Below are 144,179 nucleotides of genomic sequence, written 5' to 3'. Positions count from 1 at the left end.
TATAATGCATTACTTGATGCGGGGGCTAGTCACAATCTAATTTCCTTCAATGTATGGAACCAGTTGGGAAAACTACAACTCGTAGATACCTCCTTTAAAGGTGAAAGGTATCCATGGTAGAAATACCAAGGTTCTTAGGCTATTACAAATAGAGATATACTGTGATGGGCAATAAGCAACTAGTGTAAGACTTCTTGGTTATGCCTACCAGAACATTAGCTGAACCAATAATACTTGGTCGTACATGGATGAAGGTTGTAGGATGCATGATTGACTGGTCGACAGGGTGTGTCTCTATGGGTGACTGGTCGACAGGGTGTGTCTCTATGGGTGACTGGTCGACAGGGTGTGTCTCTGTGGGTGAAACCACAACTAAACAATCTACTCATAAACCCCTACCACCTCTCACTATTATCAAGGGTCACAAAAAGGAGGAAGCTTTAACATCCATAAAATCTATGGAAACCCCCTTCACTTCAGCGTCCAATATTCAAAAAATCCTTGATTCTTCTACCTCCACATAGCAAACACATGAATATTAAAAGAATGATCACATAAAAAGTGGCAACCCAAATTTACCTTGAAATGGGTTCCTGAGATTTCTCAATCCATACTACCTCAACTGGCCAAGAAAGGAGGACCGTAACACAAGAGTCGGCGCAGGAAGTGCAAGTTACAAGTTACCCCAACATGGATCCCCAAATGCTGATTAAAAGCTCAAGGCTACTTCGAGGGTAACCATTGTATTTGGATACCAAAACATTAAAGTATACCACTAGTCTCATTGCTGCTACTTACAAATTCCCAAGTCTCCTCATCAATAATGAATAAAGGCTTCAATAGCTCAAATGCCAACAAAAGAAAAGCTATTGAAAAAGAACCTTCACCACCAACGCCCAACAAAGTCTGGATCCCAAAGAAAAACCCTATCACATAAGACATGGTGATTTTGGTGAAGCCTCTACATCACAAAAGGTTACAAAACCATTGCTGACTATCCAAGCCCAAACCCCATTAGTCTCCCTAGAGCGTCCCACTATGCAAGTTTCAACTCCATTACTCATCTACAAGGGTGAACCCATAAGCTCTATCCAATCTTATGAGATCCTTTGCCACCATTAAAGCTGGAAGTTGACCTGCCACAACAAGGAACAAAGAGCACTCCTAGGTAGCCAGCAAACATTGACGGAGAAAAGTTGGAAGGGATGGTTACAAAAAACCTACAATACCTTCTGCAAGATCAAGTTATGATAGAAAGCAAGAAGGAGGGACTGCTAATGTCATTACTTTTACCCTTCACGTTTTTCTCCCCGACAAAGTTCATGTCCATGTCATGAGGGAGGCTATTGGAAAAAAGCTAACCCATGACAATATAGCTTGAACCAATAGTGTACAACAATATAGCAACTATATGCATACTAAAAATCCGACTAACCATACAAATTTTTTAAAAAAATATAAGGAAAAAATGATGAGAAGGAGCACATATTAAATAGAAGAATGAAGTATAACTATGTTGTGACTACTACAACCGTGAGCATGGACTTTTCGTGGACTGACACGAGTGACCCTATCCTAGACCCAGATTGCCAAGAATGGTACTATCAAGGGCAGCTAAGTATTCCTCCTTTCCAAACCCACTCATGCTATTTTTATGCACCACTAGGGGAGAGATGTTGTGGAGCCACCTTTTTGGACATGTTCTACCTATAGTTTCATCCCCTTGCACCATGCCTTACCTATAGGTATTGCATGTTATACGTAGCGTCCTATTTATGTTGGCAATGTAGAACTTATTTTAGGTGCTATGGGACAAGACTATCACATTCTATGGTAGAAGAGACACCACAACGACACGCAATCACATGAGTGTATGTTACCCAGTGGGAGGACCCTAGTAAGATAGAACTACATAGGAAAAACTTGTAGAATAGTGTGGAGGAGGGCAAGAACTTATGGAATTACACCATCAATTATGACATATCACTTCCTTGTCCCTTCTTGGGTATGGTGGGTGATTTCCTAAATAGCTTAGCTCACGGTAGCTAGCTACTTAGCTAACTTACCTATAGTACCCATGCCATATCATAGAGTGAGGATGCACTAAGACCATTACCTAGTAGACCAGAGGATGCATATATATATGGAGCACACCCAAGTGAGGGGAAAAATCAACCCGAAGAATCGGAGTATGCTTACTAACTATGGTTATCTAACAATGAGTTTGCTAGATGAGTATGATTTATAGGTTATTGAGGTGCAGTCATGTAGACCAGATCTAGATTTACAACATGCAGTGTGGACGTGCAACCTCGATATGGACATGATTTTCCTCATTGCCCAGGTGTATTCTAACCCATGCTCACCTTTTGCTATTTTTTAAATCTTTTTATAATTCTCCATTTACTGTTTGTTTGAGTGCTTGCTTGCATTGTTAGATAACTGGTCTATCAATTTTCTAGTTATTACTTGGATAACAATTTAGGCTTTGATCCTAGTTCAATATTCCCTGAGATTGACCTTAGAGTATGCCAAGTACTCCACCTTCCTTAGTGTGCCCTCTTTAGTTAGAATAGAGCCTCCTAGATGAATTGTAAAAGTTAAACTAGTTTATTCTTTAAAGAAAAAAAACAAAAACAAAAAACAAACAAATAATAATAATAAAAACACAAGAAGATAACCATTGCCATATGTGCAATCTAGGTAGGACTTTTGGCTCTTAGTGAGCCTTGGGACCGTAGCCTTGATCTCCATGGGATAGGACCTTGTGGCTCAAAATTTATCCAATAAAGAGCTTTAAAAAAAAAACCGTTACGATGGAGGTACTTAGCGGTTTTTAGATACTCTTGTATGAGGTCTCTGAACCATTGCTTGGGTCTCTGCAGGGTAGCGCCCTACTTTTCTATTTTTAGAATCAAAATGAAACCTTATAATAATCACTTAATAGTTTCATTTATGAGGCTAGATAATAGCTAGAGATGGTTTCACCAAAAGATAGTGTGTCAAGACTAAGGTCATAACCTCAGGCATGCTTTTTATCCATCTTATTTTAGATCAAATTTGGACCAACGTTAGTATTACCCTTGTCTTAACTAGAAAATTTGACCAGTCGCTCGTCGTAAATATCTTTCCTTACTAGTTGATTGGTGTTTGCATTATGCTTAAATGTGCCTTACTCGTGGTACCATGTTGCCTTGCAGACCTTCCAGGATCTCTTACATTTCATGCATCCAAGCCTCAACCAATCTTCATCGACATATTCCGAGGATGGAATCTGCATCAAGAAGGGGGGCATGTTAACCCTCATTGGACACCTCTCCAACGTCCATGTGTATTTTATGTGTGCGATTGCTCGCTTGTCTATGAAAGGTGCGCCATGGGATTAATTATGGAGATTGTATTCTTAGATTAAGTGTTTGTACAAGCCTAGACGACCGTGGATAGCCATGGACCTATTTTTTAAGTATGGTCGCCCAAGGTGTGAAGGCTGGGGGCCAAGATAAGGGTCATTTTGTAGTCTCACCACTCATTCTCTTAAGCTAATTCAATAGAGTGCTCTTCTTCTATACTCTCCTATGCTATTGCTTTCTTGCTTGCCTCTTGCTTGTTTGAGCTTTTGTGTGCTTGATTATATGTATGTGAGAGAGTGAGTGTGTGTGATTGAGTGAGAGGAGGGCCGAGCTTTCATTAGAGTGTGCGACGGTAGCATTGGAGTACATGGCAGCATCGTGTCCAACGAGAATCCAAGCACAAGCATTCACGAGGTGAGTGAAACATCTTGTTTATGCGATTGTGGGCTAGTTATGGTAGATTAACTTCTCGGTTTGAGTTGTTTTATGCTCCCGAGTGTGTAGTGAGGCAAAGCCCCATGACACTGGGCTAGTTCTTGCACTCTTTCTATGGTGCTAGGTCTTCCCAATGTATAATATATTGTGTATTGTATATCAAAAATCATGTATAATTTACATACAAGAGGGGCTTTATATTTCCATCCAACCATGTGACTATTGGGCTCCCTAACTCCCCACAAGATCCTAACTCCTCACTAGCCCTCTTGTAACCACTTCTTGATATGACATCTTTTAATAACCAAATCCCAAAACTCATTAGCCTAAGCTAATGCTACTAATGCTAGGGGGTGTTCACACCCAAGCTAATGCCAAAATGCAAGGGGGTGTTCCCGTCAACACTTCTTTCACGTAAATTAATTGAAATTATTGCCTTTTCATTGATAAGAATAAGATTTGGCATGAGAAACTATGATAAGAATAAAAAGAATAGAAATTCATCATGAAATATTTTCTTTGTGTGAATCTAGTATATGGTGTGAGCTTTTTGAGAGCAAAACATGCATTTTGCACTTGGTTTTAAAGATATTTTGCAATCTATTGGACTGATTAAGAAGTTATTAAGATGCATAATCCTCGTAAAATAGTGGGTGCATAATCCTCGTAAAATAGTGGGTGCATAGAAATGGATGCTTAATGGTATGTCTTTTTATGGATTTTTCATCTTTTTATTAATGTATTTTGCAATCTATTGGATTGATTAAGAAGTTATTAAGAAGTTATTAAGATGCATAATCCTCATAAAATAGTGGGTGCATAGAAATCGATGCTTTTCATCTTTTTATTAATGTAATGCAATGCGCATGAAACAAAGCACAAAAATTACAACATTCCAACACATTAGTTGAAGCTAACAATCAGTGTTTTTGGACTGGATTCTTATTATCAAGATAAATGTCATGGGGTGTTTGTTGTGAAGGGCTACTGATAGCTAACCTATGTTCTGGTTTCTTATTGTCGAGATAAATGTTATGGGGTGTTTATTATAAAGTGCTACTGTGATAACTCCATAAATCTTAAAGTACCCAATGAGATGTACCCTAACAAGATTTATGAAAGCAAGCCCATAGAACTTAGAGTACCTATACATTGCTAGTCCTACTATCAGCAACACAATAATCACATGAATCTTAGGGACTAGCTAAAGAATCATGTAAGCTGCCTCATGGATGTTGAGAGTACCATGTACATGGCTAGAGGTATATTGGTCCCTTACTAGAGGATTTAGAAGAAGCTATAGGTAATGAGGGAGGTTACGCCTTTAACATGGATCACGTGGCCTACACTTATGATGCCACCTATGATGATGTAATTGAAGAAGAGAGAGTGGCAGCTTTAGACTTTTTCTACAGTGAACCCTCGAGAGCCCAAGAAGCGAGAAGATGGTGAGTATAAAGATGAAGATAAAGACGAAGACAAAGAGGAGACCCCTAGTGGCTTTGATGAGTTGAAGGAGGAAGATGAAGAAGACACCCCTAGTGGCTCCAATGAGCCCAAGGATGAAGATGAAGATGAAGATGAAGATGAAAAAGATGAAGATAAACAAAGGACTTGTAGTGGCTCCAATGAGGATGAAGAGGAGACCCCTAGTAGCCTCATTAACCCTAAGGATGTTGCAAGTACATTTATTGGTACAAAAGATTATCCTATTGGGGAAGTTCTATAGCCAACCACCACCACAACAACCATCCTTGTCCTAGCAACCCCCAATTTCCTCAGTAGCTCTCTCCCGCTTCTAGATGTACCGTAAAAAAGAGCCCCAATACTTGTGGTGGTGCATCATTCATGTCAGCAATCACCACTCCCTCCAACAACAGCTCTTTCCTTGCCATCCTTGTTTTTCTATCTATGGGTAGTAGAATCACATTAAGGGTAAAGTGACTCACTCTAGTACTCATATCACAATGTCCTAATGCTTGGCTATTCTGTTAGCTCCTCTTAATTTGACTAGAATAATCCTTACTCATTAGAAAGGTGAATGATTACTCTAAGTGTTTTCCCTTCATAATTCTCATAAGCAGGTCACATCAAGCAACTCCATGAGACTCAAAAAGATGTCCTAATTGCTCAATTAGGAAGGTAAGTCTTCTATATCCATGTTTATGGTTGCCAAACTAAATAACTCCTTCCAAGTTTTTCTTGTTCTAAAACACAAGTTTGTTTCATTTTAGAAAGTACCCACAACTCAGGTCCACCTGACCTCCCACTTTCTACTATTTGATCCTTTGCTACTTAAACCAGATCCATAGGCTCAGCCTAGACCCATCTAATCCCATGGATCTAGTGGAGCTGGTGTAAACTCACGCACCCACACACACACACCACCACTTAAGATAAGTTCACACATGCACTCTCTTTTTAAAAATAAGTCCTTTCATTAAAAAAACATACAATTATTTATATACATGCATATATCATGTGTCCATATCACATATCACAACTAACACATCAGTGTCACACATATAACATATCACAAGTAACACATCAGTGTCACATCATCATCATAAATCTTGCCACACCATGACTGTGATCCTTAGACTAGGATGATATATACCAATGAGCTTGAACACTCTTGGACCACCGTGATGACTAGAGGAGCCCTACATGTCTCACATTCCCCTCAACACAAGTGCCAAATAATCCTAGGAGTGTTGCTTTTATTGGTTGTGTCAACTATCCTAGAAGCACAAACACTCTAGGTGTACTGACGTCAAAAACTACGTATGTTTAGTAATAGTACGCATACTTAGCCACTAGCACTACTCTACCCATTTCACTCTTGGGCCAATTCATGTCCATCACACCAATCATGCTAGGAGCACACCCACGTTTGGTTAAGAGGGATCAAGGTCTCGGCAGACAAGCACCTTTATGTGATGCATCCTGTGAATACCCACATGGAAATCCAAAAACCTGTGTAGTACCTTCACATGCTTCCACAAACAAACAGACAATTATACATTACATGAATATAGTATCCAAGCAATAAAATAAGATCTCAAACAATATACACCATATATGCATTACATGAATATAGTATCCAAGCAATACAATAAGATCTCAAACAATATACACCATATATGCATTCAAAGGCTTCCACAAACAAACAAATATATATGCATTAAATGAATACATTATATAAGCAATAAAGTAAGATCTAAAACAATATACACCATATTCATATCTAAATAATTTCAACCCACCATCGCAAACTTGATTAGGTACTGACATCAAAGTAAGATCTAATCAATATACACCTTTATGTGATGCGATGGATTTCAACTTACTCGGAGCTTCTTGATCATGATTATTACTGATATTCATTTTTGAGTTACTGTTAATCCATTTTTTAAAGAATGCATTATCTTGCATTTTTAGAATTGATTTTTTACACAATTTTTAGATTTGCTAATTTCTTGACTTGAAAAGATTAGCAATAAAATTTATGTTAATTATTTTTTAATTTATATTAATCATTGTTTGTAGAATCCTAATCCACTTTATTGTCTGATTTCTTGATCTTGCTTTCTTGAAAATTTTCTTGATTTTTGAAATTAGAGTTTATAAAATTTTTAGCACCAGTTTTGAGTGATTTCTTGCATTATCTTGCTTAGGGAGCATACTTTTTCAAAGATTAATTTTTAGAGCCCTTATTTCCTCAAGATCGCAACCCTAGATTTCCAGATCTTTGAGTTCTTGAAGGAATATTACAAGAAGATTGATGTGCAGAAATTTGGTACAGTTTCAAGTAAGTGTACAGAATTTTGGTGCAGTTTCAAGAAAGTGCAAAAATTTGATACAATTTCAAGAAAATTTGTGGAATCTTGGTGCAACTTTAAGAAGTGTACATAATACAGCGTAGATTCAAGTAGTACAGAGTTAAAAATTATAGTGCACATTACAATTCTATTGCAGATCTACAATGTAGAATAGAGCAGTTTACAAATTATGCAAAGTTTATTGTGTTGAAATCAAATCTTGATGCAAGACAGCAACAGTAAGTGATTCTTGATCAAAATCTTTCTAAACTTCACTTTTTTTTGTAAAGAAGTTGGACAAAGATTACAAATCTGTTGGAGTAGTATAAATCTACACAGATTAGTATAAATCTTGATGTATTACAAGTTAAGACATTAAGAAAAGTGTTGACAAAACACTGATTGCAAGCACACATTTTGGATTACAACATTTTAGTAATTTCATCAAGAATTGAATAGCATGCTGTTCTTTATAGATCTAAGCATCAATATTATGCAGAGAGCATGTTGATGAATAGTTGATGCAAAAATGTATAAGCTTAATAATTTCAAGTGTAGAAATTTAGAAAGTTAGTTGGTTAACATTGTATTTGCAAGTATGGCTCTGCTAGGAATTGAACCCAATTCACTGGTGTGAGCCAATGTGCACCATACACCACAAGGGTCTCTAAACTTGCAAACACATGATGCAAGTATAGTTCTTATGATACATGTGGTGTGCTTTATCCAGTGCAAGATTTCTACAAGTCATTTCAATAAGTACAAATCAAGTGCAGGATGCAAATGATGTGATATAGAACTGACACTATCCAGAATTTCATAGCAGGAAGGGTGAAGATGTGTTTGACTTTTTGGAGCAAATGGAGTTGGTGAGGCCAGTTGGTCCCCATCATCGAGCCTTTAGCGGGACCCTCCTCACACCCTCCCTCTCTAGAGGACTCCTCTCTGGCCGCTTCCCTCTCCCTCTTTCTAGCTTCCTCATCCCCTTCCGCCTCCTCCCCCACCCCCTTCACATCCCCAACCCTCATCTCTGACTCTCCCTATAGTAGCAGCCCCCCTTGCCCCATGCTCTTCAAATCCCGCACTCCTCCCTCCCTCCGCCTCTCCTGAGCATTCCCACCGCCATGTGTGCTAACACCTCTGTGTGTGTGTTACCGGAGTGTTTGACATATGTGCTAGTTGTAGCTGTTCAACATGATGAGCCATTAGGCAATGCATCACAGATAGCTTAGCAACTCAAACAAGAGACAAGCTGGGTGTGCAAGTTTCTTCAACTTACGAACAGGTCAGCACAGCAACAACGTATTCAGCACCTTCACCAAATGCTCCTATCTCTCGACACAACAACAAATAGTGGATGTGTTGTGGTCATGTATGTGGAGCGACAATGGTGGGCCTTTGTAGATGCTTGATTTCCAAGTAGGAGAAGCTCAACTCTCATTGCAGTAGTCTAGCATTCATATAGACAATATCAAAAACAGCACAGCAAACACATCAACACTCCATTGCTTCTCTAACAACACAACACATGCTGCAAGCAGGAGAAGATGCATGATGCGCTTGAGTTCCTTCATTGGCCACAACCTGTAAAGCGTAGCAAGTGCTCATTGCTGCCAATTTAGCCCACCTCACAACAGCTCTCACAACCTCACGAAGACAACGTTTCAGTGCACATTGCATAACATTTTGGTTCCTTAGGGTTTGTTTATCCCTTTTTTTTGGGGGGGGGGTTTGGAACCAATAATAAGGCCCTTTACACATACTCCACCACACTGGGGGATTGAGCACGGGAGATTGCCTGCCCATGAATTATGGACGGTGGTTACCCCCACCACATTAGCATGGGAGGCAAGGGTATGGCGATGTGTGATGGGCTTAATTATATATTATCAGGCATAGAGACATCTCATGACCCAAGGTTTGTTTATCTTAAAACCTAAATGAATAGCACCTCAAGTGGCCGCCCGCCCACATGCCTGCCCACATTCATGTTTTCAAGCCATTCACACTTGCCTTCATCTCCCAAATTGTCTTTATGCCCTTGTCTCATTTTTCATTCACTCATGATACATACATATACTTCTTGAGAGATATGGGCATGTTTGGAGATTGATGGGGTTGTTTTACATTTGAGTTTATTTGTGGGAATTGTTGGGGCATGTTTGTGCACACTAACGCATTGTGAGTCTTACTCACACGCCTTGGACTTCATTGATGATTTTTTTTTCACACATGTGAGGTGTGATTCATACACTTCGCATTTGTGGAGTGTGTTCACACGTTTTTGGGTTTGTTCACATGCTTTTACGCTTTGTGAGACTTGTTCACACATGAGTACATTTGTGTGAGGTGTTTGCACGTGCTTCAAGCTTACATTGTGGATTATTCACGTGCATTGTGTGAGATCTAGGTACATTGTTCACACGTTTAAGGATTTGGTGAGTTTATTCACATGCCTCATACTTTGGGTATTTTGGATGTTTGTATGGTGCCAAGGTGCAGCATTGTGTATGTATGCCATGCAAGCGAGCTATATGCATATCATGATTATTATCATATGTTTAGCTCGGATGAGTAGGCAGTATTATCATGTTATTTTGATGAGCACACGACTATGTACATGTGTGCGTCTTTCCATCCCTTTTTATGGGATTAAATGAGGAGCTATGTGGCCTACTGTTAATCCAATTCTAGGATTAACAAGAGCTACCGCCATTATCTTATATCAAGGAGTCATGGTAGATACACCAAAGGGTCATACATTCAAGATATGAAGTAATAGTGTCCAAAGCTACAACTTGGACGTGTGCCCGTAATGGTGTGATGGAGTATTTATGGCGATTCTCGCTTCAAGAGCATGTGGTAGCAAGTTAGGATGAAGTCCTAAAACTGATGTACTTCATGGATATATTATGAGAGTAGTCATTGTAATAGCATTAGGTCTCTTATGAGCCTAAAGTGCCCGGTCGGCCACAGTTTAAGTGAGTGTGAACACTTATGGCCATGTATATAAGTGAATTTCTCTTATAATATAACATACTCTCCCATTGTGCAATTGAGTCTAGCTCTTGCTAATCCTCTTGCTAATCTCTCTCTTCCCTAATGCATGCTAGTGAGTGTGCGTGAGTGAAGTGAGGTGAGAGGAGGGACGAGGACCTGTAGTGCAACGCGACGGTGTGACAATGCTCGTGGGAGACGCGGTGGAATTGCTTCTCAAGGAGTTGTAGAGCTTGGAGACCTCAAGGGTTACGAGCTCGGCCATTGGAAAGATCCTCCACAATAGTTGCAGTTCACCAGGTAAGCTCCTTTTGGATGTGTTTCAAGGAGGGTTAGGGTGAGCCTTAACACCTACTTGGATTTCATTGGTCAATTTGGGACCCTTTGCACATACCAACACTTATGGGAGGAGATGTATGCATGCAAGTATAGGTTTCACCCATATCATTCTGCCAAGGATGATGACGACGTTCATGCTCAACTATAGATGATTATATGGGTGATGATGATTATATGGGTGATGAATGATCGTAGTGATCATTCATGGGATACATTTGGTGAGTTATGGCATGATAGGATTGGATCCTTGGACGACGTGTATCGAGCATGCGGGCCTTGATAGCTTCTACAACTCACCCACCATGACATCGATTAGCTTCCATCTGATTGATTCTCATTTACTTCGACCGACTCATTCATTGTATTATGATGGGGATGCTCATGTATTGTACACACACACACACACACACACACACATGATGATATTGATGTATCGCACACATATACACGACGTGATGATAGTGATACACGTGCACATGATGCCACTGACACATATGCACATGATGATGATGTATGTGATAGTGATAGTGAGAGTGATGTGTGTGAGTTAGATCATGTGGGTATGATCTTGAGGGCAGAGATGGCAGTGAGCATACCGAGCATCGACAATTATATGCCTATCATGTTTCCTATGGATCATGAGGATATTCTAGTTGATCGTTGGTGACATTTTAGAGGATCGTGTGTATTTGATTAGTGAAGCATCCATTAGCGCATTTGGGATGGGTGTATACATTAGCACACTTGAGGATAATGATCTTTCATGTGAGGATACCTCTTCATTTTTTAGTGATGATGTTGATATCTTGGATTATCATACACACATAGAGGGTCTTGCACATGAGGATATAGTTCATGGGTGTTGGATCACATTCATGCACATATAGATGCAGTGGATCATGCCTTCGACTTTTCAAGTAGAGCTATGGGGGTTGATGATGGCATGGGTTTCCATTTGATTCTACATGAGGCCAACCTTGAGATGAGTTCATTTGGTTCCCATGGGTGTCTACATGATCCTATAATCTTCAAAACTGGGATATCCATCTTTGGGTGCATTCTATACCACTTGAGATGTATGGTGGATGATTATGTGGCATGACACTCAGATGTACTTGCGACACACCTTTGTCTTGGCGGCCTACTCAATTATTCTTTTGCGCCAAGACCATTATTTATTTCGACCATGTGTGAAGGTTACATTCGGTGGATACCATGGATACTGGATTTGTACTATGGTCATAAGGATGGACTTATGAGTTCTCGTTTTGACCCAGGAGCTACTACATTAACATCGAAGGTCCGTGATGTGCACCATATCTATCCGTTTGACCCAGGAGGGTTGACCAGTCGCGTCATCAACATTAGCTCTCCACATTTTTCATTCGATTCAAGTGGTTTGAGGGCCATTGCTTTGGAGTCAACATTGCTTGGGTTTCTGTTTTATCCAAGCAGATGTGGTTGTATGGATTACTTCATCTTTGAGGTAATATTCATATCTTTTCCATTTGACCTTGGAGGATACCCGACTAGCCTCATCATCGATAGGAGTCCTTTATCTTTTCCATTTGACCCCGGGGGTCATGAGATTCATGTATTGGTATTGGTGCTCTACGATGGGGTGACACTTGGTCATGTATTTGGTTCCTTGTATATAGCCTTTGTATTTGTTTTGTGCACGATCGCCCTTCGATTTCAAGGACGAAATCATTGTAGGAGGGGATGGTTTGTAATGAAGTAGATTTGGTTGCACATGCACATGGGGGATGTGGCCTATGCACCTGGGCTTAGGGTCATTTACATGTGTATTTTTGGGAGCCTTGGGCTATATTAGGCATAGGGCTCATGGAAATTGTACCTTTTTTATCATATTTTACTCTGACATCTACGTCTTCTTGGTGCTCATGCCCAAGCTTCCATGGGCTTCTTGGCTATTGTCTTACATTAGGGAAAAAGGGAGCTCATTTTGGGGCCCTGTAAGAAATTCACTATTTTTTGATTTATTTCTCTCCTAAAAGACCTCAAAAATAGTAAAATACGGAAACGTGGCTCAGAACTGTCAGTAAGGACTACAGAACTGTCAGTTCAGAAAGGAATAAGATAATCTTTTATCTAACTAACACGATTTTGCATTAAATATCTCCTTAGTTTTTTTTTGTTTCCCGAAGATTCCGCATCTCTTTTGACGACGTGTGCAGGCCTCTCATAAAGAATCCATCACTGAACTTGATGATTGCACTTTTTCAAAATATTTACATGGATACTGCCACACTTCCACGATTCATGTTACAAAAAGACTATGAGATTGACAAGCATATTGAAGAAATATTTCATGGTGGTAAAGGAACCACTGTGTATGACCCTTGGAACAATATATTTGTAGATCTACAACAACTTCAAAGAAGAATGGTCGAGTTTTATGGAATAATATTTGAGGAGTGCAAAGGCATTTTAAAATTTGTTATCAAACTGGATGAGTGTGAGACTGTAAAGGAAAAGAAAATGGAAAGGATTACTATTACATTGATGAATGGATCACTTGATACATCATTGACTGAAGCGAGTTTGAAGAATTTTAGTGTGCAGTCAGAGAAACACATATGGTGGTTAGGCTCGTTCCAGGTATGATCATTTTTTTGTTTCGTACTTGATTTTAGTCATTGTTTTCAAATCTTTTATAGTAAGACTTTTGTTTTCTATAATCACAGGTAAAGATAGAAGACCATGAAACACTAGATTGGGTGTTTCACCACACGGAAATACCAAGAATAAATAAAAGACAAGTGCGGGGAGAGAATCTCCATGTTGCAGGAAAAGGTGATTTTTAAGTAGAGTGGCACATGGCGGGGGATCTTAAAACACTTAAGTGCATGTATAACGTTAGTAAAGGAGGCAACTCAAAGTCTCCTTGTCTTTACTGCAAAGAATCAGCTCAAGTAATGGATTCCAAATGGTGGAAGAGAGCACCTAATAGAGATAAAGTTGACCCTGACTTCAAGGCCATTCTTGACATTCCACTATGTAATGTTCACATATGCTCATTGCATGGTCTATGTCGAATTATTGAGAAATTGGTATTTTTGTATATTGGATTTGCTTGGAAACTTTGTCCCAAAAAAAATAGAAAGGATGCTCTTCAAGCATTGGAAAAAGTGTTATCTGATATAGGTCTGCATGGAGGTGATGTTCATATCACAAAGGATTTTAAAAAGTCTACCAATGGCAAGGAGGTACCAATCAAGCCCTCTATTGGTGGTGTTAAGGCAAGAAGATTCTTGTCTCGACCCAAACACAGTAGTAAGCAAGTAAGGCAAGGTAGAATAGTTTCAAGGATTAATTATGGATTGTGGAAGCAAGTCCATAATGCCGTGAAAGATCATGAGGCAGATGGAGAAGCACGAAATGTGAAGGCAGAGGTGCAGAGGTCTCTTGATCAACTCTTCATGTTCTGTGACAATGTAACATGGACAAAAAGTGATTACAAGAACTTTGAAGAGGCAATTAAACATTTTGGGAAGTCAATGAAAGACGCATGGACAGCCTGCAATATAACTCACTACAAGGTAAAGTTCTGTCTTCTTCTTTTACTTAAGTGTGATCCTCTTTTTTTTTTATAACTTACTATGCATTCTTATGTCTCTGTGAAAACAGCATATCATCTACAACCACCTTCCCTATTTTGTCAAAAAGTATGGATGCCCAGCAATTTGGTCTACCCAAGGCATGGAGAAGTCTCACTACATGGCACGTAATGCATTTTTCAGACACACACAACACTACGGAGGGAGTCAAAAGGCAAATAGTCTGAAGGAAGTCTTCCAATGGTTTTACCGAGGCATACTACAGAGGCTGCATGCTAAAAGAAAAGTTGCTAGCTCCAAAGTCAAACTTGCTTTTATTCTAGCCCAAAAGCAAAGACGAAGACAAACTTTGGACAATTCAATGGCAGCAGAGAGACATAGACAATGGAGGGATTCGAAGATATTTAGAAACCATAAATGGACAAGTAAATATGAATAGCAGTTTGTAACTTATTGGTGTTATGTCCACATGTTTTCAAGCTCAATCAATAGATTTTTATTTTGTGGAACAAGTGACTCTTGGTGTTATGCCTATATGTTTTGAGACTCCATCAAAAGTATTTCTTTTGTGAAACATGTGATCTATATTAAACAAGCATCAATACATCCATGAGCTACACACAAAAAATTCAATCAATACTACTTAATTATGCTATACACACTATTGATCCTTACCAATAAGGTACTGAGTGTATACTGATGAGTGTCAAACGCTTTTAGAAGCTACTAAGTGTGTACTGAAGTGTCAAACGCTTTTAGAAGCTACTGAGTGTGGGAAGAGTATTGAAGTGTCGTACGGTGATGGGACAAATGCAAAAGGGAAAGTTAGAGGATCAAAGACTTTGTACAAATCAGTTCAACTTCAAAATAATGTTTGTGCTATATTTCTAAATCCTATTACTCCCAGGGCCTACCAATCGGAACTCTCTTTTTGATCTTGATTGGACTCTTTTTCCTGGAGAGTGATATCTAATTCTTGCTCTGCCATTTCTGTTGCCACAGGAATATCCTCTTTTTCCTCTGCTTCAAATATGTCTTGTTCTTCAGCCTCCTACCCTTGCTCTTCTAGAGAGTACTGACTAAAGACAATGTACATAAGGAATGCCATGGTTTCCTCAAGCACTCTACACTTTCTGGTGTGCAAGCTACAGTTGAATTTATATTTCTCAGGCAGGCTGTCAAATCTTCTATTCACATGGTACCTCAGCCTGTCTCAATGGAGAGAATATGATTTATATGCACAAAAACCTTTTCACCTTCCACAATTCTTCCTGCCTCTGTCAGTTGTTTGAAGGTATCCCAATGATCTGAAAGAAAATCTCTGTGATGCTCCAATACAGAGCTCATAGTGAACTCCCTGTTTGAAAATACTGTGGTATATGTGGAAGTTCCTCTGAGCCTTGCATTTGTGAAGAAAGTCAAATAGGAGCAAATCTGGAGATTTGTGCTCTTCTGATTCCTTTTGTTTTGAGAGGGAAGACTCAGCTTTCTGCTCCAGTCTCTTCCTTTTACCTGAACCAAAATTTATATATCATGAATTCTATATGCTGACATATGTAATCAGGGAATGTATAGGATATCACCAAACAACTCCCTTCATGAGCACACATGACTCACCTGGTGATTGCTGTGGTCTAAGTATAGCAGCAGAAAAGTCCAACTTTCTCTTGAAAGGAGGGGCCTGAGAATCAACTGTTCCAAAGCAAAAACTTTTCTCATCATCAAGGAAGAAATCCCCAGGGCCAAAGAAAGCAAAACAATGAGGAAGAAGTGAAAACCAAAAGGGACATAGGAATTTGCAAGAAAACGCGATGTAGGGCCATTTGGAAAATGTCAAGTACTCTCCTCGCATTTTGTTGTGCAAATTTTCCATTTCTATTGCTATCCATCTCCAATCAAAAGCTAGGATCACCTCAAAGATTCCTGGACAGTAGATGATACTAGGAAGAATTCCCTAGGGCCAAAGAAAGCAAAACAATGAGGAAGAAATGAAAACCAAAAGAAATATAGGAATTTGCACGAAAACGCGATATAGGGCTATTTGGAAAATTTTAAGCACTCTCCTCGCATTTTGTTGCAAACTTCTAGGTTCTATTGATATCCATCTCCAATCAAATAGATAGCTTCCAGGTCAGTAAGACTCTCTATATCCTTATCTTCTTGTTTAATAGTATAACACACATACTTTTGGGATGTGATGTAGCTTAGATATTAGGATAAATACCACAAGCAGGAAGACTTTTGTATTGGACTGGTTGAAATGACTGAAGGCATGTTCCAGCAGGCTGCCTCATGAATTTGCAGGAAAACGCGAGGAGAAAGCTTTCGGAATTTCAAACAGCCGAAATCGCGTTTTGTTGCAAATATAAAACTAGGATGTAGAAATTTGGGATATGGGATGTGGTGGATGGGAATTGCCCAGATATCTGGACATCAAGAATTCTATGGATGGAAGAAATATATATCAAAAAACATTGAAAAGGATATAGAACTCTGACCTTTCTTTTCCTTTTCCATGCTGTTGGAGTTGCACTGGTGAATCTTCTGCTCTCTCCCAAACTTGAGCTACAGCCTAGGTAACCTGGAGATCTGGCAGTGGTAGTAGTCTTCAGGCAGGTTGCAGTCTGGATGGAGTGTGTTGGGTAGGAAGGGATCAGAGAGGGAAGGAAAAGGATGATGGGAGGGTGCTGGCAAGGATGAAAGTTCGGGGAGGGAACAGTGGTTATGGAACTGATTATGAAATCATGATTGGCACAAGTTCCAAGGCAAAAAGTGTCCCATTCACAGTGCCAAGTTTCAAACTCCAAGAGATTTGGGTCCCATCCACACGTGTGAAAAAACGGCTCCATCATTTAGTAGCTGCCTTTTTTGTATTTTGCACTAATCTTTTTTCTCTTGTTTAATCTCTCCTGTCTTGGCCCTCCCCTCTCAGCTCTCTTGCCTCCCTACCTCCCTACTCTGCACCATCAGCATCCTGACCAGCAGCACAGGTTCATCCCTAGCATAGGGTACTCATCAACAGCACAGCACACCCACAGATAGCTTCCAGGTCAGTAAGACTCTCTATATCCTTATCTTCTTGTTTAATAGTATAACACATACTTTTGGGATGTGATGTAGCTTAGATATTAGAATAAATACCACAAACAGAAAGACTTTTGAATTGGGATGGTTGAAATGACTGAAGGCATGTTCCAGCAGGCTGTCTCGTAAATTTGCAGGAAAATGCGAGGAGAAGGGTTTAGGAATTTCAAACAGTTGAAATCGCGTTTTGTTGCAAATTTACTTTTCGGGCCTTTTTTGGCCGTTTTCGGACCTCCGGATGTCCGATTCCAGCGTTTCAAGTGCCGTTTTTGGGGTTTTGGGCCGTTCCGAACGCGTTTGCAGTGTCAGAATCACCAAATTCTGCACAAAAAATAAATTTTTTAAAGATTCAAATTGGATCACCTTATTAGTGTGACACGCTTCTATGAACATACAGTACTATTTATTTTTCTTATTTTCATCTTCTTTTGTTGAATTTTCAACGTAACGTTGGCCCACTCCTGATTGGTTGAGAGCCTATTTTCTCTCTCTTCTAAAATGCCCCAAAATGAGCTTCTTTTTTTCCTAATGTATTGTATTTAGTTGTAAAGATAGAGAAATCACTGTAGGAATGTACCAACATGTTACTTCAAGTATTTGCAGGAAAACGCGAGAGTGAGCTATTAGGAATTTCAAACTATCGAAATCGCGTTTTGTTGCAAATTTATAAATGTTGCTTCATCCACCCCTGTCATTGCCTTTTTGTATTATTCCATGTTCTCCATGGCTGTAATCTTTTTCCATTGCTTTGTGTGCAGCTTGTCAGAGTGATGGCTAGAACCAAGTCAACTGCAAGGAGTGCTGGCAAGGGGCCAGGGCTTGCAGCAACAGCAGCTGGGGCAGGTATCAAGGAATTTAGTGTGCCTCCAATAGAAAAATATACAATTAGGCCTGTGTTGCGGAAGATCATTTGGATAGTCTCGCAAGACAAGTTCTTTATGCATGTACACATGCTTAATCAAAACTTCTTTCACCGATATCTTCCCTCTGGTGATTTTAAAATCTCGTACTCTTCCCTTCCATGACGCCAAGAAAATGTTTTTTGTCTGGGGTCTCTTTCTTTTGCTAGGTTGCGTGAGCACCCATGCTCCTTTCGAAACACTAAACCTTTCCCAAGTTCCTTCCGTTTTGACTGTACTTGAATTCTCTACTGAAGAAATAGAAGAAGCAGGTCGACGGGGTAATGATGTGTGGTATAATTCTGCCTTCATAGCATTATCATCCACAGAGCGTCTTCCACAAGAACGGCCATAGTTTTTATTCACCATGGAGACCTTGTGAATCTGTAACAACAGCAAAGTAATGTAAACAAGATAACAAAGTGAAGTTTCAAGAAAGAGAAAGTGGGCAGACAGACAGTTGACAAGAAACATCTTACTCTAAGCCAAACAGGATCGAGGGAGCAGTTTTGAAAAAGAAGAGGCTGCTGCACAATGAGGCAGTGGTGTAGAATGGTAGACCTTTCGAAGGAAAGGCAGCACAACATTTCAAAGTTCAAAGGAAGGTGGAAGCGGGAAGGCCCTTGTCAGAGAAAATGTCAGACTAGATTCTATCTTCATGTCCAAAGATCTTGTGAGAATAAAAAACCAATCTCCACATTAATGTAGCACGCTTATACCTACATAAAGTATTGTTTCTTTTATCTATTTTCTCTTACTTTTGTGAATTTCCAACGTTACGTTGGTCCTCTGTTGATTGGTTGAGAGCTTATTTTTCCAAACCGTAAAAGGCCCCAAAATGAGCTCCCTTTTTTCCTAATGGGATGGTGACCTACACCCATGCCTACTTCATGCCTTGAGTATTGCCCTAGGATGGTGACCCACACCTATGTTGTCACTCCATACTTCTTGTAAAATATTAAGATCATATTTTCTTTGTAAGGATTCTAAGTTATCCTAACCTTGACTTCTTCTCTTTGCAAAAGAATGATAAAAAATTTAATTTATAACACTCTTCAAAACCCACAAAGTTTTTTTGCAGATCCCTAGGCTTTTACAACTTCAATAATCACCTTCTTACACTCCAAATAATTTCTTAGAACCTTGGTAAAGCTAACCTATAACCAATAAGATATGAACAGGTTTTAACCTATAAAAATTTGCCCAATGCTTGTTTTAATTGTAATAAACAAGGCCACATGATCAGGGATTGCCCCGACCTATACCAACCCACAGATATCGATAAGGCTCCCGGCAAGGATGAGGCCTTTGTGGTTCCCCAAAAAAAACATGTGTCAAAGTTCAAAAATAACAAAACAAATTGGCATATTCCTGCCAATAGGTTTGCCCCCCTCTTGGCAGATGTCCAAGATGGTCTAGTTAATCATATCCAAGCCAAGGAGACCCCAAAGGCAGCCCTGTTTAGGGAAGAACAACTTTCTCGTGGAAGGATTGCCCACAAGCTTTAGTCTTATTCAGCCAAGAACTAGACTCCCCTATGGATTCAGATGATGACTTCATAGATAAAACTCAACACACGGATAATGTGTTCAAATCTCAGTTGGAAGTTGAAGATGTAGCAATGATGAAAAGAATGTCCCTCTCCCCATCTAAACATCCCGAGGAGGGAGGGTTCTCTCCCCTTCCTTTGGGTGCCAAAATGAAGAGGAAAAAGGAAAAGGTTCAGGAGGCATTGAGAACCTCCATGTCCTCTGGGAAGCCCTCCAAAGCTAGCAAAAAATGAACCATATAAACCTACTCTCTTTCAATTGTAAGGGGCTCACTAACCTTGATAAGCCTATTTCCAATGATCACTTACAGATTGGCCTTTCTTGTTTCAAAGCAGGGATGAAGGTGTGGGCAGACCTATGCGACTCATCTGGTATGTTAAACAGTGTTCAAATAAGTAACAAGTTCTCTTTACAGCGGGGGTGGTGTTGAGCTTATTATGCAAAGATGTAATGAATTGAAGGTTGTCATTCCTCATGAGAGTAAATGTGATTACAAAGAGTTTTCTAAAGATCTTAGATGGGGTTCTTCAACGAACCTTGCCAAGCTTCCAAACCCACATAGTGCAGTCAACTTGGATCTCAAACTCAACAAAAGATGGTCTCTGAGCTGGAATAAGCATCAATGGTCATTTCGCTTCAAAATAATTTGGGCCTTTGCCCAAGAAAGGAAGCATGCAATTCTGGCTTGGCTGGTGGTCCACAAAGCAATCTGGACGCAAGAGAGGGCTCGGAAGTTGGGTCACGAGAATGGTATATGCCCTCAGTGCAATGCAAATCTGGAGACTGTCCCTCATCTCTTTTACTCCTGTCCAGACACTAAACAGTTCCTGAGAGTGCTTAATGATGCCTTTGGGAAGATTAGAAGCTTCCCGCTCAGCTGGAAAGAAGTGCTTTTAGGGGAATGTCTTCAGCTTGACCCCTTAACTTGGCAGTCTGTCAAATGTCTCCTGTTGTGGAATGTCTGGAAACAAAGGAATGAAGCCCTCTATGAAATAAAAACTAATCACAATTTCTTTCTTTTTCTTGACAGTATTCTCAAGTTGGCCAAGCAAATTCAACCAAGTGACGAACGATCAGAAGCTGGTCGCTCGCAGGTTCTTCCATGGAGGAAGTGGAGGAAAGTGCTGAGTTCTTCTTTCTCCAAAACTAGGGAAAGCATGTGTCAAGGCTTGGAGAAGGAATGCCACAGAAGGCTTCATTATGCGGTTCATCGTGTTTAGTCCACTGAGGCTTTTGGAGGGGTTCATTACACCTTTTCAGTCATGTTCATTGCATCGTATACAGGTGTTTTTGGAGGGGTACAGTACTAATTTTCAGTCATGTTCAGGTCAGTGGATTTTTTGCCATCTGTCTCTGTTTGTTCAGTTCGAAGTGCTTTTGGTTTTGTAGCTAAAGCATTTGTTTAGCTGTCTTCAGGGTCCCCCCATGGACCTTCCTCATGGGGCACTGTAATTTTACCCTTTTTTAATATATTTTCCTGTTTTTACGAAAAAAAATCTAGTTATTGCATTACATTTACAATTTGCATTTAGAATACTCTTGATGCTTGAATGGTCAGTTGAGTTAATGCACTTAATGCTTGAATAGTGCAATTAAAATCTAGTTATTGCATTACATTTATAATTTGCATTTAGAATATTCTTGATGCTTGAATTGTGATTTGAGTTAATGCAATTAACATCTAGTTATTGCATTATATTTACAATTTGCATTTTGTTTCATTTCATTTGCAAGAAACTTTATCGCGGTAACTCAACATTGCTTCCTTTTTGGGTTCCTTGCAGTAGAGACTCCCTTAAGCTTGGTCAACAGATCCTCCCCCTTAAGCTTTTGGCATAGTAATCAAAAGGTAGGGAGGCATTTTGCTCCCTTTTTTCATGTCATGGCAATGGAAAGCATGTTAGGTCTTTAATGTGTTTAAGGTTTTCCTTGGTGTGTATGGCCTTGCCTACAGGGAAAGGGTGCAAAGGAAAGGTGGATTTTAATACTCTAACCCTTGGCAATGCAATCAATGCATATATAAAAAATCCCTAGAAGCCTTAAGGGGCAAACACGACATCACAGTTGCTCCTACAACCTACTAGGGATTTTTTTTTAAAGATTTGGGTTTTGTGCAAGCTTACAAGTGCTTTAACCTTAATGTTTGAAGGTTCATGTCAAGAGGGTGAAGCTAAGAGGAAGGATGTTGAGATGGAGAAGCTAAGGGGAAGAGTGGAGAAAGGCACCATGGGTGAGGGGATCCTCTGGCACCCCTGGATCAGGAAAATCACGATCAAGAGGAAACACATGCTCATCCCTGATTGAGAACATAATCATCTGAAATATGAGCACAATGAATTTGGATCTCACACAAAGATGGAATAATCTAGAGCAGCACCATGGGTGAGGGGAGTCAAGTGTGTAGGTCTATAGATCTTTACATAGTGTGAGGGAGCTCTGCGAGAAGCAGAAGCAAGCACTTATGCACAAATGCGACATTTGCAGCCTACTGGGGCTTTTTTAAAGCGTTGCATATTGTCCAATCCCAATAGGTTTTAAGCTTTGACCCTTCATGTATTACTTTGACCAATCCCAATAGGTTTTAAGCTTTGACCCTAAGAAAGTCGATGTTGAGACACACAAAGCATATGATGATGTCCAATCTCAATGGGTGCTCTCCAATATACAAGCCAAGCATTAAAAATAAGCCCCAATAGGATGCAGGGGAAATCACGACATCACATTTACCTCTGTAGCCTATTGGGGTTTTTTTCTTTTGCTTTGCTTGTCATGCAGCATGCACCCCATGCTCTGCTAGTTCACCTATCATGTTTTGCTAGAGGGGACGTCTTCTACCATAATAGGGGCATTGAAGACATGATAAATGCCATCAATTGCTCAAATTTGGCTCACGAATTGGCTAAATGTGGCTCACCAATCGCCTAAATTTTCTTGTTATGCCTGTTTTTCTTGCCTTGTTTATTTAGGAAATACCTTTGAGGAAAGGTAGCCTAGTTTTGTGTTTTATGAGATAGATATAGGTGGTAGGACATAAGCCTGAAAAAACAATGGTAGTGTCTACTCCGAGAAGATGATTCAGGCATAAATAGGACCCTTCACCAAGCCAAGCTTTTATGGTGGTGGAGGTACCTTGGAGGAGATTGATGAAACCCTGGCTATGGAGGAGGTGCACACTACTCAGGTGTGCGTGAGAAGAATTTTCTTGCACTTGCCATTGATTTTCAAGGAGTTGGTTTTGTTTTGTGTTTTATGAGATGGATATAGGTGGTAGGACACAAGCCCTGAAAACAATGGTAGTGTCTACTCCGAGAAGAAGAGTTGGGCATAAAAAGGACCATCCACCAAGCCAAGCTTCCGTGGTGATGGAGGTACCTTAGAGGAGACTGGTGAAACCCTAGCTATGGAGGATGTGCACACTACTCATCTTGATAACTTGGTTGATGTTGTGGGGATAGTTGTGTTCCTGCCACTGCATGTGAATGTTAGGGGAAGTGAGGATGTGGATAGTGGGGATCATGAGGTTAGTGATCTAGAATTCCAATTAGCAAGTGGAGGTGATGTCATTAAAAAGTGCAAGATTATGGAGTTCGATCAGTGTCCTAGGGGTTCTTTTGTGCAGATTAATGAGTAAGAGGGTTTAGGAGTTATGTTTTAGCCCTCAAGTCTGTATTTCAACATGAGGGATACATGGTGGAAAAGGGAGCATTTTTTGCATCAGTTTGTACACGTAAGGGAGAGGAGATTCTTGTGGATAATGTTATGAGGGGATCTTGATATCATTTATGGCGAGAGATTGATTGGGGAATTTGAGATATAATTAACAAGGAGGCCAAATCTTGACTTCTTATCCAATAGAATGTCATATATTTGGGAAGGAAACCAAAAGGCAATGGCATGAATGTCCTTGATTGAGGAGATGTACATTGAGAGAAAGTGGAGGCAGGGTGCACAATCTATAACCGTAGAAAGACGAGCGAGATAGCTCTATTAGCAAGCTTGCAAAAAATGAATGCATGAGTATACACTGCCGTAATAAAAATTTAATGTTTAGTACGTTTATGGTTGAATGGACTAATATTTATAAGGATTTTTTATTAAGGCTAAATGAGCATGCAGTTATCGAGCCAATCTTGAGAGATATACGAGATATACTCATAAATGCAAACAACATTTGTGAGTGTGGTGACACTGAGACATATATGAGTACTCTCACTGTAAAAGAGTACAAGATTATTGAGCACATAAGGGCAAGGGAGCTAAAAGGCATAAGGCCTTGGTATCCTTTGACACGAGCATACTTGGCTAAGCTTGTGTTTCACGTTATGCAAAGCTTATCATTGACTATTTTATAGTTTGAAAATCAAAATATCACGTTTATGGCTAGCACCCTAATGTTTTATTCTATTACATTTTGCTTGAAATTAGGTTGAATATAATGCCGAATTGAAGAGGATCATTGAAATAGTGAGAAGTAAAGTACCCATCCAAGAAAGACGTGTTGCTGAAAAGCAAGCTAAAGATGAAATCCAAAGAAGAATATCGATCATATGGGAAATGTATTCTTGAATTGTGTGAATTCTATGTTATACTTGGTGTTGACTAGTATGGCAATATTGTTATGACTAGTAATTTGTAAGATACTTATAGTCATTCTGTTTTAGATCTTAAATTGTATTGATCCTCAGCTTGGAGATGTTTGGAAGAAAATATTGTTTGTGTTGCACTATGATGACAAAGACTCCATAGCAATCCTTGAAAAGTTGAAGTGCATTGCCTTGTCACCTCTTCGAACAGAGAGGAGGGTCTTCCTATAATCCCATGATGCAGAACATATACCACATGCTCAAGCAAGATGTGGAATACTGAGGGGGATTGGTCCCGAACCAACCTCGCATGCCACATGCTAACTTCATGGTGTATCCTGAACCATCCATACCTTTCTACCCCAATACTGGCATCTTCACCACCGACTTGGGTGAGGATGGGCTCACCATTAGGAAAAGGGGAGTAGAGTATGCTAACCACTTCGTAGGTTAACATGGTTTCATCTGCCCGACCTTCTATAAGGCACTTTGCCATCTTATAGTGCTAGAATGAGAACTTATCTTTTTTAAGACACGTCGAAATATACAAAGGCAGGCTTACATGAGTGTAATGTCAAGTAAGAAAAGGAGGAGCATGGTGTTACTTGTTGAAATGTCAAGCTCGTATACAGCTGGAGGATAGCACATGGTTGCTGACAGAGTGACAGTATGGTAGATGGATATCGTGTGGTGTGTTTATGACCGCGTCCAGCTGGTCATGTGTGGTGTGGACATTACATTAGGTTTACTTTGTAGTGTGGACATAACACTATGTTGTGTTCTCTTTTGTGTGTGTGAGAGAGATGTGTTCTCTCCTTCTTTATGATTGATGGATATGGATTAGGGTTTGCTTCTCTTGTGTGTGCTCCCTCCTGCTTCTGTTTTTTGTCATGGTATCAGAGCCTAGAGCTCATTAGTTGTATTGTGAGAGTGAGTGAGAGAAGAGGGAAGAAGAAGAAGAAGCTGTGAAGATTTCCATTGAAGATGTGGAGCAAAAGAAAGCTGTGGAGCTCACCTCGGTTACAGATCTGAAGCTTGGCCTAACTGGTAAGAGTAGCGAAACTCCCTTGAGCGGATTGCAGGTGCCAAAGAGCAGGTTCAGTGAAGATTGAAGTGCATAAAGCAAGCAGAAAATTTCTGGTTTTGAAGCTTTCATGGAAAGCTTGTGAAGGAATGTATTTTGTCAAATGTATTGGGGCAAATACAAAGGAAACATAGAGGTTCCCATGTATTGTGAAAGGACACATGTATAAGCAACACTGGAGCAAACCATTGCATGAAACATTGATGTATTTCAGGAGATTTGTGAAAGAAAAATTCTGGTTTTTTTGACTCTTCCAAAACAGAGAATTTATGCCCCGTGGAGGATCAAATGCGGCAATACTACTCAAAATTGGAGCTTGCCCTTCATACCCATGATGCATTAGGTCATAACTAAGGATCCTATCAACTCAATGGTGATAACCCCCTCTCTTATAGAGCCTCAGGAGCAGGCGGCGCATTCTGGAGAAGAATTCTGGACAGTTTCAATAGATATCATGCCATTCACTCATTACTACACCATTTGATGCCATTCAAAGCTTGGGGAGTTGAGCAAAGGCATTGCTAAGGCATTGTGAAGCTTGGTTGCAGCTCATTTGATGTATTTGGAGCTCACTGAAGTCATGCATTAATCCTTGTCTATATCAAATTGGCCTAATTCCTTTGGTACAAGTAGAGTCCCATGAGTTGCTAAACTTTTGATTCAAAAATTTTTGAATTTGGATCATATTTGAAGGAGATAGAGCACTTTTAGTGAGAGGTGGTACCTGACATATGCAGAAAAAGGCAAACCAGGGAGCTACAAAACTTGGTGGTTCTCACTCAACTTGAAGAATTTGATCAAACCCTTCTAGGATATGTTGGAGCAATGTGTTATGAAGCCAATGATTGCATAAACATCAAATTTGAACAAGATTTGAAGGAATTAGAGCAAGATCTTTGACTGGTTCTCTGGCGAGAAAAAAAACCAGAAAATTTTTTGTGAAGAAGTATCATTTGTTTTTAACCTTGATCAAGTATACATTGTTGATGAAGCATTGTGGGATCTAAAAGCAGATATATTACAATCATTTGATGTGATTTGGAGAGATTTGGAGCATTACACGTACTTTATACATTGTGATCAAAGGGGTGCATCTACTACCTTGCAAACATGGGAGATGGTCCGATACAAATTGTTGGAGAGAAGCTTGACAGAACTAACTTTCAAGTGTGGAAGTTTCGAATGAAGAGTTTTTTGAAAGGCAAAGGTTTATGGAGTCTCGTGTCGGATGAAGACCCGGAGCCATTCCTACCTCCTCAACCAAATAATGCTCAGTTGGTGGCTCACAAGCAATGGGTAGAGCGGTCTTCGAAAGTGTTGCATTATTTTTCAATATGTGTAACAGATGCCTTGCTTATTCACATCCAAGATGCAGATACACCGAAAGAAGCATGGGATATATTGTGCCGAATGTATGAGACAGACACTGGTGCAAGAAAGATTCAAAGAAAGCAACAGATTCACAGTGTAACACGAAGGAATAGGAGTATACATGAGTATGTTCAGGAAATCAAGGGTTATGCAGATTCCTTGTCATCAATCCATGCCCCAATGGATGATGATGATTTGGTTGCCCTCACATTGCGTGGTTTAGGCAAAGAATACAAATCTTTTGACACTTCCATCTCAGTAAGGTTGGGAAGAATGCCAGACTTTAATGAGCTTGTGTCATTGCTCATTGTGGAAGAATTAAAGCTTGGACTTGGTGGTATGAATATTACAGGTGGTGCATCCTCATCCAGTAATGATGAGCACGCAAGGAATCAGGCTTTTTACTCATCTAGAGGCTCTCGAGGCAGGGGGAGATTTGCCCCTCGAGGCCGTGGAGGACGTGGTTGGAATGACAGGTCTACTCAACCACAATCAAATCAGAATTTTCAGAATTCATAGTCATCATTTGGACCACGTGGAGGTCGTGGATTTCAATCCCATAGGGGGAGAGTTGTAACAGGTGCTCATGGTAGAGGACGATGGCAAGGTCCTCAACAAAATTTGAATGGGATTGAATGTCACTATTGTGGCAAACTTGGACATATGGCAAAAGATTGTTACAAAAAGGAGAATGATGTCAGGAATGGAAGACCACAACATGGAAATTATGCATCTACTAGTAACAATGATGGGAGTTCAAATCATCTTTTTGCAATGAAGCACATTATGGGGACAATGGATTCTCAGAATGCTGGAGATGAGTCATGGTATATGGATTCGGGTGTCTCAAACCACATGACATGTCATGGTGAGTGGTTTGAGAAGATGCAACCATTGGATACAAATGGTTATGTGATCACAGGAGATGATACTCAGCATCTTATAACACATGTTGGCAGTGTGCCTTTGAGGATGCATGATGGAAATGTGAAGAATATGTCAGAGGTGCTATATGTACCATCCATTACAAAGAATTTGGCATCAGTAGGCCAAATGGTTGAGCAGGGACTACAAGTAAGATTCAATGAGAATGGCTGTTTTATGGAAGACTTTAAGCATGGCTGTAGATTGATTGCCAAGGGCAAGAAGGAAGGAAGGTTGTTCAAATTGGATGCAGGCATACCAGAATTGAGCTCAGCCATGTTTTCAAAGAGCAATGGGATTGTGCAGGATATTGATATGTGGCACAAGAGGATTGGACATGTCAATATACAGAGATTATAGAATATGCAAACAAGAGGCATTGTCAGTGGATTGCCTAGATTCAAATATGATGGACATATGCATGTTTGTGAAGCCTGTCAGTTTGAAAAGCAGGCAAGGTTGAGGTTTCCTAGAGAAGGAAATATGAGTAACAGGCCACTTGAGATAGTACACAGTGATGTATGGGACCCTGCACAAAACCCATCTATCAAAGGCAGTCTATACTATGTGACATTCATAGATGATTTCAGCAGGATGACATGGATATACTTTCTGAGAGAGAAGAGTGAAGTGTTGGAAAAGTTCATGGATTTCAAAGCTCTTGTAGAAAAGCAATATGGCTGTTGGATTAAATGTTTGAGAACAGATGGAGGTGGTGAATACACCTCAAAAGCTTTTGAGCATTTCTTAAGGAAGCATGGAATAAGAAGACAGTTGACTTGCAGGTATGCACCTCAGCAGAATGGTGTGGCTGAGAGAAAGAATAGAGTCATATGTGAAGTGGCAAGGGCAATGCTCAATGAAAAGAGGATGCCAGATTACTATTGGACAGAAGCATGTGCTACTGCAGTGTATATCCTGAACAAAACACCTACAGCAGCCATTCATGGAAGCACGCCAGAGATGCGGCTTACAGGTTACAGGCCAGACATTGGACATCTCAAAGTCTTTGGATGCGTAGCTTATGTACATGTGCCTGATGAAAGAAGAAGGAAGTTGGATCCTAAGGCAGAGAAATGTGTATTTGTTGGATATGCACAGGATCGAAAGGCATACAAATGTTATAACCCTCAAACTAGACAAGTGGTCATCTCACGAGATGTGGTGTTTAATGAGCTTGCTAGTTGGTACAAAGCAAAAGATGAGGGTCATTGAGTCACTTGAGGCAGATGTGCCTGTGAACTTGCCACAAGCAAGTTCTAGTTCTACTACTATGTCTGGCCCAGCAGCAAAAGCTGAGAGTAGCAGTGTACGTCCATGGTCAGGACGTTTGAGGCATGAGAGTGTGAGCACTGGGAGTAGTGCTATGGATAAAGGCAAGAAGAAAGTTGAAGGAATTGGAATCACAGGTTATGAGTCATCTAGTTCTGAGAGTTTGGATGAGGAGCTTGGCATACCTGTTTTACGCACACCTGGTGCTAGGCAGGACAGATATGTGCCCCCACATGCTAGAGTTACAGGTGTACAGAGTGACCCGCATGCATTGCGGAGATCCCAGAGAGTCAGATATCCAGTTGAAAGATTGACATATCGAGATTTTGCTATGCACTATGCATACATGACATCTATGGTGAAGCATGTGGAACCTAATGCTATAGAGAGGCTATTGGAGAGCATGTATGGGAGAAAGCCATGGATGAAGAGATGGATGCTTTGGACAAAAATAATATATGGGAATTGGCTGAGTTACCGCAAGGAAAGAATGCAATTGGTTGCAAATGGGTGTATAAGGTAAAGTGCAAGTCAGATGGCAGCCTAGAGAGACATAAAGCAAGGCTGGTCGCTAAAGGATATGCACAAACTTATGGTCTTGATTATGATGAAACTTTCAGCCCAGTGGCTAAGATGGCTACTGTGAGGTCTATCATTGCACTAGCAGCACAAAAAGGTTGGGCTTTACATCAAATGGATGTAAAAAATGCTTTCTTGAATGGTGAACTACAAGAAGAGGTGTACATGGAACAGCCAGAAGGATATGTACATCCAAAATATCCTACCTTTGTTTGCAGGTTAAAGAAAGCAATCTATGGTTTGAAGCACGCACCTCGTGCTTGGAGTGACAAGATCAGCAGATATCTTGTCAGTATTGGATTTGTGGTTGGAAATGCAGACTCTTCACTTTATGTGAAGAATGGACACATGATGGTATTGTGATGATAGTCATTTATGTTGATGATTTGATTATCACAGGTGATTGTGGGAAAGGCATTGATGAGGTTAAGGCCTCTTTATGCAAAGAGTTTGATATGAAAGACCTTGGTGATTTAAGGTTCTTTCTTGGCATTGAGGTGATAAGAACAAGCAAGGGTATATGGCTGGTGCAAAGGCAATATGCACTTGACATGCTGGCAAAGTATGGTATGACAGCATGCAAACTAATGTTGACACCATTAGAGCAAAATATGAAGCTTCGGGCTGATTTGGGTGATGAGCTTGATGATATCACCATGTACAGAAAAATGGTTGGTAGCCTTATCTACATGACCATTACGAGGCCAGATCTCAGCTATGCAGTTGGTTTGGTAAGTCAGTTTATGCAGAGTCCTCGTAAACCTCACTTGGATGCTGTGAGACGTATTCTGAGATACGTCAAAACTACCGTGCATTATGGTCTTTTCTATGAGGCAGGAAAAGACATGCATGTCTATGGATATACAGATGCAGATTGGGCCGGTAGTGCATATGACAGGAGGTCTACCAGTGGCTATGTTTTTAGCCTTGGTAGTAGAGCTGTGAGTTGAAGTAGTAAAAAGCAACCTACAGTTACTTTATCTACCACAGAGGCAAAGTATCGTGGAGCAGCCATAGCTGCATGTGAGGCTATGTGGTTGAAGAAGTTACTAGATGATGTCAGGTTACAGAGTGATATGAGAGTTGTCATTCATTGTGACAACATGAGTAGTATTCAGCTTGCTAGCAATCCAGTTTATCATGCCAGGACCAAACATATTGAGATCCACTATCATTTCATCAGAGAGAAAGTGCTAGATGGGCATGTTGATTTGACATATGTACAGACAGATGAGCAGGTTGCAGATATCTTTACCAAAGCACTTGGTAAGGATAAGTTCGAGTATTTCCGTACTAGATTGGGAGTCCTAGAGATGGACATGTCGAGCTTGAGGGGGAGTGTTGAAATGTCAAGCTCGTATACAGCTGGAGGATAGCACATGGGTGCTGACAGAGTGACAGTATGGTAGATGGATATCGTGTGGTGTGTTTATGACCGCATCCAGCTGGTCATGTGTGGTGTGGACATTACATTAGGTTTACTTTGTAGTGTGGACATAACACTATGTTGTGTTCTCTTTTGTGTGTGTGAGAGAGATGATGACTATGGCTTCTCTCCTTCTTTATGATTGATGGATATGGATTAGGGTTTGCTTCTCTTGTGTGTGCTCCCTCCTGCTTCTGTTTTTTATCATTACTCTTATATGTGAAATCTAGATGTGCCTACCCTAGACACACTATCTTGGTTTCTTCCAAAAGTAGAGTGTTGGAATGCTCTCTTCATGAAGCTTACTACACTATTGATGGAGTTAGTTGGAGAGGATGGGGCTAGTAGGATAATGGTCCGCCACTAAAATAGGAAGACCGCCAAGCCTCTGCCCAAATCGATGCTCTCTTGGCTCATTTTCATAGAATGTTACTCTTACTTGTAAAATCTGGATGTGCTTGCTCTGGACACTAGCGTGGTTTCTTCCAAAAGTAGTGTTAGAATGCTCAGTTCATGAAGCTTACTACACTATTGATGGACTTGATTGAAGAGGATGGGGCCACTAGCGTGAATGGTCCTCCAATAATAGGAAGACCACTAGGCCCTCCGCCGTGATTGATGCTCTCTTAGCTCCATTTTATAGACTCCTCGTTGAGATGGCTCAATGGATCTCTTTTATTTGTCTAAATTTACTCTTGAATTTTGTTGGATTGACAAGATATAAGGCTTGGTTGAAAGGAAAGTTCAAGTTATTGGATGTGCATCAAGGTTTTACTCTAATAAATTAGTTTTAAAAGCCAATATTGAGCAAAATCTCAAAGAAATATCATGCAGCTTTAATTTTGATCAAATCACATAGTGAAAAATATTAAATTATGACAAATAAGAACTTTATGTGAGGCTTGGGAAAAGTCAGATTTTTATCCACGGCCCTTCAGGCTTGGAGGTAGACGGCCCATGCAAAATATATTGCATCTATATGGGGATGGAGTGTGAGTGTGAGGCTTAGGAAAATTGGGATTTCTATCTAGGAACCTTGGGGCTTGGGAGGTAGACTGGCCCTCGCCGAACATATTGCGATCTATATGGGGATGAGTAACGACCTACCTTTACTACCAAGGAGTCTTTATGCCCTATGGAGGCTGTCAAACACCTCAAACTTACAAAGCTATAAAACTTCGGCACAACCACAATCCCGAGTTCCATACTGGCACCATACAATGCCACCAATGCATTTTGTTTGGCATTTCAAGCAGCAATAAACAATGTTTCATGTGAAATTACCCAACAAAAAAAATTGGCAAACATACAAAGATAGGCACATGCAATATGAGTCCCTCACAAACATAAAGTCATTGTACATAGGGTTATCAACTTCTTCAACTTTCAAAGTCAACGACCAATAAAAGGCAAAACACGATTGAATATACCTTGTCCAACCATCCCAGGACATCAAGGACAAACATCAGTGAACGTGTTAAGACCTTCAAGACAAAGGCAAGCTATTTGTCAACCCTTGAATTCCATGCTCACATTTTCTCAAGTCAGCCCCTAAAGAGCTCACCCTGCCTACATTAGTGTATTTTGGATACAAAAACTTCAGAGATCCAAATGCCTTTGGTTAACATTGACAAGCACAAGAAAAATCTGCATTGGCCGAACAATAAAGGCATGAACAATAATGGTGTTGACATGATTCCACAGGTGGGTCATTTTGAGAAATCCAACAGAAAAGTCCTGACACTCAGTGACTGTGTACAACAGCACAGAAGAGCTCAGTAATCTGATATAGCCCAGGGCCAGACAATGTAGTGGCTCAATGGAAGAATCATGAAAAGGCATACAAAAGCCAACAAAACCCGATCCTGTCAAAAAGTTGCACCCATGCAGTATTGCATTGCTTACCATGGCATGACATCAATGTAGCATCATAGAATCATGACATTTTTGTGGAAAATGCCACTCCTTAGAAAGATCTTTATACGTTAAGGATACAGAGAGTCAGGTTGGTTTTTAAAAACCTTCGCACTGCAATAGCATTCTCATCTCAGAAAAGACTTCTAAAAGCATGACTGAATCGAAGAAAAAGCCGCTTGTGTCTCATACATCTCATGGTCATATATCCTATGCTACCCTCACACAAAACTTGGAATCTCCACTACTTGTGACAAGACTTCCGCTTAGATCGTTTCTTGGATGCATCCCCAGCATCATGCGAGTCCAGGACTACACTTACCACCTGTGACTTCAGAATGCTCTCCACTACAGATGCACCGAAGTGTGAGAGGCATAGGTTGTAGGCAGGCTTGCCAATGAGTTTCTTCACAGGCTTCTCTGGAAGCTCTCGGGAAACCACCTTCAAGAGAGAGAGACAGAAGCGGCGAGCTTCGGACTTCCTTGGCCCCTTGCTAGGAGGCTTCTCAATCACATTCACAAGCACCCCACTCAAAGCAGGCAAATGTTGCATCAAACACTCTCTGAATTGCCCACTCTCCTCCTTGCCGGAGTTGAAGTGAAGAATCGAGTTCACCAAAAGCAAGGCTTCATGCTGCAGGTATTCGGATCGTGAGTTCACACACCTGTCTAAAAGCAATCCAAGGCTAGCCATACCGAGGCCCAGAAACCGCATAAAAAGCTCACGGAAGAAGGGTGCCTTCAGGTGGCTCTTCTTCTGAGAGAAGAAATCATTCATGGCATCCTGAACGATTCCCTTAAGATTCTCCCTCTCATCACCCTCTCGCAGTGGTTGGCCATGCAAGACTTTCACAAGCCAAAGACTGCACGATTGTGCCACTTCTCTAACCTTCTTGACTTTTGATCTGGATGCCAGCTTCACACATTGTTGAAGGAAACCTTCAACAGATGCTTGATCCACCTCCTGCCCTTTTGGATACTGCTTTGATTTGCACAGCTTTGTTTGAAGGATAGAGCCAATTCGATCTGCAAGTTGTGCATTGCCACCTACTGAACAAGAGAAAACAAATGCTTGAAGCAGGTGAGGCAATGCAGTCAGGCACAAAGGACTACTGGATTTTTTTTGGAAGAAGTATTCCACAAGGGAAAGCACCCGGAACTTAAAATGCAGGAGCTGTGTCTGTGCATCCTTCCCTTCACCTTTATCACTCACTGCTCGTTTTTGTTTTAAGAGGTTTGCAAGATGTGTATCAATCCTGAACATGGCCTCATCATCCATATCAGAATCAGAACTGTCCTTGCTCGCCTCAGAGTCAAGGTCTACAGTGTTTTGCGACTGATTGCTCTCTCTCCCTTTGACATCATCCTCGGTATCAGAATCCCGTGTATGGAGTTCTTTGCCTCCAGGTTTTCCAGTATTATCATCTCTATTCTCATCATCATCATCCATGTCCTCATCACTATCTTCGACTTCCAATAATTGATCCTCATCACTATCGCCTACATCCAAAGGAGTTGTCATCATCCGCCTAGCAGATCTGAGTTGTTTTTTAACCACTCTTAGCAGGCTCAGCATGGACGATTCCGTCAAATCACCACAAAAGGACTTGAAAACCTGTTAACCCCCAAAAAAATGTTGTAAGGCACAGACTACTTCATACGCGTACTATTGTGTGCACCATGGTGCGAGTGCGTGCACATGCATGAGTGTGCGTGCATGCGTGCCCACCCGTGCATGTGCGTCTGTCTGTGCGTGTAGGCAGACAGCAGGTGGACTTAGCTTGTAAAAATGAACTTTAATGTTTCAATTCAAATGTAAAAATTTAGATATTTATTTAACTTTAGAGATTAGAATACAGACTAAGTTTTCCTATACAAATTACCACAGTATTTAAAATTTCCAGGACGATTGGCTTTAATTAAAGTAATGAGAAATAATTTATCACAATTAAGTGAATCAAAGGACCCCTCACCTGCTCTGCAGCAGCACGTATTGAAGCCGATGATTGGGCCAGAAGGGACAGCAAGATGTCAACCAGAACATCCATAAAGACAGGTGATTCTTCTTCTTCTTGATCATCACCTTCAGCATCCACCTCAATCAACTGCCCAAAGACCCTTTGACAGCATATAATAAGCTCTGCTGCAATCTCATTAACGTGAGCCGTAACAGATTGCAGCAGAAGTTGCATGAGCAAGGAACACATGGCTTGTATTTTCTGTGATTGCTCATTTTGAGCTTTCTGTACCTGCATTTAGTGTAAAAAGTTACCTTCAGCCTCTTATGGGATAATACATACATATTACACATACCCACACATGAATGCATATGCATATATACAGACCTACGTACATACATACAAGTTAATGAGCTCACCACAGCATAAAGTTGGGAGACACAAGATCGAAGAGCATTAATGGTGTCTTTATCATCTTCTGAAACAGGTTGTACCCGAGTGACCCTTGGAATTTTGTCAAGCATATCACACAGCTCCAGAAAGAAGAATCTCAAGTCTGCAGAGCCAGACATTTTCTGGACACTCTCACCTTTTCCAGCAGTGTTTTTATTGTCTTTTAGTGGAGATACTGTTGGTAACACATCCACCAACATGCTTTGAAGCCGAGCCAAGCAAATCTTTCTGGTATTTTCAGAGATATGCACCTCAGGGAACTTGACCTCTTCCTGTAGCTCTTGAACTGTAGACTTAGCTCCAGAAGAGCCAACAAAGAGTGCGTTCACAGTAAGGAACTTCAACACTTCTTTCTGTAACAAAACCCGAAGTCCCGGTTCAACCTGTATTTGCTTGACAAAGCTACAAATCTGGTCCACTACCCAATATCTTTGAAACTCACCTGATTTCACACCATCAGGTCCAAGCTTCTCTGTTTCTTTCTTATCATCTCCCTCAGGTCCATACTGATCAGTGCCATTACTCAAAAGCTGCAGTTCGGGAGCTGCAAAGGTTGCACTCTTTTCTCCATTGAACAACTCCACTAGCTTATCATACAGCAAGAAACAGCCCTCTTTAGACTTCAACATAGCCACGAGTTGCTTCACAGTTTGCGTCTTGGAAAGAATATCGAACTTTCCATGGCTGCCTTGTTGCAGAGAAAGGATGACTGCAACCAACCGGTGTTCATCTGCTTTGGCCCATTCACAGATAAATTCCAGACATCTTTGTGCAGACTTGTAGAGAAGGTTCCCTTTGTCTGCAAGTACATCAAGGAGACAGCGGACTAGTGTTCTGGACAAGACAAAGCAACCAGACCATGCAGATAATCTAGGAAGAACCAACTGAAGCAACTCCATGGACAAATATTTCCTCTCATGAGAAGATGTCAAGAGGGATTTATCAACCACGAGGGTCCAAAAGGACACAACCCGCTGGTCCACAGTTTCAACTGCTTCATTCCCTTCTATCTTTTGCCGCTTCTTCTTTTTCTTGGAGGGTGTCCGCAGTCCCTCAGCATCTGATTCCACAAACAGAAGCTCAATCAGGGTGCTCCAGACTGGGTGGACACGAGGATGGCAACTTGAAGAATCCTACAATGCAACAGAGAAGTAATCAGATTATGAAAGCATTTTTTTGTGAAAGCCAAAATAACTTAGGTCTGTGCTTTCTTCCCTTCTAGCCTTCTCCAACCACAAAGTCCTATAGAGATGAGAATAAAAATCTCTCTCTCTCTCTCTCTCTCTCTCTCTCTCTCTCTCTCTCTTTGCTGTCTCCCTTCGCAGCCATCGCTGTCCCATCACAGTCTCTGTCCTTCGCTATAGTGCCATCCCCCTCTTCGCCTCTGCCTCCCCTCAATTTCCGCTTCCACCCCTCCTCCTGTCCTCCGCACTCCTCCCCTGCACAGTCCGCCTGCCACTTCGCTGCCCCCAGCCCTCCCGTTTGTGAGTCTCTCTCTTTCTCTCTAGGGTTTTGCAGGTCATCATGTCTGCATCTTTAGGGTTTTCGCTGCTCAGGAGACTGCATTTTTAGGGTTTCGTCTAGTGTTTTCAGGGTTCCCTAAGTCATCATGGGTGTGTTTTAGGGTTTCGTAGGTCATCATGGCTGCGTTTTAGGGTTTCGGCTGCTGGCTTAGGGTTGTTCAGGTCAGTGAATTGCACTGAGTACACAACTCACAGTTCACACGGCAATCTTTTCAACCTGGGTACTCACCTGCACACACACATTGCCAAGAATGCTTGCTTTTCTTTAGTGCGCTCTCTCTCTCTCTCTCTCTCTCTCTCTGTGTGTGTGTGTGTGCGGAGCGAGGACTCACAGTGGACCTTGGGAAAACCAAGGTTATGGTCTTTCATACATCAGCAGCAGTCAGATGCCAGACTATCCTTACACTAGCCTGGGGACAGGTAGAGGTGGTGGGCTCATATGTATCACATTTACCAGCTCATCACGGAGATTCTCTATGGCACAGGAAGCCAGAGACAGAGCGACACGAGGGGATTGATATTGACAGATTACCACCCTTACAGTATGACCTAGCTGCACCACACAGACGCCTCTCAGACAGAGAGGAACAGAGTCATGAGACATGACATTTGGCAGGGCCACATTCAGGAGACTTGGCTATCTCCCAGCCAGCCACTCCCGACGAAGATGCTCTACTACAGAGACCACTTCTTGAGCACCTCCACAGAAGGCTTCATCCAACGACCACGATACTTGGAGGTCCACATATCACATGGAGCCAGCGTAGCCATTGGGCGACTAAGGGTCTCATCACACCAACTAGAGATCGAGACTGGGAGAGCAGCACGCATCCCTCAAGCAGAGCGCATTTGTAGATTATGCCAGACGGGGGTAGAGACAGAGGAGCATTTTGTTTGCCAGAGTGGTGCTTTGCAGGAGATCAGGGCATGCTATCCTGAGGTTTTTAGAGGGACCACATCACTTAGACAGATTTGGGAGAGATCGGACCAGAGACAACTAGGCAGACTACTACTAGCACTACAGAGACACAGGGAGATCTTACTTCAGACACCCGCACATCATAGCGGAGGAAGACAGTCCCAGTTGACTGACTTCTTCCAGAGATTGGCACCAGTAGCCCAGCCACACACATTGGGAGTGACATCTCAGCGAGCGGAGGAGATTTGAGCTAGGCGACGACCCAGACTAGCCGGCTACCAGACACCACGGCTACACCACAGAGAGATCGCGGCCATCCGGTCTCGACACCAACAGGAGGTCGAGGAGCAGCTGGCACATTTTCGCTCTGATCCAAGACGCATGTTCCAGACATTTACGGCATCCTCAGATCGGATGTATGACATATTGTACCCAGACTATGGGACTAGATGGAGTTAGGAGTAGATAACATATCATACTTGTATCACCCCTTCAGCATATAGAGATGCATTAGTAGCCCTAGTACTCCATCCACACCCTCTCGTTTGTACACCACCATTGAGTCCCCTATGGTCGTGTTGTCATACTTGTACATTTTATTCTCACTCCACATTTTCCTCTTGATGACTGGAGGAACATCATTGTACTACTTGTTTGTCTCAGAGGCCAATTTTGGCCTTTTGCAGACGTTAATATATCTTTCTTTCTTTCTCTCTCTCTCTCTCTCTGCGGGCGGCCGCACCAAAGGACAGGATATGCCAGGTCTGTCACACAGAGCCCGACACAGAGGATCATTACATATACCGATGCCCTGTATACTATGAGATTTGGGGTAGGTTCCACTGTCTCTTCCGAGCTAGGTTCGGACCACTTTCCAAGATAATGGACTTCCCGGATCAGAGCTGCCTGGGACTTTTTCTTCTAGAGCTCCGTAGACACAGGGAGTCCTTAGTGAGATCCAGATCAACTGTACTTGTCGGAGGACCAACACAGAGAGCTCTCACCGACTTCTTCCATACTAGCACTCCGAGGGCCGATCTACCCATCATACCCAGACCACGGGCTAGTGCAGGAGCTTGGCCGAGAGGTGTGACACTCGACAGAGCCAATGAGTTATGCAGAGCTCGATGCCCTAGACCCCATGGCCCTCGCCCACCGCCACGCCACCACAGAAGGATCCAGGCCGTCATCTCCCATCATTGCAGGACCTTCTCACGCCAGCTCAGTTTTACCACCTTGAGCACCATGTCACAGCGCCCCATGCGGGATGTATTAGGGTGATATGAGAGCTCTCTGCTCATGTACCTAGATCAGATTTTAAAGTTCTAGATTTTTGTTATCTTTCTTTATTACTATTTTGTACCCAAGATGATATACCTCATGGATATGATGTAACCTTTTGGACTCATAGGTCATGTTGGCCTTTTGAAGATGTTAATACAACTTTCTTTTCTCTCTCTCTCTCTCTCTCTCTCTCTCTCTCTCTCTCTCTCTCTCTCGGGGAAAACTCGCGGAACAACCCCGGAAGGCTGTACACGTGGTGAGCGTGGCGGGAAGTACTCCGCTGGATGGACCTACCTCGAAGCGGCACCGGACAGCAAGCAAAAGAGAGCAATAGAGGCATTGCGGGACATCTGTAAGAAACACGAAAAAACGACCTCAAGGGGGCCCAAAAGACCACACAAGACGCCACGGCAACGATGTGCACCGAGCTCGCCGAAAACCTCCACCGGAAAATTGTGGAGTGGAAAGAGGAAGTTTATGAGGAGATGCAAGCGCATTTTGCCTTGTGGAAAACGGATATTGAAGAGTGCTTGCATGAGCGCAACAAGGTCATTCCAGAGTTGTGGGACGAAGCGGCTGCTTGCAAGAAGGAGATCGAGCTACTCAAGGGGGAGGAAGGAGAAATCAAAGAGGCCATGCCCGCACACGTCACCAAGGAGCTTGAAGACATTAAAACACACGTAGCAAAGGAGATCCAAACATGGGCGGCAGTGGCCAAGAAGGCGCAAGAGGAGGTGCAAGCCACATCCGAGTGGATTGAGGTAGAGAAGAAGCGCAAGCCACCGACGAACAAGGAGCAGTTCGTCAATGCCGTCATGGAGGAGGAGAGGAAGAGGAAGATCTGCGCACTTCACGTGCGGGTGGTGGGATGGAAGGAGAAGGATAGCCCGTTGGAGGATGCCAAGGGCATTTGCGGGCGTATGGGAGTGGCCGACACCTCTATTATTGTCGGTGCATGGAGAGTAGGGAAAGACATTGCCAAGGAGCGGCCACTTATCCTCAAGTTCATGGACCTAGAGACACGGTGAGGGTTTCTCTCCAAGAGGAGAGCCTCAAGGGAGACAAAATCTACCTTGAGGACAATCTCACACCAGCCCAGGTAGCACATCGGAGGGAATGCATGCCACAGATTCTAGAGGCCCGCAAGGCGGGCACGTGAGCGGTTTACCGGGATGGTCGTGTGATCATCAGAGAGGCGCCCATGACGGGGCGCAGCCTATGAGACACACCTGAGATTTGCAGTGTGGAACTGCAATGGGGCGACGAGGACAGATGTGGGGATGTTTGAGGAGACTTTCAGAGGCAGAGACATTGTACTTTTTATGGAGACACAACATGCTCCGGGCACCCGCTTACCAGAGGTCAGAGGCTACGGGTGGCAGTCCACTTGCCGCCTCAGGCAAGGTCACATGGAGGTACTAGAGGATCTGGAGGGGTTGCTGTCCTTTACAGGGAGGAGCTACAGCATGTCGTGCAGGTCATGAGGAGAGATGAGGAGGCCCATTTCATGTGGATCCGCATACATACTGATCGGCCGCGTGCTATTTATGTTGCCATATGCTACTTCGCGCCCAAAGGCTCCACCTACGCCACCCATGCAGAGAATGAGTCACCATACCTCCCACTTTACGAGGATGTCATACGCTATTCTAGCATTGGAGATGTGCTGTTGGCAGGTGACTTCAACGCGCGTACGAAACAGCATCAGGTGCTCTTTTTTGAGAGTGATGAGCCCATGTACAGAGATCTAGCACCAGAGGAGTTGGGACTTGACAGGACTTCCCAGGACATGGAGGATTCAGATAATGGAGATCATCCGCTGGAGCTAAGAGGAGCACACGGATTGGCCATACTCAATGGCCTCGCTTGATGGCCAGGTTCAGAAACCTTCACATGCTTTTCAAATAAGCATGCACACAGCAGGCAGCCGAGAGTGCGCTAAACGACAGATAGACCCAGTGCGAGTACAGTGGACTACTTGCTGGGACCATTGTCACTCATACCGGACATACAGTCTCACCTCACCCCATCGCTGTAGCTGCCGATCATGCATACCTTTCCTTCAGCATTGCATGCCGCTTTGATCCGATGCCGCCACCGAGCGGCCCCCAGAGACATCCCCAATACCACTTCACCAGAGAGACGGCATCCGGCTACGCCAACCACTTGTACAGTGCTCTGCAGAACATGGACCCACATGTACTGCTGGAGGACTTCACAGTTCGCCTCGACACTCCACACGTCAGCTGCCATGTACTTCCCTCACACTCGGCCATTCGTCACACCTCCGAGCAAGAATGTCCCACGGAAAGGCTAGTACGATGATGAATGCCGGGAAACCCGTGCCTGCCTCATCCAGGAGGAAGCACAGGGGATCTGTACACATCGCCAGGTGCGCGTGATCTTTTGCCGCCTCGTGCGGAGAAAGAAGCGAGCCTACCTAGCGAAGTTGGAACATGAGTTGTACCATCTTTTCTTGGGAATGGACAGCAAGGAGGGGTGGCGAGTTTTCCAAACACCTAGAGCCTAGACACCCATTACATCACCGGAGACATGGCATGCTTATGCTACCTCGCTCTACCAGATACCCGGACAGCCACCTCTCCCCCGACCACTAGAGAGCCAACTCACCTCCTCCACCTTCTTCTCCGTTGGCATGATCCGCGACGCCATTGACAAGTTGCAGAATGGCCGAGCCAAGGATCATGATGGATTAGTGGCAGAGCACCTTTCGCATGCGAGGGATGTGCTCGCACCTCTTAGCCCACCTGTTCAATCGGGCCCTTTGCGAAGGTTTCCCTGGGAGTGGATCTACAGCAAATCAGCCAGCCTCGAGTGGAGGGGAGTTTTATGATGGGTGGGAGCAGATGGAGAGACCACTAGTGATGATGATCTCCTGCATGATCAGGAGTAAATCATCAGTACCACATGAGATAGTCCGAGCAAAGATGGGAGCCCCACCGATCGTAGCCGAGGCCCTCTTCCAGACGGTCACTTTCATACATAGGCTATGGAGCCTCTGCAAGCACAAATACTCTAGACTCGCACTAGAGTCGTCCAGACAACTCGCATCACAGGGCGACACGGAGTGCTGGTATGCCCAGACTAGCACATGGTTACAACTACATGGTATGCATATGGACCGCCTTCCACCTTTACAGTACAGCCTGGACTCCCTCTTCCTTGAGTTTAGCGGAAGTGAGCTCAACAAGATCATCAGGATGGATATCATTCAGCTACACATAGCACGCACATGGATCACACCAGTCGCGCCACTAGGGACAAATATGGCTTTCTACCGAGAGCATCTTCTCCACTCATCCCCTGATGGTTTTGTTGTCCACCCGAGGTACATGGACATTCACCTCTCTCATGGAGTCAAATGTGCTATTGGCCAGACCCACACGTCTTCACATCAACTGAGGATAAAGCATAGTCACAGGGGACGGCGGGGACGGCGCCTAGGAACGCGGGGACGGCGCCTAGGGACGGCGCAGGGACGGGGACGGACGGGGACGGACGGACGTCCCCTGTCTGGCGTTTCAAACCGGGGACGGCGCAGGGGACGCCGTAGGGACGGGGGACGGCTGTCGGGGACGGCTGTCGGGGGACGGCAGATAGCCGTTGCGCCGGCCCGTTTCTGGCCGTTGCGCCCGTTTCTGGCCGTTGCGCCTGCGTGCCGCGTGCCTGCCCCACTGTAGCCGTTTATGGCTGTTGGGCTTGGGCTCTACTAGCCGTTTATGGCTGTTGGGCCTTGGCCCTCTCTCTCTCTTGCCTATCTATATAAGAGCCCACCTCTACAAGGCTACAAGCTGCCACACACAAGTTCATTGCTCATTGCTCATTGCTCAAGCTTCTTGAATCTTCTCAAGTTCTCTCGAGTCTCTTCCAACTTCCAAGTTCCAAGCTCTAGGGCCTAGGCTCTCACCTCTCCCTCAAGCCTCTTGAGTCTTGACTCTTCCAACTTCCAAGCCTCTAAGCTCTCTCTCTCTCTCTCTCTCTCTCTCTCTCTCATTCCTCAAGGCTCTCTCTCTCTCTCTCTCTCTCTCTCTCTCTCTCTCTCACTCCTCAAGGCTCAAGAGTCAAGCGGCAAGCCATCTTCAACCATGGCATCCTCCTCACGTGCCGGGGCTTCTCGTAGAAGGACAACGGGATGGACATGGTGGGAGGAGGTAAACTACACCACATCCGTTCATGGAGGCGGTTCTCGGCCATGGGTATGCAAGCTTTGCCCGTACCGGCGAACGGGTGGCGCCGACAAAGTGCGAGCCCACCTCTTGCATGAGAGTGGGCATGAGGTGAGGTTTTGCACGAATGTCACGCCCGAGAAGAGACGGGAACTTCTTGACAAGCTTAGCGTCTACGAAGCGGTCGAAGCGACAAGAAGGACACCACGAGTGGCCGTGGATCCCGCGACGATGGGGAGAGGAACTCAAGCCTCTACCATGGAGTCATGTGGTGGATCGGGATCATGCACACCATCACCTTCGCCATCAAGTCGGAATGTTACTCCATCCACGACACCGGCACCCTCCATCTCCACGGCCTCTCAATCATTACGTGGCCCACGGCGACAATCTACACTTGGGGAGAATTGGAACCCCAAGTTGAAGGAGGTGGATATGGCGGTGGCCCGCTTCTTCTTCCACGACCACATTGCCTTTCAAGCGGCTAGGTAAGTGCAATCGATCATTGCCAATTCATCATTCATGTTTTCATCATCCTAGTCTCCTTCTCATTAGTAAATTACTTTCTTGAATAGGTCGGAATACTTCAAGGTAATGGTTAAGAAGATTGGGGAGTATGGCTCAACCTATACGCCCCCCTCATCCGAGAGCTTGCGCACTACATTGCTCGACAAGGAGAAGCGCATTGTAGAGCAAGCGGCCGACAACACAAAGCGGCAATGGGAGAGGAACGGAGTCTCCCTCATTGTGGATGGATGGAGTGACACCCGCAAGAGGAGTATTCACGGCATGGTTGCATATTCCCGTGGAGAGATGTACTTCATCTCATCTCATGATGCATCCGGCACTGGGAAGAGCGCGGATGTGCTTGCGGCGGAGTGGGCTACCACCATGGAGATCGTTGGCCCCGAGCATGTAGTCGGCTTTGTTGCGGATGGGGAGCCTTCCAATAGGGCGGCGGGAGCTATTCTCCAAGGTATGTATGGACATGTCACGGTGTCCTTTTGTATGGCTCATTGCCTAAACAACCTCCTCAAGGACATCGGGGCATTACCACGGATCAGCCCGCTCATTGAGGAGGCCAACACCATGGTCTCCTTTGTCCTCAACCACCAAAGACTTCGGCATGAGTTCAACAAGAGGTCCTGTCTCTCTCTTCTCAAATATTCCGACACCCGGTTCGCCTACAACTTTCTCATGTTGGGCCGGTTGAAGGATTGTAGTGGTGCTTTGAGGGGGCTTTTCCTTAGCGACGAGTTTGTCGCCATGCAAGAGTCCCATACAAACACTGGCCAAGAGTGTAGGCTACGGGCGGATGACGCCTCTTGGTGGGAGCGTGTGAAGACCACAGATGCTATGGTGAGGCCCATAGTCCAGCTGTTGAGGATTGTAGACGCTATGCAGCCATGCATAGGCAAGGTCTACGAGGCCATGGATCGCATGATAGAGAAGTTGAAAGACTTCGTGCCTGACGAAGACGGATATGAGGAGATCCATGCCTTGTGTCTAGGAAGGTGGAATTCCTACTACTCTCCATTGCATGCAGCAGCTTATGTGGTGGACCCAGAATTCCAAGGCAACAAGCAGGAGAGCGACCGGGAGGTGAGCGCTGGATGGAGGATCATCTTGGATCGTCTTGTGCCTGATGCATCGGTTAGGCGCAAGATCAGGGACCAGCTTTCGATGTACAGGTCGTTTCATGGCTCCTATGGCTGTCATGATGCACAGGTTGACCGCTCCAAAGTTGGTGCTGCTCTATGGTGGGAGGACTTTGGTTCAGATGGACCGGAGCTGCAGCAGCTTGCCATCCGCATACTTAGCCAGGCCGTCAGCTCCTCTTGCTTGGAGCAACTTTGGAGTACCTACAGCCACATTGCCTCTAGGAAGAGGAACCGACTCGGGGTAGAGCGTGCCAATGACCTTGTCTTCGTCAGCGCGAACTTGCGAATGCTTTGCAAGAGCATGACCAAGAAGGCAGATTCCTTCACCGAGTGGGAGATGAGTCAACAAGAAGAGCAACGGGAGGATGAGGTGCAGGAGCAGCATGCCAGTGAGGATGAGACTGAGGATGAGCTTGATGCTTCTTTGGCAGCCGCACAAGCTACCCATGACCATGAGGCGAGCACTTCACGTGGATGATCATTCATGGATCATGATTCATGGGCCTTACTACTTAGCTCTAGCCTCTAGCCTCCAGTCTTCAGCAGTTTTTTGTCATTGACTCATTTGAGTCCGTCCTTGTATTTTCATTTTGCCTCCTTAAGGCTCCTGAGCCCTGACTCTTGAGTCATGACTCATTTTGTATCAGATATCTACTTAATTATTATCTTTGACTCAAAATCTTAGCATTTTAGTGTAAATTTGTGCTCATTTTGATGTGCTTCCAAAGTAGAATAAGTGCAGAGTAGAAAATTTTTAAAAAAAATTATTTTTTGAGTGCCGTTCCCTCCCCCGTCCCCGTTCCCTACTTATGGCCGTCCCCCGTCCCGTCCCCGTCCCCGTCCCCCGTCACCGTCCCCCGTCCCTTGTGACTATGGGATAAAGACCGGTCGATATGGAGCCGTCTCCCTTCCCCCGAGGATCGGATTTGCCAACTCTGTCAGCTGGAGCCAGAGACAGAGGAGCACTACATATGTCGGTGGCTAGTGTACTATGAGTTCCGAGGGCGCTTTCATTGCCTCTTCCGAGATGGATTTGGGCCATTGACCAGAGTGGACTACTCAGACCAAAATTGCCTTGGGCTTTTTCTCCTCGAGCTGTGCAGACACTGAGACCACATCCTACGCTCCAGACAGGGGGGACATGTCCGAGACACACGCCCAGCGCACCCTTACCGACTTCTTCAGAGCAGCAGCGATCCCGCGAACCGCTGACCACGAGTTGACTGGGCCCACACAGCAGCTAAGAATTGAGGGTTTGCCAAATGGACGCCATAATCTCCAACAACAGGGGTGCCACTTCCAAGCAATGGCCAAGGCAACACAACAAGTCACATGAGATAGAGACAAGACCACTGACAAAACCACACAAGGACCAAGGCACGTGCCATCACCTTCAGCTCAAAGGAAGAAAGGTTGAATACTCAAGAAAGGTTGAATATTTAAAGAGCTCACACCAATGCAACTCAATCAAAAAAGAATTGAATTAGCAAATATGAGGACAGCACGTGAGGCAAGCAAGTGGAGCAGTCCTCTCTGATGTAAGGCTTGTAATCCAAGAATTCTGCACCATCAACCAAGTCAACTCTGCGAAGGGCTAGCTGCCATCTGAGACAAATGGCCACTAGCACCCGGTAGAAGTTCTAGATAGGTTTCAATTTGTTTCCTTTTTGTTGTTTGCTCACTAAGGTGTGTCTTGCAAGCCTCAGGGATATGGATGGAATCTCAGTTCCAAAATAATGTAATGCTCATGATTCGCTTGTATTGGTGCCATAAGTTATATTTGGCATCTCTCTCTCTCTCTCTCTCTCTCTCTCTCCCCAGTTCGCCTCTCCCCAGTTCGCTTCGCTCGCTGCCCTTTCGCCTCTCCCCAGTTCGTTAGGCCTCAGTTCGCTTCGCTGCCCCAGTTCGCTGCCCAGTTCGCCTCTCCCCAGTTCGTTAGGCCTCAGTTCGCTTCGCTGCCCCAGTTCGCTGCCCAGTTCGCCGCCCAGTTCGCCTCTCCCCAGTTCGTTAGGCCTCAGTTCGCTGCCCTTTCGCCTCTCCCCAGTTCGCTTCGCTCGCTGCCAGTTCGCCTCTCCCCAGTTCGCTAGGCCTCAGTTCGCTTCGCTGCCCCAGTTCGCTGCCCAGTTCGCCTCTCCCCAGTTCGTTAGGCCTCAGTTCGCTGCCCTTTCGCCTCTCCCCAGTTCGCTTCGCTGGCTGCCAGTTCGCCTCTCCCCAGTTCGTTAGGCCTCAGTTCGCTTTGCTCGCTGCCCTTTCCCCAGTTCGTTAGGCCTCAGTTCGCTGCCCTTTCGCCTCTCCCCAGTTCGCTTCGCTCGCTGCCAGTTCGCCTCTCCCCAGTTCGTTAGGCCTCAGTTCGCTTCGCTGCCCAGTTCGCCTCTCCCCAGTTCGTTAGCCTCAGTTCGCTTTGCTCGCTGCCCTTTCCCCAGTTCGTTAGGCCTCAGTTCGCTGCCGCTTCGCTCGCTGCCAGTTCGCTTCGCTCGCTGCCAGTTCGCTTCGCTCGCTGCCAGTTCGCCTCTCCCCAGTTCGTTAGGCCTCAGTTCGCTTCGCTGCCCAGTTCGCCTCTCCCCAGTTCGTTAGGGCAGTTCGCTTTGCTTGCTCCCCTTTCCCCACCCATCCTTGCTCCTCTTTCCCCACCCATCCTTGCTCAGGCCCCCAAGGCAGCAACATAACTCTCTCTCTCTCTCTCTCTCCCTCCTCCCTGCCTGTGGGAAGGACTGCAGAGTGATTTGGAGGAATGGCCCCGAGTCTCCGAGAGAAACTCGAGGCCCTCGAGATGGCAATGAAGGCATTAATCAAGGAGAACAAGAAGACATCCGATTCCAACCTCAATGAGGTGGAAAACAAACTACACAAGCACATCATAGCTCTCGAAGCACGGGTCACGAACCTCGAACAAGAGAACACGGCACTCAAGGAGGAGGTGAGTGCATTGAAAGTGGAAATGGTAGCCATCAAGAATGCTGAGAAGGAAGAAGGGGAGATCAATGACAACACTCTCACGGCCATCAAAGAAGAGATCTCCAAGGAGATCACAAAGGACATGGAGGGAAAGCTCGAAGCCAAGCAGTCAGGATGGGTCGAGGTGGTGAAGAAGAACATCCGTAAAGAAGTGAGGGAGAAAACTCAAAGGGAAGAAAACCAAATCATTCACACCACCATTGAGGAGGAGAAGATGAGGCATGCCCGCCGCCTCAACATTCGAGTCACAGGTATAGCCGAGACACCCGACTCCACTCCCGAGAAAGATGGACAGCTTCTATGCATGAAGCTCGGCTACAAGGAAGAGCACCCTCTCCCCTTCACCAAAGCATGGAGAGCCGGGAAAGACTCAACACGCAAGCGAGCCCTCATCCTACAGTTTGCAGGAGAGACGGAGAGGGTCACATTCATGAGGAAGAGGGTCATACTACGGGGTTTAGAGGGAGCTCCTATTTTCTTGGATGATGATCTCACGAGGATGCAGCTTGAGCATAGGAGAACTTGCATGCCACGAGTCTTACACGCGAGGAGAGAAGGCAAGAAGGCCTTCTATCGAGATGGTCGGGTCATCATTGATGGCCGGCCCATGGATTAGCGGTTTGGGGCCTATGGGACACAAACCAGGCCACTGACAGAGATACACATAGCAGTATGGAACTGTAATGGTTCACTATGGGTGCAGCCTGGACGACTGGAGCATGTTATGGTGGGGAGAGACATCATACTTCTGACAGAGACACATCAGAGCCCAGAGAGAGGGCTACCTCGAGTAGAGGGATTCCAGTGGGAGTCAGCATACAGGAGGACCACACGCCAGGGTACCTCGAGAGGGTCGGGGGGAGTAGCAGTCCTATTCAGACGGGAGCTACAGGGGAGACTGAGAGTGGTAGCACAGGATCCAGAGGCCAGATACATGTGGATCAGCTTACAGCTCTCACAGGACAGGGTTATATACATAGCTCTATGTTACTTTTCTCCATCAGGATCCTCCTATGTCATTACAGAGGACATGCCACAGGAGGAGGAGATAGGAGCCTCGCCGTACACTTGTCTGTCAGAGGAGATTATGCATTATTCTACACTAGGGGAAGTATTTCTTACGGGTGACTTCAATGCCCACACACAGAGCAGACAGTGTGAGGTGTATGACTATGATGACATGGAGATCCTCCACCCTGTGGATCCAGAGGAGATAGGGGCTAGTCGGGCATCAGAGGACACTGGACCAGACAGAGGACATTATGGGGACCACTTACTAGAGTTGGGAGCCAGGCATCGTCTCGTTATTTATAACGGGATGCTACAGTGGCCGGGATCAGGAGGGCTGACATGCTTCCCACATGGGGGTCATACACGGACCGGAGGCACGGTGGTAGACTACATTATGGGGTCTTTGGAGGCATCACAGCTTGTCACCTCATTCTCCATTCCACCTCGTCCTATTGGGGCAAATCATACATACTTGGCATTTTCACTAGCCGGGTCACCAGTATCACCAGCCCCCCACATACCGACGCCACACACTACCATCTACTTCACACATGACATGGCAGACATATACACTGGCAGAGTAGAGGATGGGCTCCTACTCATGGATCCCCTGGCATCTATGGATACCATTACAGCCCAGCTCGCTTCACTCTTACACACGGCTGCATTACAGAGCTTCCCACATCGTGTACACTCAGGAGAGCCTGCGAGACCTGGGACTATGCCCCAGAACAGATGGTATGATGACGAGTGCAGAGCCCTATACTCACGACTCCGCATACAGAGAGCCTTGGGAGCCATCACAGAGCAGGAGTCGAGGAGAGAGATGAGGAGACTTACTCGCCGCAAAAGGCGGGCCTTCGCAGAGATACAGGAGCTAGAGATCTTTCATTTCTTCATGAGTAGAGATAGCCATGTCTCATGGCGGCACTTCAGAGAGCCCCGGACCCCGACACCTATTGCAGACCCACAGACATGGCACACATATGCAGAGCGTCTATACCATGCCCCACAGCAGCCACCTATACCTCAGCCACAGGAGCCTCGACCTACCACAGCTAGCTTCTTTACCCACTCGATGGTACAGGAAGCTATCCGCCGCCTACAGCATGGACGGGCCGCCGACCATATGGGCCTACAGGGTGAGCATCTCATATATGCAGTAGATTCTTTAGCTCCTTTTCTTGCACACCTGTTTGACAGGGCACTAGCAGAGGGTTTGCCTGCGGAGTGGACGATGCACACCATTGTGCCGATTCACAAAACAGGGGATATGCTCGATCCGAGCAACTACAGGACGGTTATGGTTGGCCACGTGCTGGCCAAACTCTCTGGTGCAGTGCTGGAGCAGGAGCTTAGCTTATATGCTGAGCGAGCAGGTTTACGCTCATCAGGGCAGGCAGGCTTCAGGAGAGCTTTCTCTACCACTGACCATGTATTCACTTTGAGATGTATGATTGATCAGGCCAGAGTGAGGAAGAGAAAGCTCTATTGCTGCTTTGTGGATTTCCGCAAGGCATTTGACACAGTACCACGAGAGAGGCTCTTTCAGCGCCTGCAGTCTCTTGGCATACCAGCAGATATGACATGGGGCATCTATGCATTATATGAGCAGGTTTTTGGACGAGTCAGATGTCCAGGAGGTATGTCCGAGACTATTGCTAGCACCATTGGTGTGAAGCAAGGATGCCCACTTTCCCCCACGCTATTTGGGTTATACATTGATGAGGTGGCTGACTTCATTACACGGGGAGGCGGAGATGGAGTTGATTTAGCAGGTACCTCAGTACATATTATGCTCTATGCTGATGATATTGTATTAGTGTCTGAGTCCCCAGGTGGTCTACAGCAGCATCTACATGCACTCCATGATTTCTGCACACAGAGGGGTCTTACTGTGAACCTTGGGAAAACCAAGGTTATGGTCTTTCATACATCGAGACAGGGCAGGAGTCAGCTGACATTCACTCTCGCCGGATGCCAGGTGGAGGTGGTGACATCATACGTGTACCTAGGGGTTACCTTCTCTGCAGCAGCCACACGCTTTACCATGGGTTCAGCAGCCAGAGCTAGATTAACACGGGGATATGCAGCATTGGCTATGCTAGAGAGACAGTGCCACCAGGCGCATTTTCAGGAGCCCCGGACGAAGGGGTGGCTATTTGACACATTAGTCACACCGGCATTGATGTATGGAGCAGCAGTATGGGCACCAGGCCTTGCTACCCATTGGTGGACACAGATAGAGAGACCACAGGCCCTCATGATGGCACGCATGATACGCAGCAAACCGTCAGTACCTCATGACATTATCCGAGCAGAGTTTGCTGCGCCTCCTATGATGGTAGAGGCCATATTTCAGACTATATGCCTGCTAGACAGATTCAGAGAGATGCCACAGGACAGATTATCATACAGAGCTTTTCAGGCATCTAGACAGTTGGCTGAGGCAGGAGACAGAGGATCATGGTATGCACAGGTCACACATTGGTTCTCACAGCATGGCCTAGACATGGATCATCTACCACCATTCCAGTATGACAGGGATGCACCACATATCCGTCTCTCTCATAGTGAGAGGAACAGAGTATTGAGACAGGATCTATGGCAGCTCTATACACGAGAGACATGGATATCACCTACACAGCCTCTTCCACCGAAGATGCTATACTACAGAGATCACTTCATGAGTATCACTGATGATGGATTTATAGAGAGGCCTAGATACATGGAGGGCTTTTTACCACACGGCTCCCGAGTGGCTATTGGTCAGCTCAGAGTTTCATCACACCGATTGGAGATTGAGACTGGCAGAGCAGCACGGATCCCCCGAGAGGAGAGGGTATGCAGATTGTGCAGAGAGGAGGTGGAGAGTGAGGAGCATTATGTATGCAGATGCAGAGCATATACAGCCATCAGAGAGAGATATCCCATTTTATTCAGAGAGCCACATTCCCTACGCCAGATCTTTGAGGCAGCAGACCAGCGCATACTAGGGAGATACATTCTAGACATACAGCGCCACAGAGAGACATTATTACAGGCTCAGACAGCTCCAGAGGGGGGGCGGCAGACACAGATTACTACATTTTTTCAGAGATCCATACCCCTCCCAGCCCCTACACGGCAGGGAATTACTCTCCAGAGAGCAGAGACACTTAGAGCTCGCAGGAGACAGAGGACACCTGGCTTTCGAACACCACGCCTATACCAGAGAGAGATGACAGAGATCAGAGCTCAGTTTCACAGAGAGGGTGCGGAGCGACTGGCTCGCTTCAGAGCACACCCAGGCATGTTCTTCAGGGAGCTGTGGACACCCCCTTCACTGATGTATACCATTTTATACCCCCAGTATGGTACAGGATGGAGCTAGCTAGGTTGCATATCATGATTGTATACTCCATGCATATAGCTTTGCATTCTCCTAGTAGTAGAGCTCCATCCCCTCCACACCCAGATTCAGCTTTTTTTTATTCAGTGCTTTTTCATTTTGTTGGGATGACAGAGGATACCCCATACAGGTACTCCGATTTGTCTCATAGGCCGAGTTCGGTCTTTTGGAAGACGTTAATAAAATCTTTCTTTCTTTCTTTCTTTCTATATATATATATATATATATATATATATATATATCGAAAGTTTGCTAAACGTATGTTATGAACTATGCCGTGGTGTACTTATTGGACCTACCCATAAATATATATATATCGAAAGTTTGCTAAACGTATGTTATGAACTATGCCGTGGTGTACTTATTGGACCTACCCATAAATGCTCATATGCCTCATAACATACGTTTACGCATTCGGGTATGTAAGAATGTTTTAAGTATGTTTCAGGCCCGGGCTGAGTAACATACGTGACCAATATAATACCTCATAGAAAGGACGAGATTTAGACAAATAGATACAAATATACATTCTAAACTCAAGCTCTCCAAGTTCCATTATAAAAACTTACAAAGTTACAACTTACAAGTTACATAAATGCTCATTGCTTACCCAAGGGTCAAGCCTCAAGGCTAAATAGTGAAAACTAGATAAATCAAAGTACAAGTTGTAACCCCTGCCAAGAGACTTCACGACGGTCAGGCTGTAGGCTACAGCACGATAAAATTCGGGAATCAGCCCTTGGGGCTCGTGCAAGTCGGCACACTTCAAAAAATGTGAGGCGATAAATCATGGACCGATTTTCGATTTAAAAAAACGTAGCAACTTTCAAAAAAAGTAAAACCTTGGAAAAACATTTTAAGAAAAAAAGCACGTATGAAACACGAGTTTCAAACGCGTATGTTGCAAATGTTTGCTTCATGAAGCAAACGCGAATGTTATGAACTATGCACCACAGTAACATGGCCACGGTGGACAGCATGTGGGGGTTTTGTCTAGCCTTGCAAGAAATGGTCTTAAGACAAAGTGTGGAGCTGTGTATGCTCCCTCTTAAAAATTTATGCATCAGCCCTTCAAGCATCGAAAGTGGGCAACTTCAAAATTCCATGCATGAGACCAAAAACAACAGGGGCAATGGGAAGCGCAAACAGACACAATGATCACGGGAAATGCAAACCTCAAAGAGGAGATTAAAGCACTCCAAGCTGAGATTGACGCTATGGTAGCCACACATGCAAATGAGGAAAATGCCTCCACTAAAGCAAATGACAATGCCTCAGAATTGGGGGAGGGGCAACAGCGGGAATAAAGAGCGACAAACATTGTGAAACAGGGTATGCCTGAAAAAGGAAAAGAGATAGCGGCTTCTCTGGCAATGGAATTCTTCAATGCACACTTCTCTATACAGAGGCACAGTATATGGAGCACACACGCTAGGGAAGCAGGCTGAAGACAGCAGAAGCCCTGCTATTGTATGCTCTATGCTTGATAAGCAAAAGAGAGCAATCATACTTGACACATCAGAGTCTATCTAAGGGGGAGTTCTTTGTTACAGAGAATGATAACTTAAAGCAGCCGGAGGAATGCCGGAAATTGTATGACTAGTAAGCAATCAGGATTACAGGTTGTGTTCTGGGACTGCCAAGGTTGCCCCGGCACAAAGGTGCCAGCATAATAGGATGGCAAAGGTCTAGCATTTCATCTCACCCACTTCCGGATCACGGCCATCCTGCTTCTCCCACCCCAGGGACTCCTTGGACCCCGGAGGCTCGAATGGACCAAGAGATGGAGCTTATCAGTAGCACAGGGGCCTGGCACATATGGGAGGCTTGCTGCAGCAAGGCTACCGAGGATTCCTTAACCCTGCGGGCGGACCGTTCCATCTACTAGAAGGACCACACATTGAGAGCATTTCACAGGAAACTCACACAATAATCAGCACACATAGTCAGAACCAATAGGACATCCACTTAGCCACAATCCAGATCCTACTTCATGCACACTGTCCCATACAATGGTAGTTATATGCTCTGAAAACATCACAGTGGTACATCATATCACGAACATAGTCTAGCAAAAGTTCTCGATGATTGTGGGAGCGACTGCAACATTGAAAAATGTTGCCATAAACAAAACAAAGATGTGCATATCTTGTATTTCTTGAAAATACAATGACATAAAATATCATCAAAGCGAAATTGTGTTGCACAAGATTAATATACACTATTTGAGGGAGGGGCCGACTATTCAGACTCATTGTGCGTCTCCTATCAATTCAGCAAACTATATCTTGTATTGAGCATGTTGTCTATTAAATCTTGGTGTATTTAAGTGTATTGATTAGCATTGTGTTCATCCAAGTATTCCACACCGATTGGTGGAATTACATAGACCTACAAAAGAGTAGATCTCCTAGGCATTCTTGGGAACATCCCATTGGAAAATTACCCTTACCTTTTCAGGGTCAAGGCTAATCACGTCTACACTGATGACATATCCTAGATATTGGATTTCCACTACTCCAAATTCGCTCTTTTTTGCATTGATATAGAGCTCATTGTCTCGCAATAGTTGCAAGACCTTTTTCAACATCCTGCTTATGCTGCACTACAATGGCAGAAAAGATGAGCATATCATCCAAAAAGATGAACACACACTTTCCTATGAGCTCCACGAAAACCCTAGACATCATCTCGTTAAACATTGCCAGTGCATTGGTGAGTCCGAATGGCAACTCGTAATTGCCGCGTTCAGTCCTAAAAGCTGTTTTTGGAATGTCAGCCGTAAGGATCTGAACCTGATGATAGTCACTTTTGAGGTCTATCTTAGAAAGGAGCTGAGCACCATTGAGTCACTCAAGAATATACTCAATCTTGGGCATTGGGAACCTATTTTTAACTGTGAACTTATTCAGTGCCCTGTAGTCCATGCAGAATCGTGCCGACTTGTCTTTCTTTTGCACAAATGCAACAAAGGGCGATGATGAGGGCCAAATAAATCTAGCTTAGAGTAACTGGGAAAGTTGTTGCTCCAATTTGACCTCCAATGCCTTAGAAATGTGATAGGGGAACTTACTGGGTAGTTCTGTTTACTCACGGCAACCTTTGTCTGAGGCTTGAGCAATGTGTTGTATGGCTACATGTGATGATCAAGTCATCCACACAGAGAATGAAAGAGTATACAACCCTTTCTCAAGAAAGATGTAGAGATTTGGACCAGCCCCCGACCGGTTGAAACCCTTATGTTGAAAAAAGAAAGCATCAATCTTCTCATACCAAGCCCTAGGAGCTTGTTTCAAACCATACAAGGCCTTTTTCAACGTGAAGGCCATACCTTTGGTGCCAAGAACCTGAAATCTCAGGGGCTGTTCCACATAAACTTGCTCCTTTAGCTCCCCGTTGAGGAATGCCAACTAGACATCCATCTAAACGATGGGCCAATGAGAGTGTGCAACAAGAGCAAGAACTGTTTGTATGGTCACTATCCAAGTAGTCGATGCAAAAGTATCATCAAAATACACGCCCACTTGCTGAGAATAGCCTTTAGCCACAAGCCTAGCCTTGTGCTTATCCAAAGTCCCATCTGATTTGTATGCGATGCTCTTGAGGATTATCAGAGGGTAGTAGAAAGATGTAGACGAATGAAAAAAACGCTAAAGCTCCAAGAGATAGATGAGAGAAAACAACAAAACGTTGATGCACTAATCCTCAAGGAAAAGATGGATACAACCAACCCATAGGCAAGGAGTGGACTCCATACGCAAAGGGATGAAGGTACTCACCAAATGACCAAAAGCGACGATTAAAAGTGAGGGAAAGGGCAGCAATAAAAAAGGAAAAAAAATGCCCCATAAAACATAAAATGCCCAATAAAATAGGAAAAAAATATGTGAAAAATAGGGGGGTGCCTAAGCATGGGCAGGGCACCCGTAGACACCAAAACAGCCACCAACAGGAGATGATATATGCTAACACCCACCTCTCAGGTCCTAGGGATGGCCCAAGGCCCAAGGCCCAAGGAGCTGCCATGAACGCCAATAGCTAATTGAGATAATCCTTTGGTGAATAAGTCTGCAGCATTGTCCTGGGTAGGACAATATTCAAGGATAATGTCTCCCTCCAAGATCCGCTCCCGCACAAAGTGGTACTCGATCCATATATGTTTGGTCCGCGCATGAAATACCGGATTCTTAGCAATAGCCAAGCAACTTTGGTTGTCGCATGAGATAAGGGTAGGCTGTTGCTCTCGAAAACCGATCTCCCGCGGCTCGCCGCAACTAAATCACCTCACAAGCAGCCGAACAAACTGCTCGATATTCTACCTTAGTCGATGAAAGTGCCACCGTAGGCTACTTTTTACTCGTCCATGAAATTGCTCTAGATCCAAGAGTAAAGCAATACCCTATAGTAGAAAATTGGGTATCCACATCTCCAGTCCCGTCAGAGTCACTCCAACCACGTAAAGCGGCCCCCTCCCCTCTCCATAGAAAATACCAAAATCCTTGGTACCTTTCAAGTACCGCAACACGAGGAGTGTGGCCTGCCAATGAACATCCAAAGGTGCCTGCATAAAAGCACTGAGAGTTCCCACGACAAATGCAGAATCAGGCTGTGTGGAGTAACTAAATCAAGGAACCAACCAATTTCTTGTACAGAAGTGTATCCGTTGGATTGGATCTAGAAGAGAGTTTATAAGAGCTGTTTTGCTGAATTTCAGTCATTTAGTAGGTGTTGGGTAGGAGGGCAACTAGCCTGCACACACACACACACACACACACACAACCTCAAGCATACAGAAACGTGAGAGTGCTAGAAAAGATGTACTCAATGATGATGAAATGAAAGTACAAGTGAGTACATATAGTAGCCTAGGGAAAAGTGCCCAACACACATAAGTGTGTTCACCACGGGAAAAAAAAACCTGTGTCCAGTCACAGGGAAAAAATGCCCGTGAGTAAGCTGTATCCACACCTGAACTAGCCGGGAGTGGACATGGCCAACAAACCCCCCTCAAGTGAACGGTGTGAACTGGAAGCAGGGTGATAAAGCTGTCAATGCTGCCCTGCACAATGCTCCACAATAAGAGTGATTGAGAGATCACGATGGCAAAGATGAACTGCAATGCCAATGGGAAAAGCAAGCACCATATAACGGGGAAATAGAGAAGCCCCAATGTCATAGTGCTAATGCTAGAGCACAATAGTACATAAACGCATCACCTGAAATGCATGGCAAAGATCATGTGGACATCAACTGCATCAAATCAAGAGGCATCGCATAATACCCCCCTTGAAGGCAAGCATTCAAATGCCAAGCTGAACTGCATGTAATCCACATCAATGACAACAAGAGAGCAAGCATAGATCTATAACTGCACCAGTGATAAGCATAAGAAGAGGTAGCAGAAGGCAACTAGATCCAGAAATCATGCTTGTGAGACATGCAATGCAAGCTACAAAAGGGAAACTCATCAATGGAGGATCCGATCAGTAATGGAGGACTGATAAAAGTAAAAATTCAGCAATGGGAAAAGCTGAAAATCGGGAGAAAAAGTGGGGGCTCGAGGCGGGCATCAGCCAATGCTATGAGAGGATGGGTAAACTCTCAGCGATGCCATGATCAGTGGCATGTATGGCAAGTGTAAAGATGCATCATCCCACAATGAATAATATACATGTGACATGTCAAAACCATGAGAGCAAGCCAACACTGGCCAAGTGTGTAAAAGGCACTCCCAGCAAACATCACATGTGAGAAAGTGACAATGTCAACACTGTAGAAACAATCCCGCTGCAAGGGAAAATAGCATAAAAGGATCTCCGCCCTATGGAGGGTTCGTAAATTGCTCTTCCTGGTCCAAGACCATGGGCACAAGCTCCTCCCATGTGATGGTGTTGAGCCTACCACTGGTGATCAAAGAGGAGTAAAATGCTGAGTACTGAGAGGAAAATATCCTCTGACGATATCTCTTTCCCGGCCTAGAGAATCTCCTGGTGAGGAGCCTGCAACAACTTGATGTGCTCCCACATTGTCAACGACTTTGCAGGATTTTTCACCCGCATCTGAACTTCCAAGAAGATCCTCTTCATGGGTGATACCTTGTTGTAGAGAGAAGCCAAATGCTGCCAAATCCCTCTGGACAGCATCATATGCTTTATGTGATTGATCACCTGTGGTGTGCAATTGAGGAAGATGAAAGAACGGACTCGGGCATTAACACGATCCCATAACTGTGCATGTGCCTCCCGTTCCTTCCGTATAGAGGACAACTCCCCATCTTCCAACTCCGGCCGTGGAACCCCAACAACAATGAAATCAGCCAAGTCATACGACTCCAAAACAAATTCCATCATTACCTTCCATATGCCGTAGTTGTTCCTGTCCAACTGTCGGGCCACCGGAAACGTGGGAAGTGTCGAGATCTTCACGTGCTTCTCAGCCATCTCAAGCAAATCTGCCATTTCAAGGGTTCACAAGGTCTTAGGGTGGGTGGGAAAAAAGAAGAAGATAAAATGCAAGTTGGCTGTCCAACGATGATGGCCGCCTTCTACCCCATCTCCAAGTCCCGTACAGCCCAAACAGTCTCCAATCAGCACCTCAAATTAGTAAACCCTCGACGTCCCACTGTCTCCAAGCTTCAAGCCACCTGGGGCTCTGATACCATGTCAGAATGCACAGTGGAAACAAAGACAACTGCTGTAGAGAGCAATACACAGATGAAAGAGAGAGAGAAGCTTGTGTAACTCTGCTATATACACCAATAAATCCCGGAATAATACAAGATGGAGTGTGGGCGCAAGGGGCCATTATTTATGGCCCTTGGCTGCTGGTTGGCCAGCCGAAAAACAGGCCGACAGCAGCCTAACTGCTCACGACCAGCAAATAGGTCAGTCGGCAAGAAAAAATCCAGTCGGCCAGCACTGTAAGAGTGGTCGGGTATCAACAAAGCAGTCAGGCAGCAAGCAAACACAGTCGGCCAGCATCTGCGGGCAGCCGACAGCCCATACACAGCTCCAAATAAATGGGAAAAAATACGGAGAGTGAGGAAAAATGGGAAGACACTAAATACGGGCGGGCACACCCACAACAGAGGCCCTGACATAGTGTACAGATAGGAGATGACCGCTAACATATACCACATCATGGTATCAGGTCGGCAGCACGATAGGTTACCCATGTCTAGTCGACAGCACATATGCCCAATTGGCAGTGATGGACAGAAAAGGCAGGGCGATAGCAATATAATACCACGGACCAACAGCAAAAACATTTATATAAGCAGCCCTTAGTCCCTTGCATAAAGTTCAGCCTACGTTCAATCTTCCTCGTCCTTGCGTTTGGCAATCCACAGTCATCATTCTCATCATTGTACAAAGTTCTCCAAAGTAATACAAGCAAATACACCTGCTTGTGGGGGGGGGGGGGGGGGGGTCGATGGGGAGGGCGCTTTCAGTGGGTAATTGGGACCCAATCTGGTGTCAACTCTCATCTTCTCTCTCTACTCTTCTCTCTTAAAGTAAAGTGGATTGCATAAATTCATAGGTTTAGAGAAGCATTTGTTGCACGTTACGACAGTCAACCTATTGCATTCTATACTTGAGTTCTTGCACCTAGCGCAAGGAGATACAGGGTTGATGTCACCATTTGGTCCCAACACCTTTTCTCGTGAACAGTCCCCCAATGAGACTATAGAATTCCAGATGCAAGTATTGAGAACATGTGATTTCTAGGTTTATATGCATTTGCACCACTCATGTTTGCATGCTTGAGTAGTGGATTTTTCTAGACGCTTTGACTTGTTTTTGTGTGTTGCCTAAAATGTGTGTAAAGCCTAGCAGTACCGGGGGACGCCCACCTGCTAACACATGAGAATGCCCTTATCTGTTGATGAGTGGTTGTGTTTTGCATGTCAAAATACAATGCCCAAAACTCTTTGCGACACACGTAAAATCTCAAGAAATGACGTTGTAACCAAATGTGTTCACACACACTTACTCTAGTGTCTATTAGGTTTAGGGTTAGATTTAGGTTTAGCAATGAAGCATAGAATGCACTATTTTGCAACTTGTGAGCAATCAAGTATGCATATATCTTCTCGTACCAAGCTTTAGGAGCTTGCTTGAGGCACAAAGAGTGCCTTTCTCAACCTGCATACCTTGTGTTCCTAACCAAGCATCACAAAACCGATGGGTTGCCAGACATATACTTCCTCATGTAAAACCCCATTAAGAAAAGCGGTTTTGATGTCCAATTGATGCACTTCCCATCTACTTGCATGACAATCTTGCTTTCCCCTGCTTAAGGCTTGGGAAGTGGATGTGAGACTAGACTTGGCCTGAGAGATCCACAGTTGCGTACTATTCTCCCTGCTCAGCAGCTCGGATGAATATTCCCCATGTGAGACTGGGGTTTTTTTTTTTCAGAAAGGAGACTTCTATTAAGTATGAAAAATTTTACAAAATGGAGATTTCACACCAAGCAAGGTGGAGATCTCAACCAATCAGGAACCCTAAGCTGCCAATAGGGTACCAAATGAGTCGATGTGAAAAAGATACCAATGTCCCACTCTCATAAACTGGTCGCGCTTCCTCTCCACAGCCCTCGAAGATCCCTGGATTCTCGCCCAGATATCAACAATGGTGTGAATAATATCACTCAAAATCCTGCAAAGACACTGAGAAACAAGAACGGGAGTACCCTCAATGGCCTCAGTGCATCTAGCCTTCCAGATATTCCAGGCTGAGATGCTAGCAATAATCTCCCAAGAACTGTCTAACCTCTGTGCCAGAGGGACAAAGTGTGAAAGTGGCAAATCCTGAAGACAACACTACCGAGCAACTCCTTGCCTAACCATAATGGCCAAGCTCCTATCAATCCCCTCGAATCTCAGCTGAGGCCCAGACTGTGTCAACCAAATGATCAAAAGAAATAATAGCATCCCTCTTAATCCTACCAAAGAGGTGTGCAATCGCAGACCAAACCCTCTGTGCTTCCTGCATTCCCACAAACAATGGTAAACTGATTCCGAAACTCCCGCACATCTAGGGCATGCTGGGCAAGAACCAGGAACAGACCTCCACTGATTGGTGGCCAGACCACCATGAAGGGAAACCCAGATAAAGGAGGACGTATATGGCTTCCTATAGGAATGCCACAATCTCTGCCAAAATACCCTCTGAATGTCAATCAAAATGCCGTAAGACTCCCAATGGGGTCTAAGAGTAGGGACACTTTGAATGTGTCCCAAGATAAGATGTCTGGCATTCCGCACCGTATAATTGAAATAAGGCATGCTTTTCAAAGGGTTACAAGCATCCTTCCACTCCCACTCACCGGGGTCCCAATGCAAATGTCTGATAGGGCAACCACCATACAACCAAAGGCTAACACTCTCTGTGATCATCCCTTGGGGGGGGGGGGGTGTCAACAAAGACGTGCTTCCCTAACCTGCCAACAACTTTGACTGGACGAATCTGGGGGGGCCTCAATAAGGTCCTGCACATCACATCTCTCCAGCTGCCATCCAACCTGTACATAAAAAAAAAACCGGTACATCATCCTCCCTAGGCAAGGAGAGACCCATAACCTGAAGAGGAACACCTGTCCCAGAAAAAACCCCAAACCAAGAATGATGACGACCTTCCAAAAAAGATCCAGTAATCCAGTGGTTAAGAATGGCTGCATCAATCTGTGCAATCCTCCGGCTAGAGCCTCTAAATGCTGCGTGAAATCCAATCTCTGCACCTCGGTGAGGCTCTGAAGCCTCTTCCAGGCCAGCACTGTGGGGCATAGGGTCTCCCAGCCAACCGAAAGAATATGCATAGCAGCCCCAAGAGACCTACCATGCACATCTAATATCAAATCATTCCACAGAATGGGCTGCCGGTGAAACTCGCGGCGGGTGCCCGGGGGACTAGGACCTTTGACACACTTGTTGATACCATCAATGCATATTAAAACATTAAAACATCCTGGAGTCCACCACACCCCTTTCAGACTGGGAAATGTCAAGGCTGGTGACATCCTCCCCAACTTCTTAAAAGTTGCCCGCCCGCAACTTTAAGCTTCAGGCCATATATTCAAGATATAATCATGTCCCATCGATTGGGCGAGACGAGACAGTCTCAAAAAATCCAATATAACTGAAGAATCCATGTCCCAAAGAAATGGGCGAGACTAAATAAGTCTCCATAATACCAATATCAAAATCATGTCCCAAGATAAATGGGTGAGACAAAAACAGTCCCATAAGTCCAGATATCATAATCATGTCCCAAGATAAATGGACGAGACAAATCAGTTCCATAAGTCCAGATATCATAATCCATGTCCCAAGTAAATGGGCGAGACAAAATAAGTCTCCTGCCAAAAAGACATCGGTCCACATGACCCTTGGCATAGACATAAGTCCCGTCATGTCCACTTTACCACTTGCACTCCGTGTTGGTACTCTGACCACACACCTTGGATGAGAGGTGGGCTCAAGTAACAAGATAAAACAATCACTCGTCGCAGGCATAGATAACATGGTGTTCCATAAGCATTTCTGCTACACAGTTTATAGGCATTTCGGCCACCAATAGTTTGTAGGCATTTCGGCCACCAACTCACACTACCCTCTCAAGTGCCCATGTTCCCTTCCATTTGCTCTCTATTGTTCCACCCACACATGGTAGAAACAATCTTCAAGAGAGCACGTAGGACAAGAGAACACTACACAGGGTATGTTGTGCTTGTCACTACCCTTTGAAGTGCCCATGTTCCCTTTCATCTGCTCTCTATTGTTCCACCTTCACATGGTAGAAACAATCTTCAAGAGAGCACGTAGGACAAGAGAACACTACACAGGGTATGTTGTGCTTGTCACTACCCTTTGAAGTGCCCATGTTCCCTTCCATCTGCTCTCTATTGTTCCACCCTCACATGGTAGAAACAATCTTCAAGAGAGCACGTAGGACAAGAGAACACTACACAGGGTATGTGAATCATGAGTTTCATAAGTCCAATGCATCCCAAATAAAGGGAGCCAAAAGGAATAATCCATCCCAGTAAAAGGGAGTCATAAACATAATCCATAAACCTGAGGATGGATCCAAATCCCTAGAAAAGAAGTCAAAGAATCCATAGACCTGTATACCATAATCCTTGTATACCATAACTCTTACCACATACTCTGTGCGAACCACACACCTTGGAGTAGAGGTGGACTTTATCCATAAAAGCATCATATCCATGAGATATCCAAAGATTTCTTCTCTATAAACTCGGACAGATTCATCCATAGAAATTGCTTGTGAAGCCCAATATCTATATAAATCTCGTCCAAGAAAGAAATCTCCATAGATATAATCCATCCCAATAAAGGGATCCATAAACAATGTTTCCCTGAAACCATCTCAAGGCAAACAACAACACCTTTCTCCTTGCATAGCTATACAAGGGTTAGTGAACATCAAAAACACTTCATAGTAAATAGCAAAAGCACCAACTTTGCAAACTCAAAGTATACTTAGTTGTTCTTTGCCAGGTTGATCATGAAGCCAAAAGAAATATCTCCTCACCATATCCTTAAGCTATCCCGAGATATATCTCCATATAGCTTGCCTGTAAGCTTGATAATATAATCCACAATATCCATATGGAAAGAGTGCTAAACGTGTGCACATAAAGCCAACTCCATACTTCCAAGATAAATTTTGTGAATTCATAAATCCTTAGATCAACAAGCTGTCTACTGCTCATGCTCTTGCTTCATAAGCTATGAAGCGGCTGGCCATGCTTAACAGCAACGATGGTAAGTGTGGTCCCCACTTGAGATCTTTTCTCTTCCTTATTGATAGAAGGAAGCCTCCACTTCCAAGAAAGCCTATGCTCTGACACCAATGAAACTCGCGGCGGGTGCCCGGGGAACTAGAGCCTTTGACACACTTGTTGATACCATCAATGCATATTAAAACATTTAAACATCCTGGAGTCCACCAGACCCCTTTCAGACTGGGAAATGTCCAAGCTGGTGACAGCCGGTTAGCTTCCTCCGCTGAACGCGGGGGGATGTGTACCAAAAAACTCCTCAGGCAATCCCAGGCCCATAGGAGGGACCTAACCAGGGGTGACGAAGGGGAGCGGTGAACTGCATCCGAAAAAATAAAGCGTGAGCTGAGAGTCCAATCACCTCCGCGAACAGGGACACACTTCGTGATCTGCTGCATGAGAAAGTCATTCCACGCCTCAGTGCTTGGAAGAAAGCCCCTAACAACAAGCTTACAGAGCAAAGCCTTACATTGCACCTCAGGGTCAATGATATTCAATCCCCCTTCCTGCATAGGTCTGATAATGGTTTCCCAAGCAACTCTGGCCCTGGTGTGTGCATTTCCATCAAGCCCTGACCAAAGAAAGTTCCGAATAAGGCGACGAAGCTGGCCAATGCAGCCCTTATGAAAAATCCAGCACGAAGCAATAAACCAAGCCGTGGCTAGCAAAACTTGGTTAACCACCAAAGCTCTAGAGACTAAGTTGAGCTTTCTCCTACTCCAGTGATGAAGTTTGCTTTTAATGCTAAAGAGCACTCGAACAAACTGTTGTGCAGGGGAGATGTCAACGCCCACTTAACAACCAAGGTATCTGGCAAAGCATCCTCTCTCAATCCAAGTAAAACCAACATCTGTACCCCAATCTGCAAGAGGAGAATCACTAATCCAAAAACCAACTGATTTATGCCAATTGATAGTAGCTCTTGCTGCCAAACAGAAAGCCTCCAAGGCTGTCCGGAAAGCACATAAACAAGCATGTGAAGCCTCAAGGAACAACGCCGTATCATCTGCTAACTCGAGTCCAAAACCTCTTCCTCCATGCATAAAGGCAGCCTGAGACCCACAACACCAGGGGCAGCCCGAAGAAAGCCTGCTCATAGCCTCAGCTACAATGAGGTACAGTAAAGGGGCGAGGAGACAGCCCTGCCTCACCGAACGGGAAATCTGAAAACGCTCGCCGCGCCCCCCACAAGCTAAAACAGTGCTATGAGCCTCCCTGTATAGGCAGGACACCCCTCTGATCCAGTTTTGGGAAAACCTCGTGTGTGCCATAGTGCCCTCCAAAAAACCCCAATCCACTCTATCATAAGCTTTTTCAAAATCAAGCAAGAGAATGGCAAGAGGCTGCTGACTAGACTTTGCCCACTCGACAGCTTCCCGGAAAGAAAAGATGTTATCAGAAATACTCCTTTCTTGAAGGCATCCATTCTGTGTATCATGGATAGTCCTTTGGAGAATCGGCTGCAACCTTATACTCAAGGCTTTAGCTAAGATCTTATATATGCAGATCCAAGGAGAGTGATGGGCCTCCATTGCTTGATGTCAGTCTTTGCCCCACTCTTGGGGATAAGGTGAATCAGCCCCTCCCTGAGGTATGGCGGCATCATACCCGACAGCCACATTTCCTGAAGGGCAACAGTGATAGCATCTCCAATATGATCCCAAAAAAGAATAAAGAAGGTGGGAGAAAGACCATCATCCCCTGGGCATGAACCACTGGAAAGAGCATGCAATGCAAGAAGGAATTCATCCTTCGAGAAAGGGGCATCCAGGGAAGAACACATAGCCTGGGCATGCACTCCCAAACTTTCTACCATGCCACATCTCTCAGAGGAGAGGGCACCTCTGCAGTCAACAAAGACTGATAAAAATCTGAAGCAGTACCCCTTACCTTATCAGGCTCAATCTGAACCTCTCCCTGTGAATCCTACAAGTACCTCACAGAATCCCTGCTATGGGATGGCCTGTGCGCTGAAAAAAACTCTTTGTTGCATCTGCCACCCATCTTTGTCCAAAAAGCCTCGTTCGCATGAAATGCGAACTCAGCCCTCCTGTCCATGGCCAACTGTAGGTCTGCTCTAACTGTGGTCAAGAGGTCTGTAATCCAAGACGCATGTGGATGCTTTTCATGTTCCCTCTGAAGAGCAGCAATCCTACGCCTAATAGCTCTCTCCTTGTCTAGAGCCTCCTTCTTCTTGGACAAGGCAGCGCTATGATAATGATGGCTGGTCCTCTCAAGAGCCAGCGCAATATTATGACGAGGATCAGGACCGTCACAAGATCTCCATCTCTCTCTGAACTCAAGGGAGATGTCAGCATCTAGATAAAGAGAGTCAGGGTTACGGACACGGGGAGAGGCCGAGCGAGCCCCACGCTCCCTGAGACACAAAACAACGGGGCAATGATCCAATTTCGTGGTGCCAGGCATAATAGCAATGGTGCCTCCTCTGTCAAGGGACCAATCATCCACATAAAATCTGTCCAGACGTGCAAAGATGCTCTCATCCCCACTCCTACGATTATGCCAAGAGAAAGATAAGGAGTTTGGCCTTCTCTAGAAGTCATCCTCAGTCCAGCAATCCCTGTTAAAAAAAGAGAGCGTGAACCTCTCCCATGCGGTTCGCTCCAAAGGGTGTAAACCCCCTTCGCATCCACCCTTCTTGTCAGAATGTTGCTCAACCATATTGAAGTCTCCTCCCACTATCCAATGATCAACCTGGGGAATGACATTTGTAATGGTGTCCCAAAAGGCCACCCTTTCACCTCTCACGTTCGGTGCACAGATATTCAAGATTCCCAATTTCTGACCCTCATGCATGATCAAGATCCACTGCGCTCTAGAAGGGATGATAACACCGTGCCCAATAACATGAGGCATAACAGATGCTGCCACAAAAACGCAAACACCCCCTCTAGTCCCAATAGCCGAAGACCAGAAGGTGTGGCTAGAGAGCATCTTACCAGTTTTGCCACACTGAGATCTATCCAATTTGTGTTCCTGCAACAAAAGTATATCCATAGACCCTCCTGTAACAACAGGGTGAAGCTGGTCCTTCAGAAGGCGCTTCCTACCACGGGTGGGAAGCCCTCCAAGGCCCTGAACATTCCATGAGACGATTCTCATGGAAGAGAAGAGGGTTTGACCCCCGATCTAAGAAGACGATGGGCAGCCTGAGGACGCCTCTCATAATGCTGAAGGACGGGATATTCCACGGGGCATAGTCCCCTGACATGCCCTTGTCTGAGGCCTTGCACAGTACCTGCATATGTACGAGAAACCTCTGCGTCCTGCGGGGCATCAAGGGCAATGGCATCATGCTGAAAATCCTGCAATACATGATCCCCACTGCACTGAACATTCTGCATATCGCCCCCTCCAAGTAGGGAGGACTCAACAAAATCATCTTGATCTGATATATCATCTCCTTGCAAAGATGCATGAGCTGATAGCTGATACATCCCTCTGCCCAGAAACATCATCTATCTGAGGTACAAGATCCGAGGAGGTCTTCCCATCAATTGCACCAAGGGGGCGGGCGTGAGAGACAGCTCACCACACCTGGCGGACTGAAGGGAAGGATCCAAGGGAGGTGGCGCCTGAGAAGCACGCATGCGAGGCCTCCTATGACCCCGAGCCCGAGGGCAATCTCGAGCAAAGTGACCCTCTTGGTGACAAACCTGGCACTGATCGGGTTTACCTGCAATCTCCATATGTTGCTTCAAACGACCACTAGGGCCCAGAAGCAAAACATAGTCCTCAAAGAGCTCACTGTCACAAGCAAGAACCATGACACTGGGGTAGCATCCGCCGAGGCAGTGACCACCTCGGCAAAAGATGTCGGCAAGGCGTGGAGAGGGGGCACTTGAAGAACCAGCCCAAAGGCAGACCCGATGGCCTCTAGCATAGGCCAATATGCACGAGGAAGACCTAGGAATCTAAGAGTAATCGGGAAACGGTTCTCGTCTTCCTCAACAGGGTCAAAATAGCTGGAGTAGGGAAGGTAAAAAACCTTCCTCGGGACCAATGGCAAAGGGCTGCCCTTTACAACCTCTAAGGCTGCGTCCTCAGAATCAAAATCCACTTGGAAGAAACCTCTTCCAAGCAACCTGACATCTCGAAAGTGTGGAGTGAGGTCGGAAGGCAGAGCCGCCAGGACCCAATCCCGAGCCTGGAGACGGGAAGGGTGAGATCCAAAGATTCTGGCAATGAGGTTCGTTTTGGAGTCTTTCTCGATTTCGGCGAAGAGGACCGCAAGCTTGGCTTCAGAAAAAACAATGGTTCGCCCGGTCAAGGGAGAATGATTAGCCATGATGCTAATCGAAGAAAAAGGCCGACTTGAACCCGGATGAGGAGGAATCCGAACCAAGGGGAAGAGTGAGGCAAGGAGGCCGAGGAAAGGAAGGGAGGGTGGAAAAGGGAAAAGCAAAAAGGAAAGGGAAGCAAGGGGGAGATGGTTGGACACACACGCGAAGATGGGCGAGGGAAAGGCAGCACAACCTGGGCTGTGCAGAGGGATGAGGCTGAGGTAGGAGGGGAGGCGGGGAGAGGAGGGGAGGCAAATCAGCGCAAACAGGAGGGCGAAGAAGGGCGGGCAGAGGCAGGGGCGAACAGCGGCGGAGGAAGGATGGGAGGCGGAGGAAGGATGGGGACGAAGCAGGCAGAGAGGTGGAGGGGTGCAGGTCAAGGTTGAGGGAGCTAAGCGGTTCTCTCACTGGATTTGCATGGCTTGTGAGACTGGGTTTGGCTTGTGAGATCCACATAAGAGCTTATGGCCACACATACGAGCTCCACCCAAGAATAGTGTGCCGCTGGTATAACCAGGGATGCATTCCAAGGTATTCTAGTTAGACCAGTTTGACCGTAGTTAGCCAGTAAAAGAGCTAGCTACCTATCTTGACTAGGATAGACAGGTCTGTTGACCAGCTCTTTTCTCTTTTCTAGCTTGACTCGAGTTGGTGAGGATCTTGATGATTCGGGTTTTGTGCTCGATCCTAGAAACAAGGATAACCTTGCTTCTTAACGAAGTAAGGGGGGACTTCTCAGTTGAGGTCAACTCTTTAGAAGAGGGGGGAGATGTCACCATTTGTTCCTAACACCTTTTTCTCCTGAACTGTGCCGGGTGAGACCAAACCTCCAGATGCAAATATTGGGAACGGGAGACATCCAAGTTTATATGCATTTACATCACTCATGTTTGCATGCTTGAGTAGTGGATTTTGCTAGAGGTTTGACTTGTTTTTGTGTGTTGCTTGAAATGCTGTGTAAAGCCCAGTAGTGCCAGGGACGCCCGCCTGCTGGCACATGAGAGTGCCAGGTCAAAATACAATGCCCAAAATTCTTTGGGACACATCCAAAATCTCAAGAAATGAAGTTGTAACCAAATGTGTTCACACACACTCACTCTAGTGTGGACACCTCATAAGATTGGGTAGGTCAAAGAAGCACTATGGGCACCCGGGCATTCATAAAGGTTGGGCGTCCTCTTTTAATGAATTGTGAAGGATTTTAGGCATTTATACCGAGTGTGTGATGGTGGGGTTCACCTTCAGGAATTCATACCAAGTGTGTGATGGTGGTGGTCACCTTCTGCCATGTGGCTCCAACCTACCATGCATGGCCACCTTCTACCATGTGGCTCCCACCTACCATGCATGGCCACAGATTAGCGCAAAGATGGTTGAAAAACACAGTAGACAAAAGAGAGATTTGACCTAATCTACCATGCATTGACATAATGTAAATTACCAAGAATGAAAAAGCAAAGCCATGGAATGGGGCACTTTCTTGATGATGCTGCGGATGATGTCTACTCACGGCATGTCGTGGAGCCCTGAAGTCTGTTCTTTGCGCACTGTCTCCGAGCACATGCCTAAACTCTACATGAATGACCCTCAGCCCCCTGCCCTCTTTTCTTAGTGTCCTATGGGCTAGGTGGTTGGCTTGTAGGGTTGGTTGCTTGCCAACCCTGAATATAGCAGAATAAATGTCATTAAATAATATAAGTGTCCACACTGGTTGCTCATTGGGTGCCTGGACCAAATACAATGAAATGGTTGAAAAGCCCAAAAATTGACCAAGACAAGGCCACGAACACGCCCTTTAAGTTGGCCAAATGCTAGACATGTCCATGTCACACTGTCAGAGAGTGCATGTGACCTCCCACATGCGAAAGCACCAGCCTAAAGCAAGTCTACACCATGATTAGCAAGCCCTAATGTGCGCCCTGTGAAGGAAGGAGAGTTTGGCCATGAGTGAACAATGAGCATTGGCTAGGTCAAGTACGGGGAAATTGATATGCCGCCCCCTGGCTTTAAGAGCAGGAGACTATAGAGACAAGATAACCATCAAGCATGCAGACCATGCTGGGCAGCAAGGTACCGATTCAGCTCTTGTGAGAAAAGGCTTGGGCCGGTCAGAAGCAGAAAATAACCTCCAAAATAGGCTTCGAAGAGAAACTGCCCCGTCTTAGGGCAGCATGAGGCACCTGACACTGCCCGAATCACCTAGCAACAGCCAGTAGACTGCCACCATATCCGTTATTGCCCACCATTCTTTTCTGCAGTTCCAGAGTTTCTTCTACACTAAGACACTTAAGACTGGCAGCCTGCACTAGCATCTACATTTCGGAATCTTAAAAATCCAAGAATCAACACAGCTTATGAATTTGCTCCACTCTCCAGACCCAATTTGAGTGGAGGGTGACAATATCAGCCACGGCTGGCAGATATGCAACCCTTGCTATTTGTTGCTCCTATTAATATAACAAGTACATTATTGAGGTTGTGTGTGCATGGATGCAGGTGCCTGCGACATGTGCCATCCACAGTTCAAACAGTAACTAGTACCATCCTTTTGATGATTCAAACCCTATATTGTATTGGCCACCAGCTTGGCCATTTCCAAGTGAAGCTTTCAAATTTTTATGACATCAAAGAGCTCTACTTTTAGGCAAAGGAGTCATTAGCGCTTCCATCTATACAAAAGAAATCTGTAGTTTTATCCAGCAATACATCAACCAAATAATGGAGCAATATGACTTACAATGATTGAAAAACCAAGCTAGATGTGCTAAAATGTATCTCAAAGAATGCCACTCCTTTCATACCTTTAATACTGGAACTAAAGAAAGCAAGTGAGAAGGTTTGAACAGTGCATGTGTACTGCGTGAGTTTGGCAGTAGTGGACAAGACACCAAGACAGATGTTGGAAGTTGCTCTTGTAGTCGTAAGGCCAATAATAATGTGTCTGCACTCCCATTTTCCATATCCATGCATAGGGTTTCCTGGAGCAGTGAACTACTTAAGACACTGTCCTGTAAGAGACTTAACGGCAGCTGCATGACATTCCAAGACAACCATTAATAAAGATAGACAAACAGACATAATTCAAATCAAAAGGCCTGCTAAAAATAGCTAGCTCTATCATTAAATTTGAAAGCTTTGTGTGCGTAAATGTTTATATAAGTTCAGAAAGTAGGTGTGAATATGAGGACTCCTAACCACAATTTGCCAAGCAGCTGCACCCCACATTACATAATACAGATGGAATCTATTAGCTAGTTTGACTTGGTTGCATACACCTCATAGACTAAAAAAGATCCAGACCCGAATCTCGAGAGGAGTTCCCCGCTGCTCTATGCAGAGCGCCCCACCCCCCCCCCCCCCCCCCCCCCCAAAAAAAGTTCTATTCCGCCTACCTCTTCCTTCTTGGCTGCTCAGGGTCAACATTTGTTCTTCATCAACAGTTCGATTGTGGTTAGGAGTCCGTCGCCCTCCCCTCCTCCTTGGCGTAGTTGCACCCACCCCTGCCCCCTTCACCTGCACCTCCCCTCCACCATTCAAAAGGTCTAAGCTGGTATGGGACACCGAGGACAAAGGACAAGAAGAAGCCTGGCATGGAGAACAAGCCTTATCTAAGTACAAAAGCATAAAGGCACGTGCACACTTTCTTGTAAAAGAGAGTGGATAAAGTAAAATCCATAAAGTAACCACAAGGCAAAAGTCAAAGGGGCATCTACCTCTGCTAGAATCAAGAAGCTAATTTAGGGGAAGAGGTGGAGAGAATCATGGAGCCACCCACTCACACCTAATCACAAATGTTACCCTTATTAATGGCATGTATGGAGCTTATTTAAGGCACTCTTCTCAATGATAATCAAGAAAGCATTCGAATCATTTTGCCACTCTCATATTGAGTCTTGTTTTATTTTGCAGCAACTAGGGGGGAAATAGCCACAAATGAATCTCCAGGAGCTGGAGGCATACATCAAGACAGTGGAGGACAACACCAAGACGGTTGAGCAAACAAAAGAAGGTGCTAGACAAGGTCCTGAACCAACATGAAAAACAGATGGAAGGCCTCCACAAGGAGATACAAGGCAAGAACACCAAGATTGAAGAATTGGCAGCAAAGGTGAACAACCAGGAGGGGGAGATTTAGATGTTGAAAGGGACCCAGATGCAACAACAAGAAATGCCAGAGGCTGCCCAGTGATAGGGGAACTCCGGGTAGAAATGGAAGCCCTAAAGGCTACGGTCAAGGACCACACAGTGGAGGAAGGGGAACTGAATATTCAGGAGGGTCTAAGGACGGACTTGGAGCAGTTGAAAGCTGTGAGTGATAAGCTGCGGGAAGAACTGCAGACCACCAAGAAAGATTGGGTGGAGGTGGTGAAGAAGCACAAACCCCCACAGAGCATCATACAAGAGACTCTCGACGAGGAGAAACGCAAGAAGGATAGGGCCCTCCATGTGCGAGTGCAGGGGCTATAGGTGGAGGCTTCCCCTAAGGAGGATGCCATGACGCTTTGCCAGATGATAGGAGTCCAACCCCCCCCCCCCCCCCCCCTCTTGCAGATACATGGAGGGCAGGCAAGGATATGACACGAGAGCGGCCCTCATCATTAGATTCCCTAATGCCACCAACAGAAAGGATTTCTTAGGCAGACGGACTGCCCTCAAGGGCGCATAGGTGTACATGGGAGATGATCTCACCCTAGCACAAGTGGCACACCGGCGTGAGGTGATGGTGACAAATCATGAAGTGGGCTATCTACAGAGATGGTAGGGTCATTATCACTGAGCACCGTCCCAAATAGGGACGCGGGCACTATGAGACCAAACACTTGTTGAGGTTAGCAGTATGGAACTAGTATGGAACTGCAATGGCATGATACGGTCGAATCTAGGAGGTTTGAGTGAGATTCTCACAGAAAAGGATGTCATTTTCTATACAGAGACTCATCAGAGCCCTGAGAGGGGCTTACCCATACATAGCCAGGTATGAGTGGGAGTCAGCTTTCCGAGGCGAGACCCGCACATCAAGAGGAGTACGTAGCTCTAGAGGGGTAGCTGTCCAGAAGGACAAGGATGCACGGTATCTTTGGGTGCGGCTACAACTTAGTAATGACAGAGTCATCCACATTGCTGTGTGTTATTTTGCACCACCCCACTCCCCTTACACCGCACAACATGGGCCAATCACAATACTTACCATCATATGGGGATATTATCGAGTTCTCACAGCTGGGGGAAGTCCTCTTGCTTAGGGTCTTCAGTGCCAGGACGGGAAGTCAGCAGGTCCCACTACTCGATCTGGACGACCCTATCACACGACAGGAGCTTGACATCACTGACACGAGGCTGCAAAGATCATCACTGGACCGTGAGGAGGTCACGGTGTATGGGAGATATTTCTTAGAGCTAGGAGCTGCACATGGTCTCGTTATCTATAACGCGATGTCCCGATGGCCCTCACCTCCTTCCCTCACTCAAGAGGTACTAGCACCGTGGACTACCTTATGGGATCTCCAGCTTTGGCACACCTTCTCCCCAACTTCTCCATCCCGCCACCCCCCTTTGAAGATGACCATGCCTACCTCTCTTTCACTCTTACCTACACACCACCGCCCATCTCACATTACACCCAGGTCCTTTTCAATCACGAACTTGACCTTGTTTACTCCAACCACATCTACCGCCAACTCCATGATGTGGAACCTACTGTCCCCATCCCCACCCTCACATCACAGCTCACCACCATACTCCACACATCCATCACCACTTCTTTCATCTGCACGCAACGGTCTACCGCCAAGCCACGTTGCGGTTCCATGCCCCATAACTGTTGGTATAATGACAAATGCTGAGCCACATGCTCCCATCTTAAGCATGAGGTACGGATTGGGAAATCACAAGTGCCAAGCACAATGGATTTCTCAACGGCTCACCCAACACAAGAAACAAGAGTTCTAAACTAGGAAAGAGGATGAGTTATACGGACTTTTCTTAGGGCCAAACTGCAAAGCGGCCTAGAGGAAACTCCGAGAACATTGCCCCCCCCCCCCCACACCTATCACCTGCCCGGACACATGGCACTACTATGCATGCTCCCTCTATCATATCCCAGGACAAGCAGGCTTTCGGAGGAGCTACTCCACCCTTGACCACATCTTCACCCTCCGTGCATCATCGAGGAGGGTAGAGCACGACATTAGAGGATTTATTGCTGCTTTGTGGATTTCCGCAAAGCTTTTGATATTGTACCCCGAGCTCGCCTCCTACACCGTCTATAGGAGATAGGAGTCTCATCTGACATTGTTTGGAGCATCATCACCCCTCTATGAGTCCCCGTCACTAGACGAGTGAGAGCCCCAGGTACATCACAAGAGATTTCCAACACTATTGGGGTGAAACAGGGCTGCCCTCTTATCACCCACTCTTTTTGGCCTCTACATTGATGAGATCTCGAGCTTCATTGACGGATTAGGCGGGACTGGTCCCACACTGGCAGGCATATCGATCCCCATACTACTTTATGCAGATGTCATCGTCCTCCTCTCAGATTCAGCCGAGGGGCTTTAGAGACAATTGGATTCCTTACAAGACTTCTACACTCAGTGGGACCTCTCTGTTAACCTTGGTAAAACCAAGGTAATGGTCTTCAATACTTCACATATAAAGGGGATCCTCTGGAGATTGTCTTCCTATGTCTACCTTGGTGTCACTTTCAGTGGCCCACACTTCACCATGCTTCCCGCAGCACATGCCAGAGTGACACGGGGATATGCAGCCTTGAGCTTACTTGAGCGGTGGTGCTTCCAGGCACATTTCCAGGAGCCTAGGACGAAGGGTTGGCTTTTTGACACCCTCGTCACACGAGCCTTGATGTATGGAGCAGCCTTCTAGAGGTCAGATTTATCCGATGAGGATTGGTAGCGAGTTGAGAGGCCCCAGGTCATGATGTTCTCCTGTATGATCCGTAGCAAACCATCAGTCCCACACCAGATTATCGAGGCAAAGTTTGCAGCAACCCTGATATGGTAGTGGATGCACTCTTCCAGACAATCGCATACCTCCATCGCATCAGTCACATGGATCCCCATAGGTACCTGATGCTTGCCCTGGAGTCCTCGAGACAACTAGCACTTAAGGGCCAGTCAAGAGTATGGTATGCATTAGTTTCCACTTGGTTCTCGGTATATGGGCTCCAAATGGACCGCCTACCACCCCTTCAGTGCAGTTTGGACTCCCCTTTTCTCCGGCTCTCTCACGAGGATACCAACCGAGTTATCTGGTTAGGTCTTCTCAACCTCTACACCCATTGCACATGGATCACACCTCAAGAGCTCCCACAGAGATGCACTTCTACAGAGATCACTTCCTCACGCTCACTAAGGATGGATTCATCCAGCAGCCGCGTTACCTAAGTGTCCGCATGTCCCATGCCATGCGGATTGCGATTGGCCAGATACAGGTTTCATCCCACTGCCTCATAGTGGAGACAGGTACAGCTGACCGCGTCTTCAAAGACAAGAAGCTCATATGGAGACCCATAGAGGAGAGGATCTACCAATTATGCCACACAGAGGTTGAGATGAAGGAGCATTACATATGCCGCTACCCAATATACTATGAGATCTGAAGGAGGTTTCACTGTCTATTTCGTGAAGGATTTGGTCCACTCTCCAGGATCATTGACTTCCCGGACCAACGTTGCCTAGGCCTCTTCCTAGGCGACGTGATAGGGCTTGCAGTTCTCCATCCCAAAGGCCTCAAGCAACTCATGAACATACCGCTGCTGAGAGACAAAAACCCCCTCTGGGTCTGCTAGATCTCCAATCCAAAGAAGAAATGGAGTAAGCCTAAATCAATCATCTCAAACTCCTTTGACAAGGCAGCCTTCGTCACGTCAATGTGCTCCATATGACCGCCGGTGAGAATGAGGTCATCCACATAAAGGATGATCAATGTGATCATGCCGCGTTCCCGAAAGAGATATAGGTTGGGATCTACAACCAATCTCCGAAATCCAACCAAAGAAAGAATCAATCTTCTGATTCCAAGCCTTGGGAGCCTGTTTAAACCATACAAGGCCTTCCGTAACCTATAAACCATCCCCTTTGATCCTGGAACCTCAAAGCCTGGAAGCTGCTCAACATACACCTCCTCCTACAGGTCACCATTAAGGAACGCAGATTTAACATCCATTTGATATACGGGCCACTGCTGAGAAGAAGCAAGGGTAAGAACGGTCCGAATCGTGGTCATTCTCGCTATTGGTGCAAAGGTATCCTCATAGTCGATGCCAGGCCGCTGAGCATAACCCTTAGCCACAAGTTTGGCTTTGTGTTTGTCCACCGACCCATCTGACGTATACTTGGTCTTAAAGACCCACTTGACAACAATGACAGACCGTTTCAACGGCCTCAATACCAACTCCCAAGTGCTATTCTTCTCAATGGCATCCAATTCCACTTGCATGGCTTTCCTCCAAGTATCCTCAGCAAGGGCTTCCTTGACGGAAGTGGGCTCTTTGTCCCACATGATACGAGACATCAAAGCATAGTTTACTTGTAAAAGCTCCGTTGAATGACTTTTTCTGTGCGATCTTCGAGGTCCATCCTCTGTGGTCCATTCGGAGGGAAGCTCCATGACACCTGACTCCCGAAGGGTGTCCACCAACCACTTGGGTACTCGAACAGAACGTGCAGCCTCCTGCTGCTGCGAGGGTTCATCTCCAACTACGGGCTCAACCTCCTCAACTGACTGAGGTTTTGTCCAGCTCGAACAATTGACTGGGAATCATCATCAGAATCTTCTGGGTCTCCAAGAAGTGGCGGCTCATCAACAGTGGAAACCGGAACATGCTCATCAAAAACCACATCCCTGCTAACAACAACCTCTTTCCTCTCTGGATCATACAACCTGTATCCCTTGGAAAGAGAGTTATATTCCACAAAGACAAGCTTTTGGGACTTTGAGTCGAGCTTCCCCCTCTGCTTCTTCGGAATGTGAACATATGCATTGCTCCCAAACACACAGAAATGGAGACATCAGGTTTCTTGCCAAAATATGCCTCAAAGGGAATCATGTTCGGTACTGAAGTCGTCGGAGGCCGGTTGAGGATATGGATAGCCGTAGCCACAGCCTCTCCCCAAAGTGGACGAGGAAGATCATGATGCTCCAACATCGTCCTCACCATCTCCACCACAGTCCTGTTCTTACGCTCAACTACTCCATTCTCTGAAGGCGAACCTATATTGGCCAGCTCCCGCTTGATGCCATGTTCCGCACAAAACCACACAAATGCATTGGAAGAAAACTCTCCTCCTTTGTCAGCCCTAAGAGTCTTTATCTGCAAGCCAGACTCTTTCTCCACCATCACATGGCACTCCTTGAACCGAGCAAAAGCTTGGTTCTTTTGAGAAAGGAAATAAACCCAAGTGAATCTACCAATCATCAACAAGCAGCATAAAATACAAAGAACCTCCCAAGGATGGCGTCTGCATAGGTCCACACAAGTCAGTGTGTACCAACTCCAAAGGTTTCGAAGCCCGCTTGGAAGCCTGCTTCGGAAAAGATTTCCTGTGCTGCTTACCACGAATGCAAGAACTACAGCGTCCTTGCCTGCTGCCAACATCTGGCAAGCCAACCACCATCTGGTCCCGGAAAGCTCGCCGCAGCGCATCCACATTCAAGTGGCCAAACCGAAAGTGCCACAAGTCACCAATTTGAGAGCCTGTAAGAGAGGAAAGTGCGGAGAGTTTGTTAATACTGTTCTCCACTCCGCCTTCCCAAACAACCTGGCCTGTCTCTTTGTCCCGTAGAGCAACATAATGCTCCTCAAACTCCACCCAGAAGCCAGTCTTGCAAACCTCATGCACTGACAACAGATGAAAACCAAGTGTGGGGTCATAGAGAACACGAGAGGAATGCTTTTCCCCTCTACCATCGGGAATGATCTCCATCCGGCCCTCACTGTGAATCGATATGGTGGAATTGTCGCCAATGAAAATGCGACATGACTGTCGTTTAAGATCTTGTAGTAAGAAATCACGGGAAGGAGTCATGGGCCTGGAAGCACCACTATCAAGAATCCATTCCCGAGTATCCCTGGCGGTGAAGCCAGCTGCCTCCTCGCTCGAAGAAGATGAAGCATATGTGTCCAAAATCTCCAAGTGCACAAAGGTTGGAGTCTTTGCAGCAGCTGAAGTTGAAGAATCAACACTCTTTCCGTTATTCCAGTTGGGACACTTCCTCCAATAGTGGCCTTTCTCGCTACAATTGTTACAGGTCCGCCTGGCCTTCAGTTTCTCACGGTCTGAATCGGGCTTCTTCTCAGAAGACTTCTCCGATGAAGACTTCCCTTTGTCCTTGTTGTTGTTGTTACGGCCTTTCGACCGCTGGCCAGTCAAGGCCTCAGAACCTCTTCCCTATTGAGGGTTCGTAAATCGCTCTTCCTGGTCCAAGACCATTGGCACAACCTCCTCCCACGTGATGGTGCTGAGCTTGCCACCACTCGTGATAAAAAAAGAGTAAAATGCTGAGTATTGAGAGAGAAAATGGGACAACAACGTGATGGCCATATCCTCTGACGATATCTCTTTTCCTGCCTAGAGAACCTCTTGCTGAAGAGTCTGCAACTTTTTGATGTGCTCCTGCATCGTCGACGACTTTGAAGGATTCATCACCTGCATCTAAACTTCCAAGGAGATCCTCTTTATGGGTTATATCCTGTTGTACAGAGAAGCCAAATGCTGCTAAATTCCTCTGGCCAACATCATATGCTTTATATGATTGATCACCTGTAGTGTGCAATTTAGGAAGATGAAAGAACAGACACGAGCATTGACACGATCCCATTACTGTGTCTGAGCCTCCCGTTCCTTCCTTATAGAGGGTAACTCCTCGTCTTCCAACTCCGGCCATGGAACCCCAACAACAACAAAATGACTCCATCATTACCTTCCATATGCCGTAGTTTTTCCCATCCAATTGTCGGTCCATCGGGAACGTGGGGAGTGTTGGGATCTTCACGTGCTTCTCTGCCATCTCAAGGGTTCACAAGGTCTTGTGAAGGGAGGCTGGGTGGGAAAAAAGAAGAAGAAAAGGCTGCAAGGTGGCTGTCCAACGGTGATGGCCGCCTTCTACCCGATCTCCAAGTCCGGTACAGCCCAAACAATCCCCAATCAGTACCTCAAATCAGCAAACCCTCGACGTCCCACTGTCTCCAAGCTTCAAGCCACCTGGCCTTTGCATAGGTCCACACAAGTCAATGTGTACCAACTCCAAAGGTTTCGAAGCCCGCTTGGAAGCCTGCTTCGGAAAAGATTCCCTGTGTTGCTTACCACGAATGCAAGAACTATAGCATCCTTGCATGCTGCCAACATCTGGCAAGCCAAGCACCATCTGGTCCCGAAAAGCTCGCCGCAGCGCATCGACATTCAAGTGGCCAAACCGAAAGTGCCAAAAGTCACCAATCTGAGAACCTGTCAAAGAGGAGAGTGCAGAGAGTTTGTATATACCATTCTCCACGCCACCTTCCCAAACAACCCGGCCAGTCTCGCGGTCCCGTAGAGCAATAGAATGCTCCTCAAACTCCACCCGGAAGCCAGTCTTTCACACCTCATGCACTGACAACAGATGAAAACCAAGTGCGGGGACATAAAGAACACGAGAGGAATGCTTCCGCCCTCTGCCATTGAGAATGATCTCCATCCGGCCCTCACTGTGTATCGGTATGGTGGAATTGTTGCCAATGAAGATGCGACCTAACTGCCCTTTCAGATCCTGAAAGAAGTCACGAGGGAGTCATGTGCCTGGAAGCACCACTATCAGGAATCCATTCCCTAGTATCCTTTGCAGTGAAGCCACCTACCTCCTCGCTCGAAGAAGATGAAGCATCCGTGTCCATCATCTCTAAGTGCACAAAGGCTGGAGTCTTTTCAGCTGAAGAATCAGCACTCTTCCGAGTCCGCTTGGGACACTTTCTCCAATAGTGACCTTTCTCGCCACAATCATTATAGGTCCTCTCGGCCTTCAGTTTCTCTCAGTCTGAGGCGGGCTTCGTCTCAGAAGCATTCTCCGATGAAGCCTTCCCTTTGCTCTTGTTGTTCTTACGGCCTTTCGACCATTGGCCAGTCAAGGCCTCAGAACCTCCACCCTGTGGAGGGTTCGTGAGTCGCTCTTCCTGGTCCAAGACCATGGGCACAAGCTCCTCCCATGTGATGGTGCTGAGCTTGCCACTGGTAATCAACAAAGAGTAAAAGGCTGAGTACTCAGAGGGCAAATGTGACAGCAACATTATGGCCATATCCTCAGACGATATCTCTTTCCCTGCCTAGAGAACTTCTTGCTAAAGAGCCTGCAGCTTGTTGATGTGCTCCCACATCATGGACGACTTTGCAGGATTCATCAACCGCATCTGGACTTCCAAGGAGATTCTCTTCGTGGGTGATACCTTGTTGTAGAGAGAAGCCAAATGCTGCCAAATACCTCTGGCCAACGTCATATGCTTTATATGATTGATCACTTGTGGTGTGAAATTGAGGAAGATGAAAGAACGGACTCTGGCATTGACACCATCCCATAACTGTGCGTGTGCCTCCCGTTCCTTCCGAATAGAGGGTAACTCCCCTTCCTTTAACTCCGGCCGTGAAACCCCAACAACAATGAAATCAGCCAAGTCATAAGACTCCAAAACAAATTCCATCATTACCTTCCATATGCCGTAGTTGTTCCCGTCCAATTGACGGTCCACCGGGAACATGGGGAGTGTCAGGATCTTCACGTGCTTCTCAGCCATCTCAAGCAAATCTGCCATTGCAAGGGTCTAACTGAAAAGGGAGGGTGGGTGGAAAAAATGAAGAACAAAGCCTGCAAGTGGCTGTCCAGCAACACGCCCGCCTTTTCGCTTGCTTCTCCTCTTCCCATACAGCCCAAAAAAGTCCTCCAATCAGCACTACAAACAGCCCCCCTCTTGCTCACACAGTTCCCAAAATCTTCCAAGAGCCTAGAGCTCTGATACCATGTCAGAATATGCAGCGAAAATGATGACAAGATCTGAAAACTCCAAGAGCAGGTGCACAGCAGAAAAACGCAGAACAAAGAGAGAGAGAGAGAGAGAGAAGCGTATAACTCAACTATATACACAAGAAATCCTGAAATACAATAAATACACTGTGGGGCGCAAGGGGCCATTATATATGGCCCCAGGCTGCTCGTCGACCAGCATACATACAGCCGACAGAGCAGCCCACGACTTGCTACTGCCGGTCGGCCAGCATGTCTCCAATCGACCAGGGCAGAGCACTCAGTCGTGAGAGAATCCATCAGTCGGCCAGCATACAGAGGTAGCCGACAACCCTCCCACACCCAAAATGAAATGGGAAAAATACATGGAAGTGAGGAAAAATGGGGACACACCAAAACTGGGCGGGCACACCCACAACAGAGGCCCTGACAGTGTGTACAGACGGGAGATGACTGCTAACAGAGATATGCCATGGACATTATTGTATCACTTTGGTCTCATAGGCCCATTGGATCTTTAGTAGATGCTTAATATACCTTTCTTTCTTTCTTTCTCGCTCTCTATTTATGCCATAGCCATGTTTTTCTATGATCCACCATAGTCTCCACTTCGTTGTTTTCTACATTTGGTATCAAAGCTAAAGGTTGATTCTGCCTCGAGTGTTAGCAACTCGAATTTATTGTACTAATCCGTACACCTACATTGCCATCTCTACAGCAACCATACAAGCACAAACAATCCGTAGAGCCTCCGTACTCTATCACATCAATATGGCAGCGCATCCCCAGCAGCAACCAACAATGTGCACAAATCAGCACACACATCAGTCCATGAAGCGACCTCAAGAAAGTAAATTCAATTTGGTCCTTTTTCCAATTTCTGCAAATCCTTAATCAGAGTAATTAGCCTTAATAACTCTGTTAATTTTCACAATTGAGAGTGCAAATCTAGCATTAAGGTGCTGCTATAGCATGCTAAAACATCATTGATCAAAGGCCCCTTGTTTGACCCTAATTTTTTTCTCAAGCATTATAAGTAAGGGATTAGATACTAGCATTGGAAACTCTCATCTCTTAAGACCTTCCCAAATTCATAGCATATCATTGGAAACTCTCATCTATTAAAATATCATTGATCAAAACCCACATGTTCATTGAAAAATTCAATGGAAAAAATTTCCACACCTGGCAGACTAAGCTGAAGTTTAGTCTTATGAGGGAGGGTCGTTTACCTTTCATTAAAGGAGAAGAGGAGATGCTTGAGAATGAAGATGCAGCTCAGAAAGAATCGAAGCTAAGAGATCAAAGAGCCTTTGGCCTCATCGCCCTAGGACTCTCTGATAATTTTATACACCATGTTGCAGCTCTCCCAACCTCCAAAGAAGCAAATGAAAAGTTGGACAAGCTTTTTGGGGCTCAGGCAAGAAACTCTAAAGTTTCTTTGTGGAGAGACTTCTATGGTCTTGTAATGCAACTACATGAGAGCTTTGACACCCATGTGAACAAGATGATGTCTTTAATGAACCAGCTTGTAGGTCTTAAAGGTAATGTGAAAGAAGATGTAGCCCTAGCAGTGCTCATAAAGCCTATGCTGAAAGAGCTTTACGAGAACCTTATCACCACACTGAAGAAGAGGCCAAACCTTACCTTGGAAGGGGTCATAAGCTCCTTCAAAGTAGCGGAGAGGGACAACTCCTCCTTCACAAAGGAAGAACTTCAAAGGAAAAAAATGTCCCATTTGTGATAGAAACAATCGTGCAAAGGACTGCCATGCCAAGAAGCCTTGCAAACATTGTGGAAAAAACCACAATGAGAACGATTGCTTTCACAAGAAAGCACAGGCCAATGTCACACAAGAAAAAAAAGAAACCTGCAAAGAAGCTGCAAATTTTGCAGTGTATGAACACTCATGGGTATTTTAAAGGTCTACTACAAAGAAGACGGCTTGACTACCATCTACTCTACTCCAAGAATTGAACCAAACAACTTCTAGTGAAACTATGTCATGGACATAGATGAAGTGTGTACTAGGATAACACTTGAGGAGGAGTGTTGGAAAACAAGCCTTATCCAAGTACAAAAGCATAAAGACATGTACACACACTCTTATAAAAGAGAGTGAATAAAATCCAAAAAGTAACCACAAGGCAAAAGTCAAAGGGGCATCTACCTCTGCTAGAATCAAGGTGCCGATTAAGGGGAAAAGATGGAGAGAGTCATGGAGCCACCCACTCACACCTAATCACTCACCTAATTGCAAATGATAAGGTGTATCAACAACATGTATGGAGTCTATTTAGAGACACTCTTCTCAATGATAATCAAGAAAGCATTTGAATTGAGTCATGTTCTCTCTCTCTCACCATAGGACTTTCTAGCTTTACTACATTGGGTACCATGATGCGCGATATTTTAGAGTGATGTGAGCTTGACGCTTTTTGTATTGGGATCAGCTTTGGCATTTCAGCTCTTGTTCCTTTCTTTTATTTTTAGTATCCATGTAATGTATTCCATGGACATGACGTAATGTTTTGGTCTCATAGGTCATTTTAGCCTTTTGTAGACATTAATATAACTTTCTTTCTCTCTCTCCAGTGGTGCGTGCTTGCTCTCGAAAGGCTGATTACCATACATAACCAGACAGCTCGAGTAGACCTCTTTGAACCTGTGTCGCCTCCCTCTCCCGCCTGCTGCCCTCTCTCTTTCTTCGAACCTGTCGCCTCCCTCTCCCGCCTGCTGACGCTCTCCCTCTCTCTTCAAACCTGTGTCGCCTCCCTCTCCCGCCTGTTGCCCTCTCTCTCACTTCAAACCTGTGTCGCCTCCCTCTCCCACCTACTGCCCTCTCTCTCTCTCTTCAAACCTGTGTCGCCTCCCTCTCCCACCTACTGCCCCGCTTGCTGACTCTCTCTCTCTCTCTCTCTCTCTCTCTCTCTCTCTCTCTCTTCACCTGCTGACGCTCTCTCTCTCTCACTGCGCCCCCACAAGCTCTTCTCTTCTCTCTGCTCGCCCCAAAAGGACTCGGCCATCTCTCTCTCTCTCTCCTCGTAGCCCCCTCCCGCCACTCTCTCTCTCTCTCTCTCTCCCCCGCCTACTTCCCTCTCCCGCCTGCTGCCTATCTTTCTCTCTCCTCGTAGCCCCCTCTGGCCTCTCTCTCACTGTGGGAAGCGCTGCAGACACGCACGGAGCTCTTCCTATGGCCAAGGGTTAATTAATTTTTAACCAGAAACCAGCCTTTTTCAGCCCAAGACAAGATGGAGAGGATCGACATTGAAGACCTGATCAAGGCAGCCATCCAACAACACAAGAAAGAGACGGACAATGCAATTAATATGGTCAACCGGAGCCTTCTTGACAAAGTCAAGAAGCTTGAAGCGTGGATAGCAGCCCAAGATGCAGAGATCGCAAATCTCAAGAAGGAGATAGAAGAAGCACGTGCTCAACATAAGGTCGAGGAAGGTGAAATTCAACCCGTCATGATGGAGGAGCTGAACACCATCAAGGCCCAAGTGAGAACACTTCAAGAGGGAGAAGAAAAGAAGGCCCGGGAGACCTCCTTGTGGGTGGAGGTGCTCACGAAGACGCAAAAGCAAGTAGATGAAACGGAGAAATGGATAGAAGTGGTCAAGAAAGGTAAGAACAAGGAGGCTGAAAGCACATCTACCTCGAAGATTATCAACCTAACCATTGAGGAGGAACAAAGAAGAAAGACAAGGGAACTTCATGTGCGGATCACGGGTCTTAAGGACGGTGACAATGTAGAGATGGAAGCTAAAGATTTATACACACGCATGGGCATTTCAAGGCCTACACACACGGGGGCTTGGAGAGTGGGCAAGAAAGACAAGAATGGAGGAGAGAGCTCTCATTTTACGCTTTCCCACCTTGGAGGCCAAGAAGATACTAGAGAGACGCACCACTTGACGGTGCGAGACCTATGGGACCAGTCTGAGACTTGCAGTATGGAATTGCAACGAAGCATTGAGACTGGATGTGGGGGCCTTTGAGGACAGCTTCAGAGATAGGGACATCATCTTCTACTCAAAGACACATCAGGCCCCAGGCAACACATTACCGAGAGTGGCGGGATACAGATGGGAGACGACTTGTAGACAGGAGGCCCGTTCGAAGCATGGTGGTCGCAGATCTGGAGGAGTTGCTGTTCTTTTTAGAGAGGAGCTTCAGCCACTCATCCATGTTATGCGCCGTGATGAGAGCGTGAGGTACATGTGGATCAGAGTGAAGGCAGATGAGGGTAGACCCCTATACATTGCTATATGTTACTTTCCACCCAGCACATCTCATTATGCAGCGCCCAAGGGGCAATCTCCATATATGATTCTAGATGAGGACATATGGGAGTTCTCCAGGGAGGGAGATATCTGATATTATCATTCTTGGGGACTTTAATGCTCGAACGGCTCAGTACCAGACCTCCTTCTTTGACACTTCGGAGGAGATGTTGAGAGAGAGAGATGTGGAGGAGACGGTGGAGTGTATTGAGTATGGGAGATACCTCTTGGAGATGGGGACTGCACATGAGCCGGCCATTTTAAATGGCCTAGAGAGGTATCCACTTGCCAGTGGCTTTACTTGCTTTCCACACAGACATGGGGCTAGCACAGTGGATTATGTTTTAGCCTCGCCAACCTTCATCCCGAGTATCCAAGATTTTGCGATTGGCCCCAGGCCCATCGGAGTTACGGTGGATCATGCACTTCTCTCCTTTACGGTGGATTTCCACTACAGTACCAGCCAAGCTGGGCAGTCCTCCTATCACCCGAGATATACCTTCTGTAGAGAGACTGATGGAGTATACACTGCAGATCTACAGCTTGTTGAGTGCAGAGGATCCACAGAGGCCATTAGCAGAGCTCACACAGATCCTGACAGAGGCTTTACATACAGCTGCAGCGACGGCCTTCCCACACACGCAGCCCATAGTACGACCACGTCCTGGGAGCATGCCCCAGAATAGTTGGTATGATGATGACTGTAGGGAGCTCAGAGCCCGGCTACAGAGAAAAGTGGCCACAGGTTTTACTACATATAGACAGTCACACATCATCTTCCGATGCCTCATTCGGCGGAAGAAGAGAGCATTCTTAGCTCGGCTGGAGAGAGACATGTATCAGCTATTTTTGAGTCAGGATTCTGGGGAGGCCTGGAGATTGCTTAGAGAGCACCCCCCGCCTCCGGCCATTACCTCTCCAGATACATGGGATGAGTATGCAGCCTCCCTCAACACAATACCAAAGCAACCACCACTACCGAACCCTCCAAAGCCTTGTCCACCGACTTCTACCTTCTTCACAGCAGAGATGGTGAGGAGGGCCATCAACAGATTGCATACAGGGAGGGCACAGGATCATGAGGGCATTGTAGCCGAGCATTTCATACATGCTAGAGATATGATTGTAGACTTGCTAGCTCTCATGTTTAATAGAGCCATGTGTGAGAGGTTTCCTAGTACTTGGAGTACTTCCACGATTGTGCCGGTACTCAAGTCTGGAGATCCGAGCCTGCCGACTAACTACCGCATCATTATGATTGGTCACTCGCTGGCCAAGCTATATGCCTCTATTCTTGAGCAGGAGTTGAGCAGATGGGCAGAGAGACAAGGGGTCCGAGCTCAGGGACAAGCCAGTTTCAGCAGGAGATTCTCTACTTTGGATCATATCTTTACCCTCAGGGCTATCATTGAGGAGGGCAGAGCACATGGGAGGAGGATCTACTGTGGCTTTGTGGATTTCCGCAAAGCCTTTGACACAGTGCCCAGAGCTAGACTGATGCGCAGGCTACAAGACTTGGGGGTTCCATGTGAGCTCATTTGGGGTATTATGGCACTTTATGAGACAGTAGTTGGGCAGGTGCTGACTTCAAAGGGACTCTCCCAGCCAATACACTCCACTATAGGGGTGAAACAGGGCTGCCTGCTCTCTCCGACTCTATTTGGACTATACATTGATGAGATCTCTGATTATATTGGGACATGAGGGGACAGAGGAGCCCAGTTGGCTGGCACTTGGATACCTCTCCTCTTACATGCTGATGATATTGTGCTTATAGCAAACTCACCAGAGGGTATGCAGAGGCACTTGGATACTTTACATGCTTATGCACAGGACAGTGGGCTCTCAGTTAACCTTGGTAAGACCAAGGTTATGGTGTTTAACACTACAGCTCAGTGGGTCTGGAGATCAGCGCCTATTTTCACATATGAGCAAGAGACAGTGGAGTATGTTGACTCATACACATATCTTGGAGTGGTGTTCACTGGGCCCACATTTTCCATGAGGGGGGCACCAGAGGCCAGATTGACTAGAGGATATGCAGCACTAGGAAGTCTAGAGAGGATGTGCTCGCAGGTACAGTTTCAAGAGCCACACACTAAGTTGTGGCTTTTTGACACGCTGGTCACATCGGCTATGCTATATGGAGTACAAATCTGGGGGCCTAGCCTAGATCGTCACACTCGATCAAGACGCACATACGATGGATGGAGATCGATGGAGAGACCACTTGTGTCCATGATCTCAAGGATGATTCGGGCTAAGGCCTCGGTACCCCATGAGATTATCAGAGCCGAGATGAAAGCCCCACCGATCGTAGTCGAGGCTCTTGCCAGATCAGTGTCCTTCATTCATAGCACCTGGGAGCTTCCCCGACACCGGTATGCACGACTTGCTTTAGAGTCCTCTCATCAGCTAGCCATGGAGGGAGACACTTCATGTTGGTATGCGCAGATAGCATCCTGGTTTGAGCTCCATGGGTTCAGTTTAGATAGACTTCCACCCTTCCAGTACTCTCTGGAGGCACCCTCTCTCACCTTGACACATTCTGAGATTAGTAAAGTCATCAGACAGGACCTCATTCAGTTGGACACTAGGAGGACATGGCTAGAGCCCTCACAGGAATTGGGGACGAAGATGGCTTTCTATAGAGACCATCTTCTCTGCACCACTGAGGATGGCTTTATACTTAGACCGAGCTACATGGATACCCCATCTATCTCATGGATTAAGGTGCGCCATTGGGCAGATCCGCACCTCTTCACATCAGTTAGAGATCGAGACAAGCAGATTTAGAGACATACCTCCAGGGGACAGGATTTGTCAAATTTGTTGGATAGAGCCAAAGAGACGGAGGAGCACTACATGTGTCGCTGCACAGCATATTATGAGATTCGAGGGCGCTACCATTGCCTTTTCAGAGAGGGATTTGGACCACTGGCTAGAGTCATGGACTGTTGTGATCAACGATGCTTGGGTTTTTATCTCCTGGAGACCCGCACGCTCAGAGAGTCCATTATCAGGAGCAAACGCCGACTGGCAGGGAGTCCACACAGAGACAGATTACTGACTTCTTTAGAGGGATTACCCGGGAGGACACGCAGCGGACAGCCCAGCAGTGGGCACCCCGTGGGACTCTAGTTGAGAGAGCTATCCAGTTGGGCAGATCCAAACGCCCGAGGGCTCGCGGATCCTCACATCGGAGACGTTGCCTACACCGAAGGATTCAGAGCATCATTGCGAGGCATCGGGCTCGTCCGACCAGGTATCTCACTATGGCAGATATCCAGGCCATTCGGCAAAGACCCATGCTAGAGCTCCTAGGATGATTACCACTCCAGCCATATATTGTTGTACTCACTGTCACTTTTGTACTCCCCCATATTCATGTATTCATGTATCCATGTACTCATGTACCCCATTTTGACTAGTAGCATTAGCTTCCCACTCTCCCTAGTTGCTACTTCCGGATGCTCCCTACCCTACTGATGTATCGTAGGGCTAGATACTTACCTTCAGTTCTTTCTTTTCTTTTCCAGACAGTGTATCAGATGTCACACGGTTGTAACTTTGGTCTTATAGGTCACTTTGGCCTTTAGAAGATGTTAATATAACATTTCATTTCATTCTCTCTCTCTCTCTCTCTCTCTCTCTCTCTCTCTCTCTCTCTCTCTCTCTCTCTCTCTCTCTCGGCAAAACCAAGGTTATGGTGTTTAACACCACGCCACAGTGGGTTAGGCGATCAGCTTCCACATTTACATATGGGCAGGAGATTGTGGAGTATACAGATGCATATACATATCTTGGGGTAGTATTCAGTGGGCCAGTGTTTTCGATGAGGAGAGCAGCAGAGACTAGATTGACTAGAGCACATGCAGCCCTGGGTGGTTTGGAGAGGATGTGTTCGCAGGTTCAGTTTCAGGAACCTCGAACGAAACTCTGGCTTTTTGACACTCTAGTGACATCAGCTATGCTTTATGGAGTGCAGATATGGGGACCTTCAGTGGGCCATCACAGCGCAGGCGGGTGGAGAGGTATGGAGAGGCCTTTGGTATCTATGATTGCTAGGCTTATTAGAGCCAAGGCTGTGGTACCTCATGAGATTATTCGAGCAGAGCTGGCGGCTACCCCTTTGGTGATTGAGGCTCTTACGAGATCAGTCTCCTACATACATGGCTTGTGGGATCTCCCCCGAGACAGATATGCACGCCTCACCCTGGAGTCCTCCCGACAGTTAGCTTTACAGGGAGACACGGCTTGTTGGTATGGACAGATGACATCTTGGTTCCAGGCACATTGGTTTTAGCATGGACAGATTGCCTCCCTTCCAGTATTCTCTGGAGGCACCCTCTCTCACTCTTACACGGACAGAGATTACCAGACTCATCCGTCAGGATTTAGTTCAGCTGGACATTAGGAGGACATGGATACAGCCGACTGAGGAGCTGGGCACGAAGATGGCTTTCTACAGAGAGCATTTTCTTCGGCTCACAGCAGATGGTTTTGTGAACAGACCCAGTTACATGGATGTACACTTGTCTCATGCAATACGATGTGCTATTGGTCAGATTCGCACATCCTCACACCAGCTTGAGATTGAGATTGGCCGATATAGAGGTATACCAGCTGAGGCCAGGATATGCCGAGTATGCCATGGGGAGCCAGAGACAGAGCTGCATTATATATGCCATTGTACTGCATACTATGAGATACGTGGTCGTTTCCACTGTTTATTCAGAGAGGGTTTTGGACCACTTTCCAGAGTCATGGGGTACCAGGACCAGAGGTGTTTGGGATTGTTCTTGCTTGAGCTGCGGAGACATAGAGATAGCCTGCTTAGGCGCACAGAGAGCCAGACTCAGAGGCACATTACAGACTTCTTTAGTCCGGCCATCACTGCGCCAGATGGACCAGCAGCAGCAGGACATGGATACCGCCCACACCAGGGGTACACTGATTGATCGTGCGATTGAGCTTGGGTGGTCCAGACGCCCACGACTACGGAGGAGGGCATCCCAGCATAGACGGAGGTTGCAGCGGCAGATTCGGATTATTCTTGCGAGGCATGCGGGACACCCAGTCAGGGTGCTGACCACAGAGGATATTGAGGAGATCCGCCAGTGTCCGATGCGGCACATATTATGAGATGGAGGTACCTCCATAGTGTACCTTCCAGTTCCAGTTTCATTTTCTAGGTGCCAGTAGTATCATCTTTATTTTTCATTTTCTGGGTTCTTTTATCCAGACATTGTATCAAATCCACCATGATGTAACTTTTGGTCTCATAGGTCATTATGGCCTTTGGAAGACGTTAATATAACATTTCATTTCATTTCATCTCTCTCTCTCTCTCTCTCTCTCTCTCTCTCTCTCTCTCTCTCTCTCTCTCTCTCTCTCTCTCTCTCTCTCTCTCTCCTGCGCATCATGTAAGTTTATATAGAGCGTAAATGGAAGAAAAACATTAGCATCTAGCTCTGTTGAATTCAGGTTCATTGGTATGCTACAGCACCTCTATGATAAAGGCAAGTATGGAAATAGTCTTACCCTATGAATGTTCACATCTTTGAAGGATATGAGGGAAGCATATGTAAATAGTAGCAATGGCTGAAGCTTGATTATATATTCAACCTCCGAGGACCTAATGGATAGATCTTTGATATGTGTGTATGTGCGTGCGTGCGCACGCGCGCGCGCGCGCGCGCGTGTGTGTGTGTGTGTGTGTGTGTGTGTGTGTGTGTGTGTGTGTGTGTGTGTGAGAGAGAGAGAGAGAGAGAGAGAGAGAGAGAGAAAGAAAGATATATGAACGTCTACGAGAGGCCAAAGTCGGCCCATGAGACAAAAAATAATACAACTGTGTTCTTCTGGTCATTGGAAGAAAAGAAAGAAAAGAAAAAGTGTGCATGTGTCTAGATACAACTGTGAATCATCATGGATCGGTGGAGCCCATATACAAACAATATAAAGGGGGGTGGGGATGTGGATGGAGTGCTAAGGCAAGATGCATCTCTATATGCTGAAGGGGTAGTACAAGCATGCTATGCAGATCTATGTCTAACTCCATCCAGTGCCATAAGAGGGATATAAGATATCATACATCGCCGATGCTGAGGCTGTGAGTGGCGTGAACATGTACCCTAAGTCTGAATGAAAGCGAGCTAGCCTCTCCTGTGTCTCCATCTGGTGTCTCATCCGGATAGCTGCTATCTCTCGGTGAGTCGGGGTGCTCTGTGTCCAGTCTGTCTAGGTCTCCTCCTGGCTCTCGGTGACGGAGTCGGGGTGCTTTGTGTCCAGTCTGTCTAGGTCTCCTCTTGGCTCTCAATTTCTCTGCTCTATGTGCGGTCACCCCACGTGGTACATCAGCTAGCACTGGCATAGCTCTCTGGAAGAATCTGTGAGCTGGAATTGTCTCCCACCCCTAGTGGGAGCGGGTGTCTGGAGTAGTCTCTCTCGAGAACTGTGAAGCTCTAGTAGTAGTCTGCCAAGCTGTCGCTAGTCCGAGGCCTCCATCAACTGATGTAGTGAAGAGTGCTCCTCAAACAATCCTGCATATCTATCTCTGACCCCTTGGTGGGCTCTACATCTACATACAAAGTGATCCTCAGTCTCCACCTCCTTGCGGCACAATCTGCATATCCACTCAGCTCTGGGAACCCGTGCCGCTCTCCCAGCCTCTATCTCTAGCTAATGTGATGAGACTCGTAGCTGTCCAATAGCAACGGGAGAGCTATGTGGCATGTATACATCCATATACCGCGGTCGCTGTATAAACCCATCCCCTGAGATGCTCATAAAGTGGTCTCTGTAATATAGCATCTTCGGTGGTAGTGGGCTCTCTGGTGATGTCCATGTCTCCTGTATGTAGCGCTGCCATATGTCCTTTCTCATCACTCTGTTCCTCTCATTGAGAGAGAGGTAACCCCGTGGAGCAGACTGATCATACCGAAAAGGTGGCAACTGCTCAATGTCTATCCCATGATGTGAGAACCACTGTAGCATCTGTGCATACCAAGATCCAGTGTGTCCAGACTCGGCCAGCTGTCTGGATGCCTCCCCCAATGGGGCATGGTGGTACGGTAAAGTGAGACACCATATCTGCTGCCTCCCGGGATCCCATCACATAGTCCACTGTACTGCTGCCACCCCCCACTAGAAAGCAAGTCAACCCACCTGAATCTGGCCACTGAGTCATCTTGTTATAAATAACGAGATGGTGTCGGGCCCCAAGCTCCAGCAAATGTTGCCCATATCCAGTGCTGTCAGCTCCTCCGTCAACGGAGATCCGAGTGGTCCCTGTATCCTCTGTAGCTAGGGGCTCTAGTCTCAAGGGATCCTCAAAGTCATAGATCTCGCACTGTCTGCTCTCAGTCCGTGCATTGAAGTCCCCCATCAAGAAGACTTCTCCCAGTGTCGAATAGTGTAAGATCTCCTCAGATAAGACACAGTATGGAGACTCACTAGCCTCTCCTCCACCCGGCTGCTTGGTGGTGGCAAACCGTGACCCCTTCGGAGGAAAGTAGCAAAGGGCGATATAAATCCATCTGGTCTCCGAGAGGCGAAGGCTAATCCACATGTATCTCGGCTCCGAGTCTCGTGCTACGACTCGAACATGCTCGTTTAACCCATGTCTGAAAAGCACTGCAATACCTCCTGAACTTGGGGAGGTGGCCTGTCTCATCCCCTGTTGGTGAGCTGACTCCCATTGATAACCCTCAACCCGTGGTAAGCCCCTCTCCGGGCTGTCATGTGTCTCTGTCATCAAGATGATATCCCGGCCCTCCATCACCTCCTCAAGTCTCCCTGGATGTGTCCATAGGGCTCCATTACAGTTCCAGATTGCTATGTGTATCTCTTTGACTTCATGTTGTTTCCTCCGTGTCTCATAGGCCAGATGGCGCTATTCGACCCTCTTCCCATCACTGTAGATGTGACCATCCCTATAATATGCCTTCCTCTCTTCTTTGCGTGCCGCGTTGATCTTCGGCATGCATAATCTTCTGTGCTCCAGCTACATCCATGTGAGGTCATCATCGAAGTAGATGGGGTCCTCTGGCAAGCGCCTCGAGATAGCACGTCTTCTCATAAAGCTCATCTTACTCTCCTCGTCCGGGAATTGTAGCACTAAGGCCTTGCCTTTGGTGGAGTCCTTTGGGGTTGTCCTCCATACTCTAGTGAATGGGAGCGGCTCATCCTCCTTTAGTCCCAGCTTGGTACATGGGTTTCACCCCTCAAATCTCGGGCGTGGAGGCAGTGATCTGTGGTATCCCTGTGACTCGGATGTTTAGGCGCCGGATCCGTCGCATGTTCTCTTCATCAAGAGTAGACTGCATCATGTGTACATCTTCTTGTACCTCCTTCTTGATATTCTTCTTTATCACTTGTACATCTTCTTGCACCTCCTTTTTGATGTTCTTCTTCATCACTTCTACCCATCCTTCGCGGGCCGCCTCCATTTTCCCCTCGATTGTGTGGGTGAGGGTTTTGGTGATCTCTTCTTTGATTGCCTCTTTGTCCACCTCAAGAGTCTCTCCTTCCTCCCGTGGACGATTGCGTAAGGATGCCACTTCGCCCTTCAAAGTGAGAGAGAGACATTGGACAGCACCATCACCGCCATCATCAAGGACTTATTGACGCGCATGGGAAAGCTGGAGGCCAAAGCGGAAATATGGAAGACAGAGAAGCTTACCATGCAAGAGGAGTGGGAGAAGGAAAAGCTCGCCATGCAGGAGGAAATCAACCTTTTGAAGGGCGAAGTGGCATCCTTACGCAATCGTCCACGGGAGGAAGGAGAGACTCTTGAGGTGGACAAAGAGGCAATCAAAGAAGAGATCACCAAAACCCTCACCCACACAATCGAGGGGAAAATGGAGGCGGCCCGCGAAGGATGGGTAGAAGTGATGAAGAAGAACATCAAAAAGGAGGTGCAAGAAGATGTACAAGTGATAAAGAAGAATATCAAGAAGGAGGTACAAGAAGATGTACACATGATGCAGTCTACTCTTGATGAAGAGAACATGCGACGGATCCGGCGCCTAAACATCCGAGTCACAGGGATACCACAGATCACTGCCTCCACGCCCGAGATTGAGGGGTGAAACCCATGTACCAAGCTGGGACTAAAGGAGGATGAGCCGCTCCCATTCACTAGAGTATGGAGGACAACCCCAAAGGACTCCACCAAAGGCAAGGCCTTAGTGCTACAATTCCCGGACGAGGAGAGTAAGATGAGCTTTATGAGAAGACGTGCTGTCTCGAGGCGCTTGCCAGAGGACCCCATCTACTTCGATGATGACCTCACATGGATGTAGCTGGAGCACAGAAGATTATGCATGCCGAAGATCAACGCGGCACGCAAAGAAGAGAGGAAGGCATATTATAGGGATGGTCACATCTACATTGATGGGAAGAGGGTCGAATAGCGCCATCTGGCCTATGAGACACGGAGGAAACAACATGAAGTCAAAGAGATACACATAGCAATCTGGAACTGTAATGGAGCCCTATGGACACATCCAGGGAGACTTGAGGAGGTGGAGGGCCGGGATATCATCTTGATGACAGAGACACATGACAGCCCGGAGAGGGGCTTACCACGGGTTGAGGGTTATCAATGGGAGTCAGCTCACCAACAGGGGATGAGACAGGCCACCTCCCCAAGTTCAGGAGGTATTGCAGTGCTTTTCAGACATGGGTTAAACGAGCATGTTCGAGTCGTAGCACGAGACTCGGAGCCGAGATACATGTGGATTAGCCTTCGCCTCTCGGAGACCAGATGGATTTATATCGCCCTTTGCTACTTTCCTCCGAAGGGGTCGCGGTTTGCCACCACCAAGCAGCCGGGTGGAGGAGAGGCTAGTGAGTCTCCATACTCTGTCTTATCTGAGGAGATCTTACACTATTCGACATTGGGAGAAGTCTTCTTGATGAGGGACTTCAATGCACGGACTCAGAGCAAACAGTGCGAGAACTATGACTTTGAGGATCCCTTGAGACTAGAGCCGCTAGCTACAGAGGATACAGGGACCACTCAGATCTCCGCTGACGGAGGAGCTGACAGCACTGGATATGGGCAACATTTGCTGGAGCTTGGGGCCCGACACCATCTCGTTATTTATAACAAGATGACTCGGTGGCCAGATTCAGGTGGGTTGACTTGCTTTCCAGTGGGGGGTGGCAGCAATACAGTGGACTATGTGATGGGATCCCGAGAGGCAGCAGATATGGTGTCTCACTTTACCGTACCACCATGCCCCATTGGGGCGGATCATACATATCTATCCCTCACTTTTAGGAGCTTATTGGAGACCCACCCACCCATCATACAGCCACCACGCACTATTTTCCACTTCACTCAAGACCTAGCTGATGTGTATGACTATCATGTTCATGATCAGCTATTTGCCTTAGACCCATCGGCACCCATGGCTATGCTCACCTCCCAGCTCTCACATGTACTGCACTCCACAGCCGCGAGGAGTTTCCCATACCACATACAGACAGGACAGCCACCTACATCTAGGAGCATGCCCCAGAACCGATGGTATGATGATGAGTGCAGAAACCTTTACCGCAATCTCCGAGTGCAGAGGGCTCGCGGGGAGATCACCCAGAGACAGGCATAAAGGACCTACAAAACAAAACCCCTCTTTTTGGTAGATAAAAATAGAGGAAAGAGAGAAAGGAATTTACCTCTTTTTGGTGAAGTTGAAAGAGAGGATTAGAAGACATACAAAACAAAACAAAAATTTGAGAAAAGAATTAGTAATACAAAACCCTAAAAGTGTGAATAGCATGGATACACAAGAAGGTTTATCCTTCAACACACACACACCAATTTAACAACCAAGAGGGGAAGAGAGAGGAGGGGAGGGGAGGGATAGGAAAGAAGGAGGTGGAGAAGAGCTTGCATTAGGCGAATTTTGGACTCAACTTTGGGCGTTTTTCCTCTACAGAGAGAAAGGTTTCAACCAATAGGAAGAGAGCCACTGTAACAGAACTTTTGATAATTAGACATTTTTCATATATGGAGGATGCATACTCTCACCCGCCGTAAGCGGCGAGCTTATGAGGAGGCTCAGTACTGGGACACATATCACATGCTCATGAGCAGAGATGCTGCTACTGCTTGGAGGAGACTCAGAGAGCCCCGTCCGCCCACACCTATTACCGATCCTTAGACTTGGCAAACATATGCAGAGAGACTCTATGATGTGCCTGCACAGCCCCCTGTACCACAGCCCACAGAGCCATGCCCCACAGTCTCCACCTTCTTCACCCCACCTATGATTAGGAGGGCCATATGCCGAGTCCAACATGGACTGGCGACAGATTATACAGGATTACAGGGAGAGCATCTCATCTATGCTATTGATACATTGACACCATTTCTTGCTCATCTCTTCAACAGAGCTCTGTCAGAGGGGTTTCCGGCTGAGTGGACGAATAAAGCGGGAGATGTACTGACCCCGGGAACTACAGGACCATCATGATTGGCCATATATTGCCAAACTATACGGGGCAGTTTTGGAGGCAGAGCTGAGCACACATGCAGAGGATGGGGGATTGAGAGCAGCAGGCCAGGCATGCTTCGACGAGCCTTCTCGACCATCGACCACATTTTTACATTGAGGTGCCTGATTGATCAGGCCAAGGCACGGAGGCAACGGCTCTATTGTTGCTTTGTGGATTTCCGCAAGGCATTTGATACTGTGCCCAGAGAGCGCCTCTTTCGGCGACTACAGACACTAGGCATACCCTCAAACATGATGTGGTGCATATACATTCGGCCCATTTACTAAGTTCATGTTCCACAATGGTATTTGAAAGTTTTGCGCATGCACACACGTGCCCTCCCTCTCGCAACTGTACAAGTATGCTAGAATGATAGATTTTATCAAGGACACAGAGAGAATGATAGATTTTATCGAAGTCTACAAAAGACCCTAAAGGGTCTACAAAACCAAGCAACAGTACGAGTATGCCACAAAGTCACAAAAAACATTCAAGGTTTTGAACTTTTGTACAAGTATGCTAGAATGATAGATTTTCATTTTATCAAGGACACAGAGAGAATGATAGATTTTATCGAAGTCTACAAAAGACCCTAAAGGGTCTACAAAACCAAGCAACAGTACGAGTATGCCACAAAGTCACAAAAAACATTCAAGGTTTTGAACTTTTGTTTTAGAAGATTTTGTTCTTTGTTTTAAAAACGAAGGTTTCAAAAATTCAAAGTTTTCATATTCATATCTATGCATTTGTACGTACGTGCATGTACATTTACACAACACACATAGGAGCACACATATATAGAGGTGTGTGTGTGTGTGTTTGTGTGTATACATACGTACATCTACATATATGTGTATGTACATACATGTACAACTCAATATTTTCAAGAAAAATAAGAGGAAGGGCCCAGGGGGCAAAAGAAAAGTAGGAAGAAGAGAGGAAGAGAAAGGAGAGGAGACAAAGGGGAAGCTCGGGAGGTTCTAGGGCTGCTGAGCACTCACAAAGGACTGGCCGTTGCACACTGCCATGCTAAAAGGCTGAAGATGGATGCACGTCGACAGCTCCATTAGGGAACTGCAAACAGCTCAATTGGGGGCTGCAAAATAGGCGAAAAACAGGTGCACAAGGAAACAGGCAAAAGCCCCTTAAAAAATATTTCAAAAAGTAAAGAATGGGTGAAACGCCTACCGCTGAGAGGTTTCTTCAAAGCATTTTGGGCATGAAATGTTTTGCAGGGTGAAATGACAAAACGCTTTTTGGTTACTATGGTATGCCATGAATAGGCTAACAGTCGTGAAGAAAGAGAAAAAGCAACCCCAGAACAAAACGGCACACACACCATGCGAGCCCGACAAGAACAAATTTGGCAATAATGATTCCAAATAGAAGAGTTTATGTCTGCTTCGAAAAGAAAAGACTAGGTGAAAACTGGGAAAAATAATCTTTTAAATATATTATCACACAGAATTCCGCACATGCATGTACTGCTAGCATGCATTTAAAACAAACCTTCAACGGACAACAGAAGGCTGTTTTGTCAAAGGCATCAAGGTCATGGCAAAATCAAGCAGCAAGATAAGAGAAACCATATACCTTGTCTATTAAATGCAGCAGCACCATAATAGCGGGTTCACGAAGGAAAACCTTCTTTTTAGCCAAAGAAAGCAGCTGCTCTGTGATGTCCCTCGCTAAATTTGCATGCTTTGTGTCTTCATCATCAGCTACTAGTCTACCAGCTCTTACAACAGCTCCCAAAGCAAAGAGTTGCCCAAGAAGCCCATCTCGTTTTTCCTGCAATTTCATTTGAGAAATTCACCATACATCTTGAATGTGAAAAAAAATATATATGATGCACACTAACCTGGCCTTTCATGGACGAGGTTACTTCTAAGCTCTTTTTGATGAGCTTCAAGACAGACTCAACTTTGACCAATGGAAGTGCTTCAAGAACAGATGCCAAAGCCATTGCAAATCCTTGCCTTGCACTCTGCCGAGAACCATTCACAGCAAACACTTACATAATCAAACACCTTCATTGAAGAGATCTTCAACATACAAAGAAGGAACTTCAACACCACATAATAGCCTAATAACAAAAGCTGGCTGGGCAACCAAGATGCAGGTGCATTTTTTTGTATGCACCGGATGAATGCCTTCATCAAAGCTAAAGCTATGTTACGAATGTTACATGCACGCGTTAAGGATAACTAGGTGTGCCTTAATTTCAGATTGGAAGAGAGATGGAGAGAGGAGCATAGGTGAAGAGGTTAAAGTAAAGACTGTAGACCTTCGTTAACTCTTCAGCCTGACTATCGGCACATACTTGCACATCAGGCTACTGAACCGAGCCAGGGTGGGTGCCTAGTGTGCTCCAGAGGGCAAATCATGGATTTCCACGGTGCTTTGGGGCAGCTTCTAGCTTCAATAGATGGCCTCTTTGCTTTATACTTGTGTTTTGCTCCAAGAATTGTGAGAAAGGAATGAATTTCTAACTCATGAACACATCATTAGCCCTATAGGTACCAACACCTAGCAAACATATGGAAAATAAATATTTGTTACTTTCTTTGCTGTATTTTCCCTCTAAGTACCTCATTTGGGCCCCTGAATCTTCACACCTAGCTGCCCCAAAACTGCCCACATTGCCTGCACCTAGTTCAGCCCTGCCCACTGCCAACAAATGCATGTCTTTTGTGTCCATATAGCTGCCCAGACATGAACTATGCAGTCCTACAGAGATCACTCAGATGAGGGGCAGATACACGCCTCCCCTAAGAAAGAGGATGGGGACCCTCCAGTTCCGCCGGCTTATCAAGGAGTACCTGAGGCAGCGACTATACAAGACACCCCAGCCGCTGAAAGGGGTGCATGAGGCAGCGACTATACAAGACACCCCAGCCGCTGAAAGGGGTGCATTTTACCAACGGGGTCCTGGTAGTACAGGGTGACGATAAGGAGCTGTTGCCGCCGCAGCGGCAACACTATTTAGACATCGACCCCACTTATGTCTATCATCCGGCTCTTGGCCTAATAAGCGTCTTAGACATTTGTATAATGGATAATTCAAGTGGGTTGCATAATTAATGAAGGACAACATGATGCCTCTTACACCTGGACCTAGATGGCAACTGGCAACCTGTCCCTTCACAAGGGCTCACAACTTGCACAGTACTCATATAAATGGTAAATTGTGGGTAATTTTTGTTAGAATTTGTGCATCTCATGTGTTGTGGGATCTGGTCTTTTATTGGACACATTTATATTTTCTCATGTTTGATCAAGTCGTGGGGATTTATAGGTCCTGGGCTGCTGACGGCCAGCTACAGGGGGGCAGTCGGCCAGCCACAGGCCTCCCTATATAAAGGCCTCTTCCTCTCATCACTTGTATCCATCCAACAATCTATTCACAGGCACATATGCTCTACACCGATCTGCTGGCTGGTATTGCCATTGTAAAGCCTCTTGCTACATAATAAAGATGTTCATTGTCTGATGTCTCTCTCTCTCTCTGCCTCTCTCCCTCTCTCCTATGTTTTGCTTCTGCATTGTGCAACTTTATCATGGTATCATCGCCCAAGTTCCCTGCTGATCCGACCCCTCACATTTCTCAGACGACTTGCTGCTGTCCTCTCCCCTCCATCTGTGTTTTCTGCAAATAGCTCACCCTAGAGGCTTAAGTGGCTGTCCAGCACTTGTGTGTTTTCTGGTGGGGTTTTTTTCTGCACTTGCATTTTCTGGTGGAGTCTGGAGCAGAGAGGTGGCTGGTTGCAGTGTTTACGGCAGCGTTTTTGGCGAGTTTAGGGCCTTCTCCTTCAGCTTTTTCCGGAAACCGCTGCTGTGTTTACAGCAGCGTTTTTGCGAGTTTAGGGCCTCCTCCTCCAGCTTTTTTTCCGGGTACTTTCCTCTTCGTGACTGGGATCAGTCGCCTAGGTACCTGGCTGCCCACATGTGCATTGTTCTACCTCGTGGCACTTCATTTCTGGAGCTTGAAGGTGGCTGTGTTTTCTTCACTGCTGGATCAGTGCTTTCTGCAGTGACGCCCCTTCTTCATCAGTGTTTTCTCTTCTGGTGCTCCTGCCTTGGGTTTTCCTCGTGGAGTTCAAGGTTGTCACATGCACACCCAGTTGGTGTACAGGTGACATGGTATTCTAGGCATTCATAAGCATTAAGCAGAGCAATGCTCTGCATGGCATTCGAGCATTAATCCAACATTTACAGCAGTTAAATCATGTACCCAAGCACAGATCACAGTAGTTACAGCATGTGCAGCATTGTATGGGGCTGTTACAGCACCTACAGCAGTACACAAGGCATCAAGAGCATTTAGGTCATGCATCACAGCAGGTCCGGGCCTGTGGAACCAGCCAACAGCAGTTGTTGGGCATTTATGAGTCGTGGAGGACATAGCCAAACAGGCCAACAACAGTAGCCTGGCCGACCAGCAGCATAAGCCATTATAAATAGAAATCGCATCATTCAGTTCAGTTATCTTCCTTCTCAGCGTTTGCAGCCTAAGGAGCAAGGGGAATCAACAGCATAGTCAGCATACAATTAGAAGTCATCATTCAGCCATCTCCTGCCTCCTACATAGATAAAAGCCAGCATCTCAAGGGTGGACCTCAGCATTGGAGAAAGGAACATTCAATCATCATCATTATTCAGCATCTCTCTCTCTTCCCGAGAAGGATACTCATTTAGGACAGACATACATCTATTCATAGATCTCATTGTACCCATTGCATCTGCATTGCATTTGCATTGAAACCATGCTCTACCTCTTAAGTATTTCTAAGTGCAGTTTAGTTAAGCCTAAGGTTGTTTTACTACGATCAATCCCTCACATGTCACAAAGGTGCGATCTAGAGGGGGCTTCTTTGGTGATAGGTGGGCTGGTTTTACAGCTGGATTGCAGCCAGAGGTATGTTTCTTGCTTGTGGTGCAGCCCGACAAGTGGCTCTTGCCGTTCATCTTTTTCCCGGCTTCCCTCCCCTCCCGGTGGGTGTTTCTCGGAGGATTTTTGTGGACTGTTTTGCTGCTGTCCAGCCGCTCTCTATCTCAGATTTTTGAGGGGGCTGATTTGTCCTTGTGGTTCCTGCTGCTCAAGAAGTGTTGGAGATTGGAGTGTTGAGATCATCACTGACACAACGGCTTGCTTGTGGAGGTTTGCTATTGCCGTGGATATAGGTTCCCTCTTGGAGGAGGAATCTGTCCTTGTTTCTACGGAGATGGTAAGGTAGGGTAAGGTTCCCTCCTAGTGGACACTGGATAGGATCAGGCAATTGCTACAGTGCAAAAGACAAGACAGAGTCGCTACTACTCTTGTGGAAAGCAGGGTCATTTGGCCAAGGATTGCAAGAACAATGGTAAAGCCAAGGCCAAGTCCAAGTTTTCAAAGAAGGGCAATGATCATATGACATATACAGGATGATGACTCTGATACTTCTAGTGTCCCAACGGCTGCAAAGCCAAGGAGGACCTAGATGGCCAGCTTCTATAGTTATACAAATAGTTTCCCCCCCATGTGCTTCCAGCCAGAGGAGGCTTGTGGGCGGGAGAGGGGACTGTCAAAAGGCATGACTTTTGGTGCATGGGACTAGTGAGTCAAAGTTCAAAGCAAGTAAAATATCTGGCGAGACAAGTTCATTTTTTGAAGCCATGGATTGGATGTGTTCCAAGTCTATTGCTTGGTGTAGCAGCGCTTATGGACTGGATGAGCTTCAAGTTCATTGTTCGCGATTTTTTTGGACGTGATATGTTCATCGTCTACTATTGGGGGATGATGGGAGCGGTGTTTTCCGCAAACTCATAATTCTATACCTAGAGCCAAGCAGATTTCTTTGCTGTTCAGGGTGGCATTTTGTTCGAGGAGTCAGGTTGGCAAATGCTCTTTCCAAGGTGTATCCAATATCTGCAGTACTGGAGCGTCCATGGTTGCATCTTCATCAGCTTATCTTCTTCAGACTTTTGCACACTATGAGCTACAAAGGGGGTGTTAGAATTTGTGCAACTCATGTGTTGTGGGATCTAGTTTTTTATTGGACACATTTACATTTTCTCATGTTTGATCAAGTCGTGGGGATTCATAGGTTGTGGGCTGCTTTCGGCCAGCTACGTGGGGACAGTCGACCAGCCATAGGCCTCCCTATATAAAAGCCTCTTCCTCTCATCTCTTGTATCAATCCAACTATCTATTCACAGGCACATATGCTCTACACCCATCTACTGGCTAGTATTACCATTGTAAAGCCTCTTGCTACCCATTGGTGGACACAGATAGAGAGACCACAGGCCCTCATGATGGCACGCATGATACGCAGCAAACCGTCAGTACCTCATGACATTATCCGAGCAGGGTTTGCTGCGCCTCCTATGATGGTAGAGGCCATATTCCAGACTATATGCCTGCTAGATAGATTCAGAGAGATGCCACAGGACAGATTGTCATATAGAGCTTTTGAGGCATCTAGACAACTGGCTGAGGCAGGAGACAGAGGATCATGGTATGCACAGGTCACACATTGGTTCTCACAGCATGGCCTAGACATGGATCATCTACCACCATTCCAGTATGACAGGGATGCATCACATATCCGTCTCTCTCATAGTGAGAGGAACAGAGTATTGAGACAGGACCTATGGCAGCTCTATACATGAGAGACATGGATATCGCCTACACAGCCTCTTCCACCAAAGATGCTATACTACAGAGATCACTTCATGAGTATCACTGATGATGGATTTATAGAGAGGCCTAGATAAATGGAGGGTTTTTTACCACACGGCTCCCGAGTAGCTATTGGTCAGCTTAGAGTCTCATCACATCGATTGGAGATCAAGACTGGCAGAGCAACACGGATCCCCCGAGAGGAGAGGGTATGCAGATTGTGCAGAGAGGAGGTGGAGAGTGAGGAGCATTATGTATGCAGATGCAGAGCATATACAGCCATCAGAGAGAGATATCCCATTTTATTCAGAGAGCCACATTCCCTATGCCAGATCTTTGAGGCAGCAGACCAGCGCATACTGAGGAGATTCATTCTAGACATACAACGTCACAGAGAGACATCATTACAAGCTCAGACAGCTCCAGAGGGGGGACGACAAACATCGATTACTACATTTTTTCAAAGATCCACCCCACTCCCAGTCCCTACACAGCAGGGAATTACTCTCCAGAGAGCAGAGACACTCAAAGCCCGCACGAGACAGAGGACACCTGGCTTTCAGACACCACGCCTATACCAGAGAGAGATGACAGAGTTCAGAGCTCAGTTTCATAGAGAGGGTGCGGAGCGACTGGCTCGCTTCAGAGCAGACCCAGGCATGTTCTTCAGGGAGCTGTGGACACCCCCTTCATTGATGTATACCATTTTATACCCCCAGTATGGTACAGGATGGAGCTAGCTAGGTTGCATATCATGATTGTATACTCCATGCATATAGTTTTGCATTCTCCTAGTAGTAGAGCTCCATCTCCTCCCCCACTCATTGTACTTATTGCACACCCAGATTCAGCTTTTTAGTTCAGTACTTTTTCATTTTGTTGGGATGACAGAGGATACCCCACACAGGTACACTAATTTGTCTCATAGACCGAGTTTGGTCTTTTGGAAGACGTTAATAAAATCTCTCTCTCTCTCTCTCTCTCTCTCTCTCTCTCTCTCTCTCTGCCTCTCCTATGTTTTGCTTCCACATTGTGCAACTTTATCAATTTTGATGTCCAGTTATGTTCACATGGCACCCTAACGAAACAAAAAGCTCTCTCTCTCTCTCTCTCTCTCTCTCTCATTAGGTTTTTTCTTTCAGCTAGTTTTGTATTATGTTTTTTCCATGATTTTGTCACTTCATGGACACAATGTAACACTTTTGGTCTCATAGACCCTTTGATCTTTTGTAGACGTTAATAGAGCTCTCTCTCTCTCTCTCTCTCTCTCTCTCTCTCTCTCTCTCTCATGATTCTATACTCCATGCATATAGCTTTGCATTCTCCTAGTAGTAGAGCTCCATCCCCTTCACCACTCATTGTACTTATTGCACACCCAGATTCAGCTTTTTAGTTCAGTACTTTTTCATTTTGTTGGGATGACAGAGGATACCCCATACAAGTACACCGATTTGTCTCATAGGCCGAGTTCGGTCTTTTGGAAGACATTAATAAAATCTTTCTTTCTCTCTCTCTCTCTCTCACACACACACATTTTTTGGTCTCAGCTGAGGGATTGCAATGACATCTAGATGCATTGCATGCTTTTTGCAATGAAAGGGACCTCACAATAGATCTTGAGAAGACCAAGGTTATGCTTTTTAACACCTCCTATCTACTTGCAGCCAGACACTCTTTCACATACAGAGGAGATGAGGTTGAGTTGATCAAATCATATGTATATCTGGGGATCACTTTCACTAGCCTGCTTTTTATCATGCGACCGGCCGGGCCGAGGCACATAGTCCTCATTTCAGACTCAACTAAGGGATTGCAACAACATTTGGACGCATTGCAGGCTTTTTGTGATGAGAGGGACCTCACATGTAACATGCGAAAGCTTGATAAATAGAATCGGTACTTCAATGGACAGAAATCAGCAATCTTTCGTGACAAAGATAACACACAAGATGGAGAGATATGTGCAGAAAGAGAGAGAGAGAGAGAGAGAGAGAGAGTATGTCAGACACAGTATTGGGTCCCGAATACCCTCTGTAGGGCCCCCACCACGATTGGTGTATTTCCTTTATTAGAATGATGCAAATCTGTAAATCTTTTGGTTCCTGACCTTTCACCTTCACCTTGGCTTTAGAGTTTCCTGGCCCTTGGAATCCTTCAGCCCCTTGTGAATTGTAAGATGACAAATGAGATTCTTGCCTATGCTATTCATAGGCTCAGGATGCTGGTCGGTGGAAGCATATAAGTAGTCGGCTTGTTTATAAATCACTCCACAACCTGTTCATGCATGTTTAATATTGTTTTTTCACACCTATCAAATGGCCTCCTTTTTGCTGTGTTGTCTAGCAGCCTGGCCTGTAATATGCGGAAGCTCATCGAAAGAATCGGTAACTTCACTGCTCAGAATTTATCAATCGTTCATGACGAAGATGACGCACAACTTAGAAGATGTGCACAGAGAGAGAGAGAGAGAGAGAGAGAGAGAGAGAGAGATTAAGCGTCTACTAATGACCCAATGGGCCTATGAGACCAAAGTGGTACAATAATGTCCATGGCATATCTCATCATGGAATGGAAAATAAAACAGAATGAAAACATAAATATAGCTATCTCACTGGGGTGATACAAAACTATCCATGGAAACTCGTCATGGAATACTAAGAACATAAAAACATGGGAGCAACATCAGCTCCGAGTAGATCGAATACCACTCTCCAAAATGTCAAGCATGGGGTTGACAAGTACGGCCGAGAGGTCTTCCTCAGCTATGTCACGCGGAAAGGTAGCTCGATGGCGGTGAAGCATGTCCCAGATCAGGAGCTGATGAGGTGATCGTGGCCGAAGGGGGGGTCGAGGGCGTCGGGCACATTGGAGTGCAGAGGCTCGATCCGAGGTAACTCCTCTCGGGCGGGGTAGGTCCTCTTGGAGAGAGAGAGAGAGAGAAATAAAGAGAGAGAGGGGGGGGGGGGGGGAGGGAGAAGAGGACACAGTATTGGGTCCCGAATACCCTATGTAGGGCCCCCACCATGAATGGTAAATTTCCTTTATTAGAATGATGTAAATCTGAAATAAATACTGGTTCTTGACCTGCACTTCTTCACCTTGGTTGGGGCACTTCCCCTTGGCTGTCTTGGCCCTTGGAATGTAGCAACCCTTTGTGAATAATGAGATGAAGTGACTAAATTCTTTTTATACCCCCAAAGCTGCTGGTCGGTTGACTGAACACGGATCGGCCAATTCTGAAAACCCCACGACTAGTTCATATGCAATAAAATGCCCTTTCTAATCAGCATGATCACACTAGCTATCATGGCTCGCCATTTGCGCATCCTCCTACCTGCTGGCACCCCGGCGCAGACTATATGGGCAGCCCCCATACATGGCCGCCTGGCTGGGCAAGGCCCCTAGGCCTGTCGATGCCTGGCTAGGCCCCTTGGACTGGCCGACAGCCTGCCCAGCCCCTCTAATGGCTGGTGGGCAAGGCCTAAAGCCTTCCTGGCCCCTCTTGGGTGGCCTAAGCCTACCCAAGGCCCCTGTCTAGAGATATGTCATCTCCTTCCTAGGGTAACCCTAAGGGCTAGCCCCATCAACATGCAATCCTACGTGCTTCCTACAGATACCTGGCATCTAGTTGCAAACCAAACACTCAAGTCATTTAACATCATTCCAGAGGGAGACTCGCAGTACGAACTAGCACTGCTTCTTGTGCAAGACAATGCACACCTGACCTCGGACGCGTAGAGTGGAACCTTGGCAGACTCATCCTAGACTAGGCTCACATGGGACCAGTTTCCACTCTAGGTCTTGCACCTTCTTGTTCAGATATGTCTACGTGGCATCCAAGTGCGGGATGCACGTGACATCCCCTTCTGCTTAACTTGACTGCTTAACTTGACGAAAGCTGCATAGCCTCCAAATAGTTCGTCAATAAAGCCGAATAGTCTTTCGAAGAATTCTTTGTCAAGGCATACCGCTTCGTGAGTCCCTTGGTCTTGAAACTTCGTGAGGAACTGTATTTGTCTTCGGCTTGAGCCATGCTTGAAGCGGTGCAAAGGGATCTGTTCTAGTACCATCACTTCACCTTTATCAACTATGGCTGATTCCACTTCCTCTTTCACGTCTAAAGGGAACAGGTCTACACATGGCTTTATCCGACTGACATGGAACACATCGTGCATAGTCCAACTTGGAGGTAGCTTCAACTTCATTGAAACCTCGTTGATCTTTCTCTGGATAGGAAACGGACCGAAGCTCCTAAACAATAATTTGGGCATCACTTACCCACCCGTTTCAGTCTTTGCTTCATAATCGGAAGATAAACCCAATCTCCTTCCGAGAACTTCACATCCCTTCAGTCTTTGTTGGCATGTCGAGTGTAGGCCTCCTGCGCTTTAGCCAACCTGTCTTTAACTGATTCGAAAATCTCCTGGTAGGACTCCATCATTCTATTCGCTTCAAGTAGTACTGAAGTGGAGGTTCTGGTCAATCGCGACTGGAATGGTCTTCGAAACGCTGCTTCATATGGAGTCCTGCCAATAGCTAAAGAAAATGAATCATTCAAAACTACTTGAACTAAAGGCAAAGACGATTCCCACTTACCTTGTTGATTGTGGACATAACACTTCAGCACATCAAAGGCCAACTCGTTATAGATTTCTGTCTAACATCAGTCTGTGGGTGAAACGCGCTAGAAAAATTCAATTTAGTACCAAAATTATCAAACAATGCCCTCCAAAAATGACTGGTAAACTTGGCATCTCGGTTCGACACTATGGTCATAGGAATCCCACCAATATGTACCACTGCCCAATGAACAAATGGGCAACGTCTTCAACGGCCACATTGGCCCTGCATGGAATAAGCGTACCAAATTTGCTAAATCTATCAACAATAGTTAAGCACTGAGTATTACTCTTACCCTAACTAGGAAACAAATTTGTGACAAAGTCCATCGATATATCCTGGAAAGGTCCTTCGAGAATTGGTAAAGATTGTAACAACCCTATCTTCTTCCCACAAGAAGCTTTCACTTTCTCACAAACGTGACAATGTTGCAGATGAGTGAACACACAAATAATATTGACTTTCTAACTTCGCAAGAGTCGAATTCATGCCCACGTGACCACCAGTGATGGCGTCATGGGCGTCATGGAGAAAAGCTGCCCTGAACGACTTCATGACACAAAGTCTGCCTTTGTAGAAAAGCCAACCATCGCATATCAAAAAGTGGCATGGTCCTGTGGCATCCAATGCCTGCTCCCACTGTGTAGCGAGGTCCATTGAATCTACATACGTGTGCCTCATGTCATCTAGTCCCGTACTAACAAGGTCGAGTCTTGCAGTCTAAATCAATGTCACTATTCCCTTCCTGCTCAAAGCATCGGCCACTGGGTTGGCCTTTTCTAGAAGGTACTCATTCATACCACCAAATTGCTCAAAGATTTGGCTCCAACGATAATGACGCACTGTGCACTTGGCATTGTCTGAATCCAACGTAATGCCTAATGGTCAATGTGCGAACCTCAAATTCACGGCCATAAAAGAAATGCTTCCAATGTTTCAAGGCCTATATAACTGCTAGGAGTTCTCGATCATGGATCGAGTAATTCTTTTCTACGGGCAGTAACTTACCGGACATGTAAGCTACTAGATGGCCATTCCGTTGTAATACAGCTCCAATTGTGATGTTACTCGCATCGGTGATTTCTTGGAACGGCTCGTCACACGAGGCAAACGGTAGACAAGGCGCTTCTGACAAAGCCACCTTGAGGTTCTTGAATGCCTTCAACGCTCGTGGAGTCATTCGGATTTGCTACCTTCTAGTCTTGACACCCTTTAGCAGATTGATGAGATCCGCCAAGAGGTCAAAGAATCTGTCTATGTGGGTGGAGTATGCCTGGCATATATCCACAAAGGATCTAATGTCATATGCGGTCTATGGTATTTCCCAATTGACAATCTCGGCCACCTTAGCAAGATGCCCTAACACTAATTATATATCCAAGGTAGTGAACCTTGAACAAATAAAATTCCGAGTTCTTCTCATTGATGTACGGCTTGTTACTTTCCAGCAACTTCAAGACTTTCTCCACATCAATGTCATGCTGCTCAACCGTAGCTGAAAATACCAATATGTCATCCAAAAATATGAACACACACTGTTCAATCAAGTCCCTAAAAACCCGCATCATCATGCAGTTGAATGTGGCTTGGGCATAGTCGCAGGGGACGAGGGGACGGACCCTTGGAACGGGGGGACGCCGTCCCGAGAACACTTTGGGTCAGGGATGGACCGGGACGGACGGACGTCCCCAATCGGGCGTCCCTCACAAGGGACGGCATTTCGGGGCGGATCCAAGAGGGGACAGTTGTGAAGGACGATTGCATGGGAACGCCCCAAGTTAATCTTTGGGCAATGGTCACATTTTTTACCCTTTTTTGGCCATTTGGGGGGGGGGGGGGGGGCGCGCTTTTCATGGACCTTTAGCCTTGGCCCATAGGCCTTGAGCCTTTGAGGCTTTGGGCCTTGGCCTCTCTCTTGCCTCCCTCCCTATAAGAAGACACACACACAGAGTGTCAGACACACTCCCTCTCACACATCAAGCTTAAGCTTCATACACACACGCACACTCTCTCCCTCAAGCGGAAAGCCTCAAGGGCCAAGGTGTCAAGTTTCAAGCTCTCACACAAGCAAGCTCTAGCCTCTCAAGACTTGCACACTCTCTCCCTCACGCACACACTCTCTCAAGCTTCACACACAGTCACACACACACACCCCCACCCACCCACCCTCACACTCAAGTTCTCCCTCAACTTTCAAGGCTCAAGCCTCTCTCACTCTCTGTCTCTCTCAAGCTATCAAGTGACAAGGAGGCAATGGGCATCCATCATCCATGGCATCCTCCTCACGTGGCGGCAGCACTTCAAGTTACAACTTCCCGTAGAAGGACAAGGACATGGCGGGATGAGGTCAATCACACCCCATCCCCTCATGGAGGCAGTGCACGGCCATGGGCATGCATGCTTTGCTCGTATAGGCGAGTGGGTGGCACCGACAAAGTAATTTTTAAGTGCCGTTCCTACCCCCCGTTCCCTACATACGGCCGTCCCCCGTCCCGTTCTCGTCTCCATCTCCCATCCCTTGTGACTATGGGCTCAAGCATTCGTCAAGCCAAAAGGCATGACCACAAATTCATAGTGAGCTTGTTCCGTACGGAAGACTGTCTTTGGGATGTCCACCTCAACAATCCTCAACTTGTGGTACCCACTCTTCAAGTCCAGTTTCAAGAACACCTTGGCCCCATTCAGCCTCTCGAGAATATAATCTATTCAAGGCATCGGGAACTTACTCTTGATAGTCAGTTTATTGAGTGCACGATAATAGAGACATAATGGAGAAGAACCATCATTCTTCCTAATCATAGTTGTCTGCGAAACTAGTCCCGCTTATGAGGCACGTAAAAAACGGTACGGTACAAAACTATGCAAGTGAAACTATTGCGAATCTGTTTTTTTTAATGGCTGTTTTTTTTTGGTGACTTTTTTTATGTCCGTTTTTTCTTCTTCCTGTTTTGTTTTACTGTTTTTATGGCCATTTGGGCAATTGGGGATTTCTACCTTGCCGCCTTCTCTCAACTTTGCATCTCTAAATGAGTACAAATATCTATTTTTCAAGTGTTTTTGAAAGTCAATCGTACCTCTATCAAACTTATTTTTCCGAAATAAAAAGTTCCGTACCGGTATCGTTTTTTCGTACCTTCGTCTCGTTTCGTACCTTCATACCTGATAACTATGTTCCTAATGAACAGGATCAGAGCTGTCTGAAACACCGGCCACCGTCTGGGCAGTTTGAATGTATATCATCGCACATTGTGCGCCTTTATTGATTTCTCGTTTCGCTTGCAAGTGGCTTATGAGAGAAAAGTTCGAGATTCCTGGCTCACATTTAATGGCCACTGCGGCTTTCGACACATTCCGGATAATCCGAAAAGTGTGCCTGTCCCAATCAATATCTGACTGGAACTTATGAAACCACTAAATTCCCAAAATTATGTCTGCTCCTATAAGAGGGGCAACCATAAAATCTCACACAAACTCTATGCCCTGAATCACTAATTTAGCACCTTGAGCTTCAGACTTGATGCTCGTCATCATTCCTGTGCTAAATCCCTCAACTTTCTTGTCTACCGAAGTCAGGACGAAACGGGCTTGCCGGGTGACCCGTTCCATGACCACATCCTTCATGCTGCTTGTCAAACAAGACAACGACTCTCTGGCCATCTATGTAGCCAAAGGTCTTCAACAATTCGTTGCGCTCATACTCCTACTCTTGGGCGTCCTTCTACTTATCTTCGAGCTCCCGGCTAACGATTGTGCACCAACCGAAGAACTAGGATCTGAAGAACTAGGGACAGCCACTGGGGTCTATGTCACCATGGAAGCCGTGGAGGCTGGGGTGGTCATCTGTGGAGTGGTGGTCTTCTTCGGACAATCCTTAGAAGTGTGCGCTTTTGTGTGACAAAAGAAACACCTACCCTCCTTCTTGTACTGAGCTGTCTCCTCAGCACTCAATTTCCCACTGCCTAAGCTTTCTGGTTTGGGGTAAGCTTGGGCGTGGACGTGTTGGTCGAGTTCTTGGAGCTAGAGACTTCCGTGCTCTGTCCTGGGGAAGACCCCGTCTGATTCTAGCCTTTTCTCCCCTAGGCGGTTTCCTTCAGAGTGGAAGGCAGGAAAGTCTTGGACTTTCCACCATTGTACTTCATTTTAGCACTCTACGCAAGCGAGAGTGCATCCTTGAAGGTGGTTGGCCGAAACATACGCACTTCCCACATGATTTGTGTGTCACAGCCATAAAGGAATTGCCCTTTCTTGTCCTTGTCAGATATGCCCAATTGCAAACATAAGGTCGAAATCTTATTGGCAAACTGTAGGACTGGTTGCGCGTTTTGACACGCCCCCCTATACTTGTCTTCAAGTCGCTCAAGGTAATGGGACGGTAGAAACAGCGACTTAAGATGGAGGACAAACTTGTCCAAGACATAAGTGACGATAAGTCACCACACCTAATCTGGTGTGGGCATGAGCCCACTGGGTCCACCAAGGAATGGCCTCACCTTCCAAATACCAACTAGCCAAGATCACTCTGTCAATATCATTCTTTCAAACTGCAACAAATGTCACGTGCATCCCGCACTTGGATGCCACGTAGACATTTCTGTACAGAAGGTGCAGGACCTGGGATGGTGAACTGGTCCCATGTGAGCCCAGTCCAGGACGAGTCAGCCAGGGATCCATCTCAGTCGTCCGAGGTCAGGTGTGCATTGTCCTGCACATGAGTCCAAGGTCAGGTGTGCACTGTCCTGCACATAAAACAGTGCTAGTCCGCGCTGTGAGTCTCCCTCTGGAATGATGTCAGATGTTCTGTGTATCTAGTTTGCAACTGGATGCCAGACCTCTGTGGGCATGTAGGTTTGCATGTAGAGATGGGGCCAGCCCATAGGGCTATCCCACTGCGAAGGTTTGCACTTGTAGTGTGGGCATGGGGGAGGTGTAGAACCACCCCCAAGGGGCCAGGAGGGCCCAGGCTGTGTCCACCAGCCATGGCATGGGCTGGAAGGGCTGTCGGCCAGCCCTAGTGCTTCTGGACAAGCAACCGACAGGATTAGAAACCCTACCCAGCAGGTCGGCTAGGTGTAGGGGGCAGTCCCACACCCATGCGCAGAGTGCCCAGCAGCCTGGCACTGTCCCAGCAGGCATGCGCAGAGTGGCCAGTAGTTGGCATAGTGTGAAAGCACAATTTTACTAAAGACATGGTCGTGAGGCTTAATAAAGCTGGCCGACTGGATGATAAAGGGAGTATAAATACTCCAGCCAAGAATCAATGAAGGCATCCCATAATTCACCAAGTGCTTAAGCAAAAAGGGGCCAGGACAGCCAAGAAGTTGCTAACGCAAAGGGGTGAAGGACTGAAGGTCAAGGGCAGGATTCTCCAGCCAAGAAAAGGTCAAGTTTCTGTATTTGTTTTCAGATTTACATCATTCTAATAAAGCAAATACACCATCCGTGGTGGGGGCCCTACAGAGGGTAATTGGGACCCAATACTGTGTCCTCTCCATCTCCCCCTTCTCTCTCTATTTTCTGCACATCTCCTTTCAGTTTGTGCGTTAATTCCGTCGCGAAAGGAGTGCTGATTTCTGAGTTTTGAAGTACCGATCCTTCTCCGAAGCTTCCGCATATTACAACAAAAAAAGCTTCAAATTGATGCAACTAGAAATAAGGAGTTGTGAGGTCAAGTTTACCATTATACTTATTGAAGTTTATCCTCTAAGGAGGATGACTCAAGGAAGCCGTTGGTGTCGCTCTTGCGTCTAAAGCCGCAAGATCTCTTTCGTGTTCCACACATCGCCTGGCGTCATCTTGTGCAGCAGCACAAGATACTGCCGCACAGTCTTCTATCCATCGAATCTCCATTGCTCGCATCTACATCTCAAGCATCGAACTCGACTGCGGTCGTAACCCTTCAAAAGGGTCATTCAGTAGAGGATCTACTATCAGACACTGAGAAACACAAGGAGAGGGAGGAGGAGACGGAGAAAAAGACGCATCATGTGCTGGAACATATCATGCACACTCATGTCTTGTTGCCCTCCAAGGACTGCCTAGTGCTCTTTGTTCCGAAGTTCGTCATTTTCTCTTTTCGTCGAAGCTCGCCATAGCGGGAGGAAAATGCACTTCCTTTCCGGAGCGCAATTTGATCATCCACTATGTGTGTAGGAGACTTTCCGGATGCTAAAACCAACCGTCCATCTAGGGACAGGACTCACACCGAAAGGGGTGGTCCGCTGGAGTCTAAAAACCAACCACACAACCAAGAAAAAAAATTCTTTCTTTTTTTCTGGTTTTCTGGCTGAATCTTCACACTTGAAGAAGGCTCTGATACGAATGTAACATGCAGAAGCTCGTCGGAAGAATCGGTAACTTCAATGCTTAGAATTCAGCAATCGTTCGTGACGAAGATAACGCACAACTTAGAAGAAGATGTGCAGAAATAGGGGGGGGGAAGAGAGAGAGAGAGAGAGAGAGAGAGAGAGAGAAGAGGACACAGTATTGAGTCCCGAATACCCTTTGTAGGGCCCCCACCACGAATGGTGTATTTTCTTTATTAGAATGATGTAAATCTGAAATAAAGACTGGTTCTTGACTTGCATTTTTTTCACCTTGGCTGGAGCACTTTCCCTTGGCTGTCCTAGCCCTTGGAAAGCAGCGACCCTTTGTGAATAATGAGATGAAGTGACTGAATTCTGTTATGGGTATGTATACCCCCAAAAGCTGATGGTCGGTTGACTGAACAAGGGTCGACCACTTCAGAAAACCCACGGCCAGTTCATATGCAATAAAATGCCCTTTTTAATCATAGGCCTCCATGGCCCCTCAGTTGGCCCACAAGGGGTACTCCCTTGATAGGCAAGGGCTACACACCCTTTTCTAGGGTAGCCCAAAGGGCTGCCCTTTTCTTCTACATGCAAAAACACAAATGCCTGGTACCTAGCTACAAGCCGAACACCTCGAGTAATTCTTTTATGCGGGTCACAACTTACAAGACATGTAAGCTACTAGATGGCCATTCTGTTGTCCAATCGTGATGTTACTTGCATCGGTGATTACCTGGTATAGCTCATCCCACGAGACCAACACTAGACAAGGAGCCTCTGACAAAGCCACCTGAGGTTCTTGAATGCCTCCAAAGTTCATAGAGTCATTCGGATCCGCTGCCTTCTAGCCTTGACACCCTTAAGCACATTTGTAAGATCCTCAAAGAACTTGTCGATGTGAGTGGAATATGCTTGGAACTTGTCGATGTGAGTGGAATATGCTTGGCATATGCCCACAAACGACCGAATATCCTAAGCTGTCTACCATATCTCCCAATTGACTATCTCAACCACTTTGGCCGGGTCAAGTCAGATGCCCTCAGCACTAATTATGTATCCAAGGTAATGAATCTCGAACTCATAAAACTCCAACTTTTTCTCATTGACAGAGTTCGTTGCTTTCTAGCAACTTCAAAACCTTCTCCACATCAATGTCATGCTACTCGACTGTAGCTGAAGATACAAGTATGTCGTCCAAAAATATGAACACACACTTGCCAATCAAGTCCCGGAATATCCGCATCATCATGCGGTTGAATGTGCATGGGTCGTTCGTCAAGCCAAAAGGCATGACCACAAATTTATAGTGGGCCCATTCCGTACGGAAGGCTGCCTTGAAGATGTCCCCCTCAACAATCCAAACTTGGTGGTACCCACTTTTCAAATCTACAATCCAAGATTATGGTTAAGCACTTAGCCAGGACGAGGGAACCTAGAAAGTTCACAAGTGGGCTAAGGGCGCTAGCACGATGAGGTCTAGATTGACTAAGAGCTTATAATTAATAGCCTAAGACTAAAAGCTTATAAATAAAGCAAGGGCCAATAATAGCCAAGTTATTGCTATATAAGGGACCTTGGGGACACTTATGAGTTATGGAGGTACCACGCAATAGACAAGTAGGCTACCAGGGGCGTGCAAGACCCTCATGGCCATGGAGCTGAAAGGTGGGTGGCCCGGCCTAGTGGTTATGGAACCCTAGGTTGGGGCCCATCAGTACCAAGTAGGCTTGCGAGTTGGACCTCAAGCTCGGGGGTGGTTCGAGGCACTGAACCAATGGCTAGGTGGTGAGTCGCTAGCCACAATCTATCGAGGTCATGCAATGCATACGATGTCAGGTCTATGTGCGACCGCTCCCTACAGGAGGCCTCCAGATCGGAAGACAATATACGCATATTTAGAACACTTAATCTAATTATTATTAATCAATGGAAACAACATCAGCAACACAAACATTGAAAAACACTAAAAAATTTACAAATGACACCAGCACTGGGGCCGGAAAGGGCCGGCCCCCCCTTCAATACTTATTGTATTTCTTGGAGTATTTATATTTGTACAAGTGTCATGGGCCTGAAAAGGCCAGATTCCTCCATTAGGGAGTGCAAACAACCAAACAGATCTGGTTCAAACCGATGAAGAAAGTGTTGGTCGGAGTAGCCTCAAATCACAGGCTCGTTCCCACCTTCACTAGGTGTACACTTGCCTTTCACTGGTCTTCCAGGACCATGCACAAACGGGCACGCCCGTACTAACGCAAGCAACAGTGTACACCGCGGAGGAAACGTTTCCCAATGCTCCCAATTAAGTTTTGTACTTGGTTTTTCCTCATACCCTCTTGACCTTCACTTGCTCCTCTATAAATGATGGCGCGATCAGGGCAATCATGGGAGAAACCTCTTCTCATTGATCTTTTAGAGTGTATGCAACTAGAGAAGAACTTACCTACACAAAGCTTGAAATAACAGCATTTAACTTGAATTATTATCTGAATTTGAAATAAATATCTGGCATGGATTTTAATTCAAATCTCAGTAATGAAGACCATTTCCCTTGTATTGTACTCCAAAAGGGAAGCTTCAGCTACTGTAAACAAAGCAACCAGTAGGTACACAAGACAAGTATAGCATGTACTTATGAGCAACCAACAGGTGCAGTAGGTACTCTCAAGTACACATGGGCAGCCAGCAAGTACAACAAGTACTGTCAGGTACACGTGGACAGCCAGCAGGTACAACAGGTACTGATGGGCAACCAGCAGGTACAGCAGCGTGGAAAGTAGGCGACTGTATTCAGGTGTAGAGAAGGCGTGAAGGAGCAAGTACACCAGCGTGGGAGAGGTGGGCGCATCTAGGCGTGGAGAGAGAGCCCGACTGCAACCAGGCGTGGAGAAGGCAAGAGGTGCCACCAAGCCACACGTGGTTCTTTCCAAAAGAATTCCATGCAGGGATTTTAATTAAGGGTTATTAAAACCTTAATTCAACTTATCATCTTTGCCCCCCCCCGCCCCCCCCCCCCTCATAAGCAAATGTCCACCCCCTATTTAAAAATGGGTGTAAACACTATACCTTATAAATATTAAGGTTCACTCTAGTTAATGGATTTTACCATTTTAAAAGGCCAGAACGAAAAATACTTACCACCTGTTCAAACGCCACACCACCAAGTCAGCAAACAACACTCCACGGTACATTGGGGGCGTCCCCGTCTAGTGTACTAACCACAGCATAACAAGCAGACACACGCAAGTAAGTCGTGCAAAAACAAATTTATGCATGCAAGCATAAATGCATGTGCACAAATAATGGACGAAATCTCCCTTTCATGAAATTTTGTACAAGAGGTTCCTGTCGAGCACAAAACTGGCGCGACAGATATAAATAAATATGTCCTGGTCTTCCTATGGAGTGATAGTCCCATAGGTAAGACACCATCCTGGCCATACACGGGTGGCACAAACAGCTCCCGTCTATACAGCACGAAGCAAATCACACACGGGTGGCACGAAGCTGGTTCCCGTCCATGTGACGCAGCACTGGTCACACACGGGTGGCACTAATCTGGCTCCCGTACATACAGCACGAAGCAAATCACACACGGGTGGCACTAATCTGGCTCCCGTACATGTGACACCATAAAACTGGCCCTTTCACATGGGACACTGGCCTGGCCCCATGTGAACATGGCACAAATCTAGCCGCTCTATGGAGTGACAATCCCATAGAAGTGGCTCCAAAAATGGAGATGGACCAAATGGTGACATCCCCCTGGGCTTCTAAACAATTGACCTCAATTGAAAAGCCTCAAGATATGCCTGCAAAAGCTGAGGGTAGTCAACAAAATAATCCTCATCTACCCACTTGGAATCAGTTGGCAAATAATTTTTAAATTTCAGAAGGTATCTCCGGGAAAGCTTCCCATGTGGTAACTTTCTCTCCTTGTGAAATACAATCTGCTCTGGCTGAAGAATCTCCTCAAGCTCATCAACTTCTGGCGGATCTTCTGTGATAGGCTCCTCTAGATCTGGCCCCACATACTTCCGCAAAAGACTCACATGAAAAGCATTGTGAATCTTGTTAGAAGTCATCTCCTGTCTAGTTTTATACACTAGGGCCTTTGTTGTGGGTGTGCCCGCCCTTATGAGGTGTTTTATCATTTTTCCCCACTCTCCGCATGTTTCCCCTATTTTTTCCATTTTTCTGTGGCATGGGAGGCCGTCTAGTAGTGGCAGGAGGACCCTGAGCCTGGCCGACTGCATCTGTGACATGGCCGACTGCACTGCATGAGTCGTGGGACTCTTCTGACGCTGGCCGACTGTGATTATTCAGTCGTGGAGTATTTCTATGTCCAGTCGGCTGCCCTACAGCAGGCCAACTGCTGATGTGGGGGCATATAAATAGGCCCCCAGCCCCCATACCATTTGTGTATCATACCCGGGATTTTCTTGTGTATATAGAGTAGAGAGTTACACGCCTATTTCTCTCTCTCTTGTGCTGTATTTTTTCTGCATGCGTTTTGCTCGTGTTCCCAGATCTGGTCATCATCTCCGCTGCGTATTCTGACATGGTATCAGAGCCCTAGGCTCTAGATAGTTCTTGGGATTTGTGTGAGCAAGAGGGGGACTCTTGTGTGGCTGATTGGTGGACTGTTTTGGACTGTTCGGGAAGAGGAGAAGTAAAAGGACGGCGAGCTGATTTGCTGGACAGCCACTTGCAGGTATTAGTTCTTCTGTGTTCCCACCCACCCACCCTTTTCAGAGTACATCCCCGCAATGGCAGATCTGTTTGAGATGGCCGAGAGGCATGTGAAGATCCCGACACTCCCCACGTTCCCGGTGGACCGTCAGTTAGACGGGAGCAACTACGGGGTGTGGTGGCTTGGGCCACGGACAGCGGCCTGGCCCTTGGATATGAGGACGTCCCTGGCAGTGCGACCATCCAGGTCTCTGACAGGGCGATGGCGGTGGTTCCGACGCCCGACTTCTCTTCGGCAGTCTCCCAGGAGGGGGATGGGCACAGATGGGAGATGATCAGCAGCATGACGGCTTGGCACATATGGAGAGCCCGATGCAGGGAGGCCATTGACCGCCAGGCGACTCCACCGACAGAGGTCATACAGGCCCTCTGGGTGGACATCATTCACACCTTGAGAGGACACTGGGGGAAACTTCAGGGCGACTCGGATCGCATGAGAGGTCGCCACAAGGCTTTCCTCCGCACTTGGCAACCTGGCCCTTTCCTCTTCGCGAGGGGCAAGGATGTCACTTGGCACTATAGGCCTCCAGTTTGGCTCTTCTCACCTCCCACATGTACTACTAGGTAGCCCCCCCCCCCCCCCCCCCCCCCCCCCCAGAGAGCGGCCAGCCACGGGGGTGGAGCTCAGGTGTTCACTGTGTGTTTTTATCCCTCCTTGTGAGATGAGCTTTGTAGCCTTATGGCGTTTTCTCATTAACTAATAGAAGGATCGTTTTTCCCAAAAAAAAAAAAAAGACGGGAGCAACTACGGCATATGGAAGGTTATGATGGAATCTGTTCTGGAGTCTTACAACCTCACAGATTTCGTCGTTGTTGGTGTTCCACGGCCGGAAGTAGAGGAAGGGGAGTTACCGTCGATCCGAAACGACCGGGAGGCTCAGACACAGTTGTGGGATCGTGTCAACGCCAGGGTCCGTTCGTTTATCTTTCTCAACTGCACACCGCAGGTAATCAATCATGTAAAGCATATGACGCTGGACAGAGGTATATGGCAGCATTTGGCCTCTCTTTACAACAGGGTATCGCCCATGAAGAGGATTTCCTTGGAAGTACAGATGCGGGTTATGAGCCCTGCAAAGTTGTCGACGATGCGGGAGCATATTAACAAGCTGCAGGCTCTTCAGCAGTTCTTCAGGCTGGGAAGGAGATATCGTCAGAGGACATGGCCATAACGTTGCTGTCACATTTGCCCTCTCAGTACTCAGCATTTTACTCGTCTTTGATTACCAGTGGCAGGCTCAGCACCATCACGTGGGAGGAGCTTGTGCCCATGGTCTTGGACCAGGAGGAACGATTCACGAACCCTCCTCAAGGTGGAGGTTCAGAGGCCTTGACTGGCCAACAGTCGAAAGGCCGTAACACGGGCAAAGGGAAGGCTTCGACGAAGAAGTCTTCTAAGAATAAGTCCGTTACTGACCGCGAGAAACTAAAGGCAGAGGACCTGTAATGATTGTGGCGAGAAAGGCTACTATTGGAGGCAGTGTCCCAAGCGGAAGACCGAGAAGAGTGAAGATTCCTCAACAGCAATCATGAAGACTCCGGCTTTTGTGCACCTGGAGGTGGTGGACACCGATGTTTCATTTTCTTCAGGCAAGGAGGAGATTGGAGGACTCTCCGCAACGGATACTCCGGGAGTGGATTCTAGATAGTGGTGCTTCCAGGCACATGACTCCTTCCCGTTCCGGTTTACAGGATCTCTGCAGGCTTTCTGGTCACATTCTTACTGGGGATACATCCACTATCCCAGTTCACAGTGAGGGCAGGATGGAGATAGTTCCCGATGGCAGAGGGGGAAAGCATTCCTCCCAGGTGTTGTATGTTCCGGCACTTGGTTTTCATCTGTTGTCAGTGCATCAGGTTTGCAAGACTGGCGTACGGGTGGAGTTTGATGAGCATTTTGTTGCTCTCCGGGACAAAGCAACAGGCCAAGTGGTTTGGGAAGGCGGAGTGGAGAATGGAGTTTACAAGCTTTCAGCACTCTCTCTCCCAAGTCCTCAGGTTTGTGATGAGTGGCAGTCTGGTAATGGCCACTTAAGTGTGGATACGCTGCAGGTGCAGGCTTTCTGGGACCAAATGGTGGATAGCTTGCCAATAGATGGCAGCAGTAGGCAGGAACTCTCCAGTACTGATGTTGGTGGTTCTTGTGTTCGTCAGTCAGAGGAAACTGAACAGGTAACTTATGCTCTGATGTCTCGTAGTATTCGGGACAAAGAACCTCCAGTAGATGAGGATGTTCTTTCCACGGGGACCTTTCGGAAAGCCACGCAGGTGACAGTTGATTACTTGCAGAAGGAGGTGGTTTCTCCAGGCTTTGTGGTTCCGGATTCAGAGGGGGTGGTTGACACGTTTCAGAAGGCCTTGCATGGTCTTCAGCAGGTTTCCAGGACTTGTTTTTGCACCGTAACAGGTGTTAATCCTTGTGAGCAGTGTGATGCCTTTTTGACTCAAAAGCTGTATGGTTCATTGATCTGGTTGATGGACACCAGATTGGACAGGAGCTTCCTGATGAGGCAGTTGAGCTCATGGTTGCGGATGACTCTTTGGGAGGCAGAATTGCGTTTCCTGTGGTTTCTGCGAAGGATCATGGACTCTTGTACACAGGAGGGGGATTGTTGGATGGAGTCCGACTCCACGGTTGGAGTGACTCAGTTTGGGGAGGAGATCCGGACACGAGGAGATCTACTTCAGGCCCAGGAGCAGTTTTACGGAGCAGTAAGAGGCAGTCATCTTTTGCCTTGTCACGGATAGAGGCAGAGTACCGGGCTGTTTGTGATGCTGCTTGTGAGGTGGTGAGGATGCAAAGGTTGCATTGCAGGTTTGGGCTTCCATTGGAGGAACCCATGGTCATCCAGAGGCACTTTGTTCGTGAACAGATCGTTGCTGATGACATCTTGCTAGAGTTCTGTTCGACGGAGGACAGTACGGTGAACCTCTTCACAAAGTCACTCTCTCAGGATCTGCTCAGGCGGCACCCCAGCTCCCTGTGGTTGGTTTCACAGCCAGGAGCTGAGAGGGGGTGTTAGAAGTCATCTCCTGTCTAGTTTTATACACCAGGGCCTTTGTTGTGGGTGTGCCCGCCCTTATGAGGTGTTTTATCATTTTTCCCCACTCTCCGCATTTTTCCCCTATTTTTCCCATTTTTTTGTGGCATGGGAGGCAGTCTAGTCGTGGCGGAGGACCCTGAGCCTGGCCGACTGCATCTGTGACATGGCCGACTGCACTGCATGAGTCGTGGGACTCTTCTGATGCTGGCCGACCCACCCATTTTGATGCTGGCCGACTGTGATTATTCAGTCGTGGAGGATTTCTGTGTCCAGTCGGCTGCCCTATAGCAGGCCGACTGCTGATGTGGGGGCATATAAATAGGCCCCCAGTCCCCATACCATTTGTGTATCATACCCGGGATTTTCATGTGTATATAGAGCAGAGTTACACGCCTATTTCTCTCTCTTGTGCTGTATTTTTTCTGCATGCGTTTTGCTCTTGTGTTCCCAGATCTGGTCATCATCTCCGCTGCGTATTCTGACAAATTTTCCAGTGGCTAGGTAAAGCAAGCCTGAAGGACACTTCATTGATCTTGTCAGTCACTTTGAAGGGTCCATAATATTGAGTAGAAAGCTTTGGATATGATCCCTCTCGTCCTAGCCTCTTCCGAAGCCTAGTTTTCTCAAATTTCAGTAATACGCAATCACCTTCCTTGACTTGCATGTATCTTCTATGCTTGTCAGCAGCCCTTTTATGCGTATCTTGTGACCTTGCAATGGCTGTCCGCACCTGAGCAAAGGCTACATCCAAGTCACGCACATACTCATCAACTGCAAAAATCTCATCCTTTGTACGATTGGCGATTTCAGGTGTGTGATATATGGCTAGAAGGTGCCTTGGATTATCCCATAAGTGGAAGCATGGGAAGTTGAAGAGCCATATATAGGCTAGAGTGGCACCTTGTCAAAATCATCTCGTCCGGCCGGTGTTTTGGGAGGCAGCTCACCGAGAGATGGAAGCCCGATGGAGGGATGCTGCGATGCCCGTTGGGGGTGTTTGTGGTGCTCGATGGTGATGCGTCTCCTACGTGCGTTAGTCTTCCGCTGCACAATCTGACATGGTATCAGAGCCCGAGCGTGTGTGGTCGTGGGCAGCTCAGGCGTGTGTGGTCGTGGGCGACCCCCTCGCGCCTCGATGGCTTGCGGAGCTCGAATCGAGGGAGGGTGTTGGAAGGTTGGCGATTTCGAGCGTGTAATCTATGGCTCTCCTCCGGCTAGTGTTTTGGGAGACAGCTCACCGGGAGATGGGAGCCCGGTGGAGGGATGCTGCAATGCCCGTTGGGGGTGTTCGTGGAGCTCGATGGTGATGCGTCTCCTACATGCGTTAGTCTTCCGCTGTGCATTCTGACATGGTATCAGAGCCCGGGCATGTGTGGTCCTAGGCGGCTCAGGCGTGTGTGGTCCTGGGCAACCCCCTCGCACCTCGGTGGCTTGCGGAGCTTGAATCGAGGGGGGGTGTTGGAAGGTTGGCGATTTCGAGCGTGTGATCTATGGCTAGAAGGTGCCTTGGATTATCCCATAAGTGGAAGCATGGGAAGTTGAAGAGCCATATATAGGCTAGAGTGGCACCTTGTCATAATCATCTCCTCCGGCCGGTGTTTTGGGAGGCAGCTCACCGGGAGATGGAAGCCCGATGGAGGGATGCTGCAGTCCCCGTTGGGGGTGTTCGTGGTGCTCGATGGTGATGCGTCTCCTACGTACGTTAGTCTTCCGCTGCGCATTCTGACAGCAAAGGCTACATCCAAGTCACACACATACTCATCGGTTGCAAAAATCTCATCCTTTGTACGAAGGATGGGTGGTAAGACCACTCTGCCATAAATAATCTCAAACGGGACCTTTCCCGTGGAGGCATGAACTGTGTTGTTGTAGGCAAACTCTACAAGTGGAAGATACTCTTTTGATCTGCCACATAACACTTCAACAAATCCAACACGGGTGAATTTACAACTTCACTTTGGCCATCCGTTTGGGGATGATAAGCTGATGCAAACTCAAGTTCAGTGCCCATGTTATCAAATAAAGCCCTCCAGAAGAGGCTCGTAGTCCTGGGATCTCTATCTCCAACAATGGACTTAGGCATACCATGATGCTTGAAGATGTTAGCAAGACAAAGCGTCACCATATGATCAACTTTAATGGTTTTCTTGACGGGCAAGAAGTGAGCTTGCTTGCTAAACCTGTCCACAATGCTCCAAATAGCATCATTCCCATGCTGGGATCTAGGCAAGTCCATAATAAAGTCCATAGTAATACTTTCCCATTGCTGCGAGGGAATAGGCAATGGCTGAAGCAAACCTGGAGGCTTTTGCCTATCAAATTTCACCTTTTGGCAAGTAAGACATGCACGTACATATGCATCAATGTCTTTATGCATGCTTGGCCAAAAGAAATCTCTCTCAATCATGCGTGTAGTAGGCATGATACCTCGATGACAAGCATAAGGTGGAGCGTGACATTCCTCCATAAACTTTGGACGCATTTCCTTCACCACACATATGCAATTATCCTTCATAAGATAACCCTCTTTGATCACATAAGAGGCATGTGAGTGACCAGCCATCAAATCAGTCCATATATGGCAAAAATCAGCATCCAAATGATACAAATCTCGCATGGCAGATAAGTCCCCATGAGAGGCCACTGAAACTGCAGCCACATAAGGCCTCCTGGATAATGCATCTGCCACCACATTTTTCTTTCCTGGAGTATGTACAATCTAAAAATGAAACATGGAAAGAAAGATTGCCATTCTCATCTGCTTCTCCGAAAGCTTTGTTTGAGATAGAAAGTATCTCAAGCTTTAATGATCTGTCTTGACTATAAATTCAGTCCCAAGAAGATAATGTTTCCATATCTTTAAGACATGAATTACAGCCAGGAGCTCTTTCTCATAGATATCCATATGAAGCTCGGCATCATGCAATCGACGACTCTCATATGCAACTGCATAACCTTCTTGATTTAGGACAGCCCCTATACAATCGCCACAAGCATCACATTCCACTATGAATGACCTTTGCAAGTCGGGAACAATCAATACGGGTCCACATATGATAGCATTCTTGAGTTGCAAGAAGGCATCCTGCTCCTTTGGGGTCCATTTAAAAGTGGCTTTCTTCTTCGTGAGATCATGTAGAGACGTGGCAATCATGGCAAAATGCCTTATGAAGCACCTATAATATGAACATAAACCCAAAAAACTACGTACTTGATGTACATTTTGAAACTCTGGCCAATTCCGAATGGTTTCAATCTTGGCAAGATCCATTCTTACACCATTCTTGGATACAATGTGACCCAAATAGTGTATCTCTAAAAGAAAGAACTCACTTTTCTTAGCATTAATGAAGAGTTTATGCTTCCGCAACTCTTCAAACACTGTGGCCAAATGAGTCCTATGCTCCTCCTCATTTTTGGAGGAAACCAAGATGTCATCAAAGAATACACCTGTGAATTTTCGATGGGGTCGGAATATCCTATCCATCATACGATTGAATGTGGTTGGGGCATTGGTGAGACCAAAGGGCATCACCAAAAATTCATACAATCCAAAAGCTATCCTAAATGCAGTTTTGTGGACATCCTGTGGCACCACTCGTATCTGGTGATAACCACTCTTCAAATCAATACGGCTGAAACAAGCCGAGCCATCAAGCTTATCCAGAATGTCATCAATACGCGGGATTGGAAATCTATTCTTGATGGTAAGCTTATTTAGAGCTCTATAATCCACACACATGCGGAATGATCGCTCTTTCTTTTGAACAAGAAGCACGGGAGAGTAATAAGGTGAGAAACTTGGCTGAACCAAACCTTTCTCCAAAAGCTCATTAACCTACTTCATGATCTCTTCTTGTTGTACGGCACTCACACGATATGCAAGTTTGTTAGGTGGAGAACTACCTGGCACAAGATCTATGCGATGATCCTCGGGCCTTTGAGGAGGTAGTTCACCTGGCAATGCATCAACAAAAGAATCTTTGTATGCATGAAGAAAATTCAGCCTATCTTGAGTCAAAACATCCACATTTTCATGACTTGGTTCAATGCTATCACGAACAAAAACCAAGTACGCAGAAAGACTCTTTTTCGTTGCTTTATTAATCTGGATATAAGATACAACTGGGATAGAATCCCCTTCCTTGCCAGCATCAATAACATGCATGCGGCCTCTATGCATAAAGGAAATCCTATTTGTCTTGTACTCTTTGCGGGGCTCAAACCTATGGTGCCATGGCTTGCCAAGCAATACATCACATCCATTAAGTGGTGCAACCAAGAAATGCTCATGATCAAGGTAACCCTGAATATGTATGCGCAACTTCCCAATAAGTGGGGTAACCTGCACCTCTTTACCAACAAAGGCAGCTTCTGCTTCAATTTGAGACGCCATGTCCTCAACCTCAATGCCCAAGGCGACTGCCATCTGAATAGAGATGAAGTTATCTATTGCACAATCATCAAACATAAATAGAGCAGGCTAATCCTTGTTTTGACCCCATACTTTGCATACCATCCTCTCTTTACCATCATGCTTCGTGTTTCCCTGCACATCGGGAACTGCATGCACATTTGCCTTGGGTTGCTTGTCCTCATGCTTTTGTTTGCGGTTGGGGCATTGTCTAAACATGTGCTCTTTGCTGCCACAAGGAAAGCATTTCCCCTCCTTAGCATATTGCTCCCTTTGCTCAGGGTCAAGCCAAATTTGTTCTTCTTTGGCCCATGATCCTTGGATGAGGTATTTTCAGCTTTACCTCCCTTCTGGACATCTCGGATTCTGGACATCTCGGAAGCTCCTTTTAGGTGACTGTCCACCTTTTCGCAAGTTTGGGACAGCCTTCTCTTTGCCCTTGGAACCACCTTGATCTTGCTTGATTTTGAGCACCAATTGCTCCGTAGCAAGAGCAGATGCTCTAAGCTGCTGAAGAGTGTGTTTCGGGTGTAATTCAATGCCCAAACGATAGGCTGGTTGCAACCTGGAACGAAACTTCCTCTTTCTTTCATCCTCAAAGAGTTGCATAAAGAGAGTTACCTCAAGCAACACTTTCCAAAACTTATTGACATACTGCTGCATACTTTCATTATCTTTTCGCTCAAGTCTATCCCACTTTTTTTGGTCAAAGTTTGCTCCGCATTAGGAGAAAAGAATTGGGCATAAAATCTGTCCTTAAACTCTTTCCAAGTGCAAATGGGATCTTTGGCGGTCTTTTCAGTGATCCACCAATGGGCAGCTGTCCCCTTCAAGAACATGCTTGCATGACGAATTTTGGACTTCTCAATGAAGTCCTCATCACTAAAAGCAATGTCAAACTGTGCCACAAAAGCTAGCACCTTAGAGGCATCATACTCTCCATGAAAGGCATCAAATTTCACAGACTTGTCCCCTGCCTTGAACTCCTTGAGCTTCTTGGGATGTGGTACATGTTCTTCTCTTTTTCTCTTCCCCTTATCCAACGGGGCAACCCTCTCTGCATGGGCTTCATGGGCAACCAAAGATGTTTCAAAAGGTACGGTGGCATGTGCATTATGAATCTGTGGCCCCGATGCATGTGACCTCCCCAAATGATGCAATGTCTCACCACGAGACAACTCAATGGGCAAAATCTTTCGGCTTGCATGCCGACCACTGTCTCCATGATGTACATTCTTGGAGTCCAAATGGCCTTGAGCATGCATAAATCTGTTTCCTCCTGTGCCATGAGGAGTGGATGCATGGCGAGAGGTGACCGAAACTTCTTCTTTATGCAAGTATGATCTCAACCTTTGAGAGGCTGGGTCTCCATGCTGCAAACGGGGTGGATTCTTAAACATAAGCTGTCAATCCTCTCCCTCTTTAAGGTCACCCTTGCGGATAAGATAAGAGAGTGCCAGCTCCCTTGGCTTCTTGCCCACCTCTCGAGCCATAGACTCAAAGTCATGTCCACCATCGCATCAGCTTTCTTGGCTTCTATGACACTTTGTACATGGGGGTCCTCATGCAAGAATTTCAGCTCTTGCTCTTTTGCCTGCAAGAGCCTCTTCATGTGCTCCAACTCAGCCCTCAATGCATTGGGCTCTTCCTCGTGCATGGGTTCTTTACCACGTGATGGTTGTCCCATGTATGCACTGTCATGGACTCTCTCAAGAGGCTTATGCCTTCCATGCAATGCATCGAAATCCCGTGAAGCACTTGATTGGCCCCTCGAATTCGGCACTTCCAATGGGTTGCCCTGGCTGTCCATTGAATTAAGTGTTCATGCTTGCTTCCGATCTCAAAACTCCGTGTCTCCTCTTGAGAAAGAGAGACGACCGGGCTCTGATACCAATGCGACCGCTCCCTACAAGAGGCCTACAGATCGGAAGACAATATACACATATTTAGAACACTTAATCTAATTATTATTAATCAATGAAAACAACATCAGCAACACAAACATTGGAAACACTAAAACAAAATACAAATGAAATCAACACTGGGGCCGGAAAGCCCCCCCCCTCCCTCAATACTTATTGTATTTCTTGGAGTATTTATATTTGTACAAGTGTCATGGGCCTGAAAAGGCCAGATTCCTCCATTAGGGAGTGCAAACAACCAAACAGATCTGGTTCAAACCGATGAAGAAAGTGTTGGTCGGAGTAGCCTCAAATCACAGGCTTGTTCCAACCTTCACTAGGTGTACACTTGCCTTTCACTGGTCTTCCAGGACCGTGCACAAACGGGCACGCCCGTACTAACGCAAGCAACAGTGTACACCGCGGAGGGAATGTTTCCCGGTGCTCCCAATTAAGCTTTGTACTTGGTTTTTCCTCGTACTCTCTTGACCTTCACTCGCTTCTGTATAAATGAGGATACGGTCAGGGCAATCATGGGAGAAACCTCTTCTCACTGATCTTCTAGAGTGTATGCAACTGGAGAAGAACTTACCTACACAAAGCTTGAAATAAAAACATTTAACTTAAATTATTATCTGAATTTGAAATATAATATTGAAATAAATACCTGGCATGGATTTTAATTCAAATTTCAGTAATGAAGACCATTTCCCTTGTATTGTACTCCAAAAGAGAAGCTTTAGCTACTGTAAACAAAGCAACCAGTAGGTACACAAGCAAGTACAACAGATACTTATGCGCAACCAGCAGGTGCAGCAGGTACTGTCAGGTACACGTGGGCAGGTATAGCACGTATTGATGGGTACACGTGGGCAGCCAGCCAGCAAGTACAACAGGTACTGATGGGCACACGTGGGCAGCCAGCAGGTACAGCAGGTACTGATGGGCAGCCAGCAAGTACAGCAACGTGGGAAGTAGGCGACTGTATTCAGGTGTAGAGAAGGCATGAAGGAGCAGGTACACCAGCGTAAGAGAGGTGGGCGCATTCAGACGTGGAGAGAGAGAGAGCCCGACTACAACCAGGCGTGGAGAAGGCAAGAGGTGCCACCAATCCACACGTGGGTTCTTTCCAAAAGAATTCCATGCAGGGATTTTAATTAACTTATCATCTTTGCCCCCCTCCCCCCCCTCATAAGCAAATGTCCACCCACTATTAAAAATGGGTGTGAACACTATACCTTATAAATATTAAGGTTCACTCTAGTTAATGGATTTTACCATTTTAAAAGGCCAAAACAAAAAATACTTACCACCTGTTCACATGCCACACCACCAAGTCAGCAAACAGCACTCCACGGTACACTGGGGGCGTCCCCGTCCAGTGTACTGATGTCGTGTGCACGCTAGAGGGGGCAAGCAGATTGGCAAGCTAGAGTATGATATGTTGTGGGCGGACATGTGCTTTTTGGTCCACTATTGATAGCGTGTGCCTTTTGGGCATTCCTTCCCTATTTATTGGGGGGGGGGGTACCAGTTGGGCACACACCGATGGATGGAGCACAATAGTGCAAAGCGCGTGGAGCAATAGCACCATCGCGCAAGAGGCCGACGTCCTTGGGGGACAACCCCAGGTGGTAGAGGACACCGGACGAGGACGATGGCATGGCACTCACGAGAGCATGACGCTCTAGCTCGTGGCTCGGTGGGGACAGCCAAGTCTTGTGGGCTTGCCCACGACTGTCATGGTTGGGTGGCGAGTATGCTGGCACCCAGATATGTTTCTTCCGCTTTGCCTTCTAGGGTTAGGGTTTGTTGCTTTGTCTTGCTTTTCAAGGCTGTTTTGCAGATTTCCCTCTCGGAGAGATCTCGGGATTTGACAGTGGTATCAGCGCCTCTCCGGGAGGAAGATGCAAGCGGGACACCTTCGGGTGAGTTCTTTCTATGTTTCCTGCAACGTACATGTGTAGGTTTATTGCAAGATAAAGAAAGAGAGAGAGAGAGAAAGCTGGCGGGTGTGGAAGAAAAAGCACCATGGATGCACGTGGTTTTTATGCCGTGGTTGCTGTTTTTTTTTTTTTTACGCCATGTTTGCCCGTGATGGCTGCATGTAGAGCTCCTCGCGATTCGTGTGACATGAACTGTCCTCGATTTGTTGCTGCGTTGCTTTTGCTCGCATGACTGTGGGCGGGTTGGTGGCATGGTGGCCGGCCTAGTTGTGGCCAGCCAACCTTGTGTGGCCAGCAGCCAGCCCACGGCTGCCCACGGCTATGTGGCTGGGCTGCAAGGCGGCCAAAGGCCAACCCGCAAGGCGGCCATGTTTCGGCCTGTGGGTGGCCAGCCCAAGGCGCACAGGGCAGCCAGGCGACGCAAGCAGGCCGAGGTGATGGGCGCAGCCAGATCTGGAGGGGATTCCCCTCTCTCTATGGCGCAGGTACACAGTCAAGAAAGCAGGCGAGTTGCTTTCTTAGGCAACAGTTTGTTTTTTTTTTAGCGAGGGTTTTTTAAAAAACTCACCTGGCCATTAAGAAGAAGGATTTTATTTTTTTTAAGCAAGGGTTTTTTTTTTAACTCACCTGGCTTTTCTTTCCCTTGTCTTGCAAAAGTTTGGACTGTTCTTCACAGATTTGGGGGTTGAGTTTTGACTTTCATCTCAAGGTGAAACAAGACAAGCTTGTGTATGGAATAAAAGGTGTACTTGCACAACTCGATGCACATGCTTTGTCGTATCCTTGAATTGAACCTCCATGTTAACAGGGTATGCGTTCTTACCAGACACATGCTATATATGGAACGATAGTAGAAGCATAGTACTGTATCTTGTTTTGCTCGTATACGAAGTTGTTCTTGGTACACACAGGAGTTTCTACCCCAAGAATTTTGTGGACATACACACACAAGTTAAGAAATGTTCATTATCAAGGTAGCCCTGGATATGTATGCGCAACTTCCCTATCAACGGGGTAACCTACACCTCTTTACCAACAAATGCAGCTTCGACTTCAATCTGAGGTCCCATGTTCTCAACCTCAATACCCAATGCAACTGCCATTCGCATAGAGATGAAGTTATCGGTTGCACAGTCATCAAACATGAACAAGGCGGGCTGATCCTTGATTTGTCCCCAAGCCTTGCATACCATCCGCTCTTTTGCATCATGACTTGTATTTCCTTGCACATCAGGACCTGCATGTACATTAGCCTTGGTCTGCTTGTCCTCGTGCTTAGGTTTGCGGTCAGGACACTATCTAAACATGTGGTCTTTGCTACCACAAGAAAAACATTTTCCCTCCTTGGCATATTGCTCTCGTTGCTACGGGGTCAAGCCGAATTTGTTCTTCTTTGGGCCCGGATCTTTAGATGAGGTATTTTCAGCTCTACCTCCCTTGTGGGTCTCCCGAAAGTTCTTTTTAGGTGGCTGTCCACCTCTTTGCAGATTTGGGACAGCCTTGTCTTTCCCCTTTGAACCGCCTTGATCCTGCTTAATTTTGAGCACCAAGTGCTCCGTAGCAAGAGCAGAAGCTGTGAGCTGTTGCAAAGTATGTTTCGGGTGCAATTCAATGCCCGAACGATATGCTGGTTTGCAGTCCGGGGCGAAACTTCCTCTTTCTTTCATCCTCCGTGATTTGCATAAAAGGAGTTACCTCCAGCAACACTTTCCAGAACTTGTTGACATACTGTTGCACACTTTCATTATCTCTTTGCTCAAGTCTATCCCACTTTTGAGTGAGAGTTTGCTCCGCATTTGGTGGGAAAAACTGAGCATAGAATCGGTCCTTAAATTCCTTCCAGGTGCTAATGGGGTCCTTGGTGATCTTTTCAGTGAGCAACGGTCCCTTTTAAAAACATGCTAGCATGGTGTACTTTTGACTTCTCAGTGAAGTCCTCATCGCTAAAAGCAATGTCAAACTGTGCCACAAATGCTAACACTTTGGAAGCATCATGCTCTCCATGAAAAACATCAAACTTAACAGATTTGTCACCTGCTTTACATTCCTTGAGATTTCTAGCATGAGACTCATGGTCTTCTCTTTTTCTTTTCTCCTTATCCAACGGGGCAGCCCTATCTGCATGGGCATGAGTGGCAGTCTGGTAATGGCCACTTAAGTGTGGATACGCTGCAGGTGCGGGCTTTCCGGGACCAGATGGTGGATAGCTTGCCAGTAGATGGCAACAATTGGCAGGAACTTTCCAGTACTGATGTTGGTAGTTCTTGTGTTCGTCAGTCAGAGGAAGCTGAACAGGTCACTTATGCTCTGATGTCTCGTAGTGTTCGGGACATAGAGCCTCCAGTAGATGAGGATGTTCTTTCCACGGCGACCTTTCGGAAAGCCAGGCAGGTGGCAGGTGCTTACTTGCAGAAGGAGGTGGTTTCTCCAGGCTTTGTGGTTCCGGATTCAGAGGGGGTGGTTGACAGGTTTCATCAGGTTTCCAGGACTTGTTTGTGCACCGTAACAGGTGTTGATCCTTGTGAGCAGTGTGATGCCTTTTTGACTCAGAAGCTGTATGGTTCATTGATCTGGTTGATGGACACTAGATTGGACGGGAGCTTCCTGATGAGGCAGTTGAGCTCATGGTTGCAGATGTCTCTTTGGGAGGCAGGATTGCGTTTCCTGTGGTTTCTGCGGCATGCGAAGGATCGTGGACTCTTGTACACAGGAGGGGGATTGTTGGATGGAGTCCGACTCCGCGGTTGGAGTGACTCAGTTTGGGGAGGAGATCCGGACACGAGGGGATCTACTTCAGGCCCAGGAGCAGTTTTCCGGAGCAGTTGGAGACAGTCATCTTTTGCCTTGTCGAGAACAGAGGCAGAGTACCGGGCTGTTTGTGATGCTGTTTGTGAGGTGATGAAGATGCAGAGGTTGCATGGCAGGTTTGGACTTCCACTGGTGGAACCCATGGTCATCCAGAGGCACTTTGTTCGTGAACAGATCGTTGCTGATGATATCTTGCTGGAGTTTTGTTCGACGGAGGACAGTACGGTGGACCTCTTCACGAAGTCGCTATCTCAGGATTTGCTCAGGCGGCACCCCAGCTCCCAGTGGTTGGTTACACAGCCAGGAGCTGAGAGGGGGTGTTAGAAGTCATCTCCTAGATTTATACACCAGGGCCTTTGTTGTGGGTGTGCCCGCCCTTATGAGGTGTTTTATCATTTTTCCCCACACTCCGTATTTTTCCCCTATTTTTCCCATTTTTTCTGTGGCTTGGGAGGCAATCTAGTAGTGGCAGGTGGACCCAGAGCCTGGCCGACTGCATCTGTGACATGGCCGACTGCACTGTATGAGTCGTGGGACTCCTCTGCTGCTTCCCAAACCACTTGGCCTGTTGCTTTGTCCCGGAGAGCAACAAAATGCTCATCAAACTCCACCCGTACGCCAGTCTTGCAAACCTGATGCACTGACAACAGATGAAAACCAAGTGCCGGAACATACAACACCTGGGAGGAATGCTTCGCCCCTCTGCCATCGGGAACTATCTCCATCCTGCCCTCACTGTGAACTGGGATAGAGGACGTATCCCCAGTAAGAATATGACCAGAAAGCCTGCAGAGATCCTGTAAACCGGAACGGGAAGGAGTCATGTGCCTGGAAGCACCACTATCGAGAATCCACTCCCGAGTATCCGTTGCGGAGAGTCCTCCAATCTCCTCCCTGCCTGAAGAAAATGAAGCATCGGTGTCCATCACCTCCAGGTGCACAAAAGCCGGAGTCTTCATGATTGCTGCTGAGGAATCTTCACCCTTCTCGGTCTTCCGCTTGGGACACTACCTCCAATAGTGGCCTTTCTCGCCACAATCATGATAGGTCCTCTCTGCCTTCAGTTTCTCGCGGTCAGCGTCGGACTTCTTCTCAAAAGACTTCTCCGATGAAGCCTTCCCTTTGCCCGAGTTACGGCCTTTCGACCGTTGGCCAGTTAAGGCCTCCGAACCTCCATCCTGAGGAGGGTTCATGAATCGTTCCTCCCGGTCCAGGACCATGGGCACAAGCTCCTCCCACGTGATGGTGCTGAGCCTGCCACTGGTAATCAAAGACGAGTAAAATGCTGAGTACGAAGAGGGCAAATGTGACAGCAACGTTATAGCCATGTCCTCTGACGATATCTCCTTCCCAGCCTGAAGAACTTCCTGTTGAAGAGCCTGCAGCTTGTTAATATGCTCCCGTATCGTTGACGACTTTGCAAGGCTCATAACCCGCATCTCTACTTCCAAGGAAATCCTCTTCATCGGCGATACCCTATTGTAAAGTGAGGCCAAATGCTGCCATATACCTCTGGCCAGCGTCATGTGCTTTACATGATTGATTACCTGTGGTGTGCAGTTGAGGAAAATAAACGAACGGACCCTGGCGTTGACACGATCCCACATCTGTGTCTGGGCCTCCCGGTCCTTTCGGGTCGACGGTAACTCCCCTTCCTCTACTTCCGGCCGTGGAACACCAACAACGACGAAATCAGCGAGGTCGTAAGACTCCAGAACAAATTCCATCATAACCTTCCATATGCCGTAGTTGCTCCCATCCAACTGACGGTCCACCGGGAACGTGGGGAGTGTCGGGATCTTCACATGTCTCTCGGCCATCTCTAACAGATCTGCCATTGCGGGGATGTACTCTGAAAAGGGTGGGTGGGTGGGAACAAAGAAGAACTAAAACCTGCAAGTGGCTGTCCAGCAAATCAGCCCGCCTTCCTCTTGCTTCTCCTCTTCCCGAACAGTCCAAAAGAGTCCACCAATCAGCCACAAAACAGTCCCCCTCTTGCTCACACAAATCCCAAGACCTATCTAGAGCCTAGGGCTCTGATACCATGTCAGAATACGCAGCGGAGATGATGACCAGATCTGCGAACACAAGAGCAAAAACGCAGGCAGAAAAACAGCACAAGAGAGAGAGAGATGTAGGCGTGTAACTCTGCTCTATATACACAAGAAGATCCCGAGAAATGATACAATCAGTGGTATGGGGCTGGGGCCTATATATATGCCCCCACATCAGCAGTCGGCCTGCTGTAGGGCAGCCGACTGGACACAGAAATCCTCCACGACTGATAAATACAGTCGGCCAGCAGCAGAGGAGTCCCACGACTCATACAGTGCAGTCGGCCATGTCACAGATGCAGTCCGCCAGGCTCTGGGTCCACCTGCCACTACTAGACTACCTCCCAAGCCACAAAAAAAATGGAAAAAATAGGGAAAAAATACGGAGTGTGGGGAAAAATGATAAAACACCTCATAAGGGCGGGCACACCCACAACAAAGGCCCTGGTGTATAAATCTAGACAAGAGATGACTTCTAACAGTTTCATGAGGCACGGTGGCATGTGCTCCACGAACTTGAGAATCAGATGCACGTGACTTTCCTGCATAAGGCAATGTCTCTTCATGAGACAACTCAGAAGGCAAAATTCTTCTAGTGAGAGACCTGTCACCCCTACCATGGGATACATGTCTTGAATGCATGTGACTTTCATGCCCTCCATGAGCACTAGCATACATATACCTGTCAGGCTTTGTGCCTTGTGGAGAAGATGCATGACGAGAGGTGACTGTCACCTCTTCCTTTTGCATAAAAGACCTCAACCTTTGAGATGCGGGATCTCCATGCTTCAAGCGAGGTGGATTTCTGAATTTCAGCTCTCCATCGTCCCCCTCTTTGATGTCACCTTTGCGGAGGAGGTAGGCAAGTGCCAACTCCCTTGGCTTCTTGCCCACTTCCCGTGCCATGGACTCAAAAGTTACATCTACCATTACATCAGCTTTCCTTCCTTCAATGGCACTTTGCACATGGGGATCTTCATGCAAAAATTTTAGCTCTTGCTCGTGTCTGCAAAAGCTTTCTCATATGTTCCATTTCAGCCCTCATTGCATCAGGCTCTTCTTCTAGCATGACTGTCTTTCCTTGAGATAGTTGACCCTTTGATTCACTATCATTAACCCTTTCAAGGGGCTTGTGCCTTCCTCGCTAAGCATCAGAACCACGAGAGGGCACTAGATGGACCCCTCGAATTAGGCACTTCCAAAGGGTTGCCTTGGCTGTCCATTGTGTTAAGTGTGCTAGAAGCAGGGTGTCCAATACACAGGTTCGTTTCCCCACTAAGAAGAGGGAAACAACCGTGCTCTGATACCAATGAAACCGATCCCGTCAAGTGGGAAAGACTCCGTTGGACACCCACACGCATAATAGCACAACTTAATATCACAATTTGAAATGGACAACTTAATGACAACTTGAAATTGAAATGAAATGAAATGAGATAGATGGACACCAGCACTGGGGCCGGAACGGGCCGACCCCCCCCCCCCAATATATAATATATTATTGGGAGTAGTTAACAAATACAATGCTCCATGGGTTCCAAGAACCAGATGATGTCCATGGACAAATGAATACAGTACCAAACAAAAGGCTCGAAGTAGATGTTCGAAGCAGAGCGAACACTTGAGCCGTCCAGTCTCGGCAATTCGCGGAGAGCGCCCCACTGGTGTTCCAGGACCACGCACAAACAGGCGCTCCCGTACTAACGCCTGGCTCTCCAGATCTCAGCACCTTTGGACCGTGGTTCTCCAAGAGCTTGGACCAGATGTATCTGTCTGTGTGCAGCCATGAGTGGGGGACACCAAGACACAGCAGCCTGTCGAAGAGAACGAGAAAGAGCTACCTCTGTTGAAGATATAGCCACTTGAAGAAGGAAGACGTCGCCTATGGGAAGGAGGCACAACCGCCTACAAAGGAGAATAGCCACCTGCTGTGTAGAATACAGCCACCTTCTTGTGGGGAAGGAAGAGGCGTAGTAGCCGCAACAGCCCACTAGAGATGGAGAAGTAGCCGCCAGTTTGCAGAGCATAGCCGCCGGCCGCCTAGCTGTAGGAACACAACAGCTAGAGAATGAATACACAGCCGCCTGCTGTGGTTGGCAGTACAGCCTGTATGGCTGCCTGACTGGAGGCGCACACACAGCCGCCTGCTGTGGTGGGCAGCGCAGTCTGCTTGGCTGCCAGTCTGGAGGCGCGCACACAGCCTATGTGGTCGCCTGGCTGGAGAAGTATACACAGCTGCCTGCAGGATAGGCAGCGCAACGCCTGGCTGGAGAAGTACACACAGCTGCCTGCAGAATAGGCAGCCTACGCAGCATACAGTCGATTGTATGAAGAGTAGCGCAGCAGTAATTGTACAGTCGCCGCCTGGTTATACAAATACGCAGCAGCCTGAGATGGAGCAAAAACGCAGCCTGAAGTGATGCAGCTGCCTGAGGGATGGTAGAAACGATCGCCGGTTTGCTCTCCCCACGAAGGGTGGTCGCCACTATTTTTAAGGTGTTGGAGAGGGAGTTGCACGACCAGAGTTGGCTGGCTCCCCATGTTTGCATGTGGGCGGCCAGTTCCATGGTGGTGTGGGTAGGTGACCATGCACCCACCCCCACACACACACAAGTCAAGTGTGGCTCCCCACCTTGGCCCCTAAGTGGGTGCCCAAAGTCGGTGCCCACTTTTAAGTGTATGTGAACATACAACCTTATAAAACAAAGGGTTAGAAATAAAATTATTAAACCAACATGTGCAATACACTTACCACTTGTTCACACGCAACAAAACTCGTCCGAAGACAGAGCAAACTTCACGACTCACTGGCAGGCGTCCCCGCTCAGTAAGTGACACGTCAAACAGGCAAACACAAAAATACAAGTCATGCGAAAACAGTTTCAAACATGCAGAACATGAGTGCATGTGCAAATAGTATCATGGACATATCTCCCGTTCATGGAACAAGTACAAAATATCTGTCGGCACAAAAATGGCACAACGTAAAACATAAATCCTGGTCTTCCTATGGAGTGACAATCCCATAGGTAAGACACAGTTCCAGGCACGAGCCTCCCTATGGAGTGACAGTCCCATAGGCAAGACACGGCACGAATACTAGCTCTTCCATGGCGTGACAATCCCATGGATAGAACACAGTCCAGGTCATACACGGGTGGCACCAGTCTGGCTCCCGTCCATACGACACCTTCCTGCTAACACACGGGTGGCACCAGTCTGGCTCCCGCCCATGTCAAGCAAAAATACTGGCCTCTTCACATGAGACACCGGCCTGGCCTCAAGTGAACGAGACACAAAACTGGAGATGGACCAAATGGTCGGCCAATTGGTGACATCTTCTGAGAAGAAGCCCGATTCAGACCGTGAGAAACTGAAGGCCAAGCGGACCTGTAACGATTGTAGCGAGAAAGGCCACTATTGGAGGAAGTGTCCCGAGTGGAATAACGGAAAGAGTGTTCAGCTGCTGCAAAGACTCCAACCTTTGTGCACTTGGAGATTTTGGACACATATACTTCATCTTCTTCGAGCGAGGAGGCAGCTGGCTTCACCGCCAGGGATACTCGGGAATGGATTCTTGATAGTGGTGCTTCCAGGCACATGACTCCTTCCCGTGATTTCTTACAAGATCTTAAACGACAGTCAGGTTGCATTTTCATTGGCGACAATTCCACCATATCGATTCACAGTGAGGGCCGGATGGAGATCATTCCCGATGGCAGAGGGGAAAAGCATTCCTCTCGTGTTCTCTATGACCCCACACTTGGTTTTCATCTGTTGTCAGTGCATGAGGTTTGCAAGACTGGCTTCCGGGTGGAGTTTGAGGAGCATTATGTTGCTCTACGGGACAAAGAGACAGGCCAGGTTGTTTGGGAGGGCGGAGTGGAGAACAGTATTAACAAACTCTCCGCACTTTCCTCTCTTACAGGCTCTCAAATTGATGACTTGTGGCACGTTCCTCTCTTACAGGCTCTCACATTGGTGACTTGTGGCACTTTCGGTTTGGCCACTTGAATGTGGATGCGCTGCGGCGAGCTTTCCGGGACCAGATGGTGGTTGGCTTGCCAGATGTTAGCAGCAGGCAAGGACGCTGTAGTTCTTGCATTCGTGGTAAGCAGCACAAGGAATCTTTTCCGAAGCAGGCTTCCAGGCGGGCTTCGAAACCTTTGGAGTTGGTACACACTAACTTGTGTGGACCTATGCAGACGCCATCCTTGGAAGGTTCTTTGTATTTTATGCTGCTGCTTGATGATTGTGGCAGATTCACTTGGGTTTATTTCCTTTCTCAAAAGAACCAAGCTTTTGCTCGGTTCAAGGAGTGGCATGTGATGGTGGAGAAAGAGTCTCGCTTGCAGATAAAGACTCTTAGGGCTAACAAAGGAGGAGAGTTTTCTTCCAATGCATTTGTGCGGTTTTGTACGAAACATGGCATCAAGCGGGAGCTGGCCAATACAGGTTCGCCTTCAGAGAATGGAGTAGTTGAGCGTAAGAACAGGACTGTGGTGGAGATGGCGAGGACGATGTTGGAGCATTGTGATCTTCCTCGTCCACTTTGGGGAGAGGCTGTGGCTACGGCTATCCATATCCTCAACCGTTCTCCGACGACTTCAATACCGAATATGACTCCCTTTGAGGCGTATTTTGGCAGGAAACCAAATGTCTCCCATTTCCGTGTGTTTAGGAGTGATGCATATGTTCACATTCCAAAGAAGCAGAGGGGGAAGCTTGACTCAAAATCCCAAAAGCTTGTTTTGGTGGGATATAACTCTCTTTCCAAGGGATACAAATTGTATGATCCGGAGAGGAACGAGGTTGTCGTTAGCAGAGATGTGGTTTTTCATGAGCATGTTCCAGTTTCCACTGTTGATGAGCCGCCACTTCTTGGAGACCCAGATGATTCTGATGATGATTCCCAGTCAATTGTTCTAGCTGGACAGCCTCAGTCAGTTGAGGAGGTTGGGCCCGCCACTGGGGATGAGCCCCCGCAGCAACAAGAGGCTCCGCGTTCGGTTCGAGTACTCAGGTGGTTGTTAGACACTCTTCGGGAGTCAGGTGTTACGGAGCTTCCCTCTGAATGGACCACAGAGGACGGACCTCGAAGATCGCATAGAGTTCCTGACAAAAGTCATTCAGCGGAGCTCTTACAGGTAAACTATGCTTTGATGTCTCGTATAATGCGGAACAAAGAGCCCACTTCCATCAAGGAAGCCCTTGCACAAGATACTTGGAGGAAAGCCATGCAGGTGGAACTGGATGCCATAGAGAAGAATAAAACTTGGGAGTTGGTTCCGAGGCCGTCAAAACGGTCTGTCAACAGTGTCAAGTGGGTCTTTAAGACCAAGTATACGTCAAATGGGTCGGTGGACAAACACAAAGCCAGACTTGTGGCGCGCTGGTGCATTTTTCATTTTCTTGTGCGCCCACAAAAAGCAACCCCTCTTGGCCACATTTTTTTTGAAAAAGCCATGTACATACATGCTTTTCCAAAAAACACACAAGTACCCCTAAAAAATCTTTTTACTAAAATAGGGCTTCTATGCTTTTTTTCGTTCTCCATTTTTTCTTTTTCCAGGAAGGCTTCTATGCTTTTTTATGCCCCTGCATATGCGATTTCTGTAGCGCTTCCCTTCTACCTCTTCTACAAGCGATCCTAAATGATGAGCAGCCCTGCCCTCCTACAGCCATCACTTCCGTACGGGCCATATCAGCTTGTACAGCTACCACACCTGTTACACAGGGCTGCCGACTACGCATAGATGTGTCGCTGCTGCATAAAAGATGGCACGTTGTGTGTGTGTGTGTGTGTGTGTGTGAACGCGCGCGCGCCGCGCGTGTGCGCGTGTGTGGGCTTCTAGAAGATATGGGCTTGGTATGCATCATAGGCCACTATGGAGAAAGCTCAGAGATATGATGCATCCTCTCGAACAAGTGCCCCCTTTAGATCCGCATAATAGAATGCATGATTGGCTTTCCAACATCTCGATGGAAGTCGATTATGATTGCATACGATTACCGTAGGCTCCATGTACCGCCATTTACTTCAATAGCCAGGGATACAAGAGCATGCGAATCACTTATGGGTTCTAAATAAACCTCAAAATTGGTGGAAGAAATGCTTGCAATGTATATAGAAAAATGGTCTTCCACTCAAACAAAGAATGTTTCTATGGAGATGTTTGACCGAAACGTTGCCGGTTTCTAATATTCTTGTGAAACGTGGTATTGCATCTGATAGATGTTGTAGATGTCATAGTCACATTGAGACTGTGCCACATCTGTTATGGCATCCAGACAATTCTTGGCACATCTAGCTGATGATCTCGGTGCTCGTTTCCCTCATAGAAGATGCACCAAGAACTTTTGGCTTTTTGCTGTGGGCAATCCGGGATTACAAGTTAACGCTACATTCTTTTCTTGGGTTAGATTTTGGGCACTTTGGACAATATGGCAAATGCGCAATGCTAGTAGCTACCATGTTCAATCAGCCAGACTTTGCTCCTTATCCCCTTTTCAGAGTGCATCTTCGACAATCACTCCATGACCATGACAACCTTCGAATGGAGCAATTTTCTCTTGCCCAGTTTGAGCTGTTTTTCCAATGCTTCTGAGTTAATCCCACTACCTTGGGATCAATAAACATCCATGGCATAGAACCAACCATAAATACACAGCCACACAACCATGACAAGGAGTCAACATGCTCCTGTTCCACAATCTGCCCTCATTTTACACACACACACACACACACACACACAATTATACATACATATACACACACATAATATCTACATAAACACACAAACATGCATAAATATGCATATATACATACATATGCATACACGGTACACCCACATATATATATCATAAAATGTAGTTTTTCTGCTGGAAAAAGGTTTTGCAAAAGAAGCCCAAGCAGAATTCTACTTTTACTTAGGATCATCGTCCCACCCCAGAAACAAAGTAAGAAGCAGAAGCGCAGACCTCTCTAGAGGAGGCAACTCCTCGAACAAGGCGTCTAAGGGCATATTGGACGGCTGGGGTGCAGCTGTGGAGACCGTCATCTTCTGCGGGTGCGCCCAAAAGCACTTCTTCTGCGGCCTGATGATAATTATTACTAGGACGATGGTGGTCGTGCTCGTCCTTGTGGGCGTGGCCACCTTCCCCTTTGTGGGCGTGGTCGACTTTCTCCTGCTGCTGCAGCAGGTCCCGGACCAGCGCCACCGACGCCTCCTCCCTCACAGACGCGTCCCGTGAGGCTAGCTTCCAGTAGAGCTCCATTGCTGCTGCTGCTGCTGAGCTAAATTTTAAGATGTGAACAAATTGCCCCAAAGGGATTCAAACGTCTTCGGTTAGGGGTCTTCAAACTGTGGACAAATGCCTTTTCCATAATTTCAAGTAAGGGCGTTTGAGTCCGTGATAAAAATGACCACCCTCGTAGTCATGTTTTATAGTGCCCACAATCTAGCAAGCGTGACACTCATTGTTGTTGATGAGTCCCTAATAAAAATCACCACCCTTGTAGTCATGTTTTATAGTAGCAAGTGTGGCCTATCATCGTATTTATGGAATACATACAGGTATGCATCTCATGTACTTCCCTTTCTATCTCTTTTATTGCCTACCTGTAGTTTTTTGTAAATGAGAAAGGGCATTCACAATCTATTTGCATATGTTACTATAAATGATTCAAAATATTGGACCAAAATTCTGTTTGCACATTAATTAATTAGTAGAGGCAAGAGGATCTTAGGTTTAATTAATTAACATTTAGGTTAGAAACCTTAGGTATATTTAAAAAAAGAGAAAAATCTGGAACATTCTCATAACCGCCTCAAGGCAAATATAAAAAGCGAGCTGTTGCCTTTTTTGTTCTCGGCTAAAGTCCCCGAGAGAGAGAGAGAGAGAGAGAGAGAGAGAGAGAGAGAGAGAGAGAGGACAACGACGAAGAGAGAGAGAGAGAGAGAGAGAACAACGACGAAGAGAGAGAGAGAGAGAGAGAGAGAGAGCACGGGGACAATGATGAGAGAAAGAGCACGACGATGATGAGAGAGAGCACGCTGCGTGCACAATAATGAGAGAGATAAGGATACAAAGTTCTAAAAAAATCTTTTTTTCATGTAAGGTGAAAACCTTAGTGTAATAATATTTAATTAGCGCTCGTAAAGGGTGCTAATTAATTAATAAGACAGAAGCCCAAATA

General features: G+C 46.3%; 1 protein-coding gene and 1 pseudogene across 2 annotated transcripts; one reads left to right on the top strand and one right to left on the bottom strand.

The window, feature by feature from the left end:
• Window positions 1–32,800: 32,800 nt before the first annotated feature.
• LOC147619663 (DNA polymerase V family) lies at window positions 32,801–143,398 on the bottom strand. 2 transcript variants are annotated; one of them, XM_086773349.1, is made up of 7 exons: window positions 142,961–143,398; window positions 99,330–99,455; window positions 99,062–99,259; window positions 71,465–71,692; window positions 35,587–36,753; window positions 35,183–35,458; window positions 32,801–34,824 (listed from the first exon to the last, which is right to left on the bottom strand). In XM_086773349.1, the coding sequence occupies exons 1-7, from the start codon at window positions 143,255–143,257 to the stop codon at window positions 33,454–33,456; spliced, it is 3,663 nt and encodes a 1,220-aa protein (XP_086629475.1). In that variant the 5' UTR covers window positions 143,258–143,398; the 3' UTR covers window positions 32,801–33,453. The 2 variants fall into 2 exon arrangements, with proteins under 2 accessions (XP_086629475.1, XP_086629477.1); XM_086773351.1 differs by having other exon boundaries at window positions 99,113–99,259; window positions 142,961–143,397.
• LOC147619664 (uncharacterized) lies at window positions 84,923–98,751 on the top strand (annotated as a pseudogene).
• Window positions 143,399–144,179: the final 781 nt, after the last annotated feature.

The sequence above is a fragment of the Cibotium barometz genome, chromosome 33 (genome assembly GCF_041138505.1).
Source record: "Cibotium barometz isolate CiBa-2024 chromosome 33, ASM4113850v1, whole genome shotgun sequence".
Lineage (NCBI taxonomy): Eukaryota > Viridiplantae > Streptophyta > Polypodiopsida > Cyatheales > Cibotiaceae > Cibotium > Cibotium barometz.
Note: the sequence above shows the minus strand (reverse complement) of the source record. Positions and strands in the feature narration are given on the sequence as shown.

Coding starts and splice junctions, on each gene's coding strand:
- LOC147619663 (XM_086773349.1), bottom strand. CDS start 143,257: ATGGAGCTCTACTGGAAGCTAGCCTCACGGGACGCGTCTGTGAGGGAG. Junction 99,456..142,960: donor GAGTTGCCTCCTCTAGAGAG/GTCTGCGCTTCT, acceptor GGTTCTCGGCAG/AGTGCAAGGCAAGGATTTGC. Junction 36,754..71,464: donor CTTTAGTTCCAGTATTAAAG/GTATGAAAGGAG, acceptor GTTGCATTGTAG/GATTCTTCAAGTTGCCATCC.